We start from the raw sequence: 121896 nt of genomic DNA on the forward strand, positions 1-121896 counted from the left end.
TAACAGTGATGTTTTAAGGGTGCACTATATATACTGTTTATTTAATGGCCCACTGTAGCAAGTGCCTTGTGAGCTGCTTTTCTTTCAAAAGCTGCATATTTTGTATTTGTTAGCACTGCTGTGCTTTCAATGTCATATTTCTCATTTTCAGTCAGTACTCTGAACCTAAAATTACTCATAAAACTGGGCACTTTCACTTACTTGAAAGTAGTATTTAACAATAAAATGGGAAAAATTGTTTGCTTTTGTTAAGATATTCTCTGCACCTTCTTCAGAAGAGTTACTCAAGCTGAGATGAAAAATAATAATTGGTTAACTGGAAAGCCTTTAATATGTAACTTATTGAGGCTGTTTATTTTATGTCTGAATTTGGTTGATCACTTTTCAGTTTTTTCTTCACATAGACCAAACTTGCTTTAATACCTGGTTTACAAATGTATTTTTTGGGGGAGGGTCACATTGGCACTCTCATTTTAAGTGGTTAGACTTTAGTTGAGGCATTGTTGAATTCGTTACAAAGATGATGTTTTAGGTCCTGCCTCTTGATTTTGTTCAGATATGTGAAGCTGTGCATGCCTGTGTTATACTAGTTCTGAGAATAGGGCATATTCCTGCATTTTTAAACAGCTGGGCTTCAATACAAAGAAATCTAGTGTGCATATGTTTCCTGTGCTGCTTAATGTGAATGACATAATGGAGCATTTATCACACATCCATTGTCAACATTGCTGTGTTTCTTAAAGCAACAGACCAATGCTGTCTGGACCCTATTATTTGTGTTAATTCTTATTTTGATGAAAATCGAATATTATTTGACCACCTGCATGAGATACCAAGATGGGTAAATCAGTTGTGCTGCAATTTGAAAGAAATGGTTACGTAAATTACTTGACAGCAGCACAAGCTTAAAGGTCAGGACTTACAACCAGTAAGACTTTGGATACTTGAATTTTTTGGATCTTCAGCTTGGAGTGTTAAAGAGTTTGCATTTAAGAAACATAATCCAGAAGGTCAGAGCCCACACGAGACACTATGGCAGCTGGGCCTCTTTAAAATATTTCGGGATGGACATCACTAGTCACCGTTTCTTGACCAGAGACTCCTTCAAGTCATGACTGACAAAACTTCAGCTCAAGTCTCTGTGAAGGAGGAATAAGAATTCTGTGTGAAAATTATGGCCCTCATCTGTAGACACTTTAGCTCGCATCTGATCTTGCATAGTATAGGTGGTTGTATTGACAGTAAACCTGTAGGTTGAACCCCTCAGAAACTGCGCAGATTGGAACAAGGCAAGTTTTTGAAGGAACAAGTCAAGAGTAATCTTTTAGAATGTTCTAGTTTCTGCTGTTGCAGGTTGATGCAGTTAATTTTAACTGATAAACTTTTCAACTGTTTTGTTGTCAAAACACAGTAAATTGTCAACAACAACCTTTGGTGTAAATTTTGTTTTCTTATGCACATTCTTTATCAATATACTCATCTTAAGGTCCAGTATTAAGTGAAGGAGATGCCTTGTAACCTTGTGGAAAAATGTTTAGCAGCTGAAACACTATTTTGCCAGTTTAAATGTTATGAAACTTGTGCGTTGAAATGTCTTAGCAATGTATTAGATCCGTGAAGAACTTCAAATAGGCTTTATTGCTTTTTGTCAAATTGTCAGTAATTTAATCACTTGTGCCATATCAGTCACTGTCTTGTCTCTTGTTTTCTTGGTCAATCTCTTAGATTCAATTTAGGCTTTTTTACAGTCTCTTCCATTCCATGTAGTTTCTAATGACTGTCTGCTTTAAAATACAGATTCATTGTAACTTTACATATAGTTTATTTCACCAAGGTGTTGTTGTGCAATTTGAATAGATCTGATATTTTACTAAGAAATAAAGATATATTGCTGTGAAGAACTCTAGGCACTTTTAAATGGTAAAAATATATAGCATTATTTGTAAAAAGAAACTTTGTGCTTATTGCGTCATCATTTTTGTGCCAGAACTGTACACTAGTTTTCATATTTTATATTTCTCAAAATAAATGGAGAATCAACAAAGCCTGTAACTTCTTAGTTCTTTGAGGGGATGAAGAACGATGGATAAATTCATTTGCAGGGTTTGGTGCAGTTTTTTTTTTTTGTTGGTTTTGTTTTGGGCTCAGTTTTTTGTTTGGGGTTGTTTTTTTTTTTGGGTGTTTGTGGGTTTGTTTTTTTTTAATTTAAATCTGGGATTAGTTCAGCAGGGTCTTCTTGATTTTGTGGTACAGCAGAAGGGGCAATGTATCCCTTCATTTTACTAGTTCAGGACAGAGGTGTACAGCAGTGAAATGCATAAGGAGTTCAACTGAATTTTGCCAGCAGACCCTGTGTCATCAAACCATGATGAAAGTGGGATTGACAGAATCTGCCATTATTGCAGGGAGTGCTGCCAGCATGAAACTAGTGATTGTGCTCTCTGGATGTGCTTGTGGATCCTGGTGAGCCAAACAATGCTCATTCTTCCTAGCAGAAAACACTAGAAATAATAGTTATGGGTAACTGTCTTTCTGTACCAGCGCTGAGCATGCAGCTGTCTAGAAAATTACTGTATTATGTTTCAGCTCTGTGGCAGGAGGGCTGAAGTAGATAGCTAGCTCCAGGATAATAGTAAGGGAAAGATAGCCTTAAGGTATTTCCTCTCAGAGTAGATCCAAAATCACAAAAGTTCAATCTCTTAGACGTTCTTGTTGACTTGTCAGAGAGACAGAATCAAAGATGGATTGAGGAAAGTACGTGCTATCTAAAATGTGTTTTAAAGCTGAGGGGCTGATGTTAATCTTGGAATGCTGGAGAATAAATGTTTTGAAATAGAAGAAAGCTATGTTGCAACTGGAGCTGCTGATTTTTTGCTTTTCAGTAGAAGCAGCAGGCCAGAGTAGATTACTCTTCATTCCTCTTTGTAATCAGGTTTTGGCTACAATGCTAAATTACCTGGGAGCTCCTTTTTTTTCCCCTTCCCCCCCCCCTGCCCAGCCAGTACCAAGCACACTGAACAGTTAGGGGTGTGTGTGACTGTCCAAGCTGGTAGTAAAACCTCATGAAGTCATTTCCTTTCCTCTGTCACTGGAGGGGGAGACTCTCAGGAGAGCCAGAGGCCTTTAAGTGAGGTGTCTGTCTTGCCACACCTCATATCCCCTTTTTTTCCTTTCTTTCAACCTAGCTGCAACAAATTGGTGAAAAAGGTGACCGGACTAATCTTTTGATGGTGGTGGAGGTGGTCTGCAGTGGGGGATGTAATGCTGTTAAGCTTTTGGACAGAAACTTGAACTGAAGGAAGTGGAAAGTGCAAATACTTCTATTATTAAAACCCCCCAAAGATGCACATATAATTTGAAGGGGGGAAGCATTTCATAAAGCTGATGGGAAAGGTTTGCTGTTTGGGGAAACCTTGATGAAGGAATATAATTCCAAACCTCCTCTGTGGTAGAATACCACCAAGCCAGTCTGAAATCTTATATTTTCTAAGTTGAAAACAAGTTTGTTTTCAGCTTGGAGGGGAATCCCCATGTTAATTTTAAACCTTTCGAGTTCTAACTATGATGTTCGTTCTGTAGTAGTGCTGCTAGAGCAATGCAAATGAGCAAAGGGGCAAAAGCAATGTATACATGACTAACACTAAACCATGCTACCAAGCACTGAGAATCAACTGCCTTGGCCAAAATAAGGTGTTAGATCTGTAACAATGCCAGCTGCCAATAATGTATATAAGTTTAAAATCAAAATTTAAATGTTCTAGGTAACTTGCAGCAGAGGGGAATATCCTTTCCAGAGCTAACAGGTGCATCGAATAATGCAGTTAGAATGAGGTATGTTGGTTGTTTTCAAAGCATTTACTCAAAAAAAATGCTTTTCCCTTTTTAGTCAGAGAAATTTTAACGGGTGTAATAATAGTTGATGGACCAGAGGTGGATGTTCCCACTTGTCCAGCAGACTCTTCCTGTGTCCTGTTCCTCCAGGTTGAAACTGTCTCCTTCACTTGCCTCCTGTTTCCATTTGGAAGTTTGTGTCTGATTCCTTTTTCCATAGCAGAAAGAAGGAAGAGCAACCATAGGCGGCATTGCCCAAATTGCAAGAAAAGGCTGGTAGCATGTGAAAGGTGGAGAAGACAGCTCAGGTACCATAAAGGTAAGACCCTGTTGCCACATAGCAAAGCAGAGACATCGAAGAGAAGGATTTCCAGAGCTGGATGCTATTATTTCATCTTTGTCCAATCCAAACCACAGGGTTTCTCTGTCTCAGCAAGAAGTTATGGTAGTTGAGGAACAAGTACAGTGAAAGGCATCTGAAAGTCAGGAACTGTTTGCTATGTTGGACCCTAGAGTATCTTGCCCAACTGCCTTTCCTGATGAGCACAATTAAGCTCCATTAAATAAGCCATAATTGCAGGCTGGGCATGCTTTAAGCATTTTACAGTAGCACTCTCTGCTCTGTAAGTGCTTCCAGCCAAAAAGGATGCACTTCCATAGCTGTAGCATTTGCAACACCAGCAGGATGAAAGGCAGTCTCCAGTTGCAGGAATGCACTCTGAAGAAGTGAAAAAGTTTTTTCAGGTTAAGCTGCCACCATCCTGGCTGAAAATTAGGAAAATACTTGTCCAGGCTTCATGGGTGCTGCTTTTTCCTATGCTTTTTACATGCAGAACGCTGTTTTTAAAGCATTGTATGTGACAGATGCTAGCTGCTGCTGAGATGGCAATGTTGAGCAACAAGTTGAGAAAAACAGATGAGACAGCAATAAATGGTGGTATGCAGTTGGTAGCAGAGAATTATATGCACAGTGCAAGTCTCTAGAAGAGCATTTTTTCAAGGCATTTTGTGTATCTTGGGAGAGGTCTGTGTGTATCTTGCATAGTCTCTCAGACAGACCATGAAGGATCACAGTTGGTGGTCAGTTTTAGTCATTTTGATTAGGGCAAGTTAGAAAGCTATTGCAGGCACAAAGGCACGCAGAGCAAAAGACATGCTGGCCTGGAAGGATGAAAGTACTGAATGCCTTGAACACAGGGAAGCACAGCTGTGGGTGGTGCAGGCAAATGCCTCGTGGACAGGACACCAGTGAGCATTTACAGAACCACTGGCACTTACAGGCATTTACAGAGCCTTTGGCTGTACAAGGAGCAGCCTGCTAATCTGCATCAGTGCAAATTCCCCACCCGTGAGCACCATCTTAGCGAGCTCTTTCAATAAAACCAGTGTTTAAGCTGTGCCAGAACATGGTAAGGCAAAGGACCTCCTTGGTTGTCAAAATTGTATTTGCCTATGGCACTCAAAATATTAATTTGGGGTTACTTAAATTTAGATTTTTGTTGGATTTTATTTATTTTTCTTCCTTTGGGAGATATGATTGCTCTGGAATAGAAAATGTCTGCAGATTTTCACTGTGAGGGTGGTGAGACACTGGAACATCCACAGCTGTGGATGCCCCATTCCTGGCAGTGTTCAAGGTCAGGTTGGATGGGGCTTTGAGCAACCCGGTCTAGTGGAAGGTGTCCCTGCCTGTGGCAGAGGGGTTGGAACTATATAATCTTTAAGGTCCCTTCCAACTCAAACCATTCTATAATGCTCAGCAAAAAATGCAGCAATGCCCTTTCTCTCTTTGCATGCTGTCACAAAGTACAACATATACCCCGCTTGTCCATGTGCGCTCAAGCAGGGCTCTGAACAATTGCTTGCTTCTCTCCAACTTGCCTGCTCCTGGGCCAAGGAAATAAAAGGGTGGGCAGGTCACCAGGAGCCAGGTTTGCTATTGAAAGCCTGCTGTTAATACAAAGGTACAGGGAAAAGGTGTCCACTTTCAAATTGTCAGGAAGTTCAGCGTTGCCAGGCATTGCGAACTTTCCTGGATTATGTGTTAATAATGCACCTACTGCACCTCGGGCAGCTGGGAAGCCATCAAAGAAACAGCAAGCTGTGCAGGATCCTGCCCGTTTGGCCAGTTGCCCAAGCACGGATGAGAAGGCCATCTCCGGAAAACAATCTGTCCTTTACATTGTCAGACCCGACTGATGCTCCTACTTCTCTAAGTCAGGATTGTATCTTGAGTAATCAGCACGTTATTCTGCTGCCTGAAAGCACTGTAATGGTTTCTTAGCTGACTCCATGCCCTCATTCCATGTTCCTTGATATGCCCTGAGCCTTTCTTGCTAGCTCCTTCTATCTGCCACCCCAAACATATTGCCTTTATTTTTGATGTCTTTTTAACTGTTGTTTTATCATGCTAAGCTTGAACAAAAAGCAAGGTATAAAGCAATACCATGATGGAAACGTGTGACACTTAAATCACCCACTCAGGTGGTGTTATAATTGGCTTAAAGATACCGCTCCCCTCAATTACAGCCATAAATATGGGTCAGATGCAATGCATTTGACACATTAAGTTAAGAATAAGAAAGACTGTTTAATGCATGTAATTTTGTTTTGCTTTTTTCCAGAGTCCCAATTTGTCATTCTTCAAGGCACAGTTTTTGTGTCCCATGACTCATCCCTCATACGCTTGCTTAAAGCAAACAGTGCCTGGGATTTTGCCTTGTGTTTTTAATTTTTTGGGGTACAGCCTCAGCTGTGTTTGGTCTTAGCAAGCTTTCTTGTGAACCATGAGCACTATTTTCCTATTAAACTTTTACAAAGGCTGGGATCTATCATTCCTATAGCAAAGTGCTGAATGTAAAGCTGCTGGGGGAAAAGCATCATTACTAAATCCATTCCAAACAGAAAACTTCATAAAGTTTTGCTGTACTCCTTACTATCAGAAATCAGTTATGAATTTTGAAGCTGTTTTTACTATGTGCCCTCAGTGCACTCTGTTCATTTAGCTGGTCTTACTTCCATTTCTGCATACAACTGTACACAAATTCAATGGTATTTTCAGTTTCTCCTTACAAAAGCCTGCTGATTTTAATATGCATCTTTGTTTCCTGCACCAGACCTGCACTGGTTTATCCTCTGGGCTTTAAAATCGATCCTGCTATGACATTGCTGTGCAGCTTGCCCAGATAGTTTTCTTGTGTTAGCTGATGTTGGTGTCTGATGTATTTTCAGCTGTGGGACCAGCTGCATTGGATTCAGTTGCTAGCATAGTGACAGACTTTCACGGCTACCTAGTTGGTTATGGCTGTTCCAATTTTGTGTATCACTCATTCCAGTTAAACCATAGCATATTAATGGAAATGCCAGGTTACTTTCTGTATGCAGAGCACACTTTTTTCTTCATTCACTTTTGGTGCAAGACTGAAGGCAGTGGTGGGGCAGATCCCTCATGTACCTTCCTGCCATCAGAAGCAACCCCTCAGCTTATGGCAAACACCATACTTTCTCAAGTCTTTTGTGCAGGCAGAGACGAGGTGTGTTTTCGCTCCAGCACTGCACCATGCTGTGAGTTACACGCAACCCTGATGGGGTGCAGCCTTTAGCCCGTGGCTGCACAGAGCATCCTCCGTCTTCTTTTGATCTCACTTCACCTGCCGTCCTGCAGCCTCTGCGCCTCCTAACCCCCGAGAGCACAGTCGGCCCCGTTTTAAACACCCGCAGTACGGGTCGGAGGCTGCTCCCCGGCACGTGTGTGGCGGGTGAGGGCCCCGTTCCTGCCAGCCCGCACTTAGGAAGGCAGACAGACCCCTTGGGCCCGCCGCCGAGCCCGGGGCCAGCGGCGGCCGCTGGGGGGCGACAGCAGCCCGCCGGGGAGGCGCGGCAGCGGGAGAGGCCCTGCCAGCCCTGACCCGCACAGCACCGCCGGCCGACAGCTGAGCATCGCTCCTTGAGGACGCCTGCATGGGTTCTCCGGAGGCAAGAGGAGGGGAGGACAAGAAGGAGAAAGAGAAGGAGAAGGGAGGTGGAAATTGCCAGCCCCATGTATGGTGCCAAACACCTTCCCATGCCCACCTAAATTAAGAGATGCCAGAACAATTAAGCATGCTGAATGCATCTTCAAGTACCTGGAATCACAGAAACAGAGTGGTTTGGGTGGGAAAAGACCTTAAGATCACCTAGTTCCAACCCCCCTGCCGTGGGCAGGGACACCTTCCACTAGACCAGCTGCTCCAAGCCCCATCCAACCTGGCCTTGAATAGGATGGGGCAGCCACAACTTCTCTGGGCAATCTGTTCTAGTGCCTCACCACCCTCACAGTAAAGAACTTTTTTCCTTATATCTACTCTGAATCTACCTCTTTCAGTTTAAAGCCATTCCCCCTTGTCCCATCCCTACATGCCCTTGTAAGAAGACTCTCCCTGGCTTTCTTGTAGGCCCTGTTAGGTAGCAGAAGCCTGCTATAAGGTCTCCCCAAAGCCATCTCTTCTCCAGGCTGAACAGCCCCAACTCTCTCATCCTGTCTTCACAGGAGAGGTGCTCCAGCCCCCTGATCGTTTTCATGGCCTCCTTTGGACTTGCTCCAAAGGTGCTGGTTTGTACAGGTTAGAGACAAATTCCTCAGTGTGGCCTCAAAGCAAATCCCTGGATCACTCAGAGCACAACCAAGCTCTATGCATGGGGAATCCTTCCAGCTTGGATGCCAGGACTTTCCCTTCCTTCCCACTCCAGTGTGTGTTGCCCTCAAGCAGGTGAGCTACAACCTGCAAACTGCTCATGATGGGAGATTCTGTGAAGGAAATGGACACTTGGAGGGCAGCATGCTTTCATTCCCTATATTCCTTGTTAAAAAAAAATCAAGTTCACAGTTTCATTTATGCATTTTATTCCTTTTAGGTTCAGGGTAGTTTGCATACGAGATTATCATCCCAGTCACCCTCATATGGACAAAAAAATGGCAGAATTTATCAAACATCTTTTTTCCCTTCTCATATTAGGCAGGGAAAGGTGCCGAGTATGGCCCCCCGCTCCTGTTTCACTTGGCTTTCCCTGGGATGGCTGCCTGCATCTGGGGCTGTCCCATCATCACTCATACCTGCCCTGATGCCACTTGTCAAGATAACAGGGCAGCTGAGCCATCACTACCTCCCAGCACTGTGGGTTTAACCTACTTTGAAGGTGAACTCTGCTTCTTTGGTCAAGCTCCAGATTAATCTAATCCCTAAACAGTGTTGTTCCTGCTCTTGAACTGAAAAAAGAATCTCTGGGCTGGGTGCAGGGAGAATCACAGACTTGTTTAGGTTGGAAGGGACCTTAAAGCTCACCCAGTTCCAATCCCCTGACATGGGAAGGGACACCTTCCACTATACCAGGTTGCTCAAAGCCCTGTCCAACCTGGCCTTGAACACTGCCAGGGATGGGGCAGCCACAGCATCTCTGGGCAACCTGTGCCAGTGCCTCACCACCGTTGTCGTGAAGAATCACTTCCTTACATCTCATCTAAATCTGCCTTTTGTTAGCTTAAAGCCATTCCTCCTTGTCCTATTCCTACATGCCTTTGTAAAAAGTCTCTCTCTTGTCTTCTCCAGGCTGAACAAGCCTACCTCCCTCAACCTCCCTTCACAGGAGAGGCTCTCTGGCCCTTGGAGCATCATTGTGGCCTCCTTGTGTTGGGGGCCCCAGAGCTGAACACAGCACTGCAGGCGAGATCCAACTCCCCTCCTGCCCCACGGGCACGGCCTGTGCCTGGAGCAGGTGTGCGGGACACCGCAAGCCGGGAGGTCACCCACGGGGCCCGGCCTGTCCCTGGTCCCCAGCCCCGCACGGGCTCCGCTGCCGCGCAGCAGCTGCTGCCAGGGCAGCCCGCCCCGCCTGCCACCCCTACGAGCCTACAGCGGGCCACTCTTCTTTGTAAAAAGGGCGAGTCGGGCTTTTTCCTCCTCTCCATCCCCCATTTTATATTTATATTTATATTTTTATATTTATATTTATTATTACTTATTTAGTTATGTACGTGAACCCGCGCAGCTGCAGCAGCGTCCCGCGCGGGGCGGCAGAGACGCGGAGAGCGTCGCGCTCGCTCCGCGGAGGGCCGGCTTCCCCCGCGCCGGCGGTGGCCCGGTCCGTCCGCTGCCGCCCCTCCGCGCCGCGCCGCTCCGCTCCGCTCCGCCCCGCCGCCGCCCTGCTGCCGGCCCCAGGCCCGCGCCGCGCTGGAGGGCGGTCCGGGTCTGCGCGGGGCTGCTCGCAGCCACCCCCTCCCCATTTCCCCCTTTTCTTGAATGAAGCGTGAGGCGGAGCTCTAGCGAACCACCGCGCCCGGCTGCGCTGCGCGGGGCCGGCGCCGGAGCCGCAGCCGGAGCCTCCCCCTCGGGCTCCGCTCCTCCCCGCGTCTCCCCGCCCCCGCCGCTCCGCTCCGCTCCCCGCCGCCGCCGGGAGAGCTCCCCGCCCGCGCCCGCCGCCGCCGCTCGGAGACGCCGCCGCCCGGAGCCGCCCGGAGCCGCCGCCGCCGCCGGCAGCAGCAGCGCGGAGCGCCCGGAGGAGCCGCCCGGAGCCGGCGGGGTGCGCGGGCGGGCGGGCGGGCGGGCAGCGACGCCGCGGCCGCGGTCCCCATCGGCACCGGTCACACCGCACACGCGGCGCGTCCGCGCCCCTCCTCGGCAGCGCCAGGGGCTCTTCCTCCTCCGGTACAAAGCTGCTCGCTCGGCAAATGGCACTTCGCCCCGGAGCCACAGTCAAAAGCAATTTTTCTCCTTCATTTTTATTTTCGTTTTTCATTATTTTTTTCACGCTCTTTCTTGTGAAAAAGAATTAATTTCCTAAATACTTTTTTTTTTTTAATTATTTTTATATTTTATTTTTGGTGCATGCGTGCGTGTGTGTGGAAGCACCGGGCTCTCCTGCGATCGGTGTCTGAATGAAACTACGTAAATGCATATGTCTGTACGTTGCACTGGAGGGAAAAACGGAGCACTTCTGCACGAGCTTGGATTCAAATGCGATTCATCTGGTCTCCAGGATTTTCCGTCTCTTTGGGGTTGTTCGCCTTCCCGGGCTGCGAGGCGGGATTTTGTGAGCCTTGACACATCTTTGGAGATGGCTGTTAAACAGGAGTCTGGGAAAAAACATTTGAAATCCTAGAGAGAGATATTTTTTTGTGTCCCTTTCCCACCCCTTTGGTGACTTGAAGCATCAGAGCAGCCAGAACTTAACGTTTCTGAACACTTGCGATGTTTGGGTTCTGTTGTTGCTATTTTTTTTTCTAGAGGAAACATGACAGAGGAACGTATTTATAGCCCAAGTAAGTACTTTACAGAGGAAATTTAGTTTGTGTAACTTAACAGAAAGAAGTGTTGAGGTTTAGAGCCTAAAGTGCGTTGGATTAACGTCCATCCGAGGCCGTTTAGCGAATTGTATTGAATTGCAGCTTTTACGGTGCGTGTTCATCTGCTCCTTCGTGTCCGTGTAGTTCAGCACCGAGGGGAGAATGCACCTGATCTTGAGTCCGTATAATACTTTTTAGGATGTATTTCAACACCGAGGAGGAGATGGCCCTAAAGTAAATTTATAATAAGTAGTAAATGTGCACCTGGAAGTAAAGTACTTACAGCATTTTAAGCCCTATTTACACTGTGCATCTCAAACCGAGGAGGAAACACTGAGAAGACAAAAGTACCTCCAAGAGCTCCCCCACACCACCATGAATGAAACCGTGCCCGATACAGTAACTGGATTATAATTATTTTTTTTTGTGTTATTAATTTTATTATTATTGGCTTCTTTACTTTTTTGGGTTCATCCTGCTCCTCTTCTTCCTCTCTCCCTCCCTCTTGCTGCTTCCTCTTGGGAATTATGGCTCATCCGGGGAGAAGAGGCTATGATAACCGGGAGATAGTGCTGAAGTACATCCACTATAAACTCTCACAGAGGGGATACGACTGGGCACTACTGGGTGAGGACAGGGCACCCCTGCCTCCGGGTCTCTCTCCTCCTGCTGCTGCTGCTCCTCCTGCGGTTGCTGCTGCTGCTGGGACTTCCTCTGATCACACTGGGCTGGTATCTCCGCACCCCGAGCCCCCCGGCTCAGCTGCTGCTAGCCACGCGCCCCTGGCCGAGGGGCTGAGCCCCGTACCCCAGGTTGTGCACCTCGCCCTGCGCCAGGCAGGGGATGAGTTTTCCCGCCGCTACCAGAGGGACTTTGCCCAAATGTCCGGCCAGCTGCACCTGACGCCCTTCACGGCCAGGGGCCGCTTCGTGGCGGTGGTGGAGGAGCTGTTCCGAGACGGGGTTAACTGGGGCAGGATCGTGGCCTTCTTCGAGTTCGGCGGCGTCATGTGCGTGGAGAGCGTCAACCGGGAGATGTCTACCCTTGTAGGCAGCATCGCCGCCTGGATGACCGAGTACCTGAACCGACACCTGCACAACTGGATCCAGGACAACGGAGGCTGGGTACGTCCCCCACTTGCTTGTTCTTGCTCCCGGCTCGGGGTGGCTCCAGGGTGGACAGTGCCCCAGGGGTTGTGCTTGTCCTGGGGTAACCAAAAGGTTTCCCTGGGGAGCATCCTCACTGGTGTGTGCCAGAGCGGCAGAGGCCTTTTGCCAGCTGTCAAGTTTCACCTCTCTATGGGCTTACAGTGGTTTGGGATGGGGGAAGCAGCATGCTCAGGAGATTGAAAAGCATTAGAGGCACTCTACATCACGCTCCACTCTCCTACCTCTATCCACCCTCGCCTGGCCAAGGCAGGGTCCTGCAGCAGGGTGGGAAGGTGCAGCAGAGGCTCCTGTCCAGCTGTTGGGTGCAGGTGCATTGTGTCAGGTCCCAGGCATGGGAGCAGTGGGGAACACGTGTGTGTGTGTGCCGGCATCCCTGCCCATTACAGGTGACATGGCAGGTGGCAAACACAGGATCTCGGTGCTACAGGCAGGCAGGTGGCCATCGGTGCTGGTGTCTGCAGCTGTGGTTGCAACTGGAGTGGGGTTTCATGCTGTAGGATATGTCTAGTGTAAAAATCTGTCTTTGTCTTGAGATGAAACAAAGGTGCTGGGAACTGTGTCCATGGGATTCTTCTGGAAAACGGGCATTTGTTGTGATCCGATGGGTGACTGTGTTTCTGGAGTAGAGATCACCACTGGCAAGGGCTGGCTTCAGCATCGTCCAGAAAGGGCTGATTTCCATGTGTGGAAAATGGACAGCTTTTATACTGGTAGTCAATCAAAAGCCTCTCCTTTTGCTCTCTCTCTTTACTATATGAATAACCACACCGAAATTGGAAGGGTGTTTCTTTCCTTTTTTCTTGTGCTAATTGATACACTATAACAAAATGTGGTCCCAGCTGCTCTCCAGCAAACCAAGCCTGTTGTAAAGTTCATGATATTAAGGCATTGGAGGAAGAAATGGCAAAAGTTATACTGCAGAAGAAACTTTATGTATATTCTTAAAGCCGGCATAAGTCACTTGGAAATGGAGGTTGGCTAGGTAGGACACCGGCAATTCCAGGTCCGGTCCCCTGTGCAATATGGAGAGCTGACTCAATTACACAGCACACCTTTAAGAGGCATGTGTAAAGGAGTGTATGTGTTTCCCAGTTAATGTGGTTTGAAAGCCTGGCGTTAGTGATGCGTTACTCAATTCAATTTTTAGCCTTGGGTCCCTTGTGAAGGCAGTGTCAGGCCAAGTGACATGCCACCTGCATTGACCTCCTCTGTTAAAAAATGAAGATGCTGCTACCCACTGCTGAATGTGCCTGACTAACAAATATATGTGTCTGGGGATCCAGAGGCCATCTACTTGCTGCTGTAATGGAGGGAGTAAGGCTCCCCATTGAAATGGGAATCCCAGGAGTCCCCATTGAAAACCCTCCTCAGGAAAACCCCTGAGGAGTGCTGCAGACCCATGGTTGCTTGTCACGTTGGAGGCAGGCGTGTTGTCCTGCTTTCCTCTGCTCCCACCAAGGAGAACAAAATTCAAGGTTCAGGGGCCAGAAGGGGGAGTAAAAAATGTGTGTGTGTGTGTGTGTCCCCGTGTATTTATATACAGATACACAAATATGTATATACAAATATGCATATATATACAGACACGCCGCACACACACACACAGAGTGACTCCAAGTGCTTAGTGGTTAGGACCACACTTGGGAGAGGGAGACCTATCTCCTGATCTCCTGTTTCATGGATCAGTACAGAGGGTTTGCCAGTGTTTTGTTTTGTTTTGTTTTGTTTTCACAAAACAGATAACTGGGGGGGGGGGAAATCTGCAAAGAGTTGAGGCTTTTGGAGACCTTGGCTGGTTAAAAGCTGAGCAGCTAAAGGGTTAGGGATTTTGCGATTGCACTTCTGGGCTGGGATGCCTAACTTGTGCGTAAGTCCCTCCTCAGGCTGGAAGCCCGTTTGTGGAGCTGGGGCCCTCGGTTTGCTCCAGAGCCAGTGAAGTAATTCTGTTGACTCCAGTGAGCTTTGGATGAAATCCGTAAGCATGCTGGAGATGTATTGTCCTGTGGGTGTATTGTGTAAAGAGAAACATAAATAATGAATAAACCCGAGAATGTGAAAAGACAGGTGTTACCAGGCGTGATTGGCCAGATGAGGCGAGCGCTGGAGCTGTTTCTCGACGGTTAGAAATGCAGACTGTAAGCACTGACTGCCTTTAAAAGGAAAAGATGCTTCTTATCGATAGCAGTTTAGCTGTTTATTGAGGTTTCCTATAAACAAAAGCTCCCGAGTTTGGATGCATGTGATGCCATTTACTGCCACGTGTTATTTGTAATGTACACATGGAAGAAGATGTGCAAAATCTTCCCCAAGGTGGCTTTTGCCTGTCTGTCTGGGAACTGTCTGGTACCTTTGAGCCATGGGATTATTAAACATAGGCAAAATTCTATCTGGTTACAAAGAGCAAAAGACTAACGTCAAGTTGCAAACACAGCTTTTAGGATCCTCTCTTCAGACGGAAGAAATAGAATGGCATTGGCGTAGTAAATTTAGATTTTTCTTTCTTTTTCTAGCTTTTGGGATCTGTCAGTGGGAAAGGATGTTTTAATATATGCACTCGATCTTCAGCTTGGCACTTGCGACATTCCCCATGTATGAACCTTACTAAAGCATCATAAGTGGTTCTTCCAAAGTAACTGATCACCTTGTAGGAGGTGAGGCTTTGTAGGACTTCAAGTACAGCTGCCTGTGAGATCTCCCTGTCACACAGGCTTCCATAACAAGCAGGAACACTGGCTGTTGTAGTCTTCTCCTTTATGTTGTGGCTCCCTGGTATGTTGTGGAGTAGAAAGTTCATTAGAAGCTGTGTAGTAGTAGAGTGGAGAGCATCGGAGTTAGTCATGAGCATGTGTTATACAGTGAGTAAATTGGACAGCATGCGTTTTGGGCCTCTTGTATGGGCCTATGTCTTATACTCAGGCCTGAAGTTTGGTCAGCATGTCTGTCTTATTTATCTGTTTGGTATGAATTGGTTCTGTAAGTTGGCAATGTATTTCCAGGAGATAAATTCTTTCCAAGGAAATTTGGATTCCAAGGAAAACGAAGAAGGAAAGAAGCATATCCAGGGGCAGGTTGGAAAAGGATATAGCTGCTGGAGTATAACTTTTAGGCACTGGACATCGCTGTTAATGGTGTCTGAGAACTATTAATACCCTTACAATACACAGCATCATGGGTTTGTTAGGAACTCAGAAAAAGCAACATATGGGGACTACCTGCACTGAGGCTGTATTATTAACTTGCTGTTCTGGTAGCAAATAAATGCAGATTTCAAAGATTTTCACGTAGGCCAGGATACCGCAATATTGTACTTCGGCCTGATAACATCTTAATTGTGTTACAAAAGAAATAAGAGGAGAACCAGCTCATCTCTGCAACTTCATGGTACTGGTATAAAGTATGCTTTCTGACTGACAACTTAATGGCTTCATTTCATGTTTTAGAGCCTGGTGTTTGAGCTGCAGAAGGACAGGCTTGGCAGCAGGCTGTTGCACTTGGCGACTTTTGACTTTGACACAGGGAACAGTGAAGTGATGCAGCCAGAGCAGGGGAAATAACCAGGTTGGTCTTGTAGTGATGGCTTCCCTCTTTGGATACACAACCTAACGTATGTGGGAGTTATGCTCAGCTCTGGATGCTTCTAGTCCAACATATGGCTTCCTCCCTGAGCTGTTCAAGAAAAAGCAAGAGCATGAGAGCCATAGGAGACACAGGCACTATAATGCACATGTAGGCAAGTACATTTTTGATGTAAAGAAGCCCAGGTGAGAGAAGCAGCATTGTGTTGAAAATTCAGCCAAAAAGGCATTATTTAAAATCACAATATTTACATTTGAACCAGGAATGTGCTGTTTTCATCCAATTCTGTTCTTTTATTGTGTTTCTTTGTTGTGTTTGAGAGTTACGGCCAGACATGGGGAAGGATTTAAATGTCTGAAGTGGACCATAGGTGAAAGACAAGTGCTTGTATCCTCTGAATGCCTGCCTAGCCAGAACGGTGGCTGAAGTCCCTGGCTTCTCCTCGCTTCTTGCCCAAGCCAGCTGGCAGCTGCTCCTGCCTGAGAGAGGGGAGCTGCTCGGCACACTGTAGGGAACACTGTTCCCAAGAACCTCCATGTCCCAGAGCCGGCAGGCATCCTCTAGCCTGGCTGCTGACACTCACATACCATCCTCATGCACAAACACTGTGAGGGAGAAAGAAGCCCCTGCTTTTCCTGGTGGCTCCTTGGTCAAGGCCTTTCCTGAAGTAACAGGAGGTTTGGCTACAACACCTTCTCCAGCCTGGCAGGGGTGTATACACCCTCATCTCTGTCGTCTCAGGAGGCTTCACCTGCCGGATGGCTGCTGGTGTTGCTGAGGTGTCCTCCCCTTTTGCAGGGGTGAGATTTCATTTGGTGAAGGAAGAACCCGGGTGTCTAGTTCCCACAGTCCGTTTTCTCAGGTGGCTGTCTACAGCCAAATGAATAAATGCTTCTTGGATCAGCCACTAGACCCCAGGTTTCCCTTCTCCTGGGTTGGCTGCCCTAATCACTGTGTTTCCTCTTTTCTTTTTTTTTCCTAGTAAATCATTAATTCTCTGTGCTTGGTAGCATGCCTTGGAGAGGAAGTGTGAAGAGCTGCTGTGCCCCGCAACGGTCCAGAGCCCCTGTGTGAAGGTTAGGGATGGCAGATGCTTCTGCCTCCAGAACAGTGCTGGAGGCCATGGATATCAGTGTGATGCTAGGGCCTCCCTGTGCTTGTGTGTGGGACACTGACTGAAACCTCATCCCTTTCAGGCTCTGGAACTGCTCTCCCAGCAGCAAAGCCAGGCACCCACCTGCACAGCATGTTGCTTCTTTTGCAAGCCCTGGGCAAAAACCTCCCACTTGTGCGGGATGGGACGGTGCCTTGGCTGGAGCCGGATGCCCCATGCTGGAGCAGAGGCGTTTTGAGTTTTTACCGGTGACATGTGGCCTTGTAACGACTCAATCCCCAGTGGGGCTAACCCCAAGTCACTGTTTGACTGGTAAAAGGAAACTATCTGAAATCTTCTCAGTTAAATAAATGAATTGGTAGTTTCAAGTGTTACACCTTCTGGGTCCTTTGCCAGTTTTTGTGGCTTTGTGGGTTTATAATCAAATTCTCAAAATATTATCAAAATATTTTTCTTCTTGCTGTTGCTGGAGAGCAAAAAATCAGTTCTGTAGAGGACCTGTGCTGAAGCAAGGAGGAGAAGAGCTAAGGCAGAAAGAGAAAATGGTTGTGGTTCTCTAGTCCCTTTCATTTGTAATAGCTTTCTCTGTGATGTGTAGCAGCTTTGGGTTGTGTATTTTCTCAGAAACCTCATATTTTTTTTTTTCACTTGAAAAAAAAACAGACGAAAAAAAAGAGTATTGACCGCGACCTTTAAAATTTCGGAACCAGGGGTCTTGATTCTAGAGATGATGTCATTTGCCTTGATCTTGCAAAGAACTGTAAAGCTCAAACATCAATCTTATTAAAAAGTTTTACTTTACTTTCAATATTGAGAAAGAAGTTAGTTCTGTGACTGCATTAACACGGGCCTCTCCCGAGCAGCTGCATTAGCTCTGCTGGGCAGTAAGTAGCTTAGTTTTTTGAGTATGTAGCTTGAAATTTGGTCAGTAATCCACGAAGAAAATCCAGTTGAATTTTTCTGCTGAGGCACAAGTGTTTCTGTGATGGCAGAGCACGGCTCTAGCTGGAGAATCACAAGACCTATGCAGTGATGTGTGAAATTGCATGTGGAGCAGAAGCATTTTCTCAGCAGCCAGATACCAGGGCCTGGGCTTCCTAAGGCAGCACAGGAACTTTGTCCTGCAGCACCAGCAAACATTAAGCTCTTGTGCTCGATACAGGTGTCCTTGATGACAGGGCCATCTTTCAGTGGGTTGGACCTGGGATGGTGGAGGGAGGTGGATGGTGGCTCTCCATATGCCGCTCTGCTCACTAACATGAGCTGCCAGCAATCTGGCTGTGTCCTTGTCACTCTTCTCACTCTACAGCCGCCTCACTGGGATAGCCTGCAGTGTTTTAGCACCCTGGGGCTGCCAGCAAGGCTGCGAGTGCTGGCTCTTCGCCTGGGGTCTGGGCAGCCCCGAAGCAGGTCAGCAGTTTTGGCAGTTGAGCAGCTGTAGCTAAAAACCAGCATGATAGATCAATTAAATAACAACTCTCTCGTGGCAAAGTGAATTTCTATGTTTTGGTGGCTGCGTTTCCGTCCCTGTTGTCTATCGGGGTTATGGTGAAGGCTGTGGCTGGGCAGGGGTAAGCACATAGCCATGCACTCCATGGCACGATGGTGAAGCATGCTTCCCCCTCCATTCCCAAATACGATTGTGTTTGGTGGGTGCCTTGTTCTTTGCTTGTTTTGTCCTTCTGCGTCATGGAGGGCTGGTGATCCCCAGCTTTCTGCAGGCCTTCCCTTGCCATCACCACTGCTGGCTCCAGGCACTGGGTGCTGGATGTGGCCATCAGCTGTGGTGTGTGCCAGGTCTGGCCCTTCCCACCTTCCTCCCTGGCCTGTTCTATTTTCCTTCATGTCCTTGATAGGATGGAGCACAGCCTGTTTGGTTTGTTGGCTTTTTTTTTAATCATTTATTTATGATCACCTCGTGGCTGCTCTCCTGCTGGTTTAGTGATAATAATAACAACACTTGTTACGTGGTGGCAGCAAAATACTGGTTATTTCTGGGGGCAGTACTGGCCTGTTTTGTTTTCCATTTCATATATAATAATAGAATGGATGAAGGTGCGCAGTGCCATAAATCTTCTCTTCCCTAGCAGGATAACATCCAGGCCTTCTTGGCAAAGATGAATGCCGATGACAGATTTGAGGGATTTTTATTTTACTCTGGCATTCAGTCTCATTAACAGTCTGATGGGTGGGTTTTTTTCTTTTTTTTTAATTTTCTTTTATTTTTTTGGCTCCTAAAAGACTATGAAACCGGATAACTTTTCCAAATGTATCTAGAAGTCTGGAATTTATTTTGTTATTTTATACTCATGTTAGTTTGCTGTAGTAATTATTGTATATTGATAGATTTTGTTAAATCGCCCTCGCTGGAAAGTTCCTTTCAGGTTTCTGGAATTTACAGTTAATGAATAAGAAAACAAATCTGATTTTAGAAAGTGTTGTCACTGATTTCAATAGGAACAGCAAGAGGCACTTGATTGGACAATTGTAGTTATGCTTACTTTGTACATGTGGCAAGAAAATTAAGATCAAATGGAAAAGCTACAGGTTTTCAATTAATAGAGAAACACAGCCTTTTCTGCAATGCATGATTAACCTTTGGGAACTGTTTTCATGGGAGAGCTGTGAGTGGAAGTACCAAGCTGCATTCAGAAAAGGTTTAGGGATTTATAAATGTACAAAACCCATCTATGCTTATGTTTGAATAAAGTTGCTTGAAAGAGCATACATACACACCTTGGGGTAAATATAACATCAGCTGCTGAAATGAGATCACCAGGTGCTGAGGGTAGACCTTTCTCCAAGGAATGCAATTCTCTTTTACATTGCTTCTCCCCCAGAGCACCTGATGCTGGTTGGTGACTGGGGATACTGGGATGGATCTGCCTGTCTCATCCATTCGGGGAAAGCTCCTTGTATCTGCATGTGTTTTGTAAAGGTAATTGTAAATGTGCTTCTTGTGTTGCTAAGAACACCCACGTCACTGAATTTACTCTTGTGCTTCTTGAACATCTGTTATGAACTGCCACATTTAGTTAAAGAAACAGTCAGCATCCTTCACCACATATATCATTTTACTGCTATATTATTTTATTGAAGCATTAAAAGGATGATTCCATTTTGTTGACTGACAAGGCAACTCAGTGAGTTTTGGGGTAGTTCCGTGAGTAATTTATGTACATGGGCCAAAATCAAAAAGCAAAGGCCCCCTTTTTCCCACATAGTGCTTGAAAGAGGCTGTCACACAGTTGTTCAAGAAAGCAATTGAGAGTCAAAACTTAACTTCCTCTTCTTGGCTCTAGTACTGGGTACATAATAGCATGTGGGACAAATCATTAATATCTCTCTTTTTCAGTTAACCAGATATGAAATCGGTATTCCTGTTAGTATCATTGCTCACCATGCTAGCATGAGTTGGGCTGATGTTTTTTGGTAAGAAAAAAGAAGTCATACAGGGTCCAGTATTGAACAGAATGTCTGCCATTTTAACTTGGGGCCTAGAATAAAATTCAGTTCTGCAGCATTACATTTTGTCGTTGCTAGCGCTTGCTAGCCTGGGAAAGAACAAAGTGAGTCAGACTGTGAAGCTACCTGGGGGTGAGACCTGAGCTGAAAGAGAAGGAAGAAAGAAAAAGTTAAATGGAGTTTAGGATTAAACTTTTTCAACTCCACTGTTTAGATGTGTTAAGCAAGGCTTGTGATAGAAACAGGTTTCAGGAGCTGATTTCCAGTTTTTATTTAGGAAAAGGGTTAACAGTCTGAGAAATGGCAAATGGCAATGCGAGTGTTTTCCGTTATGTACCAGCACAGTTCATCGGGGGTTTCAAGAAGGAAATTGTCCTTCCTTTTCCATTCCCACCATATGTAAAAGCTGTCTGTGGCACTTTAGGAGAAGGAGCAGTAAGCTGTATTACATGCACCTGTAAGAAGCATCTTCATGCACATATATTCATTTGCTTCCATTAATAAACTTCATTGAGTGTTCAGATACAGGCAGAAAAAGCAAATTTAAAACTTTTTGTTTTTTAGGAAAAGGAATTAGTAATCAAGTCTTTGGGCTTGACCATGACATTGAAGTTACTTTTAACTATCTTACTGAACTGAAGCTTAGGAGATGAAATTCCTGTTGTGTGCTCTGGAGAGACTTGCAAGGTACACTGGAAAGTCAGGATAAGGCCTTGGATGGGAGGCTGCTGAAATGCCTCCCTCTGTGGTTTGGGACGATCCTCTAGCATGTCTTCATGACGGAATAACTATTGCCAGCTTTGTCTCTAAAGGAAATAACTCCTTTCTTCAGAATATTTATCACATGTTCAAACCATGTATTATAAAATGCAATAGAGGACCCTATTTCTAATCTTTTTTTTTTAGAGAAAGAAGAATGAAAAACAATTGAAAGACAAATTTGAATACAGCAGTAAATGAGTTGGCTTTTCCATTATCAGAATAAGATGATCAGTGTTGTACATTAGTAATATCTGTTAACTTCTGAAGAATGTATGCATAGCTCAAGTAAAAACGACATTAAAACCCCTAAAAACTCCTTGTTCATAACAGAAGCAAATCCTACATCATGCTCCAAATATCTGCAGATTTTACTTCAAGTAAACGTATCCAAAGCCCCTCTCCTGAAATCATCTGGCAAATTACAGTAAATCACGCTGTCTAAATATCAAATCCACAATCTGCTGCAAAAGGTCTCGAATATAACCAAAAAGGAGGCCTTACACCTGTGTTATTTTCAGGTTCCAGCTTGACCTGTTCCATTGCCAAGACCTGCCATAAATAGCAGTGCTGCCATGAAGCCTGGGCAAGGGAAAGGCTTTCCTCCTAGTGGGGCTGGAGCATGGCAGTGGGGCATACCAACAAGGGAGGAAATAAAACCGGTCACTCAGAATGTCAGGTAGCAATCAAGGCTGCAAGTAAATGAGCTGGCCTGGAGTCTGTTCAAGCTTCTGCAGTAGCTCATGGCCGTCTGCAGTAGAAAATTCACGTATTTGGCTCTTGACGGAATGTGTGAAATCCTGGCCCAGTTATAGTCAGTAGCTATTTTTTTTTCCAGTATGGACATTAAAACCAGCAGTATCCAGCCTCATATAGAGTGAGCATGTGGGCAGACCCAAAAAGGGGTCTATAAAGTGCTGTAGAAAGCCTTGGTTGTAGTGGATGATTGGGCATGCCTGTGCAGTGATGGAAAACTGGAGTGAGGCTGCCTTGGGTTTTGCCTTGAGGATGCTCCTCAGCTTCCCTAGCTGTCCTTGCTGTAAGGGGAACCTGGCCCGGGATGCTACAAACGTCCCTCTGACAGTGCCTGTGTGGGCCAGGGATGGTGTTCTCCCACCAGGACCACAGTGGTTTTCTAGAAGCTGGTCCTGGTGAGACACCAGGCTCTTCAGGTTTGTCCAGTAAAACTGTGCCTCAGCCCCAGGGGTGACACCACGAGAGGGGCAGCTCCCCGCTCTGCTCTCCAGCCTGGGTGGCACGAGTGGTGGGGAAGCCTGTCAAGGCATCTCTTTGTACCTGTTTTTGCATCTGTTGAAGCTGATTGTTTCACAGCAGAATAGTGTATTTATTTTGCAAGCAGTTGGAATTTTTTGCCTTTTTAATTTTGTATTTTATTTTATTTTCCCAACCTAGCAAGAAGGATGCTTGGGGCATGGTAGTATATCTTGCAAGCAGGGACCTCTGTGGCAGTTTAATGGGCTGAAGGAAGAGGCAGCACTGGCATGCTGTTAGGCTGTGTAAATGGGCTTAGGGTTTGTTTCAGAAAACCTGCTCTCTTTTTTCCCCCCTCTCTGTCTCCTTTCTTTCCCCCCCTGCAGACAAAAATACATCATTCTCACAAATGAAACTGTTTAATTTTAATAACTGGCCTAGAGCTAAAACTGACAGTGAGAGAGGAGCTGTTTGGTTTGCAGTCGCTGACAGCTGAAATAAACTACCTGTTCTGTTGGAAGGGATGGACAGCCAGCTTGTTTGGTTTTGAGGACACTTTGATCCCTGTAGAGACTTCTCTCTCAAAAAGAAGGGGGAAAAAAAAGACTGGAATTGTGGCAGCATGGTGTTACTGACTGTTCTTTATATGTAAGGCTCCAAGTATGATGGAGAAAGGCAATGTGTAGACATCCCTTGTCTCTGTATTTCAGACCTCTTTGTTGAGAGCAGCTCCTCATCATGAAAGGCTGCTGTCACCAGCGCCTTGGGAGAGACTTGGGGTCCTGCTAAAATAAGCATCCCTACCAGGCTGGTTGACAAGACTTCTTCAGCGTAGCCAAAATGGCCCAGGTTCTCAAACCCCTGCCCTGAAGTGATGAAGGCTGGATGATTAAGTTAGATATTAAATAATTTTGCAATGACTAGTTTTACCTCTGGCTCTGTCAGAAACTCAGCCTTCTTACTTTGCCAGTTTTCAAAAGAAAATGGCAGCACTCCCATTTCCTCTTCTCCTCCCCCAGGGCCTGCCACCCTTTTTATTTCTACTTTTTTCCTCCCAGGGCCATTAGACAACATGCAAATTATTGTTAATAGGGCCAGAACAATACTGGGTTCCCAGTGGGATCATTAGAGTCAAAGACATCGCGTGCCAGCCCTCAGCGTGATACTAATTTGGGCTGTATCTGCCCCAGGGTTTGGAGGTCAGGCGGAAGGGGGCCAGGAAGCATGGACCCAAGCAGGACCTGTCCCTGCAGTCCCCCTGCCCCAGAGCAGGCTCTTGGCCAGGCTCTGTCTGGCGGCCCTCATGACCCCCCAGCAAGGCTGGTGGGCTACAAGGCACTAGCTCCTTGCTCTACCTCTCCTGCAGCCTTATCAGATGTCTCTCAGAGGAGACAAATCCTCCCCTGGACAGAGACCACTTCCTTCCCTCCCTCTGCCTTCTGCTCCAGAGAGGCATCTGTGTGACTGAGAAATAAGAAAGCATCACATGGCTCATTTTGACATGAGTTCCCACTTGGAATATGGGAATGCTCAGTGGCAAAAGGATGGCCAAAGGGCAGCTGGCAATGCTTATTCTCCTGGGCTTTGATGTGGGGTCTCCAGAAAGCAAAGATAAGCTGGGGCAGCTATGGAGAGGATGCTGTACTCCCATATATCCCTCCTCTGCTTCAGACCCTTCCTCCTGGAAACCCCGAGGGTCCTCCTGCAGAGTGATGTGCTGGCAATGCATGTTTTAACATCAGCTCTATAAACTGCATGGGCTGTCAGCTACAGCACAGGGGGAAAGGTAGAGCAGCTGCCTTCAGACCTTGGCCTTGGGCTAGTTTCTCTCTGCCTTTGCTTTGAAGTCGTGGCATTTTGTCAGTGGGATTGTTGAGAAGGGGGCTTAGGGCATTTGCAAGGCTCCTTTTGTAACACCTTTTACTGGGAGGTGGCTGTAGCTCTATTAAAGTGCATATGGGAGAGGAAAGAGCAATGTACCTTCGACATCACTGACTGAAGTAAGACTAGAGTACGCAGTATGACTCTGTCAAGGCTGGGGTTGCGAGTTCTCTGTTTCTCCTGCAAGACTTGCTGAGGGGTGTGTTAGTCCAGTGCAGGGCAAGGGCTGGAATCCCCACCTTGGTTACACTTTTGGGAATGGCAAATCCCCAGCATTGTATCTTCACCTTAGGTTTTAGTGGGTGAACAAAATGAAAAAGGAATGCTTTGAATTTTATGGAGTACTTCAAAGTAGTGGTTTGTTTTTTTGTAATCTTGCTGGGGATTCTGCTAGCTCCCCCGTGCTGTGAACCCAGATGTGCTTACCTTTAGAAGGTAACGGGCCTCACTGAACTTTCTGACTTCCAGGGAAGCAGGATGAGAGGGTTGAAGCAGAAAGTGAAACTCTCTAAAACCAAAGATGCAACAGAGCAGCCTTCTTTCATTTTCCTAACTGAGCATAATGCAAAAAGTAAGCAGTTGGCACAAATGACTAACGCAGGTTTGCTAGGGGGATGATCAAAAGCATGCTGAATTCAGCAGTATGTTTTTGCATGAAGTTAACAGGGTTTTGCATCAGACACATTGCAAGGGAGGCAAGAATGTTTTTTGAAAAAAAAAAAAAAGTCTTTTAAAAAATGTGGAAAATTCTCCTGTTCTACCTCCTACATGTTTCTATTGTCAAACAGTCACTGATCTTATTTTAGACTTGACCTTCATGTTCTTTCCACAGCACGCAGGCTGAATGACATGTTATTCAAGTTCTCGGACAATATTATGATATATCTGCTTTTATATTTAGCTTTAACTTTTATTCTCCTTATAAACAAATCCACCTAATGCAACTACCACCTATCCAGGGAAAGTATTTCCATTTCCCTTGGTTTAATTTGGACAAATTTGGCATGAAAACATTCAATAGTTCCATAATAACCTTTGCAACAGGATGCCTGTTGTGCTGACATGCAGGTCTAGAGCGACTTGTACCATGTGCCAGGAAATTGCATTCTTAAGAAAAATCTAGGCATAAATTCTGAACAATCAACACTTAAATTTTTAAAAGTCTGGCAGCAAGCTGTTATCTGCCTCATGGGTTTTCGCTTTAATAGCTTTTTGCTTTCTGAGCTCTACCTCTCGGTCCTTAATGCAGGCTGTATGCCTCTGGCCCAAGTAAGCTGAGCTATGTAAAGTGGAGAGAGGGGCAATTAGTTGTTTTGCTCTTGCTGTTTCTTGCATGCCTGTGTGCTCTAGCACTGCACCTTGATGCAGCAGGGGGTGATTTCTTTCCAGAAGAAAGCAGAGCTTAACTGGAAGTTACACAAATGGGCATTTAGCTGTCAGTGGGCATTCACACAGCAGGAGCTTGCTGGATTTCAGTGCAGTTCAGCCTTGCCTCCTAGTCCAGAGAGCAGGAAAGGGGATGGGAAGAGATGAAGTATCACCAGACCCAAGTGTCCTGTATCAGCCTGGGGTATCCACGCTGGGACAAGCTAGTTTGCTGAAATAGAAGGGGACTGAAGAGTACACTATCTACAGGGTGAGAAAAGGGTTTCCCTGCCTTGAGGTCTCTGAGCGCTTCAGTCTTGTTGCTCATCTCACTGGAATCGGAGCAAACAAACAGCATTGTTTGGATGCCCACCTTCTAGAGCTGCTGCCAGCTTGGCTGGAAAGCTCCATGACTCTCACATGTTCCCAAAACCTTCATTGCTCCTACTTAAGGGAGCAACAGCATGGCTGTAAGACCTTTATGTGGCACTCTGCCAAGACCCTGTAGATGTGTGTCAAATGTTACATCAGCAAAAAAAGGGTGGTTGTAGATGGATGCAACTGCATCCGTGAGCTTTGGTGGTAGGAGATTGCAAGAAAAACTGACAGAACACTTATGGCTCGTTGGGAAAAAATAAACCCAGTGGTTTTTGTAATGAGTTCAGTAAAGCAACTGTCCAATTTATTCGGCAAAACATTACCTGGGATTCTAGGAGGAGGCAGGGATGGGGCAAGGGTGTTCCATGGGTATGAATTCAAAGCAAAATGAAGGGCTGCAAAACTGTTTGAACTGAGCCCCATCAGGGAAGGCTTACTAAAACTTGAAACAGGAAAAATTATAGAGCTCTATAAATAGCTAAATTGAAAATTGAATGCATTTGCGTGTGTGTGTGGATGCACACGTCTATCTATGAGGTCATGTGTGTAAAAGAAATACAGTAGTACTTCATGTGTTGGGTTTTTTTTAAGTAGTGGAAAATTTTTAATGATTTTCTTTATTTTTTTAATTATTTTTTTTTCCTAGAGACAGTACATTATGTTCTATCCTTAGGGCCAAAAATACAAAGTGCCTATTTTCATGAGGAATCCTACAGAAGGAGGAAGGGAAAGTATTATGCAGTGTAGCAAGGGTATAGTAGCCATTCCACAGTGATTACACATCCAAGCAAAGCGTGTACTAGAAAACTCAAAAATATATTAGAAGCGGAAAACAAGATGTGTGAAGTGTTTCCTATTCCCTCCCCACACTTAATGACAACTGAGTGAGCAGGGAGGCAGTCATGGGGTTTAAATTTAACCTCTTCTATTTGAGAGTAAGACTGTATTTCAGTGGCAGGCAGCAAGCATGTTATGTACATGTTAGATTGAGGACTTCCTCTCCGTATTAATTTTGTTCCCTCGAAACTTTTAGTTATTTTCAGTATGCTATAATAGCCAGACACAAACCAGAAGGGACTAGAAGCACTAGGTAATGCAGTAGACATTAAGGAATTAAGACAGCTGAAATGAGCCCCATCCTGAATGACTCCTTAATTAATGTACAAAAGTGTTTTTAGTTTTATACCAATAATTTGTGATTCAATGTCTGTCCCCCCACCCTCCTCCCATTGTCTTTTCATACCTTTCATTCATCCTGCAGTGGTCAAATGATGAATGAAATCAGTCTCCTGGGAAAAAAAGGAAAAATAGTAAAGCAAAAATGCTCTTTTTCATACAGAATTCAATGAATTAAAGATTCTGTATAGTTGTTCAATTTGATTTAAGAGCAGGACACAGTCTGGAGTGTAATGCCCTCATATCACGAGGGAATTAAATTCATATTCAAGTCTCCTTTGCCAGCTTGTTTAGTCGTTTATGATAACATCAGTAGCTTGGTAAATGATGTAATGGGAGTTAAATCAGGATGACCAACATAAACATCTGTCAGTGCATGTGAACATTTGATGTATGACCCCAGGGCCCAGTGCAGCAGTCAGTATCTTGGCAAGCAGTCCTTGGACGTCAGCGTCATTCGAGGTTGCAGGCTCGCATGCTGGAAAAGATACACGCTGTCTACTCCGTGCTGTTAGCCGGCAACTGGGTACGTGATCTGGCTGGTTGGTATCGGGTGTATCCCTTGGCAGCGTGTCCCCTCCTTAACTCACAGTGGGCAGAACTCACCTCAGTGCTGGGGGTCAGGGCAAGGCACTGGCGTCACAGTGCTTCTCCTATTGAGCTTCAGCTGGCATTGGGTGATGAATAGGCTCGTGCAGGTTCTCTGACTGCAAGAAGGCTTTACAGAAATAACTGTTATCATTCTGGGTAGTGTATAGATTGAGATTCACAGTCCTATTTTGTACCAAAGAAATCAGCCTTAGCGTTTTGTGATAGTAATATCAGAGGAATCATTTCCTAGGCTTGGATTATACGAGTGTTATTTTCATTCAGATAATCTTGTCATCATGTTCTTGCATGGATTTGTAATTTTCTGAAAGCGTACTGGCTGGTATGTTCATGTTCCTCATTAATATTTTTTTATTATTATTTTTAATGAGATGCATATAGGAAACTGATTGATAGTATCTAATACAGACAAATGTGTAAGTTAGTGAATCTGTATGCCTGCCACAGAAATGGACAGAAAGGATCTGAAAAAATCTCTTGCAGAAAGCAGAGCAGAGCTAAGGGAACTCTGCCAGCTATGTTTTGGATTAAATTGTTCTTCGAAGGCAAAGTGTTTGGGCAGAGGTAACACATGTGAGAAACACCCCAATGAGGGGCACCAAGGGCAGATGGCTCTGGCCCCCCATCATCAGTGGGAGCCTCAGCATATGCAGTGGCTGGACATGAAAACCGCGATTGGTCCCGTGTGCCCACCCACCCCAAAAGCAGCTTTGCTTTAATGCGTGGAGATACTTGAATACTGTTCCCATTCATGGTACATTCTTGCTGTTATAAACGTGGTTGCTTTCACACAAAAAATAGATATTTTTAGCTATTTTACTTCTTTTTAATAACTTCAAGGTACTGCATGCTTGTAATTTACTTCAAAAGCAGTCTTTTATCGGTCTTGAATAAATACATGAAGTTGCAAAATGCAGACATCTTATTGCCATGACTTTTCAAAATAGAGCTGGCAGCATCCCTCAGTTTTTATTATGAATATAATTTAGAGTCTGTTTGCAACAAGAAGGAGTAAGTTATATATTCCAGAGTTACTAGGATTTTGGAGATGAAATGCAAGCCATTCAAGAATGCAACTGAAGTCCCATTACTTCAAAATAAATTTATAGAAATAAATAATAAATGAAAGCTAAAATATTTTATCTTTTTAAAGAGGAACTACCAACTATATAAAAAAAATAAATCATAGTTAGCTGGATATGTTAAAATTAAAAGTGCCAGAACAGCACATTGTTATTCTAAATGAGAAGAAAGACTGAAGAAAGACACCACCCCTCCTCGCCCGCAGATGTGCACACGTGCACCACACATGCCCAATTTGGCTTTTACAAAGTATGCTGTCAAGTGAATACTGTCATGTTCCCTGTTTAATCAGTTTCCTCTTTTATTTGTGCGCTGTTGTATATGAAAGGAAATCTGCTTGTAAAGTCAGGCTTTTTAATAATTCATTCACAAATGATTAGAGTTCAAGGAGAAAGTTGTTCCTTTAAATGACTGAGCCAAACAGGAAAAAACCACAGGTATCAGAGGATGAAAATCACTTCTGCCTACATTATGTATTGTATATTTAAATTCCATGTTCAGGCTTAAAAATTAGGTAGGGCAGGACCAGCTGCAGCAGGACGTCCATTCCAGGAGATCAGAGATGCTGATCAGCACCCGCACAACCACCATTTACACAAATGAAATGGTGCTGACCGATTTGGTGGCATGGCATTTGTAGGCAGGCGAAGGAACAGTGAGAGCAACTTGGTGGGTGGCCAGGGCATGGGACTGGCTGGGCTTCAGCTCTTTGGGTTATTGCGCCTGTGCCTGGGAAAGGGCTTGCAGTGGGGTTTTTATTTCATGTTTTCCCCTCCTTTCTCTTGTGCAAGAAAATAACTACCAAGAGCCTGGATTCAGGAGTGTGTTTAGACTTGAAACTTCCTTTTGAAATCCCTGTCAACACTTTCCCAACATTCAGCTCAACAGTGAAACAACATCATGAGGACGCTGAAGCAGAGTTGAGAGCCTGTGCATTGTACTCATTCTGGTCTCCAGAACTGTCCACATGGCCCCAGAAAGGCTCTTTCTATTAATGAGCGCATTCTCTTCAACTGCTTTGCTTTCCAGAAGCAGCCTAACCAGCTGCAACCCATGTTTCTAGTATTTGCAGGGGGCTGGTCATACAAGTGCTGCTCACACTCTGCATGGTGAGACACAAGCACCTTTCCATTTTGGGGGGGGGGCTCAGCAGGGGTGGTCTGCACTTCTCCAGTGCAAAGCCAGTATGCTTGCATGTGGTTAGTGTACATACCATCCTTGGGGATGCTGCCATGCCTTGCACTTTGTCTCTCATCCTCCTGAAGCCACACTTGAATGAGTGAAGGGGTGTTCTCTGAGTCACTCGAGTGTGATGATGCCATTTAGATGTGACTGAAGCCCAAAAGCTGATAGAGGCATGAAGAGGAAGAAAGATAGCACTTGTCAGATAGAACACTGTGGTCAGCAGATGCAAGGATATTTATAGGTCAGTATTGCATGTATGGTCAAGAACGTCTTGGCCATGGAAATATGTCATCTCATTTATTCAGCTGGAACAGCCTCAGCCCATGCCCCCAGTATCATATGAGCTGGTTCAAGTCTAAGCTGTAGGTGTCACAGCATGAGATGGAGTTTGGTAAGTCCCAGAAGTGTCATTGGGGTGTATCTGCCATGTGGGAAAGGCTGTTGGTAGTGATACAGTGACCCTGGATGTGGTGGGGTCAATGGCTTTCTTGAAAGAATGAGCAAGTGACAGCTGGCCATGGCCCACGGGCAAATAAATAGTTTGATGCTAGGTGCGGTACCAGTAGATGGTGCTGAAGAATGGATAGCACAGGTCCCGGGTTTCGCGAGGACCCATTAAGAATTCTTGTTTGGTAGCATTTTACTAGCTCCTTGCGTGCCAGTCCGTGTGTGAACATTGAATCATCAGCTGGGTGCAACCTGGGCCCTGAGGTCTGAGCCAAACAGGCTACTGAGTATATTGTAACTTCAGTTTCTCCTGCTAAATTGAAGATGCTTCATATTTCAAAATTGGGCATGTTGCTAGTATAACATTCCCTCTTCTAAGCATGCTCTGAGACTGCTTGCTCACTCGCAGTAGAGAGCATTACTTTAGTGGCTTATCATAACACCCAACAGCTGCTCATTTTCAGCAAAAGGCCAATGTTTATTGGCCTCCTGCTGTTGCCTCTGTGCTCTTCTGTCATGTACGGCTTTTGTTTCAGAAGGTCTGCAGTATTCGTGGGTGTGATTGAGTCCCAGAAGACTCTTACTTGACCTTGGTACACTTTGAGTAATACCCATAGCTGTCTTTTTTCACCTCGGGTTGTATCCTACTTGCTACAGGTCAGAAGTGGTTGAGGTCGTAACTGAGTAGGTCATTACTATAGTGTTTTCCATTTGAAGTAGGAAACCTCCTGTGAGAGAAAAAAGAAGTAGCATTTGAGATTGTTTAGTGAAAAATAGTTTCAGTATTTTGCAAGTTCAGTTATGAGTGATTTTCCATTATTAGCTTTACATGCTTTTAATGTGGAGTCTAAATTAGGCCACAGGAAAAGGATGATCTGGCTTCAAAGAAACAATTAGGCTGATTGTGTTCTTCAGATTCGTGGAAAACATCTGTGGGTGTAATGGTAGCTCCCAAGCTTTCTTCCATGCTAGCATACAAGATGAGGGGGCAAGGTGGATCCTTCTGCTGTGTGGGAGTTTGGAGGAGAGGCTTGGTAAAACTGGTTGGTGAAATTGCCAACAGACCTGTAGACCTGCAACAGTAGGATCTTTTAGAGTGTTGTTAGCTAGGGGAGGGGGACAGGAGAAAAGGCATCTCACATCCTCCTCATTCAAATGTTAAGCCACATGGACAGAGACCACACTTCATAGATGCATGAATGCGTTCTTTTTCGCTGCTGCTTGCCCATTAAGAAAAGTTTCTTTAAGAATGTAATTATCATTCCTTTGATTGAAATGCAACCCTACCCTCATTAATGCAGCCTATGAGAGGTATGTCTTGTGGATTTATTACACATTCACAAACCTGTGTGGGATGCTTTGAAGGCAAGTGTGTATGTAGCTAACTGCTGAATTAAGAAAAGTCTTCAGAGAAGCAAGAGTAGGAAGAGAAAGCATTATCTTAATACTTAATGACTTGTATTTAGCTGATCAGTATGTCTTCTTGCTATTCCTTGTGCAGTGTACTCTTGGAATTAAATTCAGAAAACATAACCCTATTTTTCATGTACTTGTTTGCGTGTTAACTTTTGTACATGAAGACTAAACTTATATGCAAAATAAATTGCTTATTTTCCATATGAGAATACCATTTTGTGCATGAAAAGGCATGTTCATGGGGGATCACCTGTATGCAGAGCAATAGACCGTGAAAATCACCAGTAATTTGGTTGTATCCAAGCTGGAAGGTGATATCACAGGGAATGCTCCACAGAAACCCTTTGGAAAGCTGGTGGCTCTGCCAGGAGAGACCCTTCTCTTTGACCTTTAAGGTTTCGTAGTGATTATTCTTCAGATTTCCCTACAGCTTTTCATAGAACTTGTCTAGGTCAGTTAGTTAACCTCCACTGCTCATATCTGATACCCAATGACCTGCATGTGGGTGACTAACATTATCTGCATATGTCCAAAGCTTGACATTTTTGATGAGAGATTTCCCAGGATTTCTCTATGCACCTGTTATTGAGAAACAGGTATGGAGGAGCAGCTTTTCCTGAACCAGTAGTCTTTTTTTAGGAAAGAGGGCACATTGCTTCTGGACAGTCTTTAGGGTATTGCAGTATTGGTTTTGGCGAAAGAGGAACAAAGCCCTCTTATTGCAGAAGAGTGGCAACTCATGGAAGACTTCAGAAATAGCTGCTGTTCAGTAATCCCACATAAAGGCAAGCTCTATTCTTTCGCTGTGGATGTGCTGCAGGGCTTGGTTTTGGGCTTCTGAAGACCTGTCTTCACAGTTTATGTTACTTAGTGGTTGTCTGAATTGTGACTTCGGAAACATTTAGCTTGGCAGGCAAACTGAAGAAGCATTGTTTAAATAACCAAACAGGTACAGGAGCATATTTGATGTTTGGAATCGTCAACAAATTATGTTGGATATCTATTTTCAATGAAATCTTTGTAAGTTTCCTGCTGCTTCAAAGTAGAAATTCTGAGATTAGGTTTTGTTTGAGAATATTAAATTCACAGGGGTACAAGAGCTAGTGTGTGAGGTTATACAGTTTGGTTTGGGCCAGCAACTGTTTGCTGACTTGCCAGTGGTAACAGAAGCAATATCTGTGCCTTGAAAAAATATGTGTTTCTCCCAAGAAGCTCCAGCCCTTTCAGCAAATGCAAAAAATTAGCAAAGATCTTCATTGTTTGATGTTACAGATTTCATCAGCATCTGGAAGAGGAACGCAGTTCATAACATAAAACCCTTCCAGCCTCCCTTCCAGCACAGGCCAGTTGGTGTTTCTAAAAGAGACTCTTTTCATATGTGTGTCTGAACAGGTCCTGTAGCCCATCTTCTGTTTTAAAGCTGAGAAATACAGGAAGTCCTTTTGAGTGGTATTCATTCTACCTGATTTTCATTACACCTTCCTTCTGGCCAGGCTGTAATGCTTTTGCAGATGCCAAGGACTGCTGGGACTATCAGAGAGCAGCTGCTGAGCCTCTCCAAAGCTATTTGCTCTGGCCCCTGGTTGCAGCAATGGTCAGACCCATCAGGCTGCATTTGTGCCCCAAAAACATGAGAGAGTATTTATCTGACTTTTTTTCTCAGCAAATGTCAGTATTTCAGTGCAGTACTTTGCACGGCTCTTTGTCTCTTTGGGTTTACAAGTTACTGAGACTTAGAAACCTTGTTTATTGTTCCCTCTCCAACTTTTACATGACTTTTTATTGAAGGCCCAAGCACTTCATAGGCAGAGTGTTAGATTCAGCATTCTTTTAAAATTCAATGTACTGGGGTGACCTAATCAGATGCTAGCTGGTTGACCACAGGAATGGGAACCACGATACTCTGTAATCTAGTCTAATGTTAATTCATTCTTTGACCTTGGACAAACAGCTTAGTTGCTGCAAAATGGGGATGATAATTCCTTTGAAATATTGACAGAAAATTGGATAAATAAGCAAGTTTTACTCTCTGTGGATCAGGCAGTCTTCTTTTCAAAGGGATGTCAGGGCTTGCATTCCTTCAAATGACTTGGGAATCAAGGGATGTAGCACAGGCTCGTGGATCACCAAGCACTTACCGTGTTTTCTAGTACTGAGCCCTGTACCTCAGCTTTCTGTTATGTGCATGGGGTTTTTCTCAGGGTGGAGTAAGGGATTCATGCCTTGCCTCCAATAACCATGCCATTCACCATTTTACACCTTGTGGTGTGGAGAAACGAGACGGATGGGCATCCTACTTCCCCTTCAGGCAGAAATGTAATACTCAATTCCATGATGGTTTTAGTTTTGAAGTAATGTGCCTTTATACTAAATAATGACATTAATGGACCTCGCTCCGTAAGATTAAGTGCAGCAGTGGCTTCATTTGCTGTCAGTGAGTTTGCTTCTCTGACCTTGCCTGATATTTCCCGTGAAACTCAAAGTGGTCCGCTTGCTGTTTAACATCCCAGTGACAAAACAGCTCATGACAGCAGAGCATCCTTTCCAGTTCTTAATTTCTCAATTGTGGTTTGTTTTTTTTTTTTTTGACGTGCCATTTATTTTAATACCTGGTATTTTTCAGGCCACGCTTTTATTTGGTGGGAATAGTATTAACATGTATCAAAAGCAGAAAAGCCTGAGGAAATGGCTAGAAGTTATTCCCAGAATGTAAATAATTTCCTAAATTTTGGTCTCTACAATTCTGATGTGTTTTAAATGGCCTTCCAGAGTGCAAAATGAAACTTAGCGTGGCATTTAACCAACAGTTTACAGAGGTGCTAGTTATTCCACTTGGCTATATTTAGGAGTCCAGGAAACAACAATGACCAAAAAAAGCGAAACATTCTTGCAAAAAAATTAAAGGAACAGTTTCAGCTACAAAACTGATGTCTACAGCAAAAAACCACAGCTGCTAAATGTTACCAAATCATAATAATTGTGACAGAGTTACATCCCAATCTTTCTTTAAGACATCTTCACCCATGTGAAGGCCTCTTGATTTAAACAGGACTCTGCAGCAACAGGGAGGTTTATGTTAGAGGATCCTGGTAAAACCGTACTGCTCATGTAAATCAAGGCTTATTTTTGCATTCCAAAGGGGAGTGAGATACAAGCCATGTGAAGGAAGCAACCTTTATACAGAGACTCTGCACTAGTGAAGTCTCAGCTGGATGCTGTGCCCAGCTTCCAACAAACAGCAGTTGACCAGTCTGAGAGGGAGTCCAGAGGACTGACCTGTGGTGTGGTAACATCTCCCACAAGGAAAATCGGAGCAAACACCACGTGTTTGGTCTGTGAAAGAGCACAGAAGGCAATGGGATGGCAAGATAAATCTTCACATGAGCAAGAAACAGCCACAGATCCCGAAGGAGGTAGGACAAGAGCAGAAGTATAAGAATATATATAGGCATAGTTGAGGGACCGCCTCTAGCTTAGTGAAACCTTACTTAGTAAAGAAGAGACAGTACAATTAACATAGGTAAGTGGACATAATTAGTTCCTCTCCAGCAAATAAAGTAGGTAAAGTAACTTCAGTTGATATTTTGCACTCTGCCTTATGAAGTGATGTAACTTTTACCAACCTTTAAAATAGTGATTGTGAATGAGTCAGTGTTTCTCAAGGGCTTTGGTCAGCTGTTCCCGTTTACTGGTCTGGAATCTCACTTTTATCATGCAATCTCCCTGAGTTTCTCATGTGTTTAAAACCAAAGTTACTATCATTATACTGCGATACTGTCATAGTCAAGGTTGGAAATTCACTGTGATAGATGCTACTTAAATACATAGGGAAGCAGTTACCTGCTTTTGCAGGTGTGTGGTTGAATTGCTTTCCTGCTATAGTATAGTTCATTCAGGCTGTGATTTCTCATCATAGTGCTTTTATAACCTTAGCATAATGCAGATTTATCTTCAAAAGGGTGGGTTTTGCTGCAAGAAAGTGCTAGAGAACATATTGGTGCAAGTTTCCTTCCTTAATCCCCACCCTCCCCCAGGATAAACGACATTTGCACTGGCTGAGCATGCCTGTGTGATTATGCTGCCGTAGTTCCACTGGACAGCTATTCCTCGTGCCGACCTGGCCTCAGCCCAGGCTGCTGTAAACACAAGATACATTACAGATTAGAGGGCATCCTCTTGAATAGGAGCATCAGCGAGCCCGGCCCAGGCACAGACGTCGTGTTCTTATGAAGGGGAGGGAGCTTGTCTCAGTGCTAGTCTCAACATCCTCCAGCTGTGCCAAAGGGAGAGCCTGGGAATGACTGTGTTAAAGGGTGGATTGACATTTAGCTCTCATGTCTCTCCTCCAAGAGTTTTGCTGCAATTCAACAGTGATTACTTGGTGGTAATCACCCCCTTTGCCCTCTTTGCCTTCCTCTCAGGCAGGTAGGAAGTCATATTATAGCCAAGCACCCTCTTTGCCTGTCCTCCCTCCCACCCCAGCCCCTTGCTATGAGCAGGTCGGCAGCAGTGGTCAGAGGTATCCCTAATGAGGTCCCTAGCTGCTCACTGGGCTGATTTGGTTGTAGATTTTAATAATGTGAGGTTATTTTGTTAGCAGCTTTACTTTCCAAGTCTTTTCCCCCTTCCAGCACCCCTAGGTACAGCTCTACTGGATCAGTTACCATCTGCTCCAGTGTTTGCATTTAGCCCGCAGGGCCTGTGATCTCAGAAATATTTCCTGTAAATGGGATCGCTCATGCCAGGCCTGTCACACAATAGATATATAATTGGATAAAACCTGAACTGAAAACAACAAACAAAAAGAAGAAAACTACATGTTGTGCCATACACAGCGCGTGAGGCTGTCCAAAATGGGATACACTCCTTGTTTATGTCTGAAGTTGCTCTCGTATATCTTTTTTATTCCCCTTTGCTGTTTAACAAAGTCAAATTAATGTAATAACTAAATTCCATGGTGCACTTTTTCCTCACTTAATATCCGACTCGAGCAGCTTGCAGTGCACAAGCAGAACAGCACTAGCACCACAACAAATGCATTTGTTGCATTTTAAGTCTTGATCCTCATCTGGGATACCAGCAGGAGCCCACGTGGAGGTGGAAATCTTTCTCCTTCTCCAAGGGTTGGCTGTGCGCAGCATTTCTTGTTCAATGGCAAGCAGGATGATGCATGGCCTGGGAGCAAGGCTGAGCCTCAGGGGAAACAGCAGGCAAAGCACAGGCAGCCAGTCCCCTGGTCAACAAGAGCAGCGGTGAGCATGGCAAATGATGCATCACTGATCCTTGCAAAAGAAAAAGAAATGCAAAATGTCTTTAAACCTAGTTTGAAGGCCTCCTGAGCAGGGGTGTAGGTTTGTGTAAGACACATACTGTCCCCTTTGGGACAGCTCGCCTTTGGGACCTGCCAACCTTTCTGCAAGAAGGTGGAGTTGATGAGAAACATCTGATGTGATGAATCCACACAGAAACGTAAAAAACCCCAAATCTGATTAAATAAATCAGAAATCGATCACTGTGGTTTTCCCCTTGTTCATAATGCAAGTTTTCTTCGTCATCACTGCAAGAACAAACTGTGAGTTGAGTCTGTGCTGTTGTTCTAATAGTAATGAGCTTACAAATACATTTTCTGGTTTTTTGGAGGGACTGCAAATGCTGTGTTCTAGTCAGAGCTTGCAAAAGCTGCTCGGAAGTGCACTGCACAACATCAAGAAAGGAATTGAATTCAGCTTCAGTCAAGACCAATAGTTGTTTTTTATACTTAAACAAACAAAAAAAAGAAAAAGAAAAATCCCCAACCAAAAGCTGTTCATGTGTCTCTGGAAGATAAAAAACAAAGAAAAAAAGCCCAGGGTTTGGATTTGATTGCCTTCCCTTAAAGTAATAACAGTAAACCCAACAAAGGGCCTGATTTGCAAATTTCTCCCAACAGACAGTGCCACGACCTTATACTAACTTTGACTTATTTATGGTAGATGTACTCTAAAGCACCAGGAAACTTTGAGTCCCTTCTAATTCCATCATAAACAGATTACTTTTTATCAGTATAGCTTATCTTCTAGAACTCTGCCTTTTTTCTTGCATCCTTTTTTACAAACCCTCAAAACATCTTTTAGTCTTTTTTGGGCCATGACCAGCAATTTCTAAATCAAGAATAAGATCCTAGTGCCATTTTTGGCAATGGGGTATGTTATTGGTTTCTGCAATGCCAGCATGTCATCAATAATGGTTAAATATAGCCCTGTAAATTCACCGTTCCTAAAAGAAAGTGTTCTGATATATTACAGCAGCTTCCATTTGCCATTTGAACTGTAGGTTTAGTGGTTCAGAATAAAATCAGGTTTGATGAGCCTTAAAGAAACAAATAAACCAAGCCAGAAGCAATCAAAAATACATGGGAGTTCATAAAAAGTGAGCCTTGGTTTCTTTGTCTAGAAGATTAACACTTCCTCAGGAGGGCTGTAATAGGATTGAGCCTTCCCTCTGGTACTTCAAAGACATGTGCTCCTGAAGACTTTTGCTGAGAAACTTGCAGTATCGTTTGCTTTGCCTTTGCTTTGCTTCCCGGTTTCTTTCAAAACTTTAGGGAAGATCTGAACTGAGGATCGTGTTGCTCCTCCTCCTTATTTTTCATCCCCCAAGTATTTTCTCTGTTTTCTGTGTGAATTTTTATCCTTAAAGAAAAAAAATAATAATCTGAGTTGCGTGACAGTTGGAGATTTTTTAACATAAATATCTCTCTCATGTGACTACTTCAGTACTTTCACATGCCGTATTCTTGTGTTTCATGATGTAAAGTAAAACACTTTTCTTTCTCATTCAAAGTGAGCCACAACATGTATTTGTATTACATTTGCAGTGCTGTTCTTCTTTTTTTCTGGGGCCTGCTTTTCACTGTAGGCTCTGATGTCCCAGGCACTGTGTACCATGCAATGAATGTAGCTCTCAGTGTTCATGTGTGGTTGTAATGCACTGTCTCCTTTTTTCCATGCTTGGGCTATTTCCCTACCCCTGTTCAGATGGTTAGGCTGCTTTCCTTGGTGGTGGAAACCTTGAAAGCCTTCTGACTGAAGGCAAAGCAAACCACTCACTAGGTAAGTGTTAACTACTGGCCTGGCAACAGCTACTGCTATGTGTTTACAGGAAAGAAAGCCATATGTATTACGTGGGAGAAGCTGGTCCTGTGCATGGGCTAAGCATGCTCTACTGGTTTGGCTCAATAGGTAATAGTTCCTATCTGTTTGAATTGAGCAGATTCAAAAAGTAAAGTTGTGGTGGCCCAACAAGTTCCCCTGGCTCCAGGGCTACATGGTACCATGCTGGGCTCTCTCATTCTTGCTGTAGGTCTTTCAGAGACATGTGTCCTGCTTAAATGCCTGCAATTGCCATTTCTGGATCTGTCTGTAAGTTGATGTGCCTGGAGTCAGGTAGGGAGCAAAGAATCACACCCAGATACGTGCAATCTTTGGCCAGGTGGCTGAATCACAGGATGAAGCTCCCTCAATATGCCCCTAGGAGACATCAAGGAAAGAACCAGAAAGTCCCCAAGCATCTTGTTCATTTAGTTCTTGTTCTTTCTATGACAAGTTTTGCTCTTGTACTGATTGAAATGAGTGGGATTAGACAGGGCACACCAGTTATGATTTAATTTTTCACTTCAAATGTGCTGTCAAGCTTTGTAATTCTATTGCCAGGATTTCTCATAAAGCATTTTGGTATGTTAGTTAATATATTTAAATCTACTTAAAAAGCCTCTCTCTCTCAAGAGTAAATGGAGCCCTGCTTAACATTCCTTATTAGCTTACTTAGGGGGGGAAAAAACGGTTGTCTTTGCCATATTGGCTGACAAAGGGAGTTGCATTCTTACTCCATGTACTTTACTAATTTGTAATCTTTCACTCTAAGTAGCTTGTTTCCATCTTCTAGTGATTTGGTCATTTAGTATCTGCCTTGACTAATAGTGCGGTGTAGCAGCACAATTTCAATGACCACAAATAAGCAAGCAAAAGTTGCAGACTAATTCTGGTAGCTGGACGTACCCAAACAGACGCTTCCAGCGTGCTGCACAATGTTCACCTAAGCCCCAGCGAAGCAGATCCCTCTGACCAGCCTCTGGGCCTGCTTGTTGACCAGGAAACATTAACCAAGCTATGCTGGCACTTTTTGCATTACTAAGCGGTGCACAGGGGCTCCAGCTGTGTGGTGAATAATCCCACAGTTTCCCAGTATGGCTGCAGGGTGGTGGGACTTGGCACTGGGATGGTGTTGAGGGCTTTTTGCGGCAGCTGGGGCCCTCTTCTTGTCCTCCTCACCTGAGGGAAAAGGGATAGTGGGTACCTGGGGTGGCCCTGCTCTGGTTGGCACCCAGGGCTGATGACATTGTCCAGGTGTGACCCAGCATGCAGCTATGGTCCATGTGATGGAGGGTTGTGTGTCATTGACTTCTTTTGTAGCGGGATTGGGCTCCTGGTTTATTGCAGTCCTCTAAATTATGCCTTTGCTTGCTATAAATTAACCACTGTATGAAGTGCAAAGTCCAGAAATAAAAGGACATAAATAGTTGGGTTTGAAAGCTGTATCATCATCTGTAGATGTTTAAGTGGGGATTTTATCCGTCAGATTAGAAATACCACTTATCTCATCCTTCTGGTTATTTTCACTACCCTTCTAACTTGGAGATAAATATCCCTTAATGGTTTTTTTATGTGTTTTATTTCTTTTTCCATGATGATCAGATCAGTTCTGACTGAAAATGAAGCCAATTATCAAGAACAATAAATAAAAAAGAGGCGCGCGTTGCTCCTTCTGCACTGGAAGAAAGAACAGTAAGTTGAGACAAAACAAATTTGGTTGCCAAGTCCAAGTACCAAAGGCAGCAAGGAGAACTCGGGCCCCATCCTAATTAAAGAGATCTAAACACAATGAAAACATATTGTACTGATGTCATATGTTAAAATATTTATAATTGCACAAAAAGGAATTGCAGCCTATTGAAAACATTTACAGAGCTCGCCATTTCTGAGAGCTAAAGAGAACAGTGACTGAAAAGGACTGGTTTTGCTCAGCTGTGAAAGTTTTGCTCTTCAGATTTCTCCTGTGAGGTCCAACATTACCTTGCCACTTTGTCTTATCACTTGCTAAGATAAACGAAATGTGCTGCTGACGTTGTATCCGAAGACAGAAGATGGTATCTGTCAGGAATTGCCATTTCCCCAGGCATTGTGTTGCGATTGGCTCTGCTGAAATAATTTCAGCTGCCAGGAAGCCGTTTGCAGCACAAGGGCCCTTCATATTGATCCGGCGTGCCAGGTTGCTTGCAGGAGGGCCGGAGGCTCCTGAAAGGAGAGGGAGGAGAGCAAGGACATTTGGTGTGACAAAACCAAATACTTTTGCCTGTGTTCTGCCGAGAAATAGCAGGGGGAAAATGATGTATTGCAAATCACAGTCCCTTTCAGCAAATCCAGAGAAGCGATGGGAAAGTCCACAGCTGTATGTACAGAGATCTTGAAAATGCTGAAAAGTCAGGCTGAACTAGTTTTCCGTAGCTGCATGTAATGAGGATGATGAGCAGAAGGCATGAGTGTCTTACAATGCTCCAGAGTCCACTGCCTCTGGCGGATTGCACTACCTGGTACACACTAGTGTGTCAATCCACCTGTGTACGTTGCGTGGACAAGATCCACGATATATGTTCCCAGAGAAGCTTATTGCAGATGTGCTCAGTTAAGTACTCTCTGCAGTATAAAAATAGGTTTTTGGCTGCACATCATGTACTCATTGGAGTGGGAACTTTTCAACTGTGGCTTAATTTAATATCTTCCTTGTTGATGTTTATGTTTCTTGATATTCATTTACATGTTTTTCTTCCTCAAATGCCATTGAGATCCTTTTGTAAGTAAATCATACAAGCACCTTTTTATGTTTCTCTAGTATTGAAGATCTCTATGCCAATGTATGGACATACTGAGGCTTCTTACTAGCGTATTTTCTTACTAACATAATTGCTGAAATGAGTAGCTCGAGAGAGGACACCTTCAACACCTGAGCGGGGGGAAGCTCAGCATCCAGGATCCTCAACTCTGAGTGGCGAGAGCCACCGAGGACTTGCCCAGGAGCCGGCAGCTCCGAGGACACGAGCAGGGACCCACAGGGGGCTGAGCCAAGAGGAGCGGCAGCAGCCCTGGCTAGGTAAAAACCTGCCCCAGGGAGCGCGGCGACGAGGGCAGGTGGAGGCAGTTCACACAGGCAGGTGAGCGAGATGGTGAGCACTCGTCGTATGACCAGGACCCTGTCTGGGAGCTCTGCTCTGGCTGCCCCGGTGGTGGCCAGCATAGGCACACAGACAGAGCTGATGAGAGGGGAGGCTGCAGTGCACAGCTCGGGATGCAGAAAGTGCCTGCACTGCTCTGGTGAGGGGAGGGTGCACAATGGGCAGGGCTGCACTTGGTGCTCCCTGGTGGAGGTCCTCCTGCAGCAGGTGGCTGAGCTGCGGGATGTTGTCAATAGGCTGCAAGATGTCAGGAAAGCTGAGAGGAAGCAGGACTGCTTGCTCCAGGCCCAAACTGTGCAGGGGCCTCAAGCGTCCATCGTAGCTCATGCAGCAAGGAAGGAAGCTGTTAACCCAGGAAGCTGGGAAACAGCAACAAAAAAATCAACAAAAAAAGGACGAAGAGGACAATTAAATCAAGGGACTTCCTCCTAAATCTGTTGACCCCACCCAGAACCTCTTTGCTGTCCTGCAGGGGGCTAATGAGGAAACACACGTCTCACACTATGAACGACTGCTAATGCACTGATAAAGAAGATCTCTACTGGTGCTGCCAGGAAAAAGTGGCGGGTCATAGTAGTAGGGGACTCTACTTTGAAAGGAACAGTGGCACCCATCTGTCGGACTGACCCAGTCTCAAGGGAGCTGTGTTGCCTACCAGGGTCATGGATGAGGGATGTTGCAGAGAGGCTGCCTGCACTAGTAAGTCCCACTGACTATCACCCACTTCTAGTGATCCATGTGGGTGCTAGTGATATAGATAGCAGTAGCCCAGAGAACATGAAGAAGGACTACAGAGCACTGGGAGAGGTGGTTAGGGGCTCTGGAGCTCAGATAGTCTTTTCGTCAATTCTCCAGGATAAAAAGGAGGACCTTAAAAAGGCTAGGAAGATTGGCCAGGTTAATAAATGGTTAGAAGGGTGGTGCCATAGTCAGGGTTTGGGTATTTAGAACATGGGACTCAGTTTGGGAGGTGAAGTCTGCTGGAGGCTGGTGGAGCTGGTCTGACAAAGAAGAGGAAGAGCAGTTTTGGTAGGAGGCTTGTCAGAATGGTCAAGGAGGCTTTAAACTAGATGTGTTGGGGGAGGGGGACATCATTCCATCCCAGCACCTATAGTTGCCAGCACCTATAATAAATGCTCGGAGCAATGCAGAGATATTCCAGCCGCTCCAGCCAATGAGCTGGCTTCATTTGGAGCTCGGCTCAGATGCCTCTGTACAAATGCCCGTAGCATGGGTAACAAACAAGAAGAATTAGAGATGTGTCCACATCTACGGGGGTATGATATAATAGGCATCACAGAAACATGGTGGGATGGCTCCTATGACTGGAGTGTAGGAATGAAAGTTACAGGCTCTTTAGAAAAGACAGGCCTGGCAGGTGTGGAAGGGGAGCTGCCCTTTATGTTAGGGATAGTCTGGAGAGTATGGAACTCTGTCTGGGGACAGGTGAGCAGTCAACAGAGAGTTTGTGTGTCAGGGTTAAAGGGAAAACAACGATGGGAGACATTACTGTGGGGATCTGTTATAGACCACCTAATCAAGAGGAATCTGCGGATGAAGCACTCTATAGGCAGGAACAGCCTCATGCTCTCAGGCCCTTGTTCTCATGGGAGAATTCAACTACCCTGATATCTGTTGGAGGGATACTACAGCCTGGCACAAGCAATCCAGAAGGTTCCTCAGTTCTGTGGAAGACAACTTCCTTCTGCAAGTAATAAAGGAGCTGACAAGGAGAAGTGCCATGCTTGACCTCATGCTCACCAACAGGGAAGGGCTCGTTGGAAATGTGACACTCCAGGGCAGCCTTGGTTGTACCCATCCTGAGATGGTAGAATTCGAGATCCTCAGGACAGTGAGAAGAGTGTGCAGCAAGCTCACTGCCCTGGACTTCAGGAGAGCAGACTTTGGCCTCTTCAGGAGCCTGCTTAGTGAGGTTCCATGGGATATAGCCCTAGAGGGCAGGGGGGTCCAAGACTGTTGGTTAATATTCAAGCTCAGGAGTGTTGCATCCCAACTAGAAGGAAGTGCAGCAGGAGGGCCAGGAGACCTCCTTGGATGGATAAGGAGCTGCTGAGGAAAATTCACATGAAAAAGAGGCTTATGAAAGGTGGAAGCAAGGACAGGCGGCCTGGGAAGAGTACAGGGATGTTGTCTGGGAAGCTAGGGACCAGGTTAGGAAAGCTAAGGCCCAGTTAGAATTAAACTTGGCTAGGGATGTTAAGGATAACAGGAAGGGATTCTATAGTTGCGTAGTAAATAAAAGACAGACTAGGGACAACATAGGCCCCCTCCGGAAGCTATTAGGAGAACTGGCTACCTTGGATTTGGAGAAGGCTGAGGTTCTTAATGGCTTCTTTGCCTCAGTCTTCACTGGCAAATGCTTTGACCACACCACTCAAGTCTTGGAAGGCAGACACAGGGACTGTGAGAATGAAGACCCTAGGCCCACTGTAGGAGAGGATCTGGTTCGAGACCATCTTAAGAACACAAGTCCATGGGACCTGATGAAATCCATCCATGGGTCCTGAAGGAGCTGGCAAATGAAGTTGCTAAGCCACTGTCCATCATATTTGAAAACTCATGGCAGTCAGGTGAAGTTCCTGATGACTGGAAAAAGGGAAATGTAACCCCCATTTTCAAGAAGGGGAAAATGGATGACCCAGGCAATTACAAACCAGTCAGTCTCACCTCTGTGTAAAATCTTAGAGCAGATTCTCCTGGAAGGCATGCTAAGGCACATGAAAAACAACAAGGTGCTTGGTGACAGCCAGCATGGCTTCACTAAGGGCAAATCCTGCCTGACCAATTTGGTGGCCTTCTATGATGGGGCTTCAGAACTGATGGACAGTGGTAGAGCAGTTGATGTCATCTACCTGGACTTGTGTAAAGTGTTCGACACTGTCCCACACGACATCCTTGTCTCTAAGCTGGAGAGACATCAATTTGATGGATGGACCACTTGGTGGATAAAGAACTGGCTGGATGGCCACACACAAAGAGTTGTGGTCAATGGCTCAATGTCCGGCTACAGACTAGTAATGAGTGGTGTCCCTCAGGGATCGGTGTTGGGACCGGTCTTGTTTAACATCTTCATCACTGACATGGACAGTGGGATTGAGTGCGCCCTCAGCAAGTTTGCTGATGACACCAAGCTGTGTGGTTCAGTTGATACACTGGAGGGAAGGAATGCCATCCAGAGGGACCTTGACACGCTTGTGAGCTGGGCTGATGCCAACCTCATGAAGTTTAACCATGCCAAGTGCAAGGTCCTACACCTGGGTCGGAGCAATCCCAGACACAGCTGCAGATTGGACAGAGAAGAGATTCAGAGCAGCCCTGTGGAGAAGGACTTGTGGGTGCTGGTCGATGAGAAAATCAACATGAGCCGGCTTCAGTGTGCGCTTGCAGCCCAGAAAGCCAACCGTATCCTGGGCTGCACCAAAAGGAGCGTGACCAGCAGGTCAAAGGGGGTGATCCTGCTCCTTTACTCTGCTCTCATGAGACCTCGCTTGGAGTACTGTGTGCAGTTCTGGTGTCCTCAACATAAAAAGGAGATGGAACTGTTGGAACAAGTCCAGAGGAGGGCCACGAGAATGATCAGGGGACTGGAGCACCTCCCATATGAAGATCGGCTGAGAAAGTTGGGGCTGTTCAGCCTGGAGAAGAGAAGGCTGCGTGGAGACCTCATAGCAGCCTTCCAGTATCTGCAGGGGGCATATAGGGATTCTGGGGGTGGACTCTTCATTAGGGACTATAGTGATAGGACAAGGGGTAATGGGTTAAAACTTAAACAGGGGAGGTTTAGATTGGATATAAGGAGGAAATTCTTTCCTGTAAGAGTGGTGAGGTGCTGGAATGGGTTGCCCAGGGAGGTTGTGAATGCTCCATCCCTGGCAGTGTTCAAGGCCAAGCTGGACAGAGCCTTGGGTGGCATGGTTTAGTGTGAGGTGTCCTTGCCCATGGTAGGGAGGTTGGAACTTGATGATCTTAAGGTCCTTCCTAGCCCTAACTATTCTCTGATAGCAAAGTAGAGCATATATTAATTACTGTCTTTATCAGGAATTTAAGTGGCACCAGAAAGGTGATTGAAACTTGAAATATCTAAAGCATAAGAAATAAGAGTATCTCTGTTTAGCTATTTAATGTCTACCCATGATATCTAATATGAAATGAAAAACCAACTTGTAAATCATACAATAGAGAGAAAATGGTGTTACTTCTCTGAAATTATTAATGAGCTGAGAAAAGCTATTGCATTTCTGCACGGCTTTGCTGTAGTTGGAAAAATTGACACTTTTTGTCAGAAAGAGATTGACAGCTCTGCAGGGGTTTGGGAAAGAAAAAAAGCAGGTTAGTGGGGAGAGTGTTAGAAAGGGGTGTATGAGGAAAGATGCCTATTGTTTTTCTAAGTAGCTACGGGTCATGTTAGGGGAATGCAGACAATCCCCACTGACCCACCAAAGGTAGTTTGAAGGTCAAGAGAATTCCAGTCAAAATGATATGCATGGGTGAGCGTGAGGCTGTCCCCGAGCTAACACACTTGCTGGGAAGCTGGAGACAGTGGGTAGAGTATGGTGCCATGCTCATGCAGCTGCATGGCTCTCCAGCAGCATGGAGGCAGTTCAGCCCATGGGCAGCCAGAGTTACTGACTGTTGGCAAACACAACCAGTGTAATGAGTGCTGATGGTGAGAGCTCAGCAGGGGCAGAAGGCCTTTGAAAAGGCAAAAAAATAGCTTAAGTACCAAGGAAATCTTTCTCTGTTGGATTAAGAGCTTTTAGGGTTTGCATTGTTTCCTCAGGGAAGTGAAAGGTGGCAAACCTTTTGCAAATCATGAACATGGATTGCTCTCCTAAAGCCAGGTGAAAGTGATACCCAGGTGAAAAACCTTCAGAGGCAGGGAGGCACTGAACATGGCAATGTTACCCCAGTCTGCGCCAAGTAGCGTATGACCCCCTGATGGACAGAAGCAGACACCAGATTTGGGGATACCTAATGGCTTTTGTCTTTTTCTCTTGATCAGCAAGATCCCTTCAGTGGCTTGTTTCTTAGTGATTCCCAACAGAGGTTTTCTAGTCATGCTCCTAGCAGGGTGGTGCTGGTGTTTGCTTTCAAAGAGGCCTGTCCATTACCCATGCACGGCTCTTTGCTAGAGCAGCATGGCTGCTTGCCTCACCCATTGAAGCAGACATTAGCTTGCCCTTCTGCTGCAGAATTCTCCAGCTCTGTCCTCTATTTAGTCCTACAACAACTCAATTAGTCTGATGGAAACGAGATGTCAAAATGCCCCAGGCTTCAGTGACTTACCCAATGTTGCTCAGAAAGCTTTGGCAGAGCACTGCCTCCTGAATCTGCATGCAACCTAGCAATGGGCTGTTTGTCCTCCTTACCTTCAGACACAGCCAGGGCAAGTGAAAGTCTGAGGCATTCAAAAGACAGTTAAAAAAATATATTTTGTTTATTTAACTTTCTAACAATTTAATCAACATCCTATTATTCTTAGGAAGTTTAGATATGGCTCTGCTTTTGGTTTTGTTTTGGTTTTTTTTCTTTCTTTTCCTTAATTCAGCTTGACATATGCACTGCTGGGGTCACTCCTTTTACACAAAGCTACAGCCTTGGCAAGATAAATCTAGACTATCAGAGAAGAAACGTGTTCATATAATAAAGTATGGACATATTCCCCCAAATCTTTGTTTAGCAGTTGAAGCTTATTGTGAATGTAATTTGACTAAGGGGAAGAAAACCCTCACTTATCTTCAAATACTGCATATGAGACCTGCGTAGCTGACAGATTGCAGAGCAGGTTTTAAAGTGGACATGAAAAGAATGGCAAATTCTGCTTTCTTGGCAGTAATTGCCATAGAAAGAAGTTGGATTAGAGTAACTGGAATAAAAAGTCAAGCTCTAAAAGAAAAATGCTAATTACCGGTTTCTCTAATCATGCAAAATGAATGTTTTATGACATTTTAATATGATGCTTTTAGCCTTTCCCACTTTGTCAGTGCCAGCATCCTCTGAGCAGCTCATGGATGCTATAATTATGTGCTCCAAGCGATCAGCTGCATTGTGCCTTACCTGCCTGATTCAAGCTGAGCTGAAGACATGGTATTCTGACTCAGTGCTGTGCAAACCATTGGGAGGAAGAAATGAGGATGCCAAAACAGAAACTCCTAGCACTTGCCATAAGCTTTTGGAAGGGGATTTCTCATGGAAGCTGAGGCTTGGGATCTAGAGAAGAACTTTGCGTCTGAGGTGTCTCAAAGTGATAGGGTATCTGCATGCAGCTTCTTGATATAGCTTATTAAAAAGATGTGGGCTAGTTACAGTATCTGAATATAAATTTAGAAGCATTTGGATCTCAACCTTGAGGCCAACCTTGCCCCTTCAGTGGGATCCCTTTATATATTTATTAAAACGAATTTGCCAGCTATCAGCCCCGAACCATCTTTGCTTTTGAGGGGTTTGATTATAGATTCATATTTGAAAGGGGACATTCATCTACCATTTTCTCAAAGCTTAAAGTTTTCCTGAGGTTAAATTAATTCTCTATTGATGCTTGATTTAGATGGTGAGGTTGGCTTATTTACAGGGTGTACTACTATTGAAATTAAATCTGCAGTTTAATTTCCCTTTTAATTTGTTTCTTCATTGGAAAAGCATCATTATTTCTTGGGAATGCTCTATAGGAGGAGGAAGCTGCTGTTTCTACTTCATCACTGCAGAGGTATACCACAGGATTTGGACTTAATGCGTCTCTGTGGAGTTGCTAATTTCCTGTATTTATTCAGGTATATGATTTTTAAACAGTATGGGAAAGTAAGGAGAAAATATTCTCATTTCAAGTGGATGGTGCAGACTGTATACCACTGCTTTCCACCCTACCCCCATCAGGACGTGAAACAGCTGGTATGTCTCTCCAGAGACTAATGTGCTGTCTCTAGCTCCATTTTGCCTTTAAGCCTCAGGCATTACTCTGTAAGTGCACTCCAGGAATTAAATTAATTTACAAGCTGAAGAATATGCTGTTTCTCCTTATTTACAGGTCTCAGATAGGGCTGCTACTGTATGGTTGGGAGGATAATGCGCACATTGCTGTCGAGACTAACTAGCATCTTCCCGGGGCAGTCAGCATGTTGGCTAGGGTAAGGGCAGCCTTGCAGCCTGCACCACTGTCTGCCCACGTCATTTCAGGTCCCAGTCATGTCAGCTCACTAGTGAGGTTATTAGGAGATAGTTCAGATAAGCTATGCCTACCTTATCTTAACCTTTATCCCTGCCATGCACACATTTCTTAATACGTCAGTTTGGTTCTTCCAAATCATGTCCATCTGTACTTAAAATCGAATCGCTTTAAACTGTCTCCCTGAAAAATGACAGCTTCTGGAACCTAGCTCATGTTTTCCTGCATAGAAAATGCAGACAGCATCTGTCTTTGAATCAGGTCATGCTCCAACCCCAGATACTGTCTTCCTTCTCCAGCTAATGAGAGCAATCCAAAATGGACTGTGATTTTTTTGTTCATGTCAGTAATAGCCATCTCAGCTGTAGTCACTTCAAGAGCTCAGTGGTTCCCCCTATCTACCCCTTTTGCCCAAATTCCCTCCCTGGCAGGGTGTATGTTTGGGTGTGCTGCTGCAGTACTTCATCCCTGACGGTCCTGGCACCCTTGTCTGCCTTCCGGCATGGAGGTTCATCATCCTCCATCACCTCCATCAACCATCACTATTTAGTGCCCACCCTCGTTAGCCCTGAAATAAACCAGAACTTTCCTCCTGCCCTCAGCCAGAACAGGGTTTGTCTCTGCAGTGAGACCATGATAAGATCTGGTCTTGAAAGCCCTACATTTGTTGCTGGGGAGAGTGGCTATACCTTGCCCTACATCTCTTCCAGTGAAATGCCACTCACAGACAGGTTATGTGTTATAAACAAAAGCTGTACCCCTACACAGAGAGGAAGGACACCAGCCCTGCTGCACACCAATGTTGGAAACCCAGTGGTCGAACAGCAGCATTTGAATTAGAAGAGCAATTTTTAAACAGCTTCAAAGCATAATTCATGTCACAGTGCAGGAATGCTGAAGCTTTTTGATCTTCATCATCATGGACCTAAAGGTGAAGGGCTTTTTTCTGGGGGGCTAGTTTCTTAAATCCTCTGAGAAAAGGTAACTATAACAATAAGGGACCAGATGTGTGCGAGTAAATGCAGCTGTAACTGAATCCAGACGCTCTTCTGTATGTAGGGACATGAAGGGAATGTTCCAATAAAATTCACGTAATAAAAATCTGAGCCCTTTTTTTTTTTTCCTCCGTTGCTTAAACTTGGATTCACATGTGTAGAATTCCTGTGGACTTTGATATGGATTGACATTAGCACCATACAAAACCCGGCTGGGAGAAAGATTTTTAACAGGCATGGTGTACTGGAGGGTAAGTGATCTATGGAGACCTGCAAATTTCAACAGAAAAACACTTGCCCAATTAAAGAGCTTAGCAAACCAGATATTTAAGCCATGCAATCACCCTAGTAGGATGAACTAGCTGGTCTAGTAAAGAGTTTCTCAAACTTTTGGGAAGTGGGACTCCCTTTTGGCTCACCTGTTTCCATGGCACCCTGAAAGGCATGCAGAAGCAACTCAGCTCCTGGAGGAGAGCAGAGGGTGGGTGAGCTGTAGTCATTGGCTGGAGGTGCCCATGTCACACCCGGTCCAGAGGACAGAGCTGCTGCCAGTGACTAAAGGAGGTGAATGGTGCCCTTCCAAAGGTAAAGGCTCCCCATCTGTAGCTGCTGCCTGTTCACACTCTGAAAAAGAAGTTTCTTGTGGTTGTTGCTGCTCTCTGAGACTTGCTGTGCCCTCACGCTTCCTTTGAGCTGCCTGGGTTCATGACCAACAGTGTGAGCAGTTCTCTTTCTTCTAGGAGAAAGGAAAGAGCAGAGCGGCAGAGTGAGTTTTTTCCTGTAGTTTGTTTTCCTGTAGTTCAGATAGCTCTGTGCTGAATTAATTTTTACCAGACAACTGCACAGTAGTGTATTTTGCTCATGCCCCATGCATGCTTCCGAACACAGGCAGTACCAGACATTTCAGCGCAACCAAAAGCACCTTCCATCTGCCTCGCAGCAGCTGAAATCTTCTTTGTATACAAAAACAATTTCATTGAATGCGCACAAACTCCATTTGCGCTTGTGCTTGCGTTCCTCTTTGCCGGGATGTAACAGAAACACTGCGGCATTGTCCCGGCGGGACATCTGTAGTGCTTTGCTTCTTCCTACACATAGTCTTCCATCTCCATGCCCTTTGCGCCCGTCTCCCTCCTGCACTGCAGAGGAGAGCAGCCTTTCACCACAAAACATCACTGGCTGTTCCTAATCATCCCAGTTGGTCATCATGAAGTGTGGGCTTGGTATGGCACCAGCGACCACAAATTGTCTGCAGGGCGCAGCATCAGTGGTTGAATAGGCAGAACTCGGCACATTTGCCAAGATGCTGGGTACCCATATAAGGCTCTTCTACAAGTCTGTCTCTGACATATGACTATTTAATTAGTCCAAATTTCATCAAGCATCAGTTTGCAGAATGGTTTCTTGGAGAAGTGTTTGGTGATTGCTACATGAAAAAACAGTGAGCTTTCTAAAGCACTGCCCTTGGCTTTTTGTAGATTTTCCAAGGGAGGTATACGTATTTCTACTCCACATAGCTGTTTATTAGTTGTTATTATTACGATGATGATGCTCAGTTTTAAGGACTAATTTTGGGCTTACTTGGGCCCTATTTTACAGCTATTCTTAGTGGGTGATATCAGGAACTGAGAGAAATATGGATGTTACTGACTTGTTTGCAATCATTTTGCCTTCTAACCATTTAAATATTTAGTTATTATGCTACTTGCTGGGGAAAATTCCAGTTCTTGTCCAAGAGTACTTTGGAAGTACGTGTACATAGATTATCTCCCTGGTGTCTTAACTGTAAATATGTAGTTTTATGTATCTCACTGTAGCTGGAAAAACTTTACTGAAAGGCCTTTTCACGTAGCAGACTGCAAGTTATTTTCTTCTCTTTCTCTGGAAGATGTATACTGGAATTACTGCTGTGTTGTAAGGCTTCTCTGCTCCTGTTTTGCCATGGGATGTGTGAACAGTGCCACTCACAGATCTGTAACAGGGAGATGTGTATGACCAATGGAAACGGACACCGTGAAGACTGTTTTGCATAGAGCTGCTATGTTCAAAACTCTCTGTCTGCCCAGCTCGTCCCCCTTGAGCTTCCCCTGGGTGATGTCCTGCAACGCAGAGCATCCTTCACACCCACCCTGGTGCCTTTCCGTAGGTGCTGGGTGCAGCAGCTGAGGATGCTCTAAATCTCTGCATTCAAGGATGCTCTGGAAGTTTTGCCCTCTCTGCTGTTTGCCAAGGCTGGGAAATCCAGGTCTTTCTGTTATGTTTTGATTGTAGGCTTTCCTGCTTTTATGAAGTTTGGACTCATTCATTTTACTATGTACAGCCTGAATATCCTATTGAAAATTTACTCAGTATGCTTGGTAGAAATGCCGATGCTTCGTTAGGCAGACAATGCCAGCTCTTACTCAGCGGGGCTGGCACATGCTCACAACCAGGCTCTGTTTCCTCTGCACCCAGCACACAAAGGCTGCGATTCAGCTGCCTCCTGAAGCGCAGACTCGGCTGCTTTTATCTGCCTAAGGGACTGAGAACAATTCAAATCCCATGGTTCAGTATCTGGCTGGCAATGGGTTAAGTTGTTTTACATGCGCTTTGCACAGATGGAAATGAGTATGGAAGCCATAGGAGAGTGCCAAGGGGGAAGCAGCAGACACAGTGTGTATATCTCTCTTACTTCATCTTGATGACCTTAGTGTGGTTACAACTTGAATGCAGGGGGCAAATGGAGAGATGTTAGGACCTGCTTTTTCAAACCTGGGACTGAGTTTCAAAACCCTCTCAACCCACAGCTCCCCCTAAGGTCTGGGATATTTAGGTCTGGGTTATTTGCTGAATGTGCCAGGGAAGTGTGGTAACCCCCGTCTCTATCTACCTCCTGGGGTCAGGCCATCACTGCCCTCCTTTCGAGTGCAGAAGCGTACTGCTGGAAGCAAAGCTGGGTTCCCACTCCTGCCATGGGTACAGAGGGAGGCAGTCCATCATCTCAAGTATCTTCAGGAAGCAGCCACTCACCTCAATGGCCAGTGTCCCACCAGAGGGGACAGTGCCAATAGGGCACAGGAGGGTGGTGGGCTGCCCCACTGGTGTGCCCCACTGGTGTACCCCACAGCATCCTATGCCTCCAAGGTGGCCTTGTAGGGTGCCACTGCTGCATCCTGAGCAGTGCCAAAAAAAAAGAGGATGTCCAGAGACCAGCTGTACATGTTCTTGTGCCATCTATGTGTTGTACCGAAAAAAGGAAGTGTTGTTTTAAAAATGAAACAAAAGGGGAAGAAATTATTTAGTAATAATGATATCATTCATTATGGTTCTGTATCCTTAGTGAGCATTGAAGGGTGGCAGGGAAGCATCATGATTGCATCAGGATTTCCTTACTAACTGGCCTTGCTCTGCCTGAGACAGAAAGAAACTGAACACTGAGGGAGTCAGAAGGAGGGGGAGAAAAGGAAAAAGGGGGAAAAAAGTAGAAAGGAAAGGGAAGATAAAGCATGAGGTAAAGAAATTCAGAAAGAGACAAGATTAGTACCATGGTCTGTAGTGTTTCCCCAACTCTGTGTTTTATCAATATAAAGCCAGACAGTTTAGTTTTTTGGTTTAGTGTTTGTAGCCACAAAAATGTGTATTATTTCCTTCTTACCCACAGTGTACTCAGAGTCATCCATCCAATACAGAAGTTAATCCCAAATAATCTTGTCACCCAGAATAGGGAAAGTGCCTTCAGTTTTACTACCTTCTATTCACTTTTTACTTACATACGTATCTTAGTCGAATTTGTGCTACAATATTTTTGAGTTTATAAGACTCCTTGCTATTTTGTGGGGGTTTTTTTGTTGGTTTTTTTTTTTTTTTAGATGAATAACTTCTTTAGCAATAACTTGTGCTTACTGCCAGTTTTTCTAACTCTTGTGGCATAGTTCACAAACCTGGCATTGGAATGGACATGCTGAGAAGATAGCTTTGGCACTGTGGGAGAAGTCCTGTGATCTCTGCGCGTCTACTAAATCCAATTCTGCTGAGACGCTTTGGAAGATACTTTTTAGGGCTATAGATTTAAGAAAAAAACCCCTCAAACTTCTGTTCCTTCTGCCTATGAAATCAAAGAACTAATGGTGTAGTAGTGGGAGAGTGCTAAACGCAACTTCATGGCCAGGAGGTCATCATTTCCCAGTTGCTCACTCTAAAACCCTCAAGTTTTCTATGGCAAAGCAGCAGCATATGGTGCAGAATGCCCAAGCTTTCAGTTTTAGTCATCGTTTTTTCATCATGTAGGCTTTAAAATGCTTGAAGAAAAATCCCCAAGCTCCACAGAACCTCCCTGAAACCTGTTGGTAGCAGTTTGGCATGAAGCAGGGAGAAGCTTTTACCCTGGGGATTACCCATAAGGGTGAAATCAGTTACGAAATACTCATGAGTTTGAATTTGAGGCAGCCTATCTGTTGACTTGCTTTTGTAAATGCTGTTTGCTATCTCAAAGTCACTTGTCACTGTGGGAGAGTAGATGCCTTTTGTCTGTCTGTAGCTCTGCTCACACAGGCCTCTTGGGTTTCGGAGGCCTTTTGGGCTGCCACGTACACTGGCAGCATTGCCAAGTCTTATGGGGCTGAGTCTCACTCTGATGCTCTTAAGGCCTCCGCTTATGGAGTTGGTTGCAGGGAAGTTTCTCCATTGTGGAGAAGTCCTCTGAAAACTCAACACCAGTGCAACCTTAAAGGGTCAGAAATAGAGGCTACACAAAGCCCCCAGAATTACATTTTTTCCGAAACCCAATGTGTTATTTTTAAGCTGGTGGCTTGGATGGGGTTTGGCTCTCACGTGGGAATTCACTGGGGAGTTTTCCCAAGAGGGGAAACTCTCTGTCATCTCTGTCATCCTAACGCAATTAATTCCTGCAGCTAGATCTGTACTGAGTTCCACCATCTTCTTTGGGACTGGAAGCCAAAAGCAGAATGAGCAACAGACTCAGGTTTATTTGGGCAACAGAGATTTGTGTCCAGCTGTAACATCAAAGTGGGGTTGAGCCAGGAGCTCTCTGTTATTTGAGGCAAAATTGGGTCTCATGACAGCACATATTCAAGGAGGAACCATGTAGCAGCTGACTGGAGAGAAAACACAAATGTAAACTTAGCCTCTCCTCAATCATATGTATAAAGCTAGAACTACAGAAAAAGGCATGTTTGCTGCAAAGTTTGAGTAAGTGTATGTATTCTCTTCCTCACCGTCCTGACTTTACTTCAGTTGTGTCGTGTGCCTGACAACGTAATCATTTCTTCAAGTGTTTTCTGAAGCATAGTAGCTCTTTTGTTTGGCTTTTTTTTTTATGTGAAGAGAAATGGTTGAGTTTATGAAAATTAAGAATCCAGTATTTTTGTAATTACTGTCAAAGGATACTGTATAAAACACTTAGGTTACTAGCCCTAGATAGATTCATTATAGAGTTTATTAACTATTTAGTAGTTGGAGATGATTGTGTTTTTCTGCATGGGCTGGAGTTGACATAACTTAAAATTAGGTATCCAGCAGACAGATACTTTCAGAAGGTGATTCATTTTGTCCTAAAATAGGTAGGGTGAAGTGAGATGATTCATCCAGGGAAAAAATCGACACGATCAACTCTGTCTAGACTTGCAGTTTTAAGACAACTCAAGCTAGGTAAAACACATCTCACCCTACATTTCTTCGCTTCTCTGAGTGGCTTGATAGTCCAAGCAGGGAACAGACAGTGAAGGCTCAGCTGGAGGTTGTGCTTTGTCACGGATGCAGCAGTGTTTATCCCCATCTGCAAAATGGGCCCAATGCTATTTCCATACCTAGCAGATGACAGATGAGTGACAGAATTCACAAGCACCTAAAAAAATATCTTTAGATTCTAGGGCTAAATAGAGTATATAAAAAGCAAAGGATTAACATGACCCAGAAGACTACCCATCTATATAAAGGTAATAAAAATTATAATGATGGTGGTTTTTGACTCTTTCTCCACTGTGAGAGAAAAGGGCTGTAAGATTTTCCTATTTCTCATTCCTGCTATATTTAAGAATAATTAAAGCCATTCTGGCTAAGGGTGATATAATGCATATATTCAGAAGCAGGCTTTCAGTTTAATTTTTCCAGCTGGTGGGCCTGTTAGCCCATTTACTTGACTAATCTTCACACATTGACTGAAATAGGTAATTGCTCTGTTTCCCCTGAGATTTCTCTTCCATTTTTTTTCAGTCATGAAAGATATTAGGCTGTGTGTATTTTAAATTCAAATACACTGTAGGATAGATTTATGTCCTTAAACGCTATGCAGATCTAGCCATAATTCATTTCATATAGAACTGGAAAATGGATTAAAACAAGAGTGCTAGACAAGAAAATCCAGCATCTTATCTGATGAGGCTGGAGTCCTTTAATCCTCACTCCTTGAAGTGACATCACTATCTCCCTTCATTTTTTGTTCATTTCACATTTTTGTCTTAATGGAAACGTGGGGTAGATTTGTTTGTTTGCTTTTAAATCTTCATCCATGATCCCCATTGATGTGGGATCATAGATGAGGTACTAAAAGGGTGTAAAGCAAGACGGTGCTGCTGAACCTGGTGGGGTTGTACCAGACCTCGCAAGTCCCGCAGCTGGCCTTGCAAAGAGGGTTGTGTGGACCCTCACCTCGAAATGAACAGGCACCACATATTCTTAATAGTCAAAGACTGTGGACTGGCTATATTCAGAACTGGACCCATGCCAGCGAAACGCTGCTAGAGGAAAGAAGCAGCAAGAGTTTTAAGGTCCAATAGCTCATAAATCACCAGGGATAGAAACACATGCTGTATCCCACGGGAATGCCAGGATTATACTGTTGCAACAGTATCCAAACCATATTCTAGCTCTATGCTATCTGAGGTTACTAAGCTTATATATATAAAAGTCTTTATTCATGTATATATAGATAATACTTGTCATCTTAATTCGAATTTCAACATGCTTTAGCTGTCCATTGTGTCAGGAACTATTCAGATATAACAACCCCCTTCTTCATAAAGTCCAGCGATGCAGCATTCGGATGGTGCAACACAGGGGTTGCTAGTCCCACAAAATTTTAGCTAGTGGGCTGCTAAAATCATTTTGGATTTAAACAGCAGACAGGAGATGGGAGGATAGGATTTAAGGTTCTATTTAGTATCAAACATGACTGAAGTACATGATTTTTTCAGATAAAACCCCCTGCTTCCAGGATGCGTTAGGTTTCCTGAAATAAAAATTGAAGAAAGGGAGTGATGTGGCAGGAATTTCTGAACCAATATGCAGACGGTTTCCTAAGCTTATTTGGTTTTACCAGCTGTTCTTGGGTTACTAGTGCTGTATTTTTCAGGTCCTAGCAAAAGAGAATGGCATTTTCAGGTAAGAGGAAGTCTTAACACCTAGGTTTTGTATACTATATAATATATATGTGTATTTTCCCTAAGGCAAGTTTAATGTCTTCTCTGTTTTCTACAAGCTACAAACCCCATGAATTCTCTCTCAGTTTATTCTGGTAGAGCATAGTTTTCTATGTAATAAAATAGGGTTGCACTTACATTAAGTCCTTTGTGACATATTATTTATCTTGAACTTTTGGAAATGATTGAACTGAAACCAAGTCTTCGTGGTACCTTTAAAAATGTGGGTGTTGCTCAGAAGCCTATTTCTTATTATTAGTGCTTAGGTATTTCACTCTGTTATTAGCAAAAATACAATCCAGAAGGACAATATGTCACAGTGTATTACAGTTTTTCAAAAGTACCTTAAAATTACTTGATATTTGTAGCTTTCTGAGGAACTGGGTTAGACTTCTCTTACCTATTTGCAGCTGCAGAAACCCCATTTTAGCTTCTTGCTGTTTGAGAAAACATTCCAATATGTCACCATCTGTGAAAAGCATGAAATGCTGGCTGGGGTCTGGAACCCATTGATTTCATAGATATCTTGTCCTCTGAATATTTTTCCCATAAACATGAAGTTGCATCACACTCTTCCATCCCCCTCCCCTCCAACCCAAACACTTGCAACTGGGCAAAGGAAAGCAAAAAAATTATTAAACCCCCTTCTCCTGCATGTGCTTTGATTTGGTTAAAGTTTGATTGGTGTTTTTTCTTAAAAGATTAAGGCCATTATTATCATTGATAATAAGTAGATAAAAATAGATATGAGAAATTATGAACTACATCTTTTCCAGTGCACTTAATAGTATAGGTTGTCTTAATCCCTTACCCTTCTGGGTTAAGACTTTAGAACTTAATACCAAGAGAAATCATAATCCACAATTTAATATGGCTATTATCTGGTTTTATCTGTCTGTGAAGAAGATTAAATTCCAGACGGTAGAAGTTATAATCCAAGCCTGTTATGATCACCAAAATGAACCAAATAGCCAAATGAAAAATGGTCTCACCAGAATTATTTGTTCAGGAGCTTATCTGCTGTAGCTGCCATCAGAAATGCAAAATTTCAGAAGTATATTGGAAAGGATTTGGACAACAGTGCCCCCCAGCAAACTAAGAGCTGCTGTCAGGCAACATGGATGTAATGAAGGCCCATTTCCTAGGTGATCACTTCAGACCAGCTTTCCAATCACCTTGTTACTGTCTACGAGCACTGTGTTCCCTCCTCATGTACATCGGCCTTTGGAAAGGAGGAAGGAAGGAATGGAGACAGCAGTAGGGGAGAGGATGGGAAATAAATGCCTATGAAGAAGTGCCCTGTGATGATGCTTGCGTGGTCGCACTTCATGGACATGGTCAGGCTCTGCTTCACCAGAAGCAGGGTGAGCTATATGGCAGTGCTTCAAGCCCTGGTGAGATACGGGACTTACCTGCTTGCATCACCCTGAGGCCAGATCGAGCATCTTCAAAATGCCATCCATGCCATGGGCAGTCTTGGTCTCTGTCCCAAAGGCCTCACAGTCCAACAGAGATTTGGCAGATACACTTTCAACTTGTGCTAAGATTTAAAGCTTAACGAAAATTGCCATCTGATTAGTGGTTCATGCATCACTTCCCTAGAAAATCGGGCTCTTGAAATCCCTCTGAAATTGCATAGGTTAATTGTGAAAGGTATGCAAGGGGAGCAGTTTATATTTTAATGGGCATTACCAGCAGAATTCATGATGATTTTATTCATCTGGTAACAGCATATGAAATGGGCAGCATACCACAGCTCTTTGAGGTCATTCAGGGAAAGATTTCCTGTATGGCGCAGAAGCTGCATTTTAGAGATGTTAAAAATGATGCAGCATGAGTACTCACATATGTGTCAAACATGATAATTCTTCCAGTTAGCAGTGGCCTCCCTGCCTAGAAAAAGCTTCACGTGTCTGCATATAGATAAGCAGACCTATTTCCATTTTTATTGAGGAATAAATTGAGTTGCGCAGTGGCAAAGTGACTTATCTATGGTCACCGTTAATGGGAACTGGACAGGGCTCAAAACCAGGTTCCCTACTTCCCAGCTTATCTCCTACATGTCCCAGTTTCTCCAGTCATTCCAAAACATTGACTCCCAGTCAGCTGCAAAGATTTCCCAGTAAACAAAATTACTTCATGTAGTCACATGCAGGATCCCTAAAGGATTTATTTTTTTAAAGGCTATGATTTATTATAGCCCCTTTTCAAGGACTGCCCGTGCTTAGGTGAGGTTAAACCAGCGATTATTCCGAAGTCCTGTTTTCAGTGCAGGCTCTCCGGATGGTTGCTGATTTTGTTCCATTTAAAGCATTTTGTGGCATGAACTCACTTTGTTTCTGCCCACATCACTGCATTCCTGGGATGTTTTTCACAGGCCTTAGCAAGATCATCTGACAGCAACTAGTGAGGTCAATGAACTTTATACACAATTAAACACTTGAAGCTAGGAGAATTAATTGTTATTTTTTTTTCCCCTGCAAAGTTAGGGAAGGATACACGGTACGTTATAGTCTGTAACAGAGTCAATGTTATGTGTGGTAATCAAGCTAGTTTCACATGATTTAATGCTGAACAGAGTCAGAAAATGATTGCATCCTTTACATGGGCCTCACAGAGCAGTCACCACCCACACTGTTTATTCAGACTCGGAGCTCTGCCATTCACTGTTTAAGCCAGAGGAGGAAAAAAATCCCTTCATGAATGCTCTTGAAGCCATGTATTCTCTGTGCAAAGTGGAGCTGGGGGGAGGAATCTAAATAAGGTCCTTTCGATTACCGCAGTTGCAAGGAGGTGTGATTTTCTCCAAACCTCCAGTGGCACAGTAAAGGAAGGATTATTTGGAGCTGGGGATATCAGGGAGAATCAAACCAAACATAAGCTGATGCCACTAAAATTTCCTGAGACAGTTGGGCAGCTTTTCTCCTCCCAGCCTTCCCATCTGTTAGTCTGGACAAAGAGGTAAAATTACCTTCACCACTCCATGCAAAACAGGTATGGTTTGCGGAAAAGGCTTGTGATATTGCAAATTCTGTTCAGTACGCCTCTTTCAAGAGTGAAAAGCTTTACTGCTGTCTTACACCTTAACTTTTTTGGTAATAGAAGTGTTTGGGAACCAGTTCCTTGCTCCCTCATGCCTACCCATCTGTTACAAAGGAAGTTCTAACCCAAAAAGATTGTAAGCAAGGACTCAAGACATCTAAGAGACCCTAGTAAAATTTTATATGCATCCAGTGATAGTGTTTTTACTCCTTCTGTAGCTAAACTGATCTCATCAGGAAGGCTTTCACTATGCTTCCATTGATGTTTTCCCTTTTACAGTTCTTCACATTTCTTCTGCCTAATCCCTTTCCTTTAAAAAGGGATTCCTCACTTCCCTAGGCACTCATAATTTAAAGTTTCTGCAGATCTAAGCCACTCTTTTAAATTTACATCTGCAGGTTTCTGAGGTTATAGAAATGCCAAGAGTACATCATCAGCTAGTTTAGAGACATAAACTAGAACACCCACCACCACCTAAATTTTATGCAGCAATTAAACTTTTCATCTTAGGTGTCGGATAATCCCAGTAGCAAACACCAACTGGTTGGTCCCTCATCTGAGACTGCTCATGTGCCTTGCTCTATCCAACACATTATTTTGCATCCATGAGTGGGAGATTCTGTTCTTCCTCTCCCCACCTCTTAATTGCTGGTCTCTTTTGTGGGTATTTTTTCCCCTTCTGATTTGTTTTAAATGAATGGAACAAGGATTCCCTTGCTCAGTAGATTCATACCCCCCTATTTTCCTTCTTACAGTTATAGTTGTGTAAGACATACTGGTGTAGTGTTGGAGTGGTACCCTCATATTACCTTACTGCCTTGAAACATTTCAAGACCTGCTCAGTCTGTATATGCCCTTGACTGAAACAGTTTTATTCCAAGCTCAGGTATCTCATCCATTTTTCCATTCAAGATCCATTTTTCCATTTAAGAACTGATCATGAGATGTGCAGTAGCTGTGTGCTTTTGTTCTTCTCGCCAGACTCTTGCTTCACAAGTTAAACCTGAGCCATGGTAAACCCAGGGATCTACAGTGGCCTTCAGGTTGCTGTCTAAAAATACTTAAGGCAATTTTCCAGCCACCCAATATCTAATAGGCTGGATTTGTTTCATGCTCACAGTAGTTAAATGTTATGGGTGAAATTGGTCTTGGAGAAGCATAAACAAGGCTCCCCCTGACTTCAGTGGGAGATGCATGGGCAGATCAGGGAATAAAACTTGTCCAAAGTGTTTCCCATTAGAAAGTAATGGGGCAGGTGAGCTTACAGAGCACAGTGACTACTTCAGTTGTTGTTTTCCTCGTTAGTCAAAGAACTTACATAAGGCAGTGCCTGGAGGGACAGAAAGTTAATTATCCCCAAACAGAAACCCCTTTAGATACAGTAAAGGTTATTGAAGCAGTATTTATATTTCCAGCATTTTCAGTGCTGCTTTGTGATAGAAATGTTCCTCTCCTCCTGCCAGTGAATGTGTTGTTAGTACAGAATTCATTGGTACCAGAACTGTATTTGTATTTCCACTCTGGGTCATTTGCGGACTTCTAACCCACGTTTGCCTCCTTCCTCAGCAGCCTGGAAATTGCAGTACGTAGTGTTCTGGCTTGGTCAACCCTGTTTGACCAAGCCACAGCCTTTATTGTTTGTACGTTCAACCCAGCTTCATGTGTTTTGACTCTCCTCAATAACAGGTGCCCCACCAAATCAGCTGTCTTAAGAGAAGGAAAACCACTATTTTGCTTTGTGGAGTGAGTGAGCTTGATGTAGGAGTCTCTGTGGGGTTAAGTATCTTTACAGATACAAAGTAATCACATTTGATATGGAAAAGTGAGTCACTCAATGGTTTTGGTTTTTTCCTAGGCATCACTAGAGTCTTTCCACTTGCCTTCCAGAGCTGTCAGCCTTATGGGATCACAGGGAGGTGTATGAAATCTTTGCCCAGTTCAAGACAAAGAGAGTAGTTAACTGATAACTTTCTGGTTCCATGGTGCCCAGAGCCTATTTAGATTATGGTATAAACTACTGCAGAGCTCCTCAGTGCTATGCCTTGAGCCATCTCTACCCATGGTCAAGCACTGCCAGGCTGTGCTGGCACATCCTGCTTTTACACAGCCCCTGTCCTGCCTATAGCCACATTTTAATTTCTGTCCTAGAATCATAGAATCAACTAGGTTGGAAAAGACCTTTAACATCATCAAGTCCAGCAGTTACCCTAGGACTGTCCTTTGTGATCATGTTCCTGTTAGTTCTCTCTAGGGCTCAGGGAGCTGGGAAACTAATTTTTCTATCGCTTACTGCTTTTCAAAGGCCCTACTCCACTGATACTTGGATGTGCTGCATTAGTCTGTACCAATATGATGCAGACAGTTGTCATTTTACAGCAAATTCTGCCCAAAATAGCAAATCTCATCAATCGCTCTAAGGCTTTGGTACAACCATGACCATCTTACTCTGTGAAGACCATCTTGTTTTTCACTGTTGGAGTACTGAGACAGCTTTCAGTTCTGTTGTGTTTATTGCTGAATCCTGATGCACCTAACAGTGAAGGCCAGAAACTGTCTGGCTGTGGCCACCTTGCGCTTCTTATGCCAGATAGGTCTTATTAGACTTCCCTTTGTCATCTGGAAAACAAAGTCCTTGTAAGCTTGGATTGACAATGGGGCTTGTTCACGGTAACATACAGCCCATGAACTCCTGAGAAGCCCTGCCAGTAAATGCTTCATTGAAAGGTGCTCTTTCCTTTCAGTTACCTATCTTCCATGACAGCGGAATTACACCTAGACTGAATAGAAGGCTTTCAAGTTACCTAGGAAGTTGTGTGTTGCTCTTATAATGCTATATTATATTAACAGTGTCTCAGGTGAGTCCCTCTACCTTCTGATTCCCACCTTCAAGCAGATGCTTCAGCAATGGCTCAAGGCTGTGCTGTCAACAATACCCATGTGCCCTTTTCATCCTCCCCACTGGGTTCCTTGGAAAGGGGACAGGCATGCATAAGCCCAGAGGACTGCAAGATGTGCCCCGCAAGTCTTTCCTGAGGACAGTCTGCATCTTTGGAGTGCAGATTTGGGTTGCACTGTGCAGGTGCAGCACTATTTATTCCTGTTTCTTCTTGTCTATCTGAAATAGTGGAAGAGAAGCCCTCTAAAGTAATATAGCTGGCAGTTTGTCACATTAAGCATAGGAAACATCTCCATGGGTTGTTTTGCTTTCCCGTTCCGCTAGCCTTGCCCTCCTCTGCCCCTGGGACAGAAGTTGCTTTGCCAAATTCTCCTTGTAACCTCACAGCTCACGTGGACCTAACTTCAGATACCAGCATGCTGTAAAGGTTCCTCATGCTTCTCCACTGGAAAAACCGAGTGAGCCTGAGGTGGCCCTGCCAACCTGGCAGTGCTGGTGGCAGCACTGGCTGAGGCTGGGCCATAGTTTATAGCCCAGGAGAGCAGGAGCTGGAGGAGTTCACAAAGGGTTAAGCGTGAGTGGTTTTAAAGTGTTTCTGAATCAGGATGCTTGCTTGTTTTGGAGACTGATTTATTTCCTCCTGTACGTGTTTGGGATCAGAGCACTTGCTTCCTCTGACTCCTGGTGTCTCTGTGGTCTCTCTTTGGATTGCAGCTCTGCGAGGGAGAGACTCTTACTCTCTTACTTTGCTATGAAGCTGGCATGGTAAGGCCCCTCGTCAACACTGTAACCCAGAAGATCAATAATAATAAGTGGTGGAGACGTTTCAGATGCCTTAAATTAAACAGTCATATGGAAAAAGAGTTTGTATTCCCCATGGCTGTAACATGGATGCCTAATAGGGTGGGTCAGGAGGTTGTGCTGGGGGTCAAAATGCTAGATGTGCATCTGAAAATCCTTGCTTTTGGATGGCAGAAGCTAGGGGGTGGGGTGGAGGTGGGATTTAAGACCCTTAATTCTATATAAATATAGCTTTGTGGTTTAATGTGCACAGCATTGTGGTTTATCATTTACTGAGAACTATGCTTTTCTAAGAAAATGCTCTCTTCCTGGCGCATATCTAAGCCAAAGCCTCTGTTGTCAATTCGTTAACGGTAAGGATTACTCTTTAAAATAACTGTTTGGCAGTAATAAGGCCACACAATTGCCCGATTCACGCTGCAGGTGAGTTTAAATCGTGTTGACTAAAGCTACCCTGAGCAAGACATCAATGTTGCATTTGAGTATTTGCCAAGAAAAATGTGAAAGTTCCTAGAACTGGCTAAAAGGACAAGGGATTAGCCTGTCCTTCCAAGCCTGTAAATAAGGTCCTCAGCCACTTTTTGCACTTGGGAACATGAACACTGACTGTTTTTTAAAGAAAAATTAAAAGATCCTGTGATTTTGCTGGTTGCAAAGAGTCAGCTTTGCAGTTGCTCAGCTACCAGCATGTGGGTCATTTGATGTTCTTTTCTAATCAGGAACGCATCATGAAACCACTGTTCCTTGCAGTGAAAGGTCACTGGATTTTTCATTTCTATTTGCCATTCGTATTTTTCTAATACATCACACCCTCTGATAAACTATGAGTGAAACCATGGAGCAAATGAAACTTCAAAACAAAACCTTTCCTTTGGCACACGTAAGGATCCTAGAGTTTGCCTGAATTTCCGAACAAGGTACCTTTTTAATGAAGTAGTTGGTTATTGGGTGGCAGGCTAGATTAAGAAAATAAAGGGTGTGAATCCTGTATAGCTGCATGAATTTGGTCTGCCAGAATATTCTGATTTGTTTGTAAGCACGGATATTTAGATTCAGAATTAGTATAGGGGCTGAATAGTTAACAACCCGAGCTGTTATGACTACATTAACAGTGCAGAAATGTATCCAAGTGCAAGTTCCAAAAAACATAGCTTGGTACTTGTGATGCTGGTAAAAGGTGTATTACATTGTATCTGTTCAGGAAAGACCAAAACCATTGCTCTGTTGCAGAGTTTCAAGCAATGCAACTCCTGTGAAATGCCTCCATATTATTATTGGTAGAGAGTCTTTTATTCTTTTCTCTTCCCTCTTTCCTTTCCTTAAAAAGACAAAATAAATCTGATTTTTATAGCTAAGGTCTTGCTTGTTTTCAAATAATGGGCACTGAACTGTAAAGCTGGAAAGAGCAATATTAAATCAGACTCGGAGCTTCATTTTTTCACCGCTGCGACCTGTGCTGGGGCAGAGCTTGGGTGCAGGAGGGACTGTGGCCAGGCTAGAGCTCCCTGGCTGAGAGCTGCTTGGCTTCGCCTCTCCCTGTCACTCCCCTGCCGCTGAAGAAAATATTTCCATTTGTTCTCTCCAGGTACTTTATGGCAGTGAGACGTGGCCAGAGAATGCAGTCCTCCCTCCGTGAGAGGGGCAGAACACACGTCCTTTATTTCACTTGCCCGCTGCTGCTTGTGCTGAGCAGGCAGTCTCAGTTCTGGCATCTCCAATCTTTCAAGTACTCGCCTTTGCAAATTTAGGGTTCTTTTGATTGGAGAGAGGTTTTTTCATGTCCTGTCCCTATAACTTATGGATGTTTTTTTCCCTTAATGAAAAGAAGAGGAAAAGAGAAGACATACACTTTGTTTTGCAGATTCAACAGAGACACAAAGGGTGCATTGTTCTGGCCCTCCCATCATGCTGGTAAATTTTTTATGTTGGCAGAAAGGACCTGGTTCTCAGAAGTCCTGAGCACTTCTGGTTTCCCGTCCAGGAGCTGGGGCCTGCAGCATGAGCCATCATAAAGTCTGGGAGCTGTATCTGCAGAGCAAGAGGGAGCCAGCAGCCTGCAGGACAGAGCATTTCTTGGGATGGCAGTGGAGCTTCCCAGCATCACTTCCCCGCTTGGCTGAATGCTGCTGCCTGTTAGGCACTGGATAGAGCTCTATAGGAAATATTTGCAGCTCTGCAAGTGGTATTTGCAGTCACCTGACTTTCCCTGCAGTACCCTGTGTACCCACAGCAAGCCACCCGATTCACCTTTGTGCTGCCAAAGTCTGGCCCTAAAGCTGTTGGGAAGATGACCAGCCCTGGTCTAGTGTCCCGGACCCCGTGCACATTTCACAAGCAAGTCTGGTGCAGCAGAGAGCTGTCTTTGTGAGACAATGGGAAACTTGTCCCAGGGCCAGGAATCTCAGCAGCTGGGGGGGGATCCCAGCAGCCATATGCAGTGCGCTCAGGGCAGCAGGGGCTGAGCTCCCTTACAACACTGACCCTCAACTAGTAAGGCCTTAGGAGGATCAGGCAAAGGTAGGCCAAATACCATGTCTGTTTTCTCCTTGCAGTTCTTTTCTGGTAGCCAGTGATTTCCTGGAGCAAGACAGGACAGTGGTGAGCGCACAGATAGAATCACAGAATCATAGAATCGTTAGGGTTGGAAAGGACCTTAAGATCATCAAGTTCCAACCCCCCTGCCATGGGCAGGGACACCTCACTCTAAACCATATCACCCAAGGCCTCGTCCAACCTGGCCTTGAACACTGCCAGGGATGGAGCATTCACAACCTCGCTTGGCAGTGAGGTGCCTCACTTGCATTCAGGGGCAGCCTCCTACTTCTGATATGCAGAAGAGATTGTAACTCCTGTTCACTCACACGAAGGAAGTACCCCATCCTTGCTAATAGAGTTTGCTTCCTTGCTGGGAAGTGTCAGTTTAAGCTGCTGCCTTGCTCTTTACCTGTTCTTCAAGGTTTCAGAGGGAAGAAAACCTTTCTGCAGGAAACACATGGCAGAGCTCACTAGCATTTAATCCCATGTGTGAGCCAGGTACAGCGAGAGAAGAGCAAAGGATATACTTCCTCTGATAGGGTGTTTCTGTGCACTGTGTGCTTGTTCAGAGGAACAGTATGCTTTTTAGTTTCCTGGGGAACTGGCCCTCTTACCATGAAGTGCTTTGCCTGCATCCTTCCTCCCTCCCACCGATATACACCTCTGCACACCCGGGATTAGGGTTTTGTTCACAGCAGCAGGGATTTTACAGGCTTCCCCCAGGACCTGTCCTCTCTCTGCTTCCTGCAGGTGCCTCTGTGAGGACAGCTCCACTTCAGCCTCCTATGGGAAATGCCGGAGGGGGTGTTGCAGCTGGAGAGGCTAGGGGTGTTCCTGCCTGCCTCCTGGGGCCACTGCCATTTCTGGTCCCCTCCTGCCCCATCTCAGTGGGCAGAGTGTGAACCCAACCGGAGGTATCTCCATCAAGGTGTGGGTAAGGACCGGGGCGGAGGTAACCATAGATGTTTCTGATTCATTTGACTTCCTGCCTCGCTCTAAGAAAAGGATGTAAATAGACAAAAGCCAGGGATTCCAGCGAAAAGAGCAGGCGGGTGTCATGTGCTTCCGTGCCGTGCCAGCTGTGGCACCCAGCCTCGCGGAAGGCCGGTAGTGGTGAGAGCTGGGGATTCTCAGAAGCAGGGGAGGCGCGGCTGGCCCTGCGCTGCATCACTCCACCGCATCGGAGAGGCTTCCTGCAGGCGGGGGAGAGCGTGGAAGGAAAAACCTCCGCAGCGATGGTGACCTTGCCCCTGACTGCAGAAAGGGTGCGCCCTCACTTCTGCATCCCAGGCAGCGGCAGAGATGCCAGTGCCCTTGGAGACAGGTAGGCGCCCCTGTGCCTTGGCCAGCCCCCAGAGCAGGGAAGGTCCCAGGGGGCTGACAGCTGGAACTGCAGAGACATCTTTTCGTGGGAGCTTCATGGCTCATAGTCACTGGCAGGGTAACATGGGCAAGCTTTAGGTCCATACTGTGCGGTCATACTTATGCCCATGGGTGTTGAACAACTCCCTTCTTACAGAAATACAGCATCATCACATCACCCTTGTTTTCTATGTTCCAAACACAATAGCTGATGAGAATGACCATACTGAGGCTCAGACACCAGTGTCCTGCTACCATAAGAAGGATGATGTCACTCTGGCCTCCCCCTCTCTCAAGGGCATAGATTGGGTGATCTCCTGCAACACTGGGCAGTGAGGTGGTGAGCTCCATCCTGCAGCTCATCTCATGCATCACCTTTGCAGTCATCAGCTAGCAAAAGACATGCCAACAGTAGAGCCTTCACCTTGCTGACCCCAGGCCCCTCTACTACTTGCTGTTTCCTTACACTCAAAAAGAGAGTGCTAAGGAGGCAATCCAAGTAAAGGGGGTTCAGTTCTGTAGCACAGGCAAGTATGGGACTGCAATTGATGTGACACTGATAAGGGAATTGGGTGTTAGGCACCCACTGCTAGCCAACAGACATGGGCATTCACCTGTCTTGCTTACCTGTGATGATAATCTGCATAAGTCCAGCACTCTGGTACCTTTTTGATGAGGAAGCAGGGAGGATGGCTCACAATGCAGTACTGGAATTGTTCATTTGGTGTCCATCTCCATGTTCCAGCAGCAGGAAAGCATCACATCTTTAATCAATTGTCTTTAAGGCTGTTACAGACCTAAAAAATGCAAGAGCTGGGTCAGAACTGAGGCCTGAGGCATTAATCTGCAGCAGAGTTTGAGATCTTTTTTGGATCACAGCTTTCTGTAACACTTTTTACTGGGAGCAGTAACGTAATACAAAATACTTTCAAGGTTCAGAAAAAAAATAGATAAAGATGAGGATTGGCTAGCTATACCTTATAAGTGAGGGCTGTATGGATGCCTCCAGGTTGCAGATAAAGCTGATTACTAGCAAAACTCCCACAAAATTTCATATACAGATTGGTTTAGTATTTATTTTTATTATAATTTTTATTATTTATTAATGTTGCTAGTAGAAGACAAAGTCAATCTACCTGATACCACTGCGGAAGATGATAAAACCACTGTTACTGACTTTAATGGAAAGGTGATCTGCTTTCCCCACCATCTTATCTTTACTTGCCTGCCAGTGCTCTTTTCCCTTTCAGACAGCTCAAAATGGTTTCTGCTGTCTTCCTGCAGGAAATTCAAGCTCCACCTGTGTTTAATTAGATATTGGATAACCTGGGTTGTTGTATTACGAACATCTAGGGCAACAGTCTAGAAAAACTAATCAGTACTAGGTCAAAGAGCAATAGTTCCAATTTTCAGCCAAGTGAAGCAATAGGAGATATAGAGCATGAGACCTAACAAATCCAGAACAATTGTTAAATAGAAAACTAAGCCAACACTGTTGCTTGACTGTACTGGCTTGTAACATGTTTGTGATTGCATAAAGAAACAAACACATAGAATGATCTTTTTCAAACACACATGAAAATTATTAATTTTTGCAGGAGGTTTTCATACCCTTTAGTTCCTTTACATGCCTTGCTTGCTTCACAGCTTTAGGAATCGGTATTTATGTTTGTTCTACAGGAAATTTTAGATACACAAGGTAAATCCTACTTGCTAAAGCAAAGGATAAAGGAATTATTTTCTTTTAAATCCTCCTGTTGTCTTTCAAAGAAAGGAAGGAAAGCACAGTGTTCATGCCTCTAAAGGAACCGGCCCAGCGATAATACAGCCCTTTTATGGCCTACGGTACCATCAGGGAGTGTGGGGATCTGCAGTTTGCTGCCTACCCCAATGAATACTAATGCTAGAGGAAGGCAGGGCAGGTGGACTCTTTATAACATTCCCATCTAATGGGTGGTGGTGGGGAGCAGATGCACTTTTGGGCACACAGCCCTTTGGTGCCATACATGCTGGATCTCGTGGTTGTCTCTGGGTGAGAGCATCTGCTGCTCCATCACAGGGCTTGTTCCTCCCTCTGTCTCAATAAATTAGCTGTGAGCTGTGGAAACCCTACAGCAGGAGGGACTTGCTGCATTTTCACCTCGGGATAACCCACAATGTTGGGTTTGAAACAAAGTGAAACAGTGGGCTGCAATCCCTTTGGGCTGGGAGAGGAATGATCATGGGTCTTCCCATATCCCTGCAGAGTGGGGTGAGCCCAGGCCCGCTGGGTTAGATCAGAGAAGTAATTTTGGAAGGAAGCAGAATGTACAGGCCTTTGCGTTGTTTCTTAATTTGAAGGAAAGTAACTGCTTCCAAATGTGTCTATAAACTGCCCGAGGATAGAGGCATTGCTCTGCAATCCCGACTTAATACCACACTCTGGCCTTGGGGTGAGGTCATGGTTTGTCTACCACATATTCTCTGGGCTAGCTCCTTTCTCAGACAGCTGATTTCTACTAAGGCCTTTCTTAAATGTTTAAAACTCCCTCTGCTCTGAGCAGGGAAGCCCTGGTGTCATACATGGGTTGGCCAGACTCAACCCTGACAGCAAGGTGCTTGCAAGGCTTGGGGCTGTCATGGGTTAAGCCTCTCCCAGGGCAAGGTGGGTAGGCAGTTGTAGGCTGATTAGAAAACTCTGCTTGTATATGTGAAGATGTCCTTAGTTATAAGAAGTCTTTCTCAGGATCTCCATGCCACAGGATTTCATTTTTCTAGCTGCAGGCCCAGTGCAAGCTGTGCCGTGTCTACAGCTGGTGAACCTTCAAGGTCATTGCAAGATCTTCGAGCCTTCATATGCTAAAATATGGCTCTTTCCCCCTTCCCACCCTAAAATTTCAGGAGCCCAGCAGCAGTACCCTTCCAACAGCACCCAGAAGGGTCTCCCTCCTCACATAAATGGCACTCTCAATGGTCAGTGATGACACTCTCTTGCCCTTGACTTTTTTGCTGTGGGTGAAAAGGGGCTCAGCTCTAATGACAACAGCTCTGATAGTTATAAAAATCCTCATCTGCTCTCCCAAGAGCTCTCCTTCCACACATACACCTCTCCTTAAGAACTTGAGGTCTCCTTTCATTGCAAAGGTTCTGTGAGTCAGCAAAGCTCCTTGGGGTGCCCATGTAAGTTCACAAAGAGCTTTGTAAATACTGGACTTTATTTTTGCAAAACAGCCACATAAAAATTATCTGTTTATGATATGATACCTGGAGATGTTTCTAAATATCTACCAGGTTGCATTCACTGGGGAATGTTGCTGTTCCTCTGGTGCACCAGTTGGCTGGTGCAGCTCCTCTGCTACTAGACCCAACATCAATGCAGCCTTGCATGCTTTATGCCTTGAGATGAAGAGCAGGTCTTGCATTGCCACCTGAGCACTGGCTAGGAGAGACCTGGCTGGAACGTAGTTAAAGGTGTATCTGATCTGTAGGAAAGAGTAAGATTCTCCTTAGATTTGTAGAGGTTAGGGCACAGTGGCTATTAACTTGTCTAGCCTACTTGCTATGTAGCATATGTGTCATGCAAAAGTCTCACTCAGCCTGAAAGACTTTATATTTTGGGCCAAAATGAAGTGTCACCAAGTGGCTCCAGAAATATAGGTCAAATGATCATATCAGGTAGACGGATTACAATGGTAGACTTCTCTCCAGGCCCTGGATCAGTTTTGTGATTCTCTCTTGAGTTGTCCAACATGTCTCTGAGCTGTGGGACTTTTCCAAACCATGCTGTGCCACTGCTGTGGCTCCAAGCTAGCTATGGGTCCACAAACACAAGAGCAAATCAGGACAGAGACAGACATGATATTGACCAAGCCATGTTACCCCCAATATTCTTATGTGTGGCTCCGAAATGTGGTGCTTCCCCACTGGATAAGCCTCGTACTTGTTACACTGGGTTGGTAACACGGAAAAAGGCACTAGGCTTTTCACACCAAGCTCCTAGGCTCATTTCTAAATCCTTTAGTAACTGAATTTATGTCCTTTTGGCTCTCCCCCATCTTTTATAGTTGGTATGTTTTATCACTGCTTCTGTATTTTCCTTCTTTAGTAGAAATGTCCTTCTATCCAGACTTAGTTTTAGGCTTCTTCTGTTTTGAACTTGCCTGTGGAACTGTGGATGTCTTTTTATAAAACCACGTTTTTGTCAGTTCTTTCTATTGCTAATTCTTGCTGCCAGTCAGTTACGCAAGTGTGTCAAGTTTGAGGACAGCGATGCGTTTAAATTTCTGTCATACATTTCCTTGGTTGATGCTTTATTCCACTTGATCCTAATATGGTCGTCGTTATGCTCAGCCACCTGCTAATTCTTCAATCTGTAAATCTTTTTCTTCCCCCCCCACCCCCCATCTGAATGAGGTCAGTGCTCATCTCAAGTATGCTGGGTGCATGACCGTCTAAGGTATTTTTTGAATGACCACATGAGTTCTCCAGCAAATATCTCCGAGGCTGAAGTCACCAGTGATGGTAATTCCTCTTTCTACACATTACAAACAGATGGCTGAGGAGATGTTCCATTCACTGGTAAAATTTGTTCTGTAACAGATGCCTGCCAGCTGCCATTCCCTGCCCTGCTGCGTGATTTTATAGAGCTAATGAGATTAAGAAACTGTTGAAATTGATTTTTGCTTCTAAATACAGCAGATCTGATTCTGAGAATGCGGGGAGCGCTCTCTCTCAGGTGGTACAAGCTGGCTCAACTCCAGTGAAAAGTCAGTGGAGCTGAACCACCTTGGTGCTGCCTTGAAGAGCAGCTCTCTTAAATGAAAGCGTAAGCATTGAGAAATCAACACCGAAAAGAAGTTTCCAGAGTAGAACAGCAGCACAAAAGTGGGAAGAAGGGGGAGTCTGGGGCAGTTTAAAAAACTACACTTCACTCATACCAGCAGCTTGAAACTGCTGATACTTCTTGAAAATGCCTTGCATTGGAAACTCCGGTACATCAGATACATTGCTCAGCCTTGGTGCTGTGGCAGAAGGTTGTTTTGCAGCCTTCAGAGCATGCTCGTTACTGAATCAACACTTCCCACCTGTAGCCACTGAGGCTGAAGCCTCAAAACCTCCCAGGCTGAAATCCTTCTGCTGATAAAAATCTAGAATGAACTCAGCACGAAGCTGTGGAAAAATGCAGATGTATATTTTGAGAGTCCATGGTCAGGCTTTGAACAATCAGATGAGTATTAAGAGAAAAAAAATGTGGTAGTTTAAAAATAACAGATCTACTGCATGGCAGCCATAAAAGGAGATTTTAAGGAAAGGAACAGAAAATCATGCCAGACGAATGCATTAGAAACAGCAGTTGATACGGCATGTACAAATAACAACATATATATTCCCCCTTCTCTCCAAAATACATGTGAGAATCTTACAGGAGCAGCCAGAGCACACTGTGGGAATTCTGTTAGTACAACGTTCACCACGTCCTGTTATCACCATAAGCTTTTGTTGGATGCTACTACTGTTGCTTTATGTCTCTGGCCAAAATATAAACTCTGCTTAAAGTTTTAAGCAGTGCTTAATTGGAAGAACCAACTTAAAGGCTTACAGGCAGTTTGAAAGCGTCTGTGACCTGACAGATTTGAATAGTGAAAAACATGACATTGAGCGTGACCTTTCCTTCCCTGCTCTCACAGTTCCTTTCTTCTCAGTAGATGTTTGAATCTCTAGCATCTTCCCACTCTTAGTTGCCTGCACCCATCCCACCACAACCACTATTTGCAGGATCATTTATTCCATCACTTCTATAAAGGGATGAGAAGGCAGCTCTGGGCCTCAGCAGCATCCCCCAGCTGGCCAGACACTGTCATGGGCTTCCCAAATACCCTCATCCCCAGAGAGCAGGACTCTTGAGGTCTGTCCTGGCTTGAGCTAATTGGCAAAAGAGTTCAGGCCTGCCACAAATGTCCCCTGCCATCACCACCCCGCAAGCCCAGCCCATCTGAAATCACTGTTTGCTTGCTGCCTACATCAGAAGTCCTTTGTGAAGAGTACAGTTGCTCCTCTGTAACTGACCTACATGGAGCAGGTCATCAGCTGCTTATGAGCTTTCCTTTTTTTCTTTTTCAGTTTTTTTCTTAAAAAAAAAAAAAATTAACCGCAGTGTGAAGTCATGTTAGAAATAAATAGGCTTGTACTTCTCCCCTAATAATAGAAAGAGGAGCCTTGCTAGGCTACATGTGATTTTCAGTCAGCTCCTCACCTGGGAGGCGACAAGTGGGTTTCCATACTGCAGAATAGGTGTCTCTACAAGTTACACCAGTTTGGCTCTGCAAAGCCTGAAACAAAATGCTTTATTTTCTGCAAGTCCAAAGAATGATCTTTGAATTCCTGGGTCTTTTCTCAGAGTGACTTTGAAAGCCATCTCCCTCACCCTAAGCAACGAGATCTCTGTGCGTGGCATACAGCTGTGATGGCCCCTGGAGAGTTTTGTCCAAGCCAAGAAATTAAGAGCCCTGTCTAATGGCGTCACCGGCTGCTAATGAAGTTGCACATTCATAAACTACAGCTACAGCCCTCAAGGGAAACTCCCCGTCATCCCTGCTTTGGGAGGCACAGTTTGTTTGTGTCATAGGAGCTCATAGGACCCATGAGAGCTGATGGAGGCAATCTATTCTGTGGGCTTTAATTTTTACCCCCCATCCCCCTGCCCCAATCATATTCTTCTTTCATTCCCAAACTGAATTGAGCAGAGTTTTAATTTCTGTGCCTATGTCTATTTGTCTATTTGACAGTAGCCAAAAGAGATGGGAGTTACTCAGCTTTTTTTTCCTCCTGTGGAGGATCAAACAACAAATCTGTATGAGGAATTCCTGATGGAGAAGCCTAAAAGGAAGATTATGAATTTTCAAAGCTGTGGCCTTGTAAGCCGAGTGTCTGCAGACACTGTGGAGCAAGAGCTCATTAGGAATAATCATTTAAAACCTGACTGAAATCTCCATAGCTTTTGTGACTTACACCAGATGAAGATGTGATCCATTTACCTAGTTTTAAGCCCAGACACACACTCTTGTGGTATAGATATAATTTCCTCTGCATGCACAACCATTGCTTTGCCCTATAACAAGCAAATGTTTATTGGCCTTTGTATGGCTCAGCATGAGCTTATAAGATATTTTTTAAATGGTATTTGTTTTGCTATACATTATGTATATTTTGGTGCTTTTGCTGGTACTTTGCCTCTCAAGATCACTCATTTCTGAAGCACAAGTGTGACATATTGAGAAAAATAACTTCCACTCAGTCCTAATCTATCATGTTGACTTTATTTCTGTCATAACATATAGAGAGCAAACAACTTACTACTATTCCATGCTTCTCAGCTAAATGCCTTTTTCAAAAGGCTAGGGAAATGCTTGTGTCATGGAAAAACAGAATCCAGCTACGCAGAAAATAAAGAGGTGCAGTGGATCGGTCTTAATCAAGCACTTAACAGGTTCAGACTAGTCTGAGCTTACGTTAACTGAACCACTGAACCCATCCAAGCTGAACAGACGTAGAGCATTTTGGATATGCAGTTAAAATACACTTTAGCATGGTGTTCTTTATCTGCAGGTAGTAACACATAACCACCTGGGTAGCCAGGCTGAAAATTATTCTCCAGCATATGCAGGATAGAGGGGCATTTTGTATCTGCACAAGGGAAGCTGCTCTTGGTGTGTCTGAGTGCAATATGCCCCTTTGCCTCTGAAGATACAGCTGAGTATGCTCCCAGGCTCTTGTTCTTTTTCTGTTTTCCTCAAGTGTTTGCCCTGGGAAACAGGCATTGGGCATGTTCTCAGGATTTCAGGTGGCTCAGAGGCAGAGGGGCTAGTGGATGACTTTGACCTCTCCGCAAGACCTTTGCTCTTGCATGCCCCTGATGTCTTGCTAGTGTGATGCTACTTTCACCTTTCTAAGGAGCCAGTATCTCAAAGTCAGAAATCTCCACCTCCCTGGAAATAATGCTTCTAAAGCTGAGTGATAGTCTTTACTAGCTAGACGGTGTTGCTACCACCCTGTCACAGCTGTCGGTCATTCCACAGTACTTTTTGCTATGGAACAGATTTTCTTTTTCACCTGGGGGAAAAAAACCCTATGCGCACTGTTAGACAGGTGATAATGTGCCTGTCCTAGGAGACCACAAGACAGTTTGTATCATTGTTATGTCTGCAGTTAATTTAGGATTCTTTAAAACAAATGTTCAAAGGAAAAAAGTGCGTGATTGCTGCTTAAGGTCGTGGTTATTACAGCATCCCTGGCTCTAGCAGGCAAATCAGGAACATTGTAGCTCAGCATTTTCTGGATTGTAGAAATCTATCTGTTGGCTTAGGCTTTGCTAAAATATAAGTGGTATTTACAATTTCATTTGGCCATGAACTGCTTCTTTCTGATATGAATCCAAATGCTAGGGTTATAATTACTGTGAATCCTGCAATCTGAAAGCATAAGCTTAACATGCATTGGGTTGGTCTTCACAAAGAACTTGCTGAGGGCCGCAGTAGCCATCTCTGAGGAATCTTCCCACCGCACTGAGTTACATAGCAAGCCTTCATCTCTGTGGTCTCCTCTTGATACTGTTTCATTTTGCCTGCAATAACTGTGTTAGACACCATTGCGGACTGACTCCACAGCCTGATGCTGGCCCAGGCATAAGATGTGGGATACGTCCTCTTGCAGGGACTAATTTTAAGTACTTAAAACAGAATGGGAAAGCTTCAAAAGGGGAGAGACCCACTTAAAAGGGATACTCTCTTGTAGTCTTGTAGGTCATCTTGTAGTCCTTATAATCAGCAAGGGAGGGAACAAACCTTGAATCTCCCAAAAAGGGGACTAGTAGCAGAAGGATAATACAAGTCCTGTTTTTGTAAGGCCTGATCTTGACAGTGATCTATGTAGGCACATACCAGATCAAGCCAGAGCAAAGCCAAATAGGCAGCCAGCATCCAGAGACTTAGGAAAATATTACTGGTGCAAAAGTAGAACATCAGTACTTGCAGAACTGAGAGGGGTTGCCTAAATCTGGGACAGGCATGCTTAAAATGACAGCTAAAGGTATGAATCATTTTGTGGGCCCGCCTGTACGCTGCTAGTGTTGAAGGGTTCAGCGTTGCCAGCTGCCAAGCAGTAAGCCTTCCTAAGGGCTGGGTGATCAACACCTCTCAGGCCAAAACAACACTTGAAATCGACTGGACTCAGTGGATGAAAACTGAAGCTAAAACCACAGCTGGAAGTTTGAGCCAGGCTGTAAATAAAGTACCCAAGTAAACTGAGAAGAAAATGTTTTTAAAGAAACCTGTCCACACACCTTGCACTTTTGTGATGGGAGGCAGCTTGGTTGATTTTTTTCCCAGTGGGTAATAGTGTGTGTGCTTCCGACGAATACATTTGGACAAATGTGCATGCTACACAATGTTAATGTTGGGTTTCTTTGGGTTTTTTTAACCCATAAGCTATTTGGTAAGTTTTTCTGTAAAATTTGATTAGCAACAGATCATTTATAATGTGTAATTGGTGAATTTCCTGTGTTAAACACTTTGTCTTACAAACATGTAGTCAAAGAAGGGTGAGAGATGCTTGTATAAAACACAGGTTTGTTCATAGTCTTAATTTTATCAATAAGGAAAAAATCCCCTGAAAACTGAACAGGTCTCAGAATACTCTTCTCTAGATTCTGGTTTTGCACTGTGTTCTGAATTTAACACAGCAGAAAAATGTTCAGCTAAAGATAGAACGGATTTTATACAGACAGACTTGCTCTTTCTGTCCTGTGTGTGCCTACATATATATTTATATAGTTTAAGAAGAAAAAGATGAAGTATGCCCTCTTTAGCTTTGTAATAAACTCAAGCTTAAGTGAAGCCAGAGGAAGACTTTGGCTGCATACTCAGCCTCTGCAGGTAGAGTCTCATTTCCAGTTTGTTCTATAAACAGACTCTTTTCTTCCATTATTTAAAACTGCTCAGCTGCTTCTCTGCAAGAAAACAGCAAAGGCAATTGAATACAGCCTTGGTCACGTAAATGGCTCTTGTCTCAAAACCTACTTCATATTCAATGTTGTCCTAGTTTTTCTCAAGCCCATAAAGGTCCTTTTCAGAGTTGAAGAAATTCCAATTAGTGAGTGCTGGAATCACTGTGTGCGAGCAAAAACAGTACAGTATATAGCATACTACTATAAAATTACATATAAATATTTACATACCCTTTAATGTCACCTCACATTCAGTTAAGTTGCTGGGGTTTTTTTGCAGCTTTTCTCTAACCTTCATTTGGCCATTTCAAGCATGACTAACATATTTCAAATTATTTTTAAGCTTACAGCATCTTCTCTTTAAACCAGTGTGCATGAAAGTGCAGGTGGCTGAGCTGAGTTCAAAAGATTCATTTGCCAACGAGACCTAGGACTTTCCAAATGTATTTCAGTGCTTGTTTTGTAATAAAGCCACCGCGTTATCCTGAATTTAGACTAACTCCGTGGCTATGGTGGTGTCGATTAACCATAGTGTCAAAGAGAAGAATTTAGCCTGAAACAGGCAACACAGGGATTTTTATTTTCCTCTCATCTTCTCTTTACCAAGCACAGACAAAGAGGCAGGTTGCTACGTATTGTTGTTACACCTTATCTAAATATATTGATCAGTTCCTCCAGACTCTTATCTGTTTGCTCAGCAATGACTCTGGTTCATTCACACCAGGATTGCAGGGGAGCTGAATGGATACAGCCACGTGAAACGTACCAGTAGGATAATTCAAGCTGGGTGACACCGTACCTGGCTTCTCTTTTGTTTCTCCTTCCTGGTTGTTTGACATCCGCCAGCCTCTCTGTTCATTAAGTCCACGTGACGTGATGAATAGAAGGCAGAAAGTGTAATTTGGGCAGTAAAGGCCACCTGGTCAATAAATATAATAAAGATCCACTAGTGCATCTCTTTCAGCACTGAGTGCGTCAGTGAAGTGCAAACTGGAAAATCTATGATAGTGAATGGAAATCTTAAATCGATGTGGAGATTCTAGTAGTTTCCAGTGTCACACTGGCATCTCTTGCTCCCAGCCTTTTTAAGCCCAATAAAAGAACATTTTCAAAGGTGAGGTTCCCCCAGTAACAGAGGGATTACATTCATGTCGTATTGTTTTTTGAGCAGCAGGCATCTGGTTCTGCTAGTTTTCACACTGGGATAACTTTATTGGAGTGGATCCTGCACTACCCCAAGGAAAGGTGTACCCAGCAGTGCGGGATCAGGCTGGTGCATAGAGTCAGCACAGTGGTTTCCATGCTATCCATGCGCTGCCTGTGTGACACAGGCAGTGTGCTGGGGAAGGCAGGAGAAGAGCTGTCTTGCAGCACCAGTAGTCCTTATGCAGCCATAGGAGGAAGCTCAGTCCACAAGAGCCCCAACACCAGCTGATTTTAAACACCAGCTTTGCACTTAACACTCCCAGCCTGTGCCTTTTCCTGAGCTGATCTCTGTTAATACTGACTTCATCAGCAGTACTGTAAGAATGTGGCGTGGGCTCAAGTCAGAACCAGGGACTCAACATTTGTGCACGTGACTTGGTAACATTGACATGTAGATGTGATCTTGGACTTGATGCCGATCAGTGAAGGCAACACTACAGCATATGGGAGCAGCCTCACGCTGGCCAGTGAGTGTAATGTCTTTAGCAGACTTTACATCATGAAGCAGTTAATGAATTCTTTTGTACTGAAGGGCTGGATTCAATAAAACGTTTCTGGGGCAAGTTACCATAGCCTGCCATACTGCAGTGCATCAGGCAGACCTTTATTTTTTTTCTTTTCATTTATTTTTTCTTACCCTTTTAATTTTAAATTGAGTGCAGCTGACTGCCTCCAATGCTGTTGCTAACAATGGCTCTTCTTTCCCTGGGACAATGTAACATTTAAAACAGATAAAAGCCCATGTGGGGCTAATAAAAGTTTGTCCCCATCCTCATTCCTGTAGGGCAAGTTTCCCCATCGTTAACATTGTTAAGTAGCAGCCAGCTATGAATATGAATGTAATTGAGTTTTACATATTATTACTTATCAGCGGGTAACTCTGAACAGGCATCACTGGAGGGATGTGCTGAATCTCAGAGAAACTTCACAGCAGTGGGGGAGCCATGCAGAGCTGCATGAGCTGCAGCCTTAGTGGGGACTGGGAAATCAACAGGCAAACAACTAGGAGGCATGACAGCCCAGATGCCCCAGTCCAACAGGAGCAGGAAAACAGGAAGGATCCACAGATGACACTCAGCGTTTGCCCCAGCAAGACTGCTGTGCTTTCCTTCTGGTAGCTAATGGAGAGAGAGAGCAAGTCAGGAGGTTCCCATTCCAAATTTTCCATCTCGTTTGCTTGTGTAGATTGTGTTAGGGTTCTAAATGAAATCTTCTGAGCACTAGTCTTTCTGTCCATATCAAGGAGAAGGTGTAAGTGGCTGTCTACAGACATACATACCTTCTTGGATGGAGCGTGTTCATCGAACCCTTACAAAAATCTTTACAAACAACATTATGGTTCCAGGGCACTATAAAAGCATTAGGTTTTATAAATGCACTTTGAGGTGACTTCTGTCCTGGGCAGTTTCTGCATGGTATATATGCAGTCAGCAAACCAACTAGATTTAAAATAAAAGTGTGTGTGTGGCAGGGGCATGTGTTTGACTACCCTCCATGCAGAGCTCAATCCAGAGCATCCGTGACTGGAGTCTGCCTTTGGTGGTCTTTGGGCTGGGCTCCATGTTGCTTTGCATATCCATGAATGTCTGTGGGCTTTATTTTTCTAATTTTTAATTGTTATTTTCAGAAATGGTTTGAAAGCCTCTATCAGTGCTATGATGGGAAGGTGCCTCTTCCTTTCCTCCACCTCTTCCTGGTAGCTCTGTTGCTGGACAGCTCTTGGTTCCTACATCAGCTGCTGTAGTACCAGACCTGTCCAGCTGTGTGAGCTGAGCCCCTGCCCTGTCCTTCCCACCAAAAACTCAGATCAGTAACAGGACCCAAGAGCCGGTGCAGCATGGACTGTTTGGATTTACAAATCTAGAAATGCAATTGCTCCCTGCCAGTGTTTACTAACTATACATTCCGGCTGAAGCACGAATGAGTCATTCTTACATTGCTCATAGAAAATAAGAAAAGGTTTAAATACCCACAGAATTTGCTTACTCTTCAGATGTAGCCCCCGGAAGGGTGAGGACAGCTTCCGCCATACTCTGGTTGGATATGTCACTCACATGACTATTGGAAAGTCAAACAGTCCCTACTAGTGATAAGTGATGTGCAAAAAATAGGGAAAAGGCCATGAGGTCAAATCCCAAGGACAGTTTCAAAAAAGGCTGGAATGCAAAAGGTGTACTTAGCTTCAGTAAGGCCTTTTCATGACACGCAGCCCGGTGATGCTACATGGTGTTTGTAGAATTAAGCCGGTCTTTGTCCACACAAATATGAAGTTAAATCTTTATGCACTAGTGGCAGTCTGCAGACTGATACAGATGGTCATTTTGTTCAGAGCAACATGCATGAATGTATCCCAGAGGTGAAGCTCAAAATACCCACATTGCTCTAGTGTGCCGCTCCCTCTGTTTCCATTAACGTGAAATGACTCACAGGCTTGAAAGGACAAACACTGATCAAAAGACCAAAGAGTGATTTACTGCTGCAGGATGGGACAAGATGTTTTAGCCCAACAAACAGTAACTGCATTTAGAGGTGAGTATTGCCAAGGGAGCCCAAGGCGGTGCTTGCTTACTAAATTGAGTAAAATGCAGGGATTTCACCAAATGCAAATGACAATGAACAATATGTATGACTCAATATATCCACTATGCTTTCAATGTGGAGTCAGAGGGTGGTATAGCTGACCTTTTAAAGTGATGCTTTTCAAACCACATTGTTATGATTATCAAAGTGTTCATTTTAGAATGGACCCACTCCTGCTAATATTCTCATGTATCATTTGAAGGCTGTTTTCGCTGCTGTTCAAAGAAAGTACTTCCTGACAGCCCCTAGAGTGTCATACTTTTAGTTCTATGTCTAACCAGGGAACGAAATTTGCCATCAGTTCTCTGAGGCTTGATGCACACCTCTGGAATACTTCAAGTCGTGTATGGAATTGGCTAAAATAAGTTTGATGGTGATTTTGCGAGTCCTTCCTGTGTGCCAGAAATAGTCTCTGAGAACAATGTGGGGTGAGAAATATTCTCTGCTCTTTAGCCTCAGCTTCCTTCTATCTAAAAGCTGTCGGTGGTATCACTGGCAGTGCAGAGCAGATCCCAACACAGCTGTGGTGTGACTGCAGTTTTGCAGTACTGTAAGAGGAAGAAAAAAAATCTGGCATCAAATTTGTAAATTTAAGTGTAGGGAAACAAAAAAAGAAAAGTATTAAAATAATGCCAGTACAGTGTCTGTAACATGGTCAGCCCAAGGCCAGCACACAGACTGGAATGAGGCCCCCGCAAGTCCGATGAGAAGCAGTTTTGCTGGTATGAATTCCCTCCCTGTCCTCCATCAGCCAAGCCAAAAACTTAACAGGAAAAAAAATTAAAAGGAAGCTGTACACAGCAATTTGGCTGCACAACGGTACTCATTACAAATAAATAGCCCAGGCCTAGCTCCTCCATGGTTCGGGGACTCAGGGCAGTACTTGGGGCCAGGCGAGACGCTGCCGCTGTGACCAGCAATGGCCACCACACTGGTCTCCGTAGCCCTGCTCATCCCCAAGCAGTCACCCTGCTGGCCTTTGAGGGGTCTGGCACAGGCTGGACCAGCCATGGTTAAAGTGCAGTTTTCGTGAAGCAGGAGCTGTGATGGTCACAAACCCAATCGGTATCTGACTAAGTACTAAAAAATTAGCAGACTCTTTTATTGGGTTGAGGATGCCTTATTTTGATCATGGAAGTCAGACACAGACGTGGGAATTCCCCCAAGCTGATTTATTTGCAGATTTGTTCAGACAGTTTCTTTTCTTTTCTTTTCTTTTTTTTCTTTTTTTTTGACAAATCAGCCTTTTTTTATAATAATCTCATCTTGAAACTTGAGAGGAAGGGAATGTATGGGTGAGCAGCTAATATCAGTGAGTTCTGGAAACTCCCTTTTCATGATCTCCTTTAGCAGCTGTACTGTTTTGATGCTTTCATTGCGCTAAAAACATATTCGACAATAAAGTAACTTCATCTGTTCCAGTAAAATTAGCGTCAGCTCACAGTAAGTTTGGTAAAAGCACTACTAAATAATATGAATATACAGAGAACTTGATCTATTGTTTTGACCTAATATAGCATAAAGAAGAAAAACATCAGAGGTTTTAGGATCAGAGAAGGGGAGGCAATTTTTATTCACTGATTATATTCCTGAGTCAAATATTTAGAGTGTGTATGTAGCATCTAGTGACTGGCAGATGTAAACATTGGTTTAAAATTAATTTTAAAACATCTCTTTATACAAAGCAATATATTTACTTATTTAAATCATACCCATCTGGACATGTTATCAAAATCAGTCCTGGTCTACTATAAGCCGTTTGCTGCCATTGCCACCCACTGGCCAGGGACAAATAACTATCCTGTTACTGACCCAGATCAACAAATATCCTGATTAAACAGACACATCTTGATGCATATCCAGTTGCTTCATATACAGTGTCTTGCCGTTAATACAAAACCTGGCCAGCTTTGTACAAAATTTATTTACTGATTTTATCTTCAAAACATAAGTCATAGTCTGTGAGAAGGGCAGGGGGAAGGAGCATGTTTTGCAGACCGTGAACTCTGATCTGGTAGTTTCATCCTTCTGTCGTCTCTTTAAATGTACTATTTAAAAACCAAAGGATCTCGTCCTTCTATGTTTCTGTAATACAAGACACAGGTTTGGCAATGTGTAGTAAAATAATGAAACTGAATTACAAATGGTAGGGAGCCGTTGTTCTCACATGGGGTCAGCATACATGGTAATACTTTGGATTAAGGATGAAATTACTATAGGACCATAATAACTAACCTTATTAATCTGTTCCCATTTTCTTAAGAGTATCACAGAAAGAAATGTTACAGCAATTGCAGCTGAACACAGGAATCCTTCTCTACTTTAAGTACAGTCCTTTATGTACTGTGATTTTGTGTGTTATTTTGTTCTAATCATGCTAACAAGTAATCTTATTAATCATATCTCTTGATGCTGGTTTACCACTTTAATTCACAAATGATTTTAGGGCCAATATTTGGGCCTTTGTAACAAATCTGAAAAACTGATATAAAAATGATTCTTCTTAGGGAAGCTCTTCTTCACTTAAATACCCCTTAAAAAAAGGTAAACCAGGCCCTTACATTTCTCTTTCCTGTGTCCTTCAGTACCATACCAGGTGCATAGGAGCAGTGTTGGGATAGCCTTCTCTACAAATGGTTAATCAGAGGCAAAGAAAGGCAATAATGTTTTGTTCTCTGCATCATTAGTAAGGGGGAAGGAGAAGGACGTAGCAGAACAACCACATCTTTTGTTTTTAAGTTCTTTGGAACAATTCTGCCAGGCAGCGCGTTTTCCCTCTGTTTCATTTGTCTTTGTTATTTTTCTGTCTAATTAAAATTCTGCAATTCTGTCATGAATTTGTTGTCCGGTTAAGGTCACAAACAGCTTCTGTCCTAATGAAATATGAATTGCATTAGTTAATTGAATTGCACACTTACTGTGTGTTGTGAATGGACTGAGCACACTTATATTCTCAATATATACTGAGCATTTTATCAGTGTAGGGACTATGTGGACACAGAAAATGCTGTTATCCTTATTTGCTTCACAATAAGGAGATTTAATTGTCAATGGACACGGCTACAAAGTACTTGTGAAGGACAAAACTGTAAGATCCCACACAGGCACTTGCTAGCTGGGATAAGATCTTCAGTGATCTGGGGTCAGGTCACAGTTCCCAGCAGAAAGCTTGAATAAACCCATATTATGCACGGTGTGTCTGTGATGTCTGTAAAGATAGGAAGAAGTAAGGAAGAGTAACAAAACATCTGTGGCCTTCTGCAGCAGCAGGCTTTCTGCATTAAGTGAACCTTGTAATTGAAACCCTAAGTGCATGGTCCAGGCCGTTCTCTTCCAGGATTTGCCCAGTCTCTGTGCAGGCACTACCCTCATACCTCTGGTAACACAACCAGCTTTGCTCTGGGATCATTTCTGTAGATGAGAGATTTGTCTCTGAACTGTGGGAAAGTTCAGTTTAGCACGCCAAGTACCTGCCCAAAGTCAAGGCTGTGGATGAAGCAGGTGCTCAAGGGAAGTAAGTGCAGGCTCTAGTGCTCAGCCTTTACAATGTCTAAGATGGATCTTTTGCATCTGTAACCACTCAATGGTGGACTCTGCTAATGAATCAAACTATTTCAGAGGACAGGCATTAGCTGGGAAAACGGCAATGGAATGCGGCATTTAATTTCTTTACATGGATCTCAATTTTTCACATAGTTGTTTAAACCATTCAGTATTATACATACGTACACATGTACTGATGTATATATATGCATATATATAACATACATATGTATGTGGTATGTATATATATATATCACCAATATTTACCTTTTAGATATATTTATAGAGAAAAGTATGTTTAGATTCTGCATAATACTTATGTAAGATAATAGATCTGTATATAGTATCTTCTAATAGCTCTTTAACTTGACAAGTGTGGAGAGATATCTATTGTTCTGTCAAATAGTGCCTCCCTTAGCTTGAAATGACATTTCATTCAACAGTAGGCTGAAAGAAAAGATAAGCTATGTTCAGGTTGAAGAGTCGTTGAGAAATTTCTTCTTGTAATCATTTTCCACTCAAAAACTGAGGACATATGCAAATGCTAATGGCAGCCTTTCTTTTACTACAGCAAGCTCATGCAGGAATATAAAACCACTTCAGATAAACACATCTAAAACTGACTTGCTGTGTTACACAATCCCCAAAGGGAAATACCATGGCCCTTTCTACAAGAGTAGCAGAGAGAAGAGAATCTGTTCTTGATCTCAGCCACCATGGGCAACTGCTTTGTGGGGGACTCACAGCTCTGTGCACATGCAGAGCCACTCATAATTTCCCACTGCGGGCAATTCTCCACAGCTGCTGTTGTGCTCACCTTCCAGGAACACTCCTCCACATGCTCCAGTCAAGCACTTCATTACCACCATCCACAGATGATGCACCAAGATAGAGAGATTAAATGAGGTATTCTTGCTCGCGTGTGTAGGCAAGGACTTTCCCTCTATGTTCAACAGAGGGGAGGAGAGGTTTCTCCGGAGGGCAACATGGGAATACCCACATTAGGCTGCTTCTTCTCTGAGTCACCTTCTGGAAGAGTTTCTCTCTCTTGAGATCATTGTACTTACTGAACCTAAGGGGACCTGCCTCTGCGTGTAGTTGTTTCATAGCAGAAGTGCTTCAAGCATGCCAGTGTCCTGCACTCCCCAGTCCCACCAAGACAGTCATACCTGCTAAATATTCTGTCTAAGGAACTTCCCACCTAGTGCCTGTATCACTCACTTGCCTCCTCTCTCTCTCGCTTTGAATTTTCTGCATTTACCGCAGTACTAACAGCTATAGCTGAGCTACTGTTGAATATCCCTGCCCGCATGAAAGGGTTCAGGAGGTGAGTAAGAAAGGGTGGGCGTTTGCAATGGTTTGGTGAGGTGCTTCCTGACAGAGTCATGGCAGTGGGCAAATGACTGAGAGCGAAAGTGGTGGGATGGGGCGTGAAGGGTGATTGACAGTGGTTGCTTAGTGGTCTGAAAAGAGATGAGTGAAAGTACTTGGGGGTGGAGAAGTGACTTTGGGAAGCACAACTGACCGTGAGGAAGGCACCACTACGTTACCCGTGGCACACTGCAGGTGTATATGTCGTACTCTCTTCCGTGAATGCAGCTCTAAAAGGCTTGATATAATTAAAAATATTCACGTACTTCTGCCCAAAAATACATGATATAATGATGTATAATTATGGAGGGGAGGAAATGAAAGAGATTCAAGGAAGGCTGAAAAATAAAAATAAACTGAGGAGTCCTCTAGGGAGAGTAGAGAAGAAGTGAAGACCGATACAGCCTTGCAGACTGTAATGTGGCTTTGTTGTCTTCTGCAGCGCCATCGTCTGGGGCCCTGCTCCTGTGGGTGACCCTCCATGGGGACACCTGCGCTACAGCTGCCCTTGTGCTGCTGGCCACAGCAGCAGGACAAGTTGCCCATTTGATGGTTGATGCAGCCTTACCGGCCCCATTGCCATCAGCCCTATGTACCTCTGTGGCCTCTGCCAGCATCCACCTCAGCCCCACACTGTGCAAGGATGTCTCTCTAGGTGGCAAGGGATGAACCTCAGAGCACCTTGGGAGAGCCTGCTCCCCTGCTGTAATTAATTCAGTCAAAAAACCAAAACTAACTGCCCAGTTTTCTATACCTGAACAAAGAAGTGAAGGCAGCTGTACATGAACAGTAGCATTCTGTACCCTGGCACAGCTTAAAATTCAGCATCATTGGCAGGTTATTTAGCTTTATTATCAGTTAAATAGGAAACAGTTACCTTTTTTTTTATTTCTATTACAAATCTTACTTTAGGAATCCATGGGGTTTTTTCAATCAATTTTTTTTTTTTTTCAGTTAGATGAACACTAGAAACTTTAGGAAAAAAAATCTTTGTGAAACACTGAAGGGCAATGAAAAAAACTCCCCTGTTCAGCTAATACACATGTATTAAAAATTTGCCTGTCTTCACCAAAATCACGATCCACCCAGTACAGGCTGTGCCTGTGCTCAGCACTGCCTGCTTCAGATGAAGGCAAAGAAATGCCACAAATGCCGGATATAAGATAATGTCTTCTCTCTCCCATCCTTGACCCTGTCCTGCATAGTCCCCTTCAAGACCTCACACTAATCCCATGAATTCAGAGACTGATTTAATCCTTCAAGCATAAAGCTTCCATTGTTATTATTATTATTACTGTTGTTGTTGTTACCACCATTACCCCTATTCCTACTCCTACTCTTATTACTATTACTATTAGTTTGGAATAACTGTTAACAACTTTTGTTTACTCTAGAAACATTTAATTATTCTTTGAAGCTTGGTGAACTGCCTTCTCAGCATCCTGTAGCAATCTAATTTAAATTCTTTATATAATAAAATGGTCTAATTGTGGATCCCAGGCAAAAGTATGTCCTCTTACCAGTTTTAAATTTCCTGTCTTTCCTTATGCAATTGAAATCCTATTTCTTTTGTGTTGAGGACTGGGAGTGCTGAATTTCCATCCCTGCATTCTCTCTCCCTGTCACTGATTCACTCCTTGTTCAGTTAGTTGCTTACTTACTAATATGGCTAGTTCCGTTGCCCTCCCTGTTGAAAAGTTTTTTTCTATTCTTATAGTCTTGTTGCTCCACTCTGATCCCTGTCAAATAGTGCAGAAAATTCAAATGCAACTTTCTGGAAAGATTTCTTAATTCTCATCAATTTTAATTAAATTACTACCAATGCAATAATGATTAATGAATAATATTAAAATTTTAGAAAAGAGATCAGGAATTTAACTTCCTCTGTCTCCATTCAGATTTTAGCTTTGTAATGTATTACTTGGCCCAAGGCTTTCAATGCTTGGTACCTACTTAAGACTACAGGAGGTTCCCCCTGTGAAACTCAGTCTATTTATTTAGGTGTCTACTCGTGTGTTTAGGAATCTAACTTGAAAGTGTATTTTTTGAAGATTCAGGGAAATGTGATACATTACAGTGAGAATGAGAAAGAACTTTCTTGGGCAATACAGTTCTGACAGTTATTTGCCCACCATTTTTATTAAAACTTAAGCAAGTAGATACAAAGATAGTAACTCTTATTCTGACTGTTGAAAATATCTTACCTTCTGTTAAGGAGCCTTGATCTTACAGAGTTTCTGCTTCTTTACTTTCAAATGTTCTGAAATTCTGCAGATGTCTGTAAGAAATTGAGGAAGCTCAGAAGCTGAAAGGTCAGATGGGAGGGGAATGGTGGCTTTTAGGCACCCACTGGCCAATGCTTAGTTTTAAGAAGCCAGCCTCCTGGTGAAAGAGAAGCTTGGTTACAGAATGGAGGGTCAGATCACACTTCTCTGGCAGAAAATGCGATTCTTTGCAACTGAAGATGGCTTTTGCTACCAGTCAGAATGAGACTGGAGAGATAAATAACCCCAGTTATCTCCAGGAATGCAGTTGTGAAGAACATGAACTCAGCAAACTTCTTAGTTGCAGCCAAAACAATGGATGTCATGAGACACGGGATGAGCTTTTCTTACCAGTAAGTAAGAGAGACTGTCTGGGAACTAACATCATTTGGCTTGATAGAAAACTCTGGGTCTGAGACAAGGCTAATGGTTTTGACTCAGTTATTCCCTGCTTCATATGCAAGCCTGATGAGGCAGTGAGATCTATTCCAGTTCTGAGTGTCGCCAGTAAAGACTGTTCAAGAAGGCGTTTTAGTTTGTCAGATAGAGAGTGAGGAAACCTTCAGGGGAAATGAGAGGCTAGAAAATGGAGAGGACCAGAACAGAAGTAGATCCTGCAAATAAGCCAGAAGTTATGAGGATCTGGGGAACATATTAGTCAGATATGTCTATTAAAGACATCTGTATATATGGCAGCATCTTGTGAATTCAGAGAACATCATGCCAATTACGACCATCAGAGAGTCGTAATTTTGGTAAATGCATAACAGGGAATTCAATAAACTGGGAAGGTATCAGAAAAAGGAGTTGAATAAGTGTAAGTATTTAGACAAATGTAACAAGCTTAAAAGCAAAAGAAAAACAGAGTATTTTGCTGTGCAGGATGATTTCAATAATAATGGGTGGTAGGGAAATGTAATGAGACAATAGAAACTATTCAACAAAGAAAGACTGGCTACAGAGGCAGGGGAGATACCACTATATAGAAGAAAAACATGAACATTATTTAGCTGAGCTTTAAGTGGGAAGGACTATGAAACTGAATCTCTGAAGACAAATAAATAAATGCTAAAGTAGAAATTCCAAAGCATTTTAACAACTTTTGGAAAATAAAGACATTAGCAGATCTTTGGTGCTAATATCCAGGTTAAGAAACGGAAATGGAGTGAGCAGTGGCGAACTCAAAAAAACTATTAACAAAATAGTCACAATAGGGACTTCGGATGCTCCCCTGTGCTTGGGCAAATAGATCGGGAGGCACACAGATTAGAGGAGAGATTTCTTGACACTTGATGTGAAAGTATCTTGGAAAAGTGACACACAAAAGGAAGAAACTAGTCTTAACTCAGGTATTAATCATAAACTGATTGTAGCTGATTCACTAACTCTTAATGTCTAGATGGGTAGGCCACAAGGCTAATTCAATACAGCAGCTCCTGTGTTCACAGGTCATACCTTTTATCTTTTCAAGGGGATGCTGTTTCATTTTCTTTAAAAACTGTAATGTAAGTGCATATTTTAATATCTAAGAAATTCAACAAAGAGCAACTTCATGTTTCTCCTCCTAAATCTACCCTTAAAATTTGGCCAGAGGTGAAGTACTAAACACAACTTTATGAGCTGCTTTTCCTCCTGGGAGTGTGAAAGCTTTCAGAGAGCTTCTCATGTGGCTCACCAGCTACCAGCTTCTTGATAAAGCACATAGACACCATGCACTTTCCACATATTAGGATTCATTGAACAGGATTCATTGAACTATAGCTATACATTGCTCAGGTATCTCCACTTTCCAAGCACGATTTTGTGTTGGCTCCACAGCAAAACGGACACAACTGGTGTTTGTACTAAGTCTTGTTTCAAATGCTCCTACCTGACCCTGCTTGCTTCTAGAGGAACACCACCTCATTTTAGGTTTATTTGAGACACAAACTGGGTATTATAGCCTCATCAAATGCTAGGCAGGGCTGATCTTCACTGCAAGTTACCACTGTGTCACAACACAACCTTGAAGAGTCCCCTTGGCACAATGCCCACAGTGACTTGGCAATTACATCCACCTAGGCTGCACTCAGCATTGTGGCAGCCAGCTGCAGTTAAAACCTGCTGGGACCACAGCTCAAGAATGATTAGCTGGCACGATGACAATCACGTATTTGTCTCCACTAACTTCAATTTAACAGACAGGAATAAGCAATATGCTGGCAAGGAAAGGCATAACTTGTGTACACACTGCGCAAGGTAGTACTGAATGTGTGAATAGTGATAACAAAAGTAATGAATGAGGGAAGGTTGCACACCCATAGAGAGAAGGAATCACAACAAGGAATAGCTGAAGAGCAGGGTCAGGCAGGCATGAGAGTGAGACTCATTAACCCTCCCATGGTTGTTACCTACATAGGAAGGCCATTTGGATGGGACAGAAAAAGGATGCAAAGGAGCAGTGCATTTTTTCCAATCAAAAGCCATCTGTCACCTATGCTGAAAATTACTTCTTTCTTCACTTCAAGCATATTAACAGTTGAATATATGATGGTATTACTGTTGACACTGAGGACATCGGGCTTTAATGAATCAATAGATTCATCTTATCTTTAACTAATTTGAACCTTTAATCCTCTTGCTTGTACAAATTCTTCCTTCAGGTCAAAGCATTAAATAAGCTCAAGAAATAAATAAGGAAATAAATACCAGTATCCCCTTGGGGAACATTTAAATTAAAGTTTTCTAATAGTCAAATCAACTTAATGCTGTGATCACAGACTTCGGCTTCTTCCTCTTCCTTCCAGCTCTATGGTTGAAGCTGTGAGAATAAATAGCCAAAAAAAAGGATGGCCTTTAGTTTTCTTTTAGTGTCTTAATGCTTGTGTTGCTCTAAATTGTTTCTTAGTTTTGTTTTTTGTTTGTTTTGTTTTGTTTTTAACTGCTGACTATATAGACTTGCAGGAACTTTTAAAACACAAATTTGTAAAAATCAAACACATTTTAGCCCAAAATATCAGACTGAGGATTTCCCTCCATGTTTTATCTCGCTGTACACCCATTTTGGCTATGCATTTGACTTTTTCAATGGATATAAATTATACTGCAGCAAACCCTTCTGTAGACAAAATCTTGCTGATATAACTGTTTTCCACCAGCACAAAATATTTCAGTTAATGAGTCAGAATACGCTTTGATATGATACCAAAATATGGTATAAATGGTTCCTCCTGGGGGGAGGATTGCCACTTTACTGTTAAAGTGTAGATAAGTTGTGATCTGTTTCTTTTCTCTTTCTTGGGCTTTAATCAGTCAAGCCCATATCTAGCATTTCTCATTCAGAAATAATACAGCTTCTTTTCAACACCTTTTTGACTTCTGTTCCCTGTCTGTGGCCTTGCTTTGATTGTATGGTCATCAGAAAAGAGTATATCTAAAATCTTGAAAGCAGAAGTTCTGTTTCAAGCAACAGGAACTGCAAGATCAAATGCTTCAAATCTTAAAGAAAACTGACTTGAAAGTTTGAAACTAACAAATGGTTTGCAGTTGGCTAAGACACTTGTATTTAATATTGAGGAAGCAATGACTTTCTGGCCTCCAGTGGAGCATCTTCTAGACAGACAGGCACACAACAAAATGAAGTCTTAATGCCGTGAGCTTCTTGAGAATGCTACAATAACATTCTGGCAGGCTGGGCTTCTTTGGCTCTTGTACTCACTGCAATTTGAATGTCTCTTTCGGTTTAGTGTGATGCTTGGCAGGTTTCCCAACTTTACATTATCTGGGAAAAGAAAACAAGTGGAGCTGGTACATTCAGGGAGCCTTTGAAGAAGCTTCTTCACAGTTTGCTCATAGCAAAACAGTTGGCTGCATGTAGGAGAAGTGTTAGGGGTGCAGCTTAGACTGCTAGCTTGAAAAGGGTTTAACTGAATTGCATCCAGGCACCAAGATGCTCAGATACCACAGCAATGTGTGTGGTATAAGAACCTAGATAGAAGAAGATTAGATACCAAAACAGACAGAATTTTGCATGTGATTTCCTGGGTTTGTTTAAACTTATAGCAGCAACAGTTGATTATAGGAGATTCTGAAGGCTGCTTTCATGGGTGGGTTATGTCACTTATGCATTAGGATCCAGCCATAAACTGCTGGAAGAGAGAATTGCTGGAAAGAATTCCCTGTGGCAGGAAGCCCCTATTCATAAAAAGCTGATGGAAACCATCCCTGTGCCTTCCCACTCAGGGGAAGAAGCAGCAGATATCAGTGAAGAAAGACCTGGGGGTGAATGCTTGTAGCACAATGACAGCAATGGCAAAATTCCCATGAAAAGAGCATCAAAATGGGCAGGGGTCATCACCCAGAGAGACCCAGGAAGTCATTGCAGACAGGAGTTATTTGTGGTCATTCTCTAGATGATAGCTGTACTTACTTCCAGATTTAGTCATTCTCCTTCTACAACACGTGAATCCCTTAGCTCTTGTAATCATGTCCTCTGGCTTTTAAGCAAGGGTAGGTCTTTAATTGCAGATTAATGCTTTAATGAAATTCTTGAGACTACTTTGAAGTGACTGGGCAAGAGAGACTGGCCTTTCAGCAGCAGCTGCTGGCACAAGAGTCACAGCACACATAGCTGTACAGGGAAGGCAGTGCTGTAAGGCTCTGTGCACAGCCAGATCCATAATTTTTTCTCCAGTAATGCCGCAGGGCACATTTGCACAGCACAGCACAGCACTGCACAGGGATACTTGAAATGTCCCTAAACAGTTGTTGCACTGATTTCACAGCAGGAATAATTAGCCCACCTGGAGTAGGATTCTAATATACCTATAAGTGGTTGCAGCCCTATACCTGGCTGTTCAGTGCGAGGCCAACTTTCTCTTCCTCTCTGTAAAACTGCATTCTGCTGTGTGGACCCACCTGCACTGAGAAGTATTGAAAATAGTAAATCATGAAGTCTAGGAGCTTATATAAATTTTGATCTGCAGTTTTCAACCTGCAGGGTCTTATTTATGTTAGAAAGTGGGAAAGCTTTCAAAACTGATTTCATAGGTAATGCATGTATTTTTTTTCTTGGCTGATATTCCAAATTTTGTTTTTATTATTTCCTTTGAATATCTGAAATTTTGCATGAATTTCTACTTCCTTGGAAACACCAACACATGAAGTAATTACTAATCTCTCCTGCCTAAGTTAACAGCCTTATCCTTCCTCATGCTGTTAGTTCAAGGTCACAATGATAGATTTAAATCCTTAGTGAATTTTCATCTGACTTGCTGCCCACAAAAAGTGTTCATTAAAAGATCCAATTTCCATCGGCATTCTCCCTTTCAAAGGATGTCAACAGGAAACAGAAATGCTCAGGCCTTTGTGAATGATCTGCAAGGACATGCAGGCTTATAAAAAATAATAAAAAAAATAAAAAGAAGCAGCAGTTACCCAAATCCTTTAGTTTCTGCTTTGAATGACTGGCCATAGGAATGCAGGCTGAGCTGTATTTCAGCTGTTCCCAAAACTGTGTACGTGTAACTTGTTGACAGTGATAGGTACATCAGGCTCCAGTGACAGCTATGTGACCACTCTGCTGATCATTCTCCTGTAGCAGAATGAGCCTCTGCCTCATCTCAAGAGCACCAGGCACAAAAGAAAACAGACATCTGTTTTTTTCAGAGGACTTGCACTGATAGATCCTGCTCTTCACTGAAAAAATAAAGAGAGATCCTGGTCACCTCAGCTCTCACCCTGCGCTCCCAGCAGCCAATAGGTTGTAAGGAACTGCACGGCTTGCTCCAGCACCTGATGTGAACATCTGATAGCTGGGAGAGCTGAGACAGGACACGTAGGAAATTCGATTGATGGGAGCAAAACTCAATACCCAGAACACCAGCTTACTTCATTGGGAACTACCTATCACCACCAAAAGGAAAGAAAAGCCCATCACAGCCTTTAAGTCTCAGTGCTATATTTTTAACATCTTACCGGTGTCCAAGGTATATGTCTTTCACAGTAAAAATGACTTGGAGTGCACTGTGAATGCACAGACACAGATCAGTGCTGAACATCTGGTTAAAATAAATTACAGTCTTATTTTGCAAATAAAAGTTCCTAGGGTCTACATGACAAAGTCTGGCCAGCATAACTATCTCATGGGGAAAAAATCACATCCCTAGTCTACAAAGATAACTATTTTGGCATTATTCCCTTCCCCACTATGTAGACTTACGTAGACTTACACCAAAGAGGAGTTCTTTTGCCAGTATAACTCACATTGTTTGGGAGGTACTTCAACCATGGTGGCACACTCCTGAAGCTGGTATAAGCCATGTGTCCATCAAGGGATTTGGCCAGAACAGTGACACCAGCAAAGCCCCTGAAGAACAGAATAACCCTTTTTCTCCTGCTTACTACTCTCTAACATTTTTCAGTTTAAAGCTTCCTGCTAAAAGGAAACACAGAATTTGTGCTGTGTCTTCTATCATTTCTTTTTACAGGGGAATTAAATTATACATAAGGGTAGGAGGTATGTTGCTTTCTGACATCCCAGTGGTACTTGCTTTTGGATGGGAGAAGATCCCACTTCTGTAGGATGCCTGTTGTTTCTTTTGGCATTGGTTTTGAAGGTGGAGGGGCAGAGGTGGTTTGCATTTTATTAAGTCTTCGTACTTTGGGTTTGTGTGGTGGCACTTGAATAAATCTAAGGTCATAGTTAATGGATTACAACTGTGTATGCAAATGAATTTGAGCTGTTTTGAATAACAAAACAAAGTCCTTCCAAAGTCTTTGTGAATTGTATTCTTTGTATTCTTACATTATGACTCTTCCTTGTTTTTTCATATGGTCTCTGTTAGCTTTTACCTGATAACATTTACCATGGGACTTTCTGGATGAACCCAAAAATTCAAGATTTAACAGCCAACCTTAACCTGTGAGCCCCCAGAAGGCAAGGTTATTCATGAAACTCTCTTGGCTTTAAAGTAGGATTCAGCTTATTGTGGCAACAGGCAATTTTTGCCTGTCCTAAATTCCCACTTGCCTCAGTCTGTGCAGACTCTCGTCATTCCTTTTCCCACTCCTTCATCGTCCATTTGTCTTTTGGTTCTTGTGCTTTTGTGCAAGTGGTGAACAGGACAGAAAGGACAAGAAGGAGGAGTGGAGGTGAGGCATCCAAACCACAACCAATCTCTTCTGAACAGATGCAGACCAGGAGCTTCCCCTTATTTTAATTTCCCATTATCACTTAGCTGTGAAATGATGAAAACAGGGAGCAAGTCACCAAGAGGCCACCTCTTGTGTATCCGCTGTGTTGGAAGGGGGGCACATGCAGCTTGCTTTGTCAAGCTGCTTGACTGCCAGGACACGTCTGCCTCTCCTACAGCTAATCACAAAATCATAGAACGGTTTGAGTTGGAAGGGACCTTAACATCTATTTCCAACCCCCTGCCATAGGCAGGCACTGCTCACACTAGATCATATCACCCAAGTCTCTGTCAACCTGGCCTTGAACACTACTGACACCATTCCCAGTGGATTACAGCACTCAAGGGCTGATTTAGGAAATGGCAAGAGAAAGCAACGACCAAAAAATGCTGCCTCTTCTCTGCCTCAAATAAGGCTTTTACAGGTGAGCAGAAGTGGTTTGGGCTGCTAATGAGGTATAGGCTGCCAAAGAAAACACATGCGCAAATTCATATTTTCCAGGTGGCTGCTGGTAGAAGTGTAACTGTCCACTGAAGTTACAGCACAAGCTTTTCTTGCACTTACTCATTAAATTGCAGATGTATCGTGAGGTTACTTTATCATAGTGTTAGCTGTGTTGTCTCATCGGCCCTGTAAATCAGGTGATTGTCACAAGATATAGAAATAAATGAGAGCCTGCTTCAAGCCACGTGAGGAGTGGGTGGCACATCAGCAGAAGGTGCTGGTGGCTCTGCGTGACCTGCACCAAGGACCGCCAAGACCGCCCCCCAGCTTTGTGCTACTCTTGCTCAATGCTGAGCACGAGTTAGTCAAGCCAAAGGGATTTGGATCAGAATGGAGTGTTGAGACAACAAACACGGGATCGAGTGTTTCCCTCAGGGATGTTAAAACAAGAAGCAGAAAAATGCATGACTGCTCCCTCGTGGCTCAGCCAATGGGCCAACCTGCTCAGACTGGTTTGATTTTACCCTACTTGTTTGCATGCACACTCTGGCTTTTCTGGCTGGGGCCACCCCAAGCCAGGCCCTCCTCACCAGGCTCACAGCCTTGCTGTCTTGCTTTCCTCTCACTACCTTTGCTGATACCTGTGCCTCCAGCCCAGCACAGCTGGACACGCTTGTTAAACAAAACCCTCCATGGCCTCGGTGACAAACACTGCCACAGTGCTTTGAGCATTTCTACAAGCAGCTACTTTCGGTTCCCATTTCTGAGGCGGTTATGTGATTTAACTCTTTTGCAGCAGCCCGAGAACAGCACGGGCAGCTGGAGCAGGCAGGGAACATAACAGGGGGTGTGTTCACATTTCCCTCTACTACCAGTGTATCTGCTGCAGCCACATCTTCACATTTGGACTTTTAAATTAGGTAGGCTGTTTCCAGTATAAGAGGACTCATACTGGAAGTAAGTTATGAGCAAGATGGAGAATTTAGGCAAGATTTTGTGAGGAACATGTATCTGTTGTCATGAAGACCCTTCTTGTCATTGTTTTCATGCTAAAGTCATTCTGAACATTTGGCAAGGGTCCTAATGCATCTAGCTTCTTTTCAGGATGCAGGTGTAAGAGCGATGTTACAGCATGAGATGAGTCCCCACAGCAACTCAGCGACACTTGTGATCCACAAGTGATCCACAAATCGGTGTTTCCCAAGTTTACTGTTGTATGTGAATGAAAACCTTCTAGAACAGGTTTGATAAATGTGAGCAGAACAAGAAGAAGGTAGTCTCAAACTGAATAGTTTTCAGTGCAACTGAGAGTCACGAAAATATGTGCAGGGACTCGTTTGTTTTCTAGGTAGGAGTTACACACAGCTTCTAGCACTCTACCCAAGTAGGATACACATTGTTTGAACATTAAGGATTTTGTCCAGAAGGCCTTCCCACCTTCTTTCTCTCATTAATGCTAATACCACTTCCTCAAAAGCAGCACCCCTTAAATACCACCAGCTAGCTGCTGTAGTGACATTACAGGCATTATGCTGATGCCAGAAATACCTCATTTTAGTGTGGGCTTTTCCAGGAATAAGAAAACAAGTCAGCCTCCACTGGGTCTGGGCTTTCGCATATTGCAGAGCCATGTCTAACTGAATTAAGCAGAGACGCCAAGACTAAATTGCTGAAACATTTCTCAGGCTGACTTGGTTTAACAAGAATGTAGCCTAGTCTGAACACGGCATGGGTCTCTATGCAAGCTGAATGATCAACACCTTACAAATCATGTGTTTAAAGAGATGTCATGACCATTACCCAGTTTGTGCTTCATGGTGCAGAGGTCTGGAGGAAATCTGCTTTCCAGCAGGGTCACTCTCTAGGAGCGTGGACAGGAGGAATAGTCATCCCTGTTACTATAACCACTCAGATTTATATATTCCTAAGCATATGCATCAGTTTTCACGAACAAACCTAATCATGATTAGTCCTTGTTCCTTCGATGTTTCTGTCTGAGTGCCATGTTTAGTCAGCCTTATGCAAATAATATTTCCACTGATTTCAATGCACACAGACTTCAGTGTGAGCCTGGCAAGACTAGGATCTGCAGGATATACCCCCAAGATTACAGGCTCACCCATGAAAGAGTTCATACAAATAGACAGCAAGGACAAGGAACAGAGAAGTTTGGTAAGACCACTGTGATGAGAACTAGTTTTGTCCAAAGTCAGAAGCCGTTTCTACCACAGGCAAAAGTGAAGGAGGAAAGGAAGTATTTGGGATGGGGATTTGATCAGAGGTGCACATGCTGAAGCCACTCCCCAGGCAGGTTCTGTGCCCGTGGTCAGCAAGTTTTGTGTGGTGACACCTTCTTTTCCTTCCCATTATAATTTGATAACATGCACCTGGCATGGCTGCCAGTGTGTTGGCACTCCCCAGTGTAAAACGATACCAGCCTCTCTAAAGATACCGACCTCGTGAAAAAAACACACCTTGGCACACCACAGTCAAGGCCTGAGCTATCCTGATTTGCATGTACTCATGACTTAGGCTTGCGTAAAAGACCCATAAACTCTTTGGGAAAAGAACAGCTACAGATTGCCTACTTTTTGTGTTCCAAGAACTTTTCTCTTTAGCTTCATAATGACATTTTAATGAGGTTTCGCTGCATAGAAAACATGGGACGATTTAACCAGCTCTGTCTTCTCCCTCCTTCCCTCCCCAGGCTCTTTCTGAAATGAGTTACCATTCAGAAACGAAAGCTTTTATGAGGATTTATGTCATTTGTATGCAGGCAAGAGTTTTGGAAGTCATTCAGCTGCTAAACCTTGGCATTGGTGCAAATGCCATTCCCACTCCGGGTAGCAAAGGTGCTTTGTTCAGACCTGCGCAAGTTTCTTCAAAAGCCAGGAGCTAGTGTGTGTTTGTTTGTTTGTTTTGGAGTCACAGAGAGAGCAGCGTAAAATAGCTGCAAGGCAGTTGCCGTTCAGTAAAATGGAATTCTCACCGGCTCTTCATTCAATACAATGTGGCTCAAGAGGATATCCTGCCAACCCAATGATAACGAGGGAAATAAAGTCACTTCCTCACCAGCTGTTTGATTCAGGTAGAAAAAGGAAGCCTTTACTTCCTCATGTTTGCTCTCCCCAGTGCCTCCTTAGTCAGAAAAGCCAGGCTCAAACTGCTTTCTCCCTCCATATTTTCAGTAGGGAGACATCAGATCCGTAATGCTTTGCTGGGCTCAGCCTATGGGAAGTACGTACTTCTCTGTGGACGAGAAGCTGTGCCTTGCCTCTCAAGCAGGGGTGAAGGCTGAGCTGTAAAAGAGCTCAGACAGAACAAACTCAGCTGAGTGTGGAAGCAAAGAATGCCCATGTAATAAAAACTGACATTTGTTTCTTGGATCAGAGCTGCCAAATTTGGGCCAGTGAAAGACCAGGATAGGGCGATGTGGATGCTTTGTTTTGAGACTGCCCTGTCTCAGTGCAGTATTACTCCTCCAAGGGTAATTTTTGCACTGGGCTCCCTGCAAATCCCGGGAACTCTGGCCAGGAAAATGCTATGTCCTCCCTGCATATAATTCAACAGGCAAGAGGAGAGCAAAGGGTGCCCTCAGGGCAGTTTTCCTGGCCTGACAATCAAGCCTAGGTAGGCAAAGACAGGCATCTCAGGTGCTTTGGTGCTAAAAGCAGCTTAGGCAGAGCTTCTTTCCCTTCACCACTGCCACTTTCCTTGCTTCTCAGAAACAGTCAGTGTAAAGTGGTATAGTAAACCAGCAATGGACTGATTTGACTTAATAAAAGCTTCTTAAGAAATGACTTTTTAAAAACTTACAGAGCTGAATGAAGAGTTCTTTTCCATATAATTTTAACTGCCCTGATAGAATTTTATATCCAGGATATAACTTTCCATTAAATTTTGAAGGTCTTAAAAGCAAGGCCTGCAACCATTTTCTTTCCAGTTATGTAAGACTTATGTAAGAAAGGTTGACCAAGCCAGAACCTGCCTCGGTCTATTTGCCAAGGGGACCCTTGCTTTCATTATAAAGAGTGCTTTTCAGAGGACATCAAGTGTTTCAAGCAATTTTCCTGATCTTATTTATTTTACCAGAGATTCTCTTATTTTAAACAGACCATTTTAGGTGACAAAAATCCAGTGACAAATACATGGGTTTACAGAAGGAGAGAAACCTTATGAAACAGTTGAGATTCTGTTTAGAGTTCTCTTTGTGCTAGAATAGTTTTCAGCAAGGGGTCATACTTCCCTCCCCCCTCTCCTTGTTTTAGTACATAAAATGGACATGTGTTTATTTAAAACAGGTTTGAAACTTAAACAAATAGTGACAGGCTGTTCAAACAAGCTTCGGAAATAGGTCTAATCAGGATGTTTGAGAAGGGGAGGGGGAACCATCATAAAGAGCTACTTGTAATATATAGTGCAGACACCATTAGGTTGGGTTCATGTTATTGTTGTAATACTCTCGTGCAGAAAAGTACTGCATGCTGCACAGTTTTTGTTAACATTCCTCTTTTGAGCTGTAGGTTATACCATACTTCTGCCTTGCCTTTGACTTTCACTGTAACCCTCTGTCCATTTTCATACCCATACCAGGAGCTTTACCAGATCATTAGAAATAGCCTCCCGGACAGACTGGGAGGAATGTTCCTAAACTGGGATAGCAGGGAAGCACAAAATGTGCTCATTTTGGTATTGATACTGTGTATGCGTCAGCTTTCCTGAGCATACAGAAGTGAGACCTTCCCACAGAAAGAAACCATGAAAATCTTAATGCTAAAATGTATTCACATGACTTGCATTTCCATGGTTTTGGGTTTGTTTTTTTTCATTTCCTCTCTTTTCTACCCATAATAATATCACCAACTGTTGAACTTTACCCCTGTTGTATTTTCATAAGGCCTGATCTTGAACTCCCTATACAGACAAAGCTCCTGTGGAAGTCAGTGAGCCTGCACTGGCGACAACAGGATTTAGCCCAGTCTGTAACATTTTAGGATATTGTGTTACATCATAGCCTTAAGGAGAAATAAAAGCAGCTTTACAAAGAGCCGCACAGCAAACTGTGTATGCTTTTTCAGCTCTGCAACAGCGCAGCAGAATATTAAGGCCAGAGTTTGCAAATGTCTATTTGAAAGATCAGGCAGCTAAGCAGAAGTTGCCAGATTTCCTCCGCATTGAAGAGTTTGTATTAAAACGTTCCCCCACAAAGGTTAAGCTGCTTTCACTTAAGCATATAACTTTGGAAACCCAAGTTTGAAAATTATTGCCTTGAGGAAGAAGCATTGGAGAAATAGCAGGAGGCAGATGTATTTTCAGGTCAATCTGTTGGCCAAAGCCTATAGCAGTTCTGTTACCAAGTCTTACCTACTGCTATCCACTCTTGTCTACAATGTGCAGCAATATTACTTAATGTAATAACATATTCTGGAAGCAAATACCTATTATTTTTTTGAATCTCACTCGGTGCCTCAGTGGAGTCAAAATGGCAAAATGTTAAAAAACCTTACACGCCCTCTCGTGGTAAAACCACAAACTCTCTTACTCTGACAATAACGAGATGGCAAATGATGGAGGCTGGTTCAGCTACACAGTTTACGGCAAATTAACTTGGCTGGAAGGTTTGTATTAATAATAGAGACTTTTCTCTCCTTAATTCATGGTGGAAACCATAACATATATGCATTTTTAGAAGGCACGTTACCTCCTAGCATATTAACATTACAAAACAAGGTCATAAAGGTAGACAAGGATACCCCCACATTAGACGGCTCTTTAATGGGTTTATCTCAGTAGTTTGGGGGCACAATAAAAGAGTTGCCTTAAACGATGCTATCAGTTCTGTCACATTTTAAAAGCCATTCAGCTTTGCTATTTATTGCTTTCATGCCACTCAGTATGATTTATCTATGTCTCAGGAATGCTCTGAAGCTTCATGTTAGTTAGGAATTACAGCCTGAAAGAAAGGCTTTACGTGCAGAATATCACCAGTCTCATCACTAGTCCAGTCAAATCCCACTGTATTTGTGTGTCACAAAAACTTTATCTTTGCTACTTAGACAGCATTTCCATTTGGTGCCTACACGTACCTCCAGGCATACACAGAGCATCTTTACAAAAGAGCTGTCCATACATGGAGGATTGCAGATCAAAGAAGAAACCAAGGGTGGTTTGGGCTGGGCTAAGAGAGATGACTCCCGCTACACCTCATGACATGTGATTTGCTGTCAGCTATGAGACATGGCATCACTGTATGCTTCTCTTCCTCTTCTTCTACCTGATTGTCTTGGCTGGAGGGCAAGAATGACAAGACAATCCCATGGCAAGACAATTCTTGCTCAGGACTGTCATATCAGCTGGTTGGCCCAATGGACCCTACAGCCAGACCACTGCCACATCCAAGGCATGATTATCAGGAACATGGGACCTTTTGGTGACAACTGTGAAAAACCAGGAGGGGTGCAACACAAGCCTAACAGCTTTATTTCACATGGAAGAAACATCTGTGGGTGCTACATGCAATCTTCTGAGTGCATCACAAGGAAATCAAATAAATACTGCCTCATTTTCAGAAAAGCCAACTAGCAATATAGATGCCCCATGTCCAGTGGAAATTAAAGGTTTGGAAAATGAAGGTCTATTTACGTCCTTTGTGTATGTTTGTATATACAACATTCAGGAGCCAAAATGGTGGTACTTGTATTTAAAAATGCTGCCTCTATATTTTCTATTAGACTAGGCATGCCTAAAGCAGAAGTCACAACCATAAGTACAGCAATATTTGTAAAGAAATAAGCAGAACTTTGTGACAAGCACTGCATAAACCCATAGCTCCCAAATCACTGTTTTAATAGGTTTGGGAGAGGGTGGGGGGTTGCTGGGGGGTATGACTGCTGGGTGACCACTGAGCTTAAAGAAGTTGTTTTCCCTCTCTGGAAAAGTGACTGCAATTCTGATATTCCATTATTTCCCTTTCTAGGATGCCTTCGTAGAGTTGTATGGCAACAATATGAGGCCTTTGTTCGATTTCTCCTGGATCTCTCTGAAGACTATCCTGAGTCTGGTTCTGGTAGGAGCTTGCATCACTCTTGGCGCTTATCTTGGACATAAGTAGAGTCATCCAGTTTATCGTGGATTACAAAAGTCTTTCAGAATAACAAAATAATATTTTTTTTTCTGTAGCACAATGATATTTTATGAGCAAAACAACTTCCCAGCTAAAGATTAAATCAGCTATTACTGCCAAAGGAAATACCATTTATTTTTACATTGCAGGAAAATTATTTATTAAAAGATATTTACATTTTAACCTGCTATTTTCAGAAACTCTGCAAGTTGTATCTGTCATCACATCATGTTGTTATTCTTAACTTTAATGAGCCCCAAAGTCTTTTAGGTTCTCTTTCAATTAATGCAGCTGCCTGGATTATTTTGTCTTTGAAGAGCAAGTATACTGACAAAGACCTACCTGCTTACTTACAAGGGCAGTTACTTGAGCTGCTAAAGGCTGTGTAATTGTGTTGATTTTCCTTGCATTTTCTGGGTGGCTGGGAGGGATCTGAAAGACAAGGTCAGCGTGAACAAAGCTCTCACCCTGTCCTGCTGGCAAGAACTGACGGAGTAATCGATTCAATATGGTACATACGTGGAGTCAGGATGGCAACTTCTTGAAGGACACCTGGCTATCCCTACAGGACAGCAGTTGGAAATACAATTGCCTATGCCTTGTAAACACGCGTTTTCAAGTTACCAGTTGCACCATCGCGTCATAATCACAGTACCCTGATACATGTTGACTCAAATACTTTTTTTTTTAACAGAAGTGTGAAGTTAAATCTTTGGGGCTTGTAAAAAAATTGTGTTCCAATGATTTTCTCAGCAGTAAAACATTTTTTGTGGCTACTGACAGAGAAACATCAGGAGACCTAAAGTGCCTGCTTCAACAGAGCAGAGCTGGAGTCTGAAGACCTGACCTGTGTCCCACTTTAGTGGGCTCGTATCTGCAACTAATCCTGTTTACTTACTGAGTTCCTCCAGGGGTTTGAAACCAATTAGATGTGGTCTCTAAATCCCTGAAAGTTGAAAAAGATCTTAATTTTATTTGGCAAGAAGCAGACCTCAGCTGAGTTACAGATTAGCTCTGACTATCCTTGTTTATCAAACTGGACACCAAAATCAAGTTCATTTTCATAACAGGAAAAGAAAGTGAGCTTTATCCTCCTGCCCCTCGCCCTCAAAATTATTTCATGCTAATCATTTCCTAAGACTGTCTGCAGAAAAGATGATGAAACTCAAAATCCTCTCTCTGGACAGAGAGCCTTTGACACCTCGATCACGCAGGTGCCTACTGTCGTTTCAGGCGAAAACAGGGTGGAGGAAAAGGGGGGCAGTGAAGTCATCTGCTCATGTTACAAAATGCAACTCGAGTAAAATTAATGCAGAATACTCAGTATACAGTTTTATAAACAGATCTGTGTTCTGAAACCAGATGTGTCAATGCATTTTAAAGTGGGGCTTTCTGTGAGCTAGAAGGGGGCCAGGAGTCCCGACAAATCCGAAGGAAGAGTCTGAAGCATGTCCCAGGGGCTGCTCCGAGGCATGGAAATGTCCAGCTTCAAATGTTTGTCAAGCGCGCCTATTTTTTCTATGAAACTTTTGAAATCTGGGATTTGGGGGTAAAGGCATGTCCAGACATGAAAGGCTGCAAAGCTCTGGATAAAATGTATTATACAATACGTAAGTGCTCTAAGGGTGAAAAAATACAGTGAGTAAACTGTAGATTCAACCTCAAGATTTCAGCCGAATAACTTTGTGGCATTATATGCAAAATGTCTCCATTAACTTGGGAATGTAATATGTTCAATGTTAAGGCTGTAGTTGATGTTGTGTCTTCAAAGCTGCTTTTTTGTTTGTTTGTTTTTTTAAGAGTTGTACATCTCAGCATTTTTACTGCTATTTAGTTGGGGCACCTACACTTTGTATGAGCAAAGATGGAGCAAGCTTATATTTCAAATTTGAAATGACTTTTGATTTTACAGAAACATAGATAAGAAATGTTTCTAAGAACACAAAAATGTGAACTATGTTTGATTACAGAAAAACAAAAAATCTCAATCAAACTAGAAGCACCTGCAATGTTTTCAGAGTGCTTCTCTCAGAAGTGGGCATGCTCATGTAGGGTTCATGTGAAAATATTTGAAATAGGAGCAACTGAATATTGTGAATTGAGTGTGGGCTTTGGTTTTTCTCAGCTTCAAAGCCGAATTTGTCTGCAGCCAGTTTCACAACTGGAATTGGCTGGTATTGAGCTAATGTTTCATTTCACAACCTAGTCTTCGTTTCAATTTGTGCCCATATGCCCGTTAAAGTTCACGAACTATTAGACCTCAAATTGTTTCAATATTGTTTATTTTATTAAAGGTTTACATTGTCAAAAGTAGTAAAAGAGTAACTATCAATTCCAGTGCTGCTATACTACCAGGATAATTTGAATGGGTTTTATTTTTTAATACCTTCCAATGGCAAAAGTTTTTTAAAGCTGCTTTAGAAATAATATGAAGAAGACACATGATACACGTTGAAATAAATACTGAGGATTTTGTGTTCTGTTGTGTCTACTCACTGGACTTCCCAGTGTCTTAGTTAATACCCGGCAAAAAGAAGAGTCATGATGACTGTTGATGATTTTATTTTATTAAAGAGCTAATGGAGTTTTCCCATTCTGACTGCAGAATAGTACAGTATTGTGGCTGCATTAGGTATAATGATAGTTGATAATACATTTATTAAGAAACATATTAGAAAATATTGAATGTATATAAAAGCTTGAACTTCTTTAATAAAATCCTCTCCTCTCACTCCTGCATTTCTTTTGCAATAATTCCTGTCTTTCTTATTCTCCATCACACTTCCACATAAGACTTTTTTTCCCACAAAATGCCTTATAGATTTCCGTGCTCCAAGGCTATGCATCAGTCAAAGTCCATTCTCTGTCACTATGTATGCACACACAGCTGACCACTCCCAGCATATCCAAGTTGTGACAGTAAAAAATAAAAAAGAGGGACACTTCTGAAGCTGGTTTGATGTGGAAGATGAGAGGACAACAAAGGAAGAGGTCAAAAAGTGGTGGGAAGCAAAGGCATGTCTGAAATATCTCCTTGGTTAAAGAGGACTGCTACCTGGAATTCATTCATCTTTCATCCTTTCCCTTGAAAAAGGATGATATAATGGCAGAATAAAAAATTACAGAGACTCCACAATTTTTCTTTACTATAAAACTTTGTTAATTCTGAAGGCAGTCTCTTGCAGAATAGGAAATCCATAGGAATTTAAGATAAATACTTTATTTTCCTGTATGCAATTTTTTGTCATTAATTCTTTTTCACTTCATTTATTAAGAAAATAACAAAGGAAAATATATTGCTTCTGAAAAAAATAATCTGTAAGATCACCTAAGATCTGTTACAGATCAGTAACTTAGGAACAGATGGAAAACAAGGGAAAAATATTGTGAGCTAAGTATTCTGAAATCGGAGCTGACACAGAGGATATTTCTTGATAGAACAAGCACTGGATCCACCAAAGGAGTAATGGGGCTGTCAAGGTAACAGAGAATATACAGATAAGGAAAAGGGTTGGAAGATATGGAGGATGACATTGGTATGTAAGAAAATCTAGAGTTTTGTGTGATGCAGGAATTATGCAAGATAGTCTGAAAATAACTTTTAATTAAAACCAGCCACAAATGTGTGCACTACACAATTACAATTACTGAAAATTTTCAATTACAAAGTTACATGTAAACTATTATAAAATTATCCAGTCACTATAAAAGTTTGTTGATTTGCTGTTGTGACTGGGGATTACACAGCCTCAGTAGGGTTGTACTAAAAAGGAACAATTATAAGGAAAAAAAAATGTTTGTCTGAAACCAGATGTGCAAGGAAACATGAAGGTGATGCAGTTCAGAGAATACAGAGCCGGTACTCCAGTCCTTGCATGCATGCGTTCTCCCCATCTGAAGCAGTGGGAGTCAGCTATACATAACGACTGCATGCTTTGACCCTCAAGCATGACACTCTGCTTAGCTCTGCACCTGCACTCCACAAACCTACATGTCCTATTGATTAAAAGTATAGTGAAGTAGCGTGTTTAAAGCCTACAGTTTTTTTTTTCTTCTCTCTACTTTTAAACAAGCTAGCAAAATGATTCATTTGTATTATGAGTTTATGGCTCACTACTATATGAAAAATTAAACATCTTTTGATTTATGAGTATAAAAATTCTGTCTCATTGTGAAAGCCCAGCTTTGTTTTTCATTCCTATCTCTCTTTCAAACAAGGTTAAATACAAGGAAGACAAAAGAGCTAATTTAATCTGTATTTGGTTTAAATCACACTCCTATACTAAGTTAATGCAGCTTCATCACACAATGATATCTGTTCAAAAAGTTATACAGCATTAAAAGTTCCACAAAAACCCTGTATATTTTTATAATTTAAATAGCATATTTTTTCTTTTTCTTCTGAATATTTGAATTTTAATTATCACCAGCATAAATGTACATAAGCAGATACCGTTTATCCAGTACCTTTGAATGATGTATGTATGGTAATGTAGTTTGTCAGTTTATCATCATTTAATATGATTATGTTGTTCTTTGTCTTTAAAATGTTGTAAGAACATGCTGCCATTAAACTTTCCATGTCTGTCTAGTTAATATTGTGAAAAAATAATAAAGCACACTGTGAGTTACTTGGTTTGCATTTGCATTGTTTAGGATTTATTGATAAAAAACTACTCAAAACATTTTGTTCGTAATCCCATAAATGAAACATGTTTCCTTCCTGATAGTTCTATTGACATGTTCTACTCAACATTGGCCAGTATTCATCAGCCATCCTCAAAGGCCTCCGTGCATGGAGATTCAAGAACCCAGGTTTGATAAGCCGTTGCTGTGTGAAATGCACTCCACAGATTTACCATGTGCCCAAAGGACCCAAGGACAGTGTCACCCATTCTGCTTTCACATACATCTGATGTATGGAAGATGTCTGATGTGGAGGGTGCGGCAAGATTCTCCTATTGAATTGCCTAAACTAGTTTTGCCCTTGTAGAAAGGAGGTGGAAAAGCATATTAGCAAATTTCAACAGGAACAAAGAAGTATTTTTGTTTCTGCTGAAGGTTTGTCACAGTTGCGATTGGTTTCCAGCAGGTATTTTGCTCTTGAGGGTTCATATTAACTGGCCCTCAAATCACAGTTGCCGCATAACTTCTGTGGTTTTAGTTCATGTAAAATGTAGCCAAATGTGCTCAGATAATGAGTATTTAACTGCCTTAGGAATCTACCTAGCCTCTTGAGTGGGTTCTGCAGCCTAGAGTTCACACTGTGCTGTCATGGATGCACTTGCGAGTACCCGAACTTAGTAGTTTAATGCCTCTCAGGGACAATTCAGACACGTGCAAAACATCTACCCCTCTGTCTGTGTCCCGAAGGACACAGAAGATGGAGGAAGTCAGCCTGAAACCAAAAGAAGAAGCAACAGCAGCGGAACACAGCTAACAGACTCTGGGCTATAGGATCAAACCCTCCAGCAGAGAGCAAGGTTACTAAATCCTTTGCAAGGCAGAAGGTAAGCAAATTTGCAGTTCTGCAAGTCCTGCCATTTCCTCACCCTTACTCTGTAAGACTTGAAAAAAAAAAAGGAAGAAACAACTTGCAGGAAAGTAGCTTCAGCACTGTCTTTTTCTAGCTAAAACCTAACAAAGGAAGATGGGATTGAGTTTCCCTAGGGAGGCAAACCAAGTTCAGCAAACCCAGGTAAATTAGTTCAGTGATTCTCCTCTTTCTGCCCATTCAGATGACTCCAGTTTTTCTAAAAAGCTAACAGATCAGCACCCATGATTAAATGCCTACCTTGCCACTGGTATCCAGCACAGTGAACAGATGGGGAGAACAGAAGAGGTCTAAAGACAAACTGAACATTTGACCTAAGGTGGGGTTTGGCTTTCTGGAAATTAAGCAGGAGCACCTTTAAAACTGTTTTTCCTGGGGCAAAACCAGGAAGCTCCCTTCTCAGAATATACTTGAGTAGTTTCAAGCATTGTAAGTCTCCACAGAAGCTGCACTGCTGGCAGCGTGTTGCAGTCCTTTTGCAGCAGCAGGCTCTCGGTCCCGTAGTACTCATAGCTCCTGCTTTTGTTCCCAGTGTTTATGAAATATTTAATGGGAGACTGGAAGTGATTCAAAGTAATATTTACTCCACTGTGGTTGTATGCCGTTTAAGTTCTGCGTAACACCTGACCCTAAGGGGAGTTAGCCTCCTGCTGGTAAGCAACTTCTTGGTACCAAGAACTGCCTCTGAGAACAGTTTACTCAGGGCAAAAGACCAAGTAGTCAAGATCTGTGCGCTGCAAGAAGCTGGCTTGTGCAGATGGACAAACAACAAAGCAGCTCCTGAAGCATCCATCCCACCATAGCCTGCAGTTCACATTTCTTCAGGACTTCTCCAGGTGCAGGCTCACTCCTCACTATCCTGCCATATACTGAAAAGTGTTTCTGGACTAGTTCAGCCAGAAGATGCTTCTTCCTGTCTGATGGGGAACCTATTCTGGTACTGACCAGTGCAAATCTTTTAAAATATGTACTGAGTTGCTTCTTGGATATCCCAGAGAAATGTGTGCCCTTTTCTGCCTGTGTCCTCCAGAATTGCCAATTACAAGCACAGCCACAAAGGTGGGAATGCAATGCCTTGATTACAGTGAGAAGCTCTGAAATCTGCACTCAGACTCAAACAAGGGCCTGGTCATGCAGGTAAAAATGTGCATCTGAATCAGACAGTACTGATGCAAAGCTTTGTGAAGCCACAGGTAACAGGAATGAAAGCCAGGCAATCTGTTTATCTGGAGATGAAATGAGAAAGGAATCGCCTTCCCTTTCTTGTTCAGCTGATAAGCTACAGACACTTCCCTACCAATGTGGTCAGATATGTCCCAATGGCATAGTTGGTAATTTTCTTAAGGTCACCTGGAGTTTTATGCAGCTTTAAATGTCTCCCCACCTGTATATTCCCACTCTAAAAAGATTACTGATCTTCAACATATCCAGTAAGTAATTTTTTTTTTCCTTTTCTACCTCTGCTTTCAAGAATATTACTATTTTCAGCTCTCTGAGAACCTGAAAGACCCTTTGGTGGACAAGGTGCAATATATGTGGATGATACTATCAGTGGATTATTAGCAATAATGCCTAGTGTGCATATCTCAGGCTATGCTACTGCAATCATAAGCACCATGGTGGTCTCTGCATTGCTAGACCACTGAACTGAGATAGTTTGATCCAGATTATGAAGAGACACCCGATGCTATTCTGTCAAAGTGTTTACTCAGGCTGTAGGGGAATGAATGACATCAGATCCAGCATAATTTGGTTTGAATGGCACAAACACACTTTATCCTGTTGTTCTGCATTTGCACAGCAAGGTTCTGGTGGCTGGGGGGGCTAACAGGGGTGGCTTCTGTGAGAAGTTAATAGAAGCTTCCCCAATGTTCAATATAGCCAATGCCAGCCAGCTCCGAGATGGAACTGCTGCAGCCCATCAATACCCACAGCTTCTCTCGGCAGCCTGTTCCAGTGTCTTGCCACCTTCATCATAAAAAATTTCTTTATTATGTCCGATCTAAACCTACCCTGCCTCAGTCTGAACCATTGCCCTTGTCACAGTCTTACACATCTCAGATCTTAACAGCACCTCAGAAATTCTATCTAAAAGATAGAATTAAACAATAGAAAAAAAAAAAGAAAATAAAGACACTGACTCCTGGATAGCTTGGAAAGAAAACAGCAAGAAATCGGAACATTAACCCATGTGCCACATGAGAAACCCTAACAGGTGCCAAGGCACTCTTGAAGGCAATAGCACTGGAATATGTGGAGAGGCATCACACCTCCATACCTGTCTGTTACTGTGTGATCCCACAACACTGCAAACAGCAAATCAAAGTGACTTTGGACAGACAGCCCCTCTTCCTGACCTGCACCACCTCCATTGCCCTCCTTCCACCAAACAACCAAGGAGCCCACCAGTGGGAACCAGCAATGCAAAGCATATCGACTGACCTCAAGCACAAGTTTTGGCAAGCCTCTTTCCTAGCATAAAGATGCCAGGACCCTATAATACACCTGGCAGGCGGGGGAGAACCCACGGCACTGTGGTATAATTAATGTTGCTTTTCAGCACGGAGCCAGGGCACAGACTTACCCCATAATGCTCTTAGCAGAGCCAAGCCAGCAGCCTGTACCGCCTGAAAGGGACCACTGCCTGCACTGCTCTGTCCTCCGATAATCTTGCTTGAAGGCAAAACTGGCAGCAAACCAAGGTGTTCTCATGAGACTGTAAATTAATGTTGCTGAAGGAAACTGGCTAGTAGTTCATGTGGCTCTGGGTTTGCTTTCCATCTGGCATCAGACTTTGAATTCCCTCTACATGTAGGAATAAAACAGGTGAGGTGCCTGGACCATTCAGCACCCCCTACACATTACTAATTTCCTTTCATCCAGGCCTTTAAAAAAAAATCCCTGATCTTGCTACAGTTTTGAAATGTTATAGGGGATTTTTTTTGCACTTAAAAAAGCAGCTGTTATTTCTCTCCAGGCTTTGCAAACATTCTTCCCATTAAGTAACTCATTTACTGCTAGCAGCAGGCACAGCTTCCTCCAACACACAGCTCTAAAAGAAGTTGAAGCATTTTACACTTTAGAAACGTGGCTATGGAAAAGAAACAGATGTATTTTAAACAAAGGTGCTCATTTTCAGCTCCTCCTCATTCCTCTGCCTTACAGAAAAGCTATCTAATAAGCCCTTCACTCTCGCTGCTGACCAGCTAAATCAGCACAATGAATTGTCCTGATGTTTTCATTAGGGACATAAAATCAATCTTTAACCAAGGACAAATAGCACTGCTTCCACTTACATCCAAGTCACAGCTTCCAGTTCTGGAATTAGCCATCAAGCCTCTTACTTTATGGCTGCTTCCTTGTTTTCTGCCAAAATGGAGGGGGAAAGGAAGGCCAGTCCAGAGATCGTACAAGATGATATTCAAGAAGTGGAAAAGGAAAAAAACCCTATGTAGCTACCTCCAACAAGGGATGAGATAGCATCCCAAGTTGATGGGTCAAAGCTCCTCTTCACATCACACACTTAAACTAAGGGGAGATTCAAGCTGAATGTGGGGAAGAATTCTGTACAATGAGGGTGGTAAGATACTGGCACAGATTACCCAGAGAGGCAGTAGATGCACCATGCCTGGAAACATTCAAGGCAAGGCTGGATGTGGTTTTGGACAATCTTATCTAGTTGGAAGATGTCCCTGCTCATTGCAGGGGGGTTGGACTAGATGACCTTTGAAGGTCCCTTCCAACCCAAACTATTCTATGGTTCATGCTACCAACTTGAGAACTACTCGCCATCTACTCCCATCTACTGGGAAACTCCCATTAATATCAACTGGAGATAGGAAGAGATATTTTGGTACTTTCACTGGAAATGGAGCCATTGCTAGCTGCACAACAGCTTTAACTTCTATGCAAGGTTATTCAACTACCTGAGAAAAGGATGGATCTGTCTCCAAATGTCTTCATTTCTCCTAAGTTCAAGTCAATTGTGGTGGGAAGCTCCGTGGCTGGAAAAAATTCAGGCAGCCATGCCAAGTACTGCTCATCCCTTATGAGGACAAAACCCCAGCTGTCTCTTTCCAATACTTGCAAGCCCCTTTGAAAGCAACACCAAAATCTGTGATACAGTCAGAAAGGTATTAGGAAAATGGAACACGGCACACAGCTGCGACATGCATCACGAGTGAGCACAACACATGCAGACACAGATGTACCCTGCTCTAAGAGGTATCCATTTCTTTCTTTGCTTATTTTGCATGCCTGACAAGTGACATTTTACCTTATGCTTTCCCAAGTCTTCCTGGAAGTAATTTCTCTATGCATCTCTAGAATGCCACCAACAAAGACATGATCAAAACGTTTTCATTTCCTTGCTCAAAAATGTTCAAATTTTCTCCTTTAGGAGAAAAAATATTAAAACAAAGCAAAACAAAACAAAACAAAAAAGAAAACAACCCAAACCAAATTAATTTTTTTGATGTAGTAGTTACTTGGAAAAAAATATCTAGTCAAAAAACATGTTACTTTTGGCAAACATAAGAATACACACCCACGTAAAAAAAAACAAACTGTCCTTCATTTTCAACTGTATGCCCACCACCAAATCATCCTTTTCTTTAATTACAGCTGACAATATCAGAGATGATTCCAATGCAGTTTGCTCATAAAGACACATTCATTGCAATGAGATACATGACAGACTTTACACATAACAGTTGTCAACATAACTTCATTAATGTGCTTTGAGTATCCATTTGCCCACCCCCGCCCATTTCAAAACCAAAATTAAACCCTGCTTTTATTCTGTCATCACATCTTCCAACAACTACCACCACTCACTCAAGCGTTAGGGAAATAAGTCACCACTTTTTCCATAGTCTCCATCAACTAATGCTACTTCCAACACAAGCAGTGTACAAACAAACTCAGTCACAAATTAAAGAAGTGATTTTCATTTCCCAAGACCACGTGTATTTATCTTGTTGACCCATGCAATTGAGCGGTATGATTCACCAATGACTAGTAGCACAAACATACATTCATGTCTTAAATTCCGTCAAAACATTGCAAAATTAGCACAGAGCAGCCACTGTTGTCATTTTAGTGATGTGCCCATGATGACTGTAGCTGACAAAACACAGTCCAGCATTATATGAGCTCTTTTAATGCATAAAGTATTTCCTATGAAAATCAGCTTATATACTTAGAAGACAACTTGGTGCCAGAATTCCATTATAAGAATTATCTTTATTGGGTAGAAGAGACCTAACTGTTCTCACTTATGAACATCAGGCAAAGCTTACCTTATGCAGAGGTGGGGCAGCAGCCCCAAATGGAAAAAAACAAAACTATGGGACTCTAAACAGGAATACCTGTATTTCATGCTTGTCTAAGCAGGAGCTGAGTACATGATGAAACATGTCTACAGATGGAGCTGAGTATCTGAAAACAAGAGATGTTAGCAAATTTCATCTTTTGAGTAAAGACATGTATCAGTCAAAACTACTTGTAACTCATGCTGAAAGTAAGTTTTATATTAGAACAATGAATTAAACCACCTGTTTGTGTCATCATTGAGACGACTGATAATCCACCTGCACAGATGAACTTTGCTGTAAAGCTCTATTGACAGCAGTAACCAAGGACTTGGTTACAACACTGCTCATTTTTCATACTCTCACAGGAACAAAAACAAAATACTCAACTCTGCTACCTCTTTATGGTTACTTGAACTGAGGGAGAACTATAAGGTACACCAAGTTCAAGAATAATTCAGTAGGTCCTCCCTACTCATGCGTCCTCCCTGCTCATTATCAGGCTTTGTATTTCTCAAGACCACAAATCCTAGATGAAGGTAAGGGAGTTGTGAACCTCATAAGAGTCAAGCCTTTCGTGACCTTCAGAGTCAGGAGTGTGCTACAACCTGAAAGGAATATTGATGTAGGAGGTGGGGCACCAGCAGGAGAAAATTCCCCTTCTATAGGAATTTGGCTCAGGAGGAAGTCCCGTTGAATCTCTCTGCTGGTGTCTCACTCCTTTGCTGACTCCCCTCTTTTGCACTACAGATGTGTGCACATACATAGCTGTAACTTAAGGCCCCCATCCTCATTGTCAGGCAGGTCTCTCTGCCACTGGGCTGTAAAAAGAGCATTTACCACCACAGGTATGTGTCCTCATGAAACAATCATTGTTAGACAGCTTTTTCCCAGAGTTTCCCTCTCTCCTCCAGGCTCCCCTACCTTTTTTGATGGGAAAATGCAACACGGGAAGGAAATTTTACAGCTGGAATCTCCCCAGGGAACTTTGGAATAGTTCTCCGGTGGAAAAAAACAACTCCAAACAACAAACCCAAACAACATCTATGGAAATTCTAAAATCAATTCTGATATATCTGATACATTGCAGGAAGCATCTTTGTAAATGTGATTTGAATATATGTAGGCAATAACAGCAGACAAATTCAAGTTCTGGCAAACAAAGACTTTCTATTACTATGTATGCTTTACCCGGTAGAAATTCAGAATTACACACAAGAAATTACACACAAGAACATGAGAAAAAAAGAAGTCATACTGACAAAAGTGGGGGGGGTTGTTTTTAAATGTATTTGTTTTGCCAAAAATTCCATCCAAATGCAAAAGCTTAATATAATGTTAACTATGGTGCTGCTATTCTAGTTGTATAATCAGCCTAATACCTCTGAAGATTTAAAGAATAGTGTAGCAATTATGGTATTACACCTTAATGCCAGCTTTAAAATGAAGGGAAAAATTACTTCTATATGCCCCACAGAAACAAACAATTGCTTTATATCCATCATCCTTGAAAGCAAGCTGTAAACTGTCCAGTTTCAAAACAGACAGATGAATCTTATGCAATTTGTCTGGTTTCTAGTTATTAAGATGATTTATAATAAAAAGCTGGAGGGGGAGAATTAGGTGCTAGGGAAAGATGTTTGGGCACATATCAACCACCAAAATGAATTAAGATCAGATGAAAAGGAGAGAACAGAACAGCTATTAAACTCCTGCCTAGTCTTCACTGGGACTGTTGTTATAAAATTTGAGTACAGCTGCACTTAATGAGTTTGTGTAAAAGCAGACATCATACAAATGGGAGAAAGTAGGAACTTCATCCAATTAGATAAGAGAATTGGCCAGCAGCCTCCAATGAACTGAAAAGCTCTTCCAACTTTAGGGATGAGAGCTAATTATAACTCTATTTTTTGTGTGTGTGCTATGCTAGTAAATTACTAAGCAATGTTGTCCTGTCAAAAAACTATGTCATATGCACTGACTTGGTTATTACAGATTAGCCATGTGCCAGAGATGGGGCCGGATAGTGATTAGCCGTGATAACAAAAGAAGTAATTCTTCCTCAAACTTCAGGTGCAAATGCTTTTCCTTCTTTAGTTTCTCCCAAGATGAGTGAAGTGGCAAGAATTCCTATTTCCTCTTCATAGCAAGGAAGACATGTTGACATAGATCATTTTGTGCATGTTCAAGAAAGGTAGCTCAAGATATGTTTGCTGTTGAAACTAACACACAATAAGATCAAGAATCAGGCAGAAAGGTTCTCACTTTTGCTTTATAACAGTCAGTACTGCTTTTTTCATCCCCCCAAGCATGCATCTTTAACACACTATGCTACAGCTACTTAGGGTGTGCAACTCCCAGCAGCCATGTCACAAACATCCGTCTTGGCTCCACGGCCAAGTAAGTCTCCCAGACACCTCCAGGCAATTTTCAAGAAACAAAAGACATTTTATGTGAGGGGAAAAGTGTGAGAAGGCATGTTCTCACTCTCTGGAAGTGCTTGCTGAGGGCAGCAGGGAGGGCAAGTGAAATTAGAGAATGTATTCACAGAATATTAGAAAACAGGTTCAGACCCTGGACCCTGCTATTTCACTTCACTCGTATTTCCTCTGGAGTGAGTGCTTACGACCACTGCCAAGCAATGTCACTCCTTATAGCCTAACTCCAGGGCTCCATGCTCACTGGCAAAATCTGTGCAGACTGTCATTATAAGTATGAAGTGTAGCTTGGTTTTCCTTTCAGGACAATGTAGAGCCACTTGAGACTCTCTGAAAGAAGCCAGAAAAACAAGACAAAAAAACTCCAGAGCGGACACAGCACGTTGGAAGGCTGGGACTGCTAATGGGACAGCTGTAAACAAGGATGAAAGACTCAAATATAGGATTAAAAAGGGCAGTGGGAAGAGTCAAGAAGAGCTGTTTCTGAATCTATCCAAGCCATATTTCCAAACTAATATCTTTTAATTCAATTATCCTAGAAGCAAATAAACTAATTAACTTAGATTTATATCCTCAGTAAGACAACAGAGCCAGCAACATCTCAAAGAGACTTACAGCAATCTTTTGAACTTTGAATGAAGGCTACCAGTGCAGCTCCTACAACTAACGCAAGCAAGAAAGAGGTTTAAGGCTTCTAAACACAGATTCAGCATGTCCATTTAGAAATGCTAAATAAAAACTGTGGTGCCTTATGAAATGAAAAGCAAATCACCAAGAAATCAGCTTTCAGGGATCAGCTGAACAGCCACATTGTACTCGCACGGAAAATTACCCAGCAGCTTTTTCTGAGCGAAGAAACACAAATCAGTTTTGCTTAGCAAATGCAGGAGCCAAACTCTTCTATTGTGAGGGTTTCAATAGACGCTCAAATAACTTTGACAGCATGGAGGGGGAAGGGTGTCTCTGACCCAGTTTCTACATTACAGTGTCGCTTGGATGATGGTGGTGTGAGTGTTCACAGCAGAACCTCTTTTCTTTGATTTTCTTCTCCTGCTTGCTCACCATATCTTTGTTTAAATAATCCACAGATGTTATCATGGGCTCAAGAATAAGATTAATTGATCTTAACAATGGCTGGCGACTTCTTATATGCATTCAGCTGGTGATGTCTTTAGCACAGAGGCCCTTTACGCAGTGCAAGAGGAAAATTCTCTTTTTTGTTTGGCTTTCTCCTTTCATAGCCATTTTGAAAGCAGTGTTCGCATTTCATCTGGACACTTCTGCTCAAACACTCCTAGCATGCCATGAGAAATTTTGACAGTCAAACCCTCCTCACCTGGTGGAACCAAAATGATTTTTTTCTAGGTTCTCTGCCAAGAAGTTTCTTGCTTCTTCTCATGACACTGATCCAGAAGAAGATGCAATTGCCCCCGTTTGTAGAACAACAAAAAACTACGGAGGCATGGAACTGAACTACTGAGAAAGGGGACAAATGCCGAAAAGAAAGGCTCCACGTGCAGAGCTGGCAGGGAAACTGAGAGTCTATGTGTGCAGGCACGTAAGGGCAGTGTCCCCACCAAGCACCCGGGCAAGAGATGTGACAGATGGACTGGTCTGAAAACACTGAACATCTGAGTAATAGAGGCAAAATCCAAAGGGTGCATATGAAGCTGGAATGACAGGTTTTTTTCCCACAGCAAGGTCTGAAATACACTGGAGTCTGAATATCCACAATAATAATTTTCTCTCTATAAAGCCCTCACTGCTAGCCATGTTTCAATCTGGTTTTCAACAGAACTTGAATTCTTATGAACTCTCACTTGTCTGCTTTGATATGTCACAAACCATCACTAAACTGCCAGCTCTCTGGCAGACTTTCAAGCATCTTTAAAAATACAAAATCATCCTCGCTTCTAGTGTTTTCCCCACTTCCAGCTCCTAAACCAGAATCTAATTCAGGGGCTGGAAAACAGCAGAGTCAGAATTAGAGCTCACCAATGTCCTGATAAAGAAAGCTGAAACTAAAAAGTTCATGTCAAAAGCAATGGAATAAAGGGGAAAAGCAAAGCAGGAATGGTTTTGTCAGCTGTAGCCTGCACAGTTATATGACGGGTATATGACACAGCAGGGGAACCAGCCCTTGAGAAATACACAAATATTTCTGCTGTGCATAGGCTGGGATTACACCAGATGTCTCCCAGCACAGATCCATGAATGTGGGGCTACTGTGCAGTCCAAACCCAAGCAATGGAAGGAGGTGAGCCAGCAGAACTGTGAAGGAAATCCCTGTTCAATCCTATCAGAGAGTAAAGCAGCCAAAGACGTAAGGAGCTGCTGTTGTCAGCCACAAACCTCTTTTCAGCTCTCTAACTTTCCTTTGCTAAGGAATTTTGATTGAAGTGCTGGTACACTTTTTTTAGGGTTAAGGAGACTGGTCACTCTTGCACTAGTCAGTTATGACATAAAAGGAAAAAACTAAGAACGGAGAGGGGAAATCCTGAAGAAAAGGTGCAATATAGTTTTTATATTTCAGTCAACAATGCATTTGTATTCTCACTCCATTTGAGAAACCAGGAAACCCCTTTTATGTTTTCCTCCCCCAGGGTTTTCTTCCTTTTTTTTTTTTTTTTTTTTCCCCACTGAGGAAAAAGAGATCGATTGGAATATTTATCTTTTACGCCTAGGTTATTTTGGTTTGAATACAGCAAATTTTACTTCACTTTCTCAAAATACATGCATTTCCTGCAAGCAGTCATATCATCTGAAAACTCATTTTTGTTAGGAAATTTTGACCATTTCTAGCGATTCCTTCTTCATGAGAATTGTGCTACTTCCCTAGCTAGTGGACTAACCCCAGGACTGTTACTTTCACTCAGGTGACAGAGGCATAATTCCCTCTGCTGCCAGAAACTTCCCTCTTGACTTTGGACTACTCATTTTATCTCTGTGCTCTCTAAATCCAGTTATAAAGTGGACATTATAGCAGCTTGTACCTCACAGAAGCACCATGGGCATAAAACCACTCATTGTGAAGCTTTTGCATACTGTGGAGGAAGACAGTACAGAATATATAACAACCCATGTGAATTACGCTTTATAAAGATGCTGCAGAGGATGATGGACTTGACTGAACTACTATGTGCAGCTGAGCAAAGCAGTGTTACTTTGTGAGCTACCAAAGCCTTAAGACACTCCTAGTCTTGCAAATAGCATCACAAAATCTCTAATGGATTACAGTTAGGCAGGAATTCTGGTTTATATCTCAGCCAGAAGACAAGAATCACTCTGCTGCTCAAGGGGCTAAAAACATGCAGTAGGTCAAATAGACGAAAAAGGGAAGGCAGTCAGTACAACAAAGTCAAGACCTATGGAATAAACATCATCATTCCTAGAGCACTTTTATTTTCTCTCCAGTGGAAAAGCCAGGCTCAGCCTTGCTAATGGCATATGAAGAGTCTGCTGCCTGATCCCATATGCCTGTGATGTTGCTTTGGTGGTGGACATTTGTGGCTCTACTCCTGCAACTTAAAGCATGTTTTCTCAACTCAGCCTTAGCAAAACCCCTTGCCTGACAAGAACTGGTCTCATTCACTTGCTGGTCTTTGACATCCTTCATCTAGATTCAGGGTGGTCTATTTGCCTTTCTCTGAAGGCTCACTTCCTTCACACACCAGAGCTGAGCTGGACATGGTAAGGCTGGTGGCATCCTGGTGCAGATACTTGCTATCAGAGCCCAGTGCCCTCCTTCTCTGCAGATTATCAGCAGTACCTGGTATAAGAGCTGGTGGGGAAGGGAAAAAAAGAGAGAAAAACAGAAAAATGAACCAGATGATTAAGGAGTAAAGAATGGCAGATGAAACTAAAAATAGTCCCCTCGGCAGTTGTAAAGGAAATTCGTTTGACAGGAGGCTGCTTCTTCTGTCAAGAGTGGTTTGTTTTGCAAGAGACTATACCAACACCGGCTCTTCTTATCTTGGTTGTCAGTTTAACTGACAAAAAGGAGCAGGGGTTAACATCACTGGAGCCACAGCCAGTCTTAACATTTGTTTGTTTTCATGCATGTGCGTGTTTTAAGAGGCAGGCCAGGGATTAATACTGCAAGAAACTGTGGTGCAAGCTCAGTTAAGCAATTTCACAAAAATCTTAAGAGTACTCGCTCGTTATTAAAGGCAACAATTAAGACCCTGCCTGCTGCTGGTTTTGTCCCCATGCCTCCTGCTTCACCCATCCCAAGAAGGGATCATGATGACTTTCCTGCAAAACAGAAAACTTAGCAATTACAAGTTCTTCCACGTACAGGCAGCAGCGGACACCCTTGTCCATACACCGCTTTTCCAGTTCTCAAGGTAAATAACCCAAAACATGCAGAGCCTTCCGGGTACAGGAAAATTAAAAATTAGAATGAACAAAGTTGTTTTATTTCCACCCA

At 43.2% G+C, this 121896-nt stretch overlaps 2 protein-coding genes and 1 long non-coding RNA gene across 3 annotated transcripts in view; 2 read left to right on the top strand and 1 right to left on the bottom strand.

Moving 5' to 3' along the window:
* Nucleotides 1–2044, top strand: part of KDSR (3-ketodihydrosphingosine reductase) — a 22967-nt gene extending 20923 nt beyond the window's left edge. The window contains exon 10 of the mRNA XM_061346642.1: nucleotides 1–2044. This exon is cut by the window's left edge and continues 1301 nt beyond it. The gene's annotated coding sequence lies outside the window, so the exon portion shown is untranslated.
* An 8340-nt stretch (nucleotides 2045–10384) lies between these two features.
* On the top strand, nucleotides 10385–108794 carry BCL2 (BCL2 apoptosis regulator). Its single transcript, XM_061346658.1, has 2 exons — nucleotides 10385–12273; nucleotides 104017–108794. Exons 1-2 carry the CDS (start codon nucleotides 11677–11679, stop codon nucleotides 104149–104151), a joined length of 732 nt encoding a protein of 243 aa, XP_061202642.1. The 5' UTR covers nucleotides 10385–11676; the 3' UTR covers nucleotides 104152–108794.
* On the bottom strand, nucleotides 81931–85808 carry LOC133208638 (uncharacterized). The gene is made up of 2 exons (XR_009724461.1): nucleotides 85346–85808; nucleotides 81931–82793 (listed from the first exon to the last, which is right to left on the bottom strand). It is a non-coding gene; the product is annotated as an uncharacterized LOC133208638 (long non-coding RNA).
* Nucleotides 108795–121896: the final 13102 nt, after the last annotated feature.

The sequence above is a fragment of the Neopsephotus bourkii genome, unplaced genomic scaffold (genome assembly GCF_033783945.1).
Source record: "Neopsephotus bourkii isolate Nb327-2 ecotype Australia unplaced genomic scaffold, CSIRO-AGI_Nbou_v1 NB_272, whole genome shotgun sequence".
Lineage (NCBI taxonomy): Eukaryota > Metazoa > Chordata > Aves > Psittaciformes > Psittacidae > Neopsephotus > Neopsephotus bourkii.

Excerpts from the sequence above, each read along its gene's own strand:
- BCL2 (XM_061346658.1), top strand. The coding sequence starts at position 11,677 with ATGGCTCATCCGGGGAGAAGAGGCTATGATAACCGGGAGATAGTGCTG. Across the intron at positions 12,274-104,016 it reads TCCAGGACAACGGAGGCTGG|GATGCCTTCGTAGAGTTGTA; the intron begins GTACGTCCCCCA and ends TTCCCTTTCTAG.